This window comes from Acanthochromis polyacanthus, chromosome 2 (genome assembly GCF_021347895.1).
Source record: "Acanthochromis polyacanthus isolate Apoly-LR-REF ecotype Palm Island chromosome 2, KAUST_Apoly_ChrSc, whole genome shotgun sequence".
NCBI lineage: Eukaryota > Metazoa > Chordata > Actinopteri > Pomacentridae > Acanthochromis > Acanthochromis polyacanthus.
Window position 1 is genome coordinate 13,853,233 of NC_067114.1, and position 139,969 is coordinate 13,993,201.

General features: G+C 40.9%; 4 protein-coding genes across 6 annotated transcripts; 2 read left to right on the top strand and 2 right to left on the bottom strand.

Annotated features, from left to right (window-relative positions):
- Positions 1-948: 948 nt before the first annotated feature.
- On the top strand, positions 949-14,238 carry LOC110948671 (AFG3-like protein 1). Its single transcript, XM_022190315.2, has 17 exons — positions 949-1,152; positions 5,390-5,480; positions 5,604-5,663; positions 5,758-5,870; positions 6,711-6,860; positions 6,964-7,038; positions 7,312-7,436; positions 7,541-7,814; positions 8,008-8,145; positions 8,315-8,468; positions 8,557-8,664; positions 9,925-10,050; positions 10,205-10,315; positions 10,696-10,811; positions 11,429-11,629; positions 11,833-12,027; positions 12,327-14,238. Exons 1-17 carry the CDS (start codon positions 1,039-1,041, stop codon positions 12,552-12,554), a joined length of 2,379 nt encoding a protein of 792 aa, XP_022046007.2. The 5' UTR covers positions 949-1,038; the 3' UTR covers positions 12,555-14,238.
- A 582-nt stretch (positions 14,239-14,820) lies between these two features.
- Positions 14,821-35,412, bottom strand: dbndd1 (dysbindin domain containing 1). Its single transcript, XM_022190321.2, has 5 exons — positions 35,305-35,412; positions 34,513-35,023; positions 30,962-31,105; positions 26,676-26,813; positions 14,821-16,243 (listed from the first exon to the last, which is right to left on the bottom strand). The coding sequence occupies exons 2-5, from the start codon at positions 34,541-34,543 to the stop codon at positions 16,089-16,091; spliced, it is 468 nt and encodes a 155-aa protein (XP_022046013.1). The 5' UTR covers positions 34,544-35,023; positions 35,305-35,412; the 3' UTR covers positions 14,821-16,088.
- Positions 35,413-38,868: 3,456 nt separating this feature from the next.
- Positions 38,869-48,473, top strand: mthfsd (methenyltetrahydrofolate synthetase domain containing). Of its 3 annotated transcripts, XM_051943508.1 has the most exons (9): positions 38,869-39,050; positions 39,194-39,297; positions 39,938-40,051; positions 40,089-40,202; positions 41,995-42,108; positions 42,232-42,322; positions 43,934-44,046; positions 44,289-44,414; positions 46,442-48,473. In XM_051943508.1, exons 1-9 carry the CDS (start codon positions 39,023-39,025, stop codon positions 47,171-47,173), a joined length of 1,536 nt encoding a protein of 511 aa, XP_051799468.1. In that variant the 5' UTR covers positions 38,869-39,022; the 3' UTR covers positions 47,174-48,473. The 3 variants fall into 3 exon arrangements, with proteins under 3 accessions (XP_051799468.1, XP_051799446.1, XP_051799457.1); XM_051943486.1 differs by lacking the exon at positions 39,938-40,051 and having other exon boundaries at positions 38,870-39,050; positions 39,194-39,301; positions 40,093-40,202; XM_051943497.1 differs by lacking the exon at positions 40,089-40,202 and having other exon boundaries at positions 38,870-39,050.
- Positions 48,474-48,808: 335 nt separating this feature from the next.
- foxf1 (forkhead box F1) lies at positions 48,809-54,294 on the bottom strand. The gene is made up of 2 exons (XM_022190314.2): positions 53,000-54,294; positions 48,809-51,899 (listed from the first exon to the last, which is right to left on the bottom strand). The coding sequence occupies exons 1-2, from the start codon at positions 53,976-53,978 to the stop codon at positions 51,736-51,738; spliced, it is 1,143 nt and encodes a 380-aa protein (XP_022046006.1). The 5' UTR covers positions 53,979-54,294; the 3' UTR covers positions 48,809-51,735.
- Positions 54,295-139,969: the final 85,675 nt, after the last annotated feature.

Sequence of the window (139,969 nt, forward strand, 5' to 3'; positions counted from 1 at the left end):
CGATGCAGGCAGCAATCCGTCGGCGCATGCTTTGGACCAGGCTTCTGATTGTGGGTTGGGAACAGCCCATACACCTGGCGACATCACTGGAGCTCAAACCGGCCTCCACCATACCCAGTGCCCGGAGACGTTGTTCATGTGATAGACGCGGCATGATGCTGTTCACTGGACTAACAATGGTGGCCTTTTTTGGGCCTTTATGTAGGCCTTCAAAACCCATTCTCAAATTGTGCAGATACTCACTGAGTATTGCTTGGTGTGTATTTGGTTCCCCTTTTCAAAGTGACCAACCCATGTGCAATGAATCATGACAAAATGACAGCTCATCATTATCTCAACTACCAGGGCACTAGATCATCAGTAAATCCACTATGAATAATTACAACCCCCCTACAAGTAGAATTCTGTGTACATTTCTACCTCAAAGTTTCTATTGACTGTCAGTATATAATGTAAACTGTATACACCTTTTAGCAGCTGATAACCACAAAGTCTACACAATGAGACCTGCAACAGTCACTGAATTGAGAGCAACCACTGAACTTGAATGCAGGCAAATACCAAGGGAATTGTTTCATGATGTGTGCTATTCCATCGCTTCGCGTTGTCAGCAGTGTCTGGACCAGAACGGACATCAGTTTGAGAACAGGCAGTGACGAAACAATAGAATGATGTTTTTAAATTCTTTTACATGTTGAAAATTAAACAAATTACAATAAACATTTAGTTTACAATTATTTAAAGTGTGTATACATTTTTTTGGGACACCTTGTGTATACACAGGGTGTATATATATATATGTGTGTGTGTGTGTGTGTGTGTGTGTGTGTGTAATCTTTATTTTACAGTCTATGGTCTCACACAGCCAGACTGTTATGCAGCATACATGCAGTCTATGCACAGAAATGCTGTTTTTGTAACAAATCTCGCGAGACTACGCTGATGTAAGGCTCTGGGTGCTTTGTGATTCTGTGTGCGCTCATGGTTCAGACGGACTGGACCCTCCGGTGGTGAAGCGTCCTCTCAGCGGCGGATAGGATGGGTCTCCTCTCTGTGAGTGTTGGACCCTTTCGGAACCGGACGGTCCGGACGTGGAGTCGAGACTTATCCACGATTTCTGCTGCTTTTCTCAGCTGCGGGGCTCCAAAGTCGGTACGGTGACGCTGTTTTTGTAATTATGTCAAACTTGTTGGTGATTTTTCTCAAAATAAATAAATGTAAACTTTCTTTCCCCAGCGTTGGTTAACGATGTTTTGAAGAAGTTTGAGCTGTGAAAGTGTGTTAAAGTTGTGTCGTGGGAACCGCAGTTTTCCTCAGCGCAGCCAAAAAACCTCCGAACAAATAAACTGCAGCAGTGTTTATGTATCTTTCCTCCGTTGTTTACTCTCTCACGGTGCGCTATGTTCGTCTGATAATACGGTTTATGGACTGGTTTCCTCTGTTTCACAATGTTCTTTCTGGAGGGGGTGTGTCTGTGTTATGTAGTGGACAGCAGCAGGAGCACATGCTTCATTCATTCAGCTGCATTTATGAATTAAAACGGCTTCAGCAGATCCGTGCGTGGAATTGCATATATCAAAGTATTGCATTCATTTAACAGTGCGGTTATTTTTTTATTATTATTAATTGCCGTACAAATGAGATTTTCTTGGTTGGGTTCATTGGTTCATATCTTATTTAGTCTTGCTTCAGTGGCTTTTGGCGTTTCTGATAAAGTCAGTGCATCAAAGAAACTCAGCATGCATGCTATGCATAGGCGACCTCTGCAGGATTTCTACCAGATGAGGAGGTTTAATATAAGTGAACATTGTGTTCCACATCATGCTCTTCATAACATTTGCTCAGTATTTCACGTAGACGCCCTCCAGAAGCTCCAGTTTCTTAACGCAACGCACAATTGGCTGCTTTCTATGGGAGGGATCCTGTCGACCTGTAGGACGGAGACTGTACTTGATGTAACAAACCACTGAAACCTGTGTAGGATAGCTCAATGTGATCTGAAAAAGCAAATTAAAATTAGGATATACCCAATTTATTTCCAGGAATCTTTTTGAGGGATGCTGATCTTGGAGGATCACCTACAAACAATACAAATAACTTACGGTAAACTACCTTCACTGTAAAAATATTTTTTAAAAAAAATTGGAAAAAAGATGTGGAGGTCTAACAGAAAAGTTGCCAGAAGGACATGTTAAAAACAATGCATTAATATTTAACATCTAACAGTTTTACAAATAAAGACAGCAATAACCAAAAACAAACAAAGTGTGGAAATCTGACAGCAATGGTACCAAAGAATGTATTTAAAAACAGTAGAATACTAAAACATTTTAAATTAAACAATATATTTAATAATATTTAAAAATCTGGAAGCCTGGCAGCAAAAGTGCTGGAAAAACAATGTGTTAAAAAGTGTAGAATACTGTAAAAAAAAACTGTTGAAAAATACCCTTGCTGATTTTTTTAAATTTAATATCTGTAATTTAACCAAACAGGGAAAGTAAATTTTAAAAAAAATACTGTTTATTCTACGATATATTGTTCTTAATATATTTTTTTCCATTCAAATTACAGCATATATCTGGAAAATAATTGCCTCTTTATGTGATTTAAATGCAGTAAAACTGTACTACTACCTCTAAAAATACAGATTTTTGATGTGGACATTTACAGTTTTGGCCATGTGCTTTTTTTAACGGTTAACATGTAAGAAAGAAAAGCCTTTCTCTGTGATTTTGCTATTTATTATCCTTAGTTCAGCAAATGGGGGAAATCTGTAAAATAAGAGTATATTGTCTGAGACATTTGGTAAAATGTTTTAGAAAACTTTTTTTTTTTACAGTGCTTGCAGCCAGTAGGAGTAGACTAGCTGCTGCAGAAGAGACGAGAATTTACAATTTACTGAAGCTTTCTTTTTTATATAGATGTTGCTCAGATTGAACTAAAAAATAAAAATGAGTAACACAGTAATGATATAAATGTATCAGTACCGACATTTTGAAATAATTGAATCAAAACAACAGACTGCAGTGAACATCATCAGCTGCTGGTAGGCCTTCAGTTAATAAGGTCAGGTTTGTTGCTTAGACAGTAGGCCTTCAAGTAGATACTTATGTGTCATAAGAATACACAGAGTAATAGCAGTATTATGCTAAAATAATAATGAAGTCATTTTATCACCAGAGATACAAATGTCACTCCAATCAGACCTCAAATTGTGCAGCCCAGATGTTTATGCTATGTAACTATTGATGGGCGGGTGTGGCTCAGGTGGTAGAGCAATGATCGAAGGGTCAGCGGTTCGATTCCCGCTCTCGTCATGTGCTGTTGTGTCCTTGGGCAAGACACTTTACCCGCCACTGGTGTGTGAATGTTGGTGGTGGTCGGAGGGTAGGCGCAGATCCGTCAGTCTGCCCCAGGGCAGCTGTGGCTACAAATGTACCTTACCACCACCAGAGTGACAATGTGTGAGTGAATGAATAATGGATCCATTGTGAAGTGCTTTGAGTGCCTAGAAAAGCGCTATATAAATCTAATCCATTATTATTATGGTGGCATTTATTTGAACCCTTAGATCTTAAGGTGCATTCATTCAAAATAGAACCTCACGTTGGCCTCAGTCAAGCAGGTTAGTGACCTCCATGCACTCTCAGTCCGTCTGGAATGTGCTCAGTTTGATGTTGGGAACTTATCCAAACCCAGCCTTTGTTCCTACGAACCCAGTGCTGTGCAGCTCCTCACACGAGGATCAGCGGCTTCATTTTTAATGCTCTGTTAGTGCTTTATGCATTTATATAGGTAGGACCAAGTGCTTTCAAGGTCCCACATGGTGAACATCCATTTGTATTGCCTTTTATGGTTGGTATGAATTTCAAAATGTAAAATATAAGCTGTTAAGGTAAGAACAGGGTTATTTCTGCCATTCCTAAAGCACATCTACATCTTCATAGCCTCCCAGCTAACGAAGTGAATAAGAATTCGACCCGTGTGCTATGAAACATCTCACTAACCAGTTGTCATTCAGCTCAAACACAGACGGCATGTTCTACAGGAAGACGGATGGGAACAGCAGCGGCTCATTGGTTTTCAGAGTGAAACCAGAAGTTATACGGTTATACAGATGAAATGAGCCATTTTTTGCGGTATTTTTAGCTGAAAAATTGAAAGACGCACTATGGGGACACGTGAGACTCTGATTAGTTTGTTGAAAAGGGGAACAATATGGGAACTTTAGGAAGTTAGATCAGTTGTCTGTCTCATGGACTTAGCCACAAAGATGTGCAGCTATATCTAAGCAAAACTTTTCCTCTGGCTGTTGGAGACTGTTGCTGTGGCCCATACAGATAGGGCTCACCCCATCCAGTCTATGTGCCCACTCCACTGGAGGCATAGCAGCTTTTTGATCCTTCTTCAAGGGCATTTCACTCTAGGATATATGTTTAGCTCCAAGCTGGACCTCAAAGACCACTGCTGCAAGACACTAAAATTGAATGTTTCTTATGCAGTTAACAAGAGACTCTGTATATCCCCATAGTGAGGTATGCTTGATAAAGAAAGACTTAAGCTTAAGACCATGATCCTGATCAGTTCACCAACCTGGTCTGAAAGAAGAAAGAAGCTGACACAATGTCCAGCTTGTATGTAGGAGGATGTGAAATGCCTGGAACCCTGCCATTGTAGGGTTAGGTAGGGTATGTGTACTTTGAGCAACAGTAGATAACCAACAAAGGCACATAAAAATAAACATGTTGCACAGATCGAGTTCTCCTTTTATTTAACTCGTTCATTATTTTGTGCTTTGGCCAAGCATACTGATCAGTGGAGCCAGCAGACTGATGCATCAACAGACACATTTAGCTTATTAGAATGATCACATTTACACTGGTGTGGATGTAAATGCAGATGAGCCAAATGATACGAAAAAATACAGAGCCAGAAGCAGCAGCAAAAGAAAATGTTTCAGTGCACAAATGACCATTAGATATTGATTTCACCACTTGCCTGGTAGGAGTCATTTTGGTCAAATCCAAATTACTTTTTGACTAGAGAATAAGAATAATTGAATCATCCATTCATATGCACTGAGGAAAGATATGCAAGTAAATGCCATGTGACCTTTCTAGCAACTGCTGAGTGTCTTGAATACAGTGTTTCAATTACTTTATAAAATTAGGACACAGTAGAGTGTGCTCAGGTTTTAATAAGATTTCAGTGATCCTGTTAACGGCTCTGTTTGGAAAAACATGCAGCAGAGCAGATTTTTCATGTCAGCATGAAAACTCAAATCCATGTATTTACATTTTTATTATTTGGATTAGATGTAACATGCTTCTTTGGTCTTTTGATGGCCCTGCCTTGACCTCTAATATATTCATTGTCTGTATTCCAGAGGATGGCACTCATCCAAAGGAGATGTGGAGGATTCCGTCATCACAGTTTTCCACTGACTCGGTTACTCAGCTCAAACAAACCACCAAAAGGTAGCATACCTCTAATGCTGTTACACTGTAAGACAAAGTTAAATGAGGGCACACAGTGACCTTAATCCTTCAGGGCAGTGTAAGGCACATAATACATCTGATCTCTGTGTTTAAATGGTTTAGGTTTCGAAAAGTTTTTCCCAAAGAGTGAAGAAAGCACTGGCGTCAACAAATCACTGGAAGGTAAGAAAAATGTGTCAAAATTAAGAGCAACGTGTGCAAATCCCTGTGTTGTCAGCTCTGCTCCACTGGATGATTGTTTCGTTTTGATATGTAGATGAGAATGCCAAAAAGCAAGAGTCTCTTGGAAGGGAAGAGGGGAACACAAGTGATGATGGGGAGGAACGAGGAGGGAAAAAGGAGGAATCACACTGGTGGACACGCTTTCAGGTGTGAATCATGGCTCAGGTTCAGGTGGTAATACAACTCATTTTAAAGTGAATCTTACTAAAATACTGGTGTCCGGGGTCTTTAAATGTATAAGAGAACAATGATTTACTCAGTGCAAGTTAAATTTGCATTCTCTATTATATATATCCTTTTGTGAGCATCCTTTTATAAATTAATATTCACATCTATATTATTCTAACGTCTATGATATTACTTTTACAAAATGTAAATGTAATGATTCTTATTTATAAGTTGTGGTCTGCAGCCACACTATGTATTTTTATGTATTTTTTGTTAGTGTCTTGTAAGCCCATGTGGGCTGGCCACAAATGTGCATGACACTTTAATAAAATAAAATCAATCAATTAATCAATCAATCAATTTACAAAATGGTCTAGGTCATATGGTTACATGTCTTTCCACTGTGAAATGTCTCTTATTACATATTTTTGTCACATCTTACTAATCTTTTCATCAAAAATGTTTGTGAAGAATATATGCTAATAATGACAATGTCAGGGTGCCTGTATAGCTTAAGGGGTTAAGTGGGTGACCAATGTACAGGGGCTGGTCCCAACGCAGCGGCCCGGGTTCGATTCCCACTCATGGCCCTTTGCTGCATGTCTTCTCCCCCAATTTCCTGTCTGTCCTTCACTATGCCTATCAATAAAAAGCCGAACAAAGGCCAAAAAAAATGACAATGTCAGATTTTTAGATATCCAAATTAATATTTAGAACACAGATTGATGGAATCATCACACTCCACTGTGTGCCTTGTTTTTCAGTAGAAATCAATCCTATAATCAGTTCTCTCTCTTACAAAATATCTTTATCTAACAGGAGGATTTTCCCCTGGACAAAAATGCAGTTTGGAATATTGGAGTCTGTGCAGCAGGCATGGCCTCAGCTGTTCTCTACTTTAACTTCAGAGAAAAGGGGGTCCAGATCTCCTGGAAGGACTTTGTGCATCACTACTTAAGCAGAGGCTTGGTAAGAGGCGGACATTGTTGTAGTTGTGGTGTCTTAGTAATATGTGAATCTGTGTTTCTGTTTGCAGCCCTTGAACCGATTAGCTCTCGTGCTCTTTACACAGGTGAGTCACCTGGAGGTTGTCAACAAGCAGTACGTCAAAGTATTTCCTGCACACGGAGTAAACACATCAGAAGCGGTTAGTCATATAAAAATACTGTTTTTACTTTCTGTTTAAAAATTGCATGTTTCTTTTTACATGTGCTTTAATTGTTTCTGTTTAACAATTAATTAAAAAGATAGACATACCTTAAATACCAAAAGCTTCAGCACTTAAAGACTAAAGACTTTAGACTAAAGTCTAAAAGGCGCTGTAGTTTCACTTGCAAGTTGGGGAGTCACTCAAATAACTGAATATTGTACATAAGCATATACAACATGTTATACATTTTCTGTTTTCTTTATGTTTCAGAACTACTTGTGGTTCAACATTGGCAGTGTGGACTCATTTGAGCATAACCTGGACATTGCTCAGCAGGAAATTGGTTGGGATCCCACGCACAAAATCCCTGTTCTCTACAGCAGCGAAAGCGACGGGTGAGAATATATGACTACAGATACCAAAGCAGCTTGACTTTTATTCATATCGGATTTGCCAATGTGGATCCTGTTCTAACATTGTTTCTTTGTAATATCCACAGGACACTCATTTACAGTGTTCTCCCAACGCTACTACTGGTTGGCTTTTTAATTTTCGCCTCACGGCAGGGACCAATGGCAGGAGGCCGTGGTAGTAGGGGAAGAGGAAACCCCTTCAGCATGAGTAAATCCAAAGCCAAGATAGTTAAAGACAACATCAGCGTGCGTTTCAAAGATGTTGCAGGCTGCGAGGAGGCCAAAGTGGAGATCTTAGAGTTTGTCAACTTCCTGAAGAACCCGCTTCAGTACCACAGCCTGGGAGCCAAGATCCCAAAGGTGTGTCATATTTGAGTAATGGAAGAATCATTGCTATTGAACAACCCTATTTATAGCCCCTCACCGACATTTAATGGTCATTTAGCGGTCCTGTACGGTAATAATCTAATCTCACACACTGTAATGAATACCTCCTGAAGACGGAATGCAAAGATTACAAATGCTACTTTATTTAGGGAACTTTTTTTTTCAGGGTGCAGTGTTATCGGGTCCACCTGGCACTGGGAAAACCTTATTAGCGAAGGCCACTGCAGGAGAAGCCAACGTCCCCTTCATCACAGTCAACGGCTCTGAGTTCCAGGAGATGTTTGTTGGTGTTGGTCCAGCGAGGGTCAGTACTGAGCTATAAACGTAATTATTCTTTGGATTCTTGATTGCTGCATACTATAGATACAAACATAGAAGTCAGTCTGCTTTTAATACTGTAGGGAATTAATAAATTCTGATTTGTAATTGTGTTCAGATTATTCATGTGAATCCTCTTTTTTGTCCTATATTAGATAAGGGATATGTTTGCCACAGCTCAGAAAGTTGCCCCTTGCATCCTTTTTATTGATGAGATCGATGCAATTGGGAGGAAGAGAGGCAATGTGAACGTTGGCGGTCAGAGCGAGCAGGAAAACACCCTCAACCAGCTGCTTGTGGAAATGGACGGTGGGGAGTTAGGTCATCTTTGACGGTGCTCAGACATTTTCCTATTCGGGGTGCAACATTTCACAAAGTTCTTTGTATGTGTTTACAGGATTCAGCAGTAGCACTAACATCATCGTTTTAGCTGGCACAAATCGAGCTGATATTCTGGATCCAGCTCTGATGAGGCCTGGACGCTTTGATCGACACATATACCTGGGTAAACTATAAGCATTTGTTTGTTGTCTACCTCTTTTGTATTGCACGTGTCCCTTCTAATTTTTTTAGCTTCAATATGTAACTGCTTTGCATATGTCATCAGTTATGATATTCGAGGTTAAGATAAGATAAGATAGACTTTATTAATCTCACAAAGGAGAAATTTAACATTACAGAGCTCTTGTTGAGTTGTTGAGTTTGTTTTCAGCATTCCATTCATTTTGCTCCTTGGGACTTCCCTTGAGTTTTTTTGTGTTTTGTTGATGCATTAATTTTTTACCTCCGTTGTTTACGACTACACACCAGACACTATGCGACAAATGCAATTCACTAGCTCTAATAAGCACACAGACCAAGACTTAACTTTGTTACTTTATTTGCCAGCTTTAAAGGAGGTGCTGAGCTTAACCTTGTTTGGACTCATATCTTGCACTAACTGTGTGGTTTCTGTAAAAACAAGTCGATTAAATTATTGTCTGTTTTTTCCAGGCTGTTCACCTGTTATGTCATCAAAAGCATACATTGCATACTGTGTGCTTTTATCTTTGATTATAATGGCAGACCTGTTTTTGCCTGCTAAGATCTAATTTGCTTGTCGTCAGCACTGCAGGGTGGGTGCACTGGGCGGTTTTCTCTCTGACAAAGAAAACAGGGTCAAAATGACCGAGCTGGTTTTCTATAAAAGAAGGATTAGATAACTGGAGGCCAACATGAGGGATGGGACACATTTAGTTTCTCTGCTTCTCTGTTCTTTCGTCTGGCTGCAGTTCCAGGTAAACAGTTGACAGTCAGATGAAGCTGCTTGAAACAGCGGCAACTAATTTGATCAGTAATTAGTTATGTAACGCATTACATCATAGTGTTTTGACAATGAAAAAAAGGAAAACAAGTAGAGTTCGTTTTCATGAATAATAGGTTGTGCTTCTCGTTTCACAAGTTTAACCTTTGCTTCGCATCTCTGCGGTTTGACTTGGAGTAATCAAAAGTGCACAGACAACATTTGTTTATCTCGATGTGAATTGGCTGTAAACAGTTTTTGGTGGCTTTTTGAAAGTAAACAGTGTGGCATGTATTCCTGAAAACAAGGCATGTAGAAGAAAACAGCAGAATGACGAGCTAAATGATCTTCTGTAAGGTCTGTAACATTGTAATGTAGGTCAGAGATAATGAAAGGATATTTTAAAAACCTTGGCTGCATGCTTGATGCCTCAGAAGCACGCGATATAAAAATGACAATGTTCTTGTTTCTTCTTTTCTTTAGGGCCACCAGATTTAAAAGGCAGGGCGTCCATCTTTAAAGTGCATTTGAGACCTCTGAAGTTGGACTCCAGTATTGATGCCGATGCTTTGGCCAGGAAGTTAGCTGCACTAACCCCAGGTTTTACTGGTAAGACCAGCAGATGTATGTTTAGATTCACATACGGAATGTGCACCAGTGAGTCTAAAAAGAATATATGGTTTTGATTTATGCAAATTTTGCTGATGCTTTTCTTCTTACATCAGAGTCTAATTTCCCTGTAATCTCCCTTTGTGCGTGTCAGGGGCTGACATTGCGAGTGTGTGTAATGAGGCAGCCCTGATAGCCGCACGGCACCTCAACCACCATATCAACACGAAGCACTTTGAGCAAGCAGTTGAAAGGGTTATTGGAGGTGAGTTTAACAAGCACATTTATGCACTTCTAAGTAATCTGACATCAGTTGTGTTCAGTCAGTTCAGTAAGCAGGCAAGGTAATTATAAAATCAGTGCTCTCGATTTTAATATACAGTCCTTTATTATGTAGCTTTGATCTCAGTTATTGATTAATCTGCCATTATTATTGTAATTTCAGCTTTTCTGTCAGCATGTTATTGTAATTATTTCAAGCTCAGTGAGACCATACTGGGAGGCCACACTACTGACAGTGGGATTTCATGAATTGCTCAGCGATGAAGTCTCTCGTGCACCAATTCAAAGATACTTTCTCTGAGCTCCATCTACTGTACAGAACATACACAGGGTAGTTTGATAAGAAATCTGATTTACTCTCAGGTTTGGAGAAAAAGACTCAGGTGCTGCAGCTTCCAGAGAAGACCACCGTGGCGTATCATGAGGCTGGGCATGCTGTGACTGGCTGGTTCCTTGAACATGCAGACCCACTACTTAAGGTATCACTATCAGTGCAGATCAGGCGTGAACTAACCGTGACGTCACCCGTTGGTTTCAATGCTGAGAAAATGAAGCCCGGATTTTGCTACTTCCTAGTGGCCGTTTTGGATTTTTTGGAGCCAGTGACGTAAAAAGCGTCAAACAGCCTGAACCGGAGAGCAACTAAGGGCAGGATTGGCTGAAGACTCTTATCCCGCCCACATTTTACCGCAGAGGCTTCTGTTGCTGTCTGTCAAGTATAGCCACGCCCCCTGGCTCCGCCAACTTTAACGATTTATTTTAAGATCGGCCACCTGATCTCTCATTTTGACCATGAAAACTAATGGGAAAAAAAATCCTGAGCAGTAGAAAATCAGTCTATCAAATTTTATTTTTTCCGGTGATGAATTGGGGTTTATGGAGCAAAAGCTTTTTGGAGCCAACCCTAGCGGATGGAGTGATATTGCAAGTTTTTGACACTTCCGGGTGGGCTTCAGTTTTGGAGCCAGATGCTACGTCCACTATATATACAGTCTATGGTGCAGATTCTGCAAAAGAATTAATCTTTGTCTTTGCTTTTTATCATCAATTTAGTAGGTTCCCTAATAATGATTGTGATTATAATGTATTCTGTTAGGTGTCCATTGTTCCTAGAGGAAAAGGTTTAGGCTATGCACAGCATCTACCGAAGGAACAGTACCTGTTCACCCGCGACCAGCTGTTTGACAGGATGTGCATGATGCTGGGGGGTCGAGTGGCCGAGCAGGTTTTCTTTCGCCGAATCACCACTGGAGCACATGATGACCTCAGGAAAGTCACTCAGTCTGCTTATGCCCAGGTAATCACCACGCTTCAGAACAGGTTTATACGAAGAACTTTGCTGTAACCAAACCAGATTTTGCTCAGAAAATAAGACACATCACCGTCGGTAGGCGTGAAGTGAAAAGAATAACTTAACAAATTGAGGATAAAGACTTAAGTTTACTATTGACTGTAAACGTTACTTCCCTCTTACAGCAGTCATTTCTCTTCATGTTTCAGGTTGTACAGTTTGGAATGAATAAGGCTGTGGGTCAGGTTTCTTTTGACCTCCCTCAGCAGGGCAGTGTTGTAACTGAGAAGCCCTACAGTGAATCTACGGCCCAGCTTATAGACCAGGAGGTCCGCGTGCTCATCGACTCTGCTTTCAAACGAACACTTCAGCTCGTTACTGACAAGAAAGAAATGGTGGAGAAGGTGGGAACGATTTTCACTTTGTAGGGAATGTTTCAGAGGGTTAAAGCAAAGTAGCTCACCGCATCATTTGCTCTTACGAATATTTAAAAATTACTTATTTATGGATTTATTTATTTTAATACAACTACTACAACCATATTGTTGTAAGTTTTAATACTACTGCTACATATCCTGCTTTGTATTTTGAGTAATTGAAGAAAATCTTGAAGACTTCATCAAAAATACCAAATGCATAATATCTGACTGCCATAATTTACTGATTATAATGCTTGTTTAATATTGTTGGTCATGCATTCCAGGTGGCAAAACATCTTCTCGAAAAAGAGATTCTGGACAGGGCTGACATGGTGGAGCTGCTAGGACCACGTCCCTTTCAAGAAAAGTCTTCATACGAGGAATTAACTGAAGGCTTGGGTGAGTTTGAAGAGGATACCTCACTTCCAGAAGGGTTAAAGAACTGGAACGAGAACAAAGGAGATGAAAAACATCCGCAGGGTCGACAGAACAAATCAGCTTTTTACCTGTAAGGGGACGTGTGCCCTTCAGGTAAATATTCCATTGCAGTCATTTTTTTTTCTGAAGTGCCGCACCATCTGGTCCAGACTGCAGCCTGTTTGGGGTCTGATAGTGGTGCAGCTCACTGGCAGCCTCAACACAAAGGATGGTGATGTGTTGCACAGGTCTTTCATGGCCGAGACAATGTAATGTGCACCTTGTTTTTTTATCGTAGTTTTTACATGAAATTGCAGTTTCTATCTTTTGCTGGAGGTGCCTTGTACAGCTTTTCCTTCCAACACTGATGCAATCTTAGAGTGCAAAGACCAGCAAAGCTGCTGCACATGATCAGTATTCAAGGTCTGCACAGGTAGCAAACTGAAAAAAAAAAAAAAAAGATTTCAAGAATATTTGTGTATTAGCCACAATGCAGTGCCTGTGTCAGGAGCATCAACACAAGTTCAGTCTTATTCTGAGGCTTATATTTATCCAACTTTACTCAGCATCACTTTTGTATTACACATTTTGTGAGTGTGTTTCCAGTGGTAGCCATAAGTCCACTATGTTGGTGGCCAAGTGTGTAGTATGTGTTTTTCATTTGTGGGGAAACCTGTTTTTTTTTTTCTTTTCTATTCTTTGCCAGACATTTAAACTGTCATATTACTTTCAGTGTACGGTCACGGTTTCTTTACACCACTGTAAAAAATGTAGCACATTTTAATCCTATTTCAGTCTTCCTGCAACGCTCAGTCTCACTAAACTGGTGGTCATTTATTCATTATTAAAGACAGTTCTTTTTAATTTTGGTCTGTTCACAACTGAGAGCCGTTACATGTTGGATCACATGTACTTGTGGCTGTTTTCTCTTTTCTCAGTGTTTCATAATGACAAGAGTCAATGTTTATGTACTGTAGATATCAAAACTATCAAAGCTTAGCAGTTACTTTAACACTGGGAACGACAAACATGAATCAAATACAAGCTTAAAAAAATATCAAACACTGCTGCAGCGTTTGGTCTAAAATGGATTTAAACTTCACTCACACACCTCACGGTCTTAAAATATCTTCTGGGCAGGTCATTGATCATTGTCCTTTTAAAATACTTAACAGAAATGGGTAAGGACTTGTGTGACAAAGCATTTGTGTGGCTTTCTCCCTCTCAATACCTTGAAACTCTTGTTTATCATTTAACACGACAAGAAATTGCATTTTTCTGGAAATCTTTTTTGCAATCAATTGTTGGTTATGTTTGTTGAGCCAAGAAATCTTGACTTTTCATGTCGCATTGCCATTTCATGTGTTTGAGTAGCGCTCCTCAAAGGGGTTGGCACACACTTATCTAAATGTAAATGGTGTCTAAAATACTCTGAGTAAATAGCTTCCCTACAAAGCAGAACTTGAATTGATGCTTTGCATTATAAGCAGTGTGGATTCTTTTTAAATGTTTACTTTTTAAAATTTTTACTACAATAACACTTAAAGGGCCCCAACCAGCATGACATCTAGATGATGACAAAAATGAATAAACGGTCAGCATGCTGGTTGTGTATTGGTATATATTGTGACTTTGTGCCTGCCTGACAATGTACTGTTTTTGATTTATGAGCATTTCTTTTTGTACGTCCATTGATTTTATTGAGATATGAAGACAAATGAGACACGAAATGTGAGGCTGTTGTGGCTCACAACAGCAATAAACAATTTTTATACTCCACTGACTTATGTTATTTTCATTTTTGTGTCAGACTCTGAAGGAACAATTAAATTTTTATAAATGTAAGGATATCATAGTTACTTTTATTTCACGGTTTTAACCACGTCAGTCTTGTGCCACATCTCCAAGATTCTGTGAAGTTTTCAATATTAGTTTGCACTAATGATTTTAATAATTTAGACGCTAAATCATCCAAATTCTTTAGAGCCAAGCAATTGTATTACACAAAGCAAAAATATTGCTGTAATCAATGCTTAAATTCAAATAAATTTCTAATCTTTGTAAGGGAAGACATTATTGCATTAGAAAAAAAAAGTTGAAGAGTTGCTGAAACCAATTATCTTCTGTTATGCCTTCTCTGTGTGGTTCCTTGCCTTGATGTTTAGAGAACAGTGTCCACAGCGGACACAAAATTGATTGTAAACATGCCAAGCACCAGTGCAATTTTCTAAATTACAGATTGTATATTTTAGTGCAACTACACACTAAAATCATGTGATAGTGTGCTTGCTGCATCTAGCAAATGATACTGAATGTGACTCCTCCACAGCATAGCCACTGCATAAATCACACAATATCCTGTACTGTTTCTTTTCATTTATTTTTTCAATCATCCCAGTGTCACTTCTAATCCATGGTGTCACAGCATTCAGAATTATTGGCACTCGTGGTATAGACAAGCTTAACGCACGACAAATAAATCAAGTAATCAGCTATTTCCTTTACTGACAGAGATAAGATATATTCCATTAAAAGTTCATTCATCCTTACATGATGACTACAAAATTGTTGGCACTTTGTTGTATTTTTGGCATCCACACAAATCCCCCCGACTGTGGTGTGATTTCACCGTCATTTCTAACTGCTTCAAGTATTACTCATGTAGCCAACATGTCTCGGTGGAATTTGACCTCTAAACTTTGTAGGCCACTTAAAAAAAATCTTAGCAGCAACGCTTGTGGCAGCCGTCACTTTCATAATGACAAGAAAAATAGAAAAAAGTTTGCCTAAACAAATTCAAATAAAGTATTAGAGCATGGGAATGTGCATTGCATATAGCTGCTACTTGGTCTGTTTATCTTCTGAGTCATCTTTACCAAATGCCAATAATTCTGGGGGGCATTGCAAATACAAGTCAGTGAAAGAAGTGCAATATTTATGTTGAGGCATTTCAAATAAGAGCACACATTCTTCATTGAGATGGAGAAGGTGTGATGGAAACAGCTGAGACTCACTGAAACCCAAATCCACGGCTCAGGTTATCTTAGAGGCAACAGGAAGGCCCGTCATATTCACAAGCAACAGAATGAGCATCGGTGAACATCAGTGCTAGATTTTGTTTTGAACAACTCTGTTGATTTATGTTTCACCTTATGTCCTGGGCAGAGTGATTCTCGCCGTTTGAACATCTCAAGGAAGGTCTATCCTCACTGTGGACTATCCTCACCACAGGCCCACCCTGAGAGGCTGTAAGGATAAAAGTGCCATTATTCTGTTGACCTCATACCCTGTCTGTCAACCCCCCAAAAAAAGACAAAGAAACAAAGCCCATTAAGAACCCTTTGCATGAAAAACACAATGATTGAATGTGTGTCTGTGTGTGTGTGTGAGAGAGAGAGAGAGAGGGCAGGGACAGAGGAGGAGAGTGTGTATATTGCACATCTCAACATCTTTAGTCAGAGAACAGAGCACAGTGTCCAGAGTTCAGCTTGAAGTCGTCAGCACCATGAAATCTTATGCGTGTGCATGGTGGCAGATGGAGGCCTCTTGGTCCGCTTTGTGTTACCGCTCTGGCTGTGTGTCTGCCCCTGGTTTTGCCTCTCTGCGGTCCGGCTGGTTCGCATCAGATATCATGGCTGTTTTGGCCTTTCGAGCTTCATTAAGGGCTCTGCGGTGTCTGAGTCACTGTGGTGCTTTCTCTCTCGCGGAGGTTCAACTTTGCTGCAGCGCGTCCATGAGGGGGAGCGCATGTACCCACCCCTGGGCAGCACAGGCTGGTGGGAACCTGGGAAACAAACACATCATGACTTGTTACCAGGAATCCAAAGTCTGGAGCGAGAAAAATACTGATGCAGATTTCTGTTACATGAAAAGATAAGAAAAGTCAAACCATTTCAGTTTGAAATGTAACGTCTTAATGTTTACTGGCATTAACAAACATTGTTTTACGCCTGCTAAATGCTGCAAGAGCTCTTAAACGTAAAGAGCAACATAAATGCTGAATGTTATAGCTGCTGCTTGTTTTCCTCAGTCATAAAAAGCCTTTAGGTGACGGATGCACACACAACTGAAGACACAAACCGTGCATACCAAACATTCCAGCACTATGGTAAGATGTCGTCTGTTTATGCCGATTTGTTTTGGTTGGATGACCATGAAAAACTTGAGTTATATTGTAGAAGGGGAACCTTTTTCATGGCAGAATATCTTTGCTAGGCCTGGGATAAAAGGAAACATATTTTGTTTGAGAATTGAGCAGAATAATGTGTGTTTGGATGTATTGCTGCAATGCTAGTATGCTGGTTTGTTGTAAGCCCATGAGGGTTGGCCACGCTTGTGTGCATGACACAGAAAAATAAATTAATCAAATCAATCAATCTACACAGATCAGACTTAATTCAAAGTTGTCTGGATCACACTGATTACAGTATTTTTAAATTGCCCTAACATATGAAAGTTTGATCATCTAAAATGGCCCAAGAGAATACAGGAGTAGTTTTAAAACAAGCTGCTTTTTCTCTGAATAATCCAGTAAATAATACCAAGAAAAAAAAACTTAATTTCTCTGCTGTAATTTAAAACAACTTCTTATACCAGCTGTTTCCTTTCTTGTCTTTTTGGTATTAGCTGTACAGAGTTTGTTTTATTATAAGGTTTTGTGGCCATTGCAGCTTCAGACCACTTGGTGGAGATGTTGAACCTACCAGGGAGGCAACAAAGCAACAGAGGGAATGACTGATAGAGAGCTGACAACTGACTGTGCCCTTCACTGCCCATATAAGCCTCATGTTAGGTCTCCTAAGTGAACGTCATACTCAGTACCTGGATGATATACCTCCCCACAGGCACATCCACACCCTCACATGCATTAGAGGCCGAGAGACAAAGAGAGAAGGCGGAGAGGGAGGGGGGACATATTGATCTCAGATAATTGATGACATCTCCAGTGGATTTTAATGAGAGGGACGACAACCTCCTCAGAAGGACGGAGTGTGCTGCAGCCAGAACACCTGCTGATGACTGCTTGTTGTGTTTTTACGTGGTTATATAAACGTCTGTCTGCCGCGTGCATGAACTATATCCATAGAAATGTGTCTGTGTAAGAGACATAAAACTGGCTTCTGTTTCTTGCGTGCTTTGTTCAGATTTCTCTTGACATCCAACATCACGACATCTAATTAAAATGACTGACAAATACAAATGCAGGGGGAAAAAAATGAAACACACACAGAAGAAGGTTTGCATAGCTAAGAGATTACAACCACAAACTTCCCTGCACCATAAATAGATTTTTCACTTCTTTAAGTCTTTTGCTCTCAGGATACCAAGCTAAGGGGGTAACTGCTGTAATGTGCTGCTGTCTGGCAACCACTAGTTTCTTCAGTGACCATATCGCCGCATAATGTAATGTTTTTGCAATTCTAGCTCCTGTAAAGACAAGCAAAACACCAAAACTGCATTTGTGTTCATGCACTCAGTACAGTCTGAGAATGCTTGTCTTGTTTTATTTGTACGTGGTAATCTCAGCACAGTCCAACCACTGTTTGTGAACTAGGGCAAGTATTTATCAAAGACAATAATCTGTCAGGTCATAAACAGCCTGAAGCAGCCCTAAAGGCAACAAGTCAAGCAGGAATTTGACCTTCTTATAGATGGTGTAGAAAGTATACAGTCTCAAGCTCCTAAAGGAGAAATTACTGCTGAATGACAAGACAGAAAGCTGCTGCTGCTGCACTCTCTGTGGGCTAAAACTTAACAGTGTGCTTCACTTCTGGCTACAACTCAAGCAGTGACATCATTGCAAGTGTAGCATCGCTGACAGCAGATTGGAAACACCTGCTCTTACATCACTGGTCCGGGTGTGCCCTGCTGTATTGTTGCTTGTGTCTGTAGTGCTTCCAGTAAGATCCTACTGTACTCTACTGCACAAAATGGACTCCAAACACAAAGAGTCAGATATGTGACCCTATTGGAGGACCAGCCTAATTCTCAGTGTAATACAGGATCAGACAGTGACACATTACATGCTATGCAGTAATGAATTTCTGTTTCTTTTTTTCCTGCATCTCTTCATCCCTTCACAGCAGCTACACACGTGGACAAAATTGTTGGTACCCCTCAGTTAAAGAAGGAAAAACCTATAATTCTCACTGAAATCACTTGAAACTCACAAAAGTAACAATAAATAAAAATTTATTGAAAATTAAATAATCAAAAACAGCCATTACTTTTGAACTGTTGATTAACATAATTATTTAAAAAAAACAAACTAATGAAACAGGCCTGGACAAAAATGATGGTACCTCTATAAAAGATTGAAAACTATTTGACCAGAGTGACATGATTAACTCAGGTGTGTCATTTAATTGACATCACAGGTGTTTCCAAACTCATAATCAGTCAGTCTGCCTATTTAAAGGGAGACAAGTAGTCACCCTGCTGTTTGGTGAAAAGGTGTGTACCACACTGAACATGGACAACAGAAAGCGAAGGAGAGAATTGTCCCAGGACATCCGAAAAAAAATTATAGACAAACATCTTAAAGGTAAAGGCTATAAGACCATCTCTAAACAGCTTGAAGTTCCTGTGACAACAGTGGCTCATATTATTCAGAAGTTCAAGACCCACGGGACAGTAGCCAACCTCCCTGGACGTGGCCGCAAGAGGAAAATTGATGACAAATTGAAGAGACGGATCGTTGGAATTGTATCCAAAGAGCCCAGAGCAACCTCCAAAGAAATTAAAGGTGAACTCCAAGGCCAAGGTACATCAGTGTCAGATCGCACCATTCGTCATTGTTTGAGCCAAAGTGGACTTCATGGGAGACGACCAAGGAGGACACCACTGCTGAAAAAAACTCATAAAAAAGCCAGACTGGAATTTGCAAAAATGCATGTTGACAAGCCACAAAGCTTCTGGGAGAATGTCCTTTGGACAGATGAGACCAAACTGGAGCTTTTTGGTAAGGCACATCAACTCTATGTTCATAGACTCAAAAACCAAGCATACGAAGAAAAGAACACTGTCCCTACGGTGAAACATGGAGGAGGCTCAGTAATGTTTTGGGGCTGCTTTGCTGCATCTGGCACAGGGTGTCTTGAAAGTGTGCAAGGTACGATGAAATCTGAAGACTATCAAGGCATTCTGGAGAGAAATGTGCTGCCTAGTGTCAGAAAGCTTGGTCTCAGTCGCAGGTCATGGGTCTTCCAACAGGACAACGATCCAAAACACACAGCCAAAAACACCCAAGAATGGCTGAGAGAAAAGCGTTGGACTATTCTAAAGTGGCCTTCTATGAGCCCAGATCTGAATCCCATTGAACATATGTGGAAGGAGCTGAAACATGCCATTTGGAGAAGACACCCATCAAACCTGAGACAACTGGAGCTGTTTGCTCATGAGGAGTGGGCCAAAATACCTGTTGACAGCTGCAGAACGCTCATTGACAAATACAGAAATCGTTTAATTGCAGTGATTGCCTCAAAAGGTTGTGCAACAAAATATTAAGTTATGGGTACCATCATTTTTGTCCAGCCCTATTTCATTAGTTTGTTTTTTTAAATAATTATGTTAATCAACAATTCAAAAGTGATGGCTGATTTTGATTATTTAATTTTCAATAAATTTTTATTTATTGTTACTTTTGTGAGTTTCAAGTGATTTCAGTGAGAATTGTGGGTTTTTCCTTCTTTAACTGAGGGGTACCAACAATTTTGTCCACGTGTGTATTTGTTCTTCCTCAAAACAACTCGGCTGTAAAACAACTTCTATTACTCAAACGTGAAACAAATCGATGTAACAGAAACACAACGGTATATAATCTGCAAAGTCATCATTTACAACAGTGTTGTCGTTCCAGCGACAAAGAATAGAAAGCAAAAGCTCTGCCTCTGGTGCTTTTTCAGGGATATGGGTAAACTTCATGGTTCATCAAGCTCATCTGAATGTGAAACAAAGAGCAAACCTACTGGACATCAGCCTTTTGTTTCGTCTCCCTGTGGCGGCAAGAGACGCTTGAAACACTAATTACTGTTGTTCTTAGCTTTCTTAATTCTGGCTATGAAACAGAGCTGACCTTGTTTAGTTTTCAGTTTAAATGAAGCTGGATTTAAGCTGTTCATAGCTGAAAGTGAAGAAGAGGAATGTTTAAATGAGCAGTGGGGAGATAGAAAAAAAAACAGACACCAGACTAAAAAAAAAAACAAAAAAAAACATGACACACACATGTATAAGTAATATGCACGAGGAGTTGGTCCGATTATGGCCGTTTAAATGGCTTTTTGAAGAATCAGGCCTTGTTTCCAGCAGAGGGAAAGTGAATTATTCAGAAACCTACATTTAGCATGAACTCGCTCACCCATCTTTTGCTCCTCTCCTTCCTTTAACCGCTTTCTCAACTCCTACATGCACTCAGCAGTTTCCCATGGAGCCTAATACCCACACAGCACCGCCCAGTGCTACCTGACCCACATTTGCAATGCAGACCTCGACAGAAAATAATTTAATTTAAGTCTCACCCTGAAGTCACTGACGGCTTTATTGGCAAACTCGCCTCTTATTTTCCCTTTCTGCTTCCATTACACAGCCCTTGTCGTAATTCACTTTGCAACGTGTACCTATTACAGTTTTAGCAGGGTTGTTCAGGAGTAATCAAAAATTCCTTGCATGACAACAGGGCTGAATAATGAAGGAGATTTTAGGGGACCCTGATGAAACAGAACAGCTGGTCCTCACAGCTGAGATTTGTGCAATAGGTCACCATTTGGATAAGTCCTTTCTTCCTCTCTCTCACACATAGCTATCCTCATCTACACTGCATATTTGTATGGTATAGAGGTGATAATAGAAAATCTCCATTCACAGGTAAAATATTTTATTTTAGTTGCATGGTGTTTTCTATCCCATATAATCATGCTGCACATTTCTCTAAGTATGCTTGAATTTACAGAAGAAAAGGAGGGATACAATGCTGGCCTACAACACTTTTTGGATATATTCTTACAATACTTCAAAAGCAGTTTGATGAACACTGACAGCATCCACCTCCAGTAGTGTTCACTGGTTCTAGCAGCCTTTGCCAGCATTCAAGACTTCTCACTTTATATTACATATGTGTTAAGCTCCACTGTTTCCTTAGCTGGTGACATTTTAACATTTCTGACAGTCTTTGTTTGTGTTGCACCAGCCTGTGTCCTTCTCTTTGATCCTATGTCAAGACAGTCCATCTGTCTGTTTTAACCTTTCTAAAAATGCTCATATGAACTTTGGCTCGGTGCACTGCTGCTGCTACACCTGCTGAGGTCAAAGAAAATCTTAGTTTTTTTATTGCTGGAAAACATTATGCAGAAACAGCTGTTTGACATCTTTTTGATCATATGGCTTTCCTCAAACCAACTCCACTTGATTGATAGTGCACGTTCTTCTTGGTGGCTGAATCTATTTGAAGTTATTATCCTTCTTCTGTGCAAACCATATCTGAGCCAGACATGCAGAAAGGGAGATTGGGAAAAAGGATAAAGGCAAGCTAAGTGGCAGAGAGGGAAGGAGAAGAGGATTGTGGCTGCCACATATGAGATAAAAACAACTCACAGGTAGAGATATTCTTTTGAAGAAATATACTTGACAAAATGGCACATTTGTGTAAAGAGGTTAAGGACTTCTAGAGAAGAGAAATGTTTTCTGTGCTCACAGAAGGCACAGCTATTTTTATTCATATTTATGCAGGCAAAAACACTGGAATGGATGACAACATTGATTAATGTCTCCCAGATTACTTAGCAACAGTATCTGAATATGCTCTTTTAAATTTGCAAACGCTTAATGTTTATTGGGTTTTTCTTTCCAGTTTACAGCTGTACAGAACAGCAGATGTTCCGTGAATTGGCTGTTGTTTCTCCGCACTAAAAAGGAACTATGGCTTGTGGCTAACAAGAGGCTCTCAGAAGTGATGGAGATGGACAGGTGAGTTAAATAGGCAGACAAGGTAAAACTGTTTGGCTGGAAGGGGATGGTTGTTGTAAGGCACACAAACTCACATAACTCAACTTGTTTCAGGTTTAAGGAGCAAAAGGTTGTCATTTTCTTATATTTTCTAAGAACTGACATCTGAGATAATGCATTGGTCTTGATGTGTTTAATTACTCTTGAGTGGCTATCTTTTTTTCCCCTGTTTAAAAACTTGTGAAACTGCCCTCATTAAACAAACGAAGAAGGATGTAATATAATGCACCAAAGAATTTGAATTAAATTCCTGGTCACTTAATTACACCAACTCATTTTGTATAATGTCATAAATTACCTTTATCTCAGTTTCAAAAGAACAAAATCTTTTTAACTGTTCACACTATGATATAAACTAAATTGCTAAATGTGATTATTCTCTCAAGTATTTCATTTGAAACATTAAAATCTATAATTACCAAACCAGCCAAACTAGGTCACACTGAGATTTTCTTTTTAATCCAGATTTAAGCAACTATAATTGAAAGCGATAAAGTCAATATATCAAATGTTCATGTTAAAACAACAAGAAAACATCAGAATGGGTGCTGCTATGATCCTACTGAGGATCACAATGTGAATCTGCAGTTTCCTTCAGCTGCAATGCTTCAAAGCGAATTTCAGATCATTGTTTAGCCGTTTGACCAAAAACTTCTCCTTGTTCACTCTCAAACTCATGGTGTCTTTTTCCCACAGCAATGACAGTGATCTATAATCCACTGTCCACTACCAGGAAGTAAACAGTGAAACATTTAGTAGCTGAAGAACCAGAAACGGCCCCAAGACAGTGTCAAACTCCAAAAACAGTTAAAGGAGAAGAGTTACAAGACTTACATTCACCAGGAAACATAATTCCTAATGAACTGGAATTACTGCCTTGTGGTTGTATGACTGCCAACCAGTGAAGCTGCACTTTACATTCTTCTCTGGCCTGACTTTTATAATACATGTAGCAAAAACTGAAGGAATTTAATAGCTGGGCGCCTAAAATTAGCATCACCAAATCAGTATCTGACCAAATATGAAATATGGTCACAATCTCTTGCTCTGTTCCTGAGTTATGATGTTGAATATTGCCCAGAAAAGGGTTTTTACAGAACATTATTTTGTAACAGTGAAGCTGACCTTTTGGATAGATCATCACTTCATCCTTTTTTATCAGACACTGATGTTTCATAATTAGCAGATGAACTATCGAGTTATGGCCAAAATCGCAGTTTGTGAGGTCAGAGTGACATTTGGCCTTTGAAAACCAGAAATCTAATCAGGTTCACAGTTACAAGAATGGAAAGAACAGACAGACAACCCAAAATAATGACTTCTCTGCCTACAGCTGTTTCTCGCGCAGATGCATAAAAATGCTGCTGTCTAAATGCTGGATGTGTAAAAGAGGTGATAATATGCGAGTGTTGTGTTCACAAAGTGTTTCTGCTGGGACCTCAAGTTGCCAAAAAATTGCACGTTTAAGTAAATCTATTCCTGCTAGCATAGTTGTGTTTCTATTAATGCATGAAGACTAACACTACTGTAGTGAGCACATTATTCTATATATCCCAGTGCAAGGTTTCCCTAAATGGAAAATGAAAACATATTTTTAGAGATTAGATGCACCTCTGCACCAGGCGTGAACTAACCGTGACGTCACCCGTTGGTTTCAACGCCGAGAAAATGAAGCCCGGATTTTGCTACTTCCTGGTCGCCATTTTGGATTTTTTGGAGCCAGTGACGTAAAAAGCGTCAAACAGGCTGGACCAGAGAGCAACTCGGGGCAGGACTAGTCTATGGGACTGTCAATCAAGTATAGCCACGCCCCCTGGCTCCACCAACTTTAACGATGTATTTAAAATTCAGTATTGATTTATTTTAACATCGGCCACCTGATCTCTCATTTTGACCATGAAAACTAACGGGAAAAAAATCCTGAGCTGTAGAAAATCAGTCTATCAAATTTTTTTTTTTTTTTTTCCGGTGATGAATTGGGGACTATGGAGCAAAAGCTTTTTGGAGCCAACCCTAGCAGACGGTGTGATATTGCAAGTTTTTGACACTTCCGGGTGGGCTTCAATTCTGGAGCCAGATGCTACGTCCATCTTTATATACAGTCTATGCTCTGCACTAAGTGCCGTATAACAGCTTTAATGAAAATAAGTGGCGGTGGTGCTACATGTAGCACAGATGGCCCAGTGGGACCATAACTCACACTTAAGCTGTGCCATGATATAAAACATTATTATTAAACTGAAAAGTGAAGAAAGGGAGAGACTGATGCTGCTGAAGAAGGATGTGCACGTAGAAGGAAAGTGAAGACACCCTTGTTCTTGAGGCACTGAGTGTTTTAGCAGAGGCAAACAATCCAGAGGTAACATCATCCTCCTTATCTGTACTCACAGCCAGACTTAATACAAGAATGGGTTACACCTCTAGCTGATAACACCATTGAAAGTCTTTTTGCATTCTGGCATGAAACTCTGTGTGCATGATGAGAGGCAGGAGTGACAGAGTTCACCATCCACATGCAGGACGAGGCTCACAGATCATAAATAAAACATGAAGACTTAGTGCTTCCCTTTGCAAACTGTGAGAATGATGCGCTAACCTTTATTCTGTACCTGCTGCTGTGACCTGTCTCACCTCTTAACCCAGCTACTGCATTTGATTAACTTGGCTAATAAGAGATTGTTGAGATGCAGTCCCAGCTTAACACTACATTTTCCTTTCATTCCTGCTGTACAGAATAAAAGAATTCATGTCTTTTTACTCTAAATACTATTAATCATAATCTATGGAATTGTGAAATATGTTTTTGATGAGTCCTTGAAGGGGTAACATGACATTTCAGGTGGTTGTAGCTCAGCAGGTTTAGGATCCTGCTGGGCAATAATTATATTAAGCTGTCACACACACACACGCAAACAAACAAGCATACACAGGTGACTTAAATTAAGCCTAACCTTGACCTTCCCTAACTTTGAACTAAGTCTATAAATTCATCCATTTTCTAAACCCGTCTAGTTTCATGCCAGCCCACGATTTGAAGGTCACATTTAAGAAACCACTTACAAATATTATATATTCTGTGTATGGACTGTGCGAGTAAAAACGGTTTAAAATATACAGCTTAGTTTCTAAAAAAACCAAAAAAAAAAACAAATGCTAGTCTTTTAATTGAAGAACTGCCATCAACTAGCAAGAGGCAGAGTCCAGTCTGGGCAGTTACTGGTCCACCAGGGGCAACACAAACAACCAAGCACCCTCAGAGTCACACCTACAGAAGCTAATTTATCAATGAACCTATCATGTATGTTTTTTTTTGATTGGGAAGCTTTAACTCCGGGAGAAAACCCAGGGAGGTACAGGGAAAACATGCCAACTCCACACAGAAAAACCCCCATCAACCTGGAGATTCAAACCCGGGATCTTCTAGCTGTGAGGTGACAGTTCTTTAAACCAAGTCTCAATCATATAATTTAACTACTTACTTTAAGCAGATTTGCTTTTTGTCACCAAAACGGTGTCAGATCCCCATAATGTGGTGATGTAGACAAATTTATGACTCCATAACATACAGTGCACACCCACAGACATACGTACATAATTCTGACCCACCCCAAGTCGCTTTAAATCACTAAATTCATTTTAAATCACTGTGCCTTGAAATGTGTAAATACTGTATAATGAATTTTAATTTTATTTAGTATTCTATAGATTTTAAAATTAGATTTTTTCATAGTATAGTATTGTAGAGCAAGATTTTCAGAGTATATACTAACCTTTATTGTTAATGTTACCAACCTGCCTTTTTGTTATTTTATGTTTTATATAAACTGCTTAACACGAATTTCCCTTGGGATTAGTAAATTATCACAATTATTGTTTCTTTACTCACATATTAATTTGAGCTGTGTATCCTTCAACAGTCAATCTTACTGGAGCTGAAGGGTGCAAAAAAAACTTTTGCTTACAAAGGAAATTGTTAAAGTTCTTGCACTTCGATAAACAGCAGGTGTCTGCAGACCCTCACAACCAACTTAAAATGTTAGTGGTCGACCGTTTCTGGTATTTATGTACGCACTGTTTACATCTGTGTGAAATACACGTTGAACTTACTTTATGAATCCACATTCAGTGAATTCGTGCTGTGAAGACTAGAATTAAATAAGACAGGATCCTAATTTCATTGGTGTATTTTGTTGGCATTTCATTTAAGAAGGCCTTACCTGCTGGGGACTCGTTGTGGTTCTCCTCATCAGAGTCGGCAAAGACTTCAGCCAGTTCCTGGTCAGACATGTCGGTCAGCTCAGTCAGATCCAGGAGGTCAAAGTGCACCTCTAAAGAAGACACGCTACTCAGTGGTTCTACGAGGTAGAAAGAGAAAACGGCAAGTTTTTAGTGCAGAGGGAAGCTGAGAGGTTAAAGTGATCGACTTGGTTTTGCTGACAGTGCAGAATCAAAGGCGCTCTTGAAAAGCAGAGGGGGATGAACTGCATACATGCTCAAGTAAGCTGCTCTTGACTATTGTGCTCATAATCAGATCAATAGCTGGCTCTTGCAGCACTATTGCAAAATCAATTGTAGTTTTCTTTTATCCACTTTTATCGGTACATCTCTTGTAGTGAAGTTCTCTCTGCTTCAGAGAATTTTTGCATGCTGTCGTATTGTAGAACTTGTCTCTGAGCCTGCTGCTGTATTCTGGGAATGTTTCAGCGTGACGCCTGTGTGTCGCCACATGCAGCGACTGAAGAATTGAAACAAGAGCTCAGTGGAGATGAAAATAGCCGGTTCTTCGACGCACCGCGATCTCCATTTTTCTCCTGGGTGTGCTGCACCTGTTCATTTCTGCACAAGCGTCCGATTCTTTAGCAGGCAGGACTCTGGACTCTTGCACACAGCAGGGTCATGTTCACGCGTGGTGTGCATCATTGTGCCTGCGACTCGGCATTCCAATCAGGCTGCCTGCAAAGCTGAAACCTTAATGTAATCTGTGTAGAGTAAAATTTATTCAAAGACTCAAGTGATACATAAAGTGCACCAAGAACATCTGCTTGTCTCAGCAACACCCAAGTCAAGAAATCTGGGTAACAGAGCTGGACTAATCTACCGTTGCAGTGAGAAAGATGGCTGGAGACTGTACTGGGACAGATGGAGGTGTGCTCAGAGCAGTGCATGCCAGTCTGCCATTGCAAAGTCAAGTCTGAATGAAACGCATCACTGCTTGTTTGAGGGCGTGACTTTGTGAAGAAAACGATGGGTTTGCACGACGGGTTGAAAGCTGTTATTAGCCTGTGTTGTTTTCATGCTGCTTTCCAGGCTGTTTAAGACCACGTTTCAAGCCAAACATGCGGAGCCCACTCGCCTCCTGCTCTTTGTCTGCTGCTACATTTAATTCCCTGCATCGTCCTCCAGATAGAGCACATATCGATTTATAGGAGACTATTCATCACGCGGAGACAGTGGCAGATCATTGTGCCACGCGTCAAATATATTACGAACACTCAACACCAGACATCCCAGGAGATACATGGAATGAAAAATAAGGAAGTGGTGAAAGTGAGAGAACACATATATAAATAAATATGAATATAGCAGCCTTTTGAAGTCTTGAGACATGGCACTTCATCAAAAGGTTAAGCCAGTCAGATTCCATTATCACACCATTAACCACTGAACTACATGTGATTAAACAGCAGCATCAGAGAAACTCAGCAGTCTCACTTTCAAAGCTTTGCTCATTTTTCCATGTCTGCTGTGTGATAGTGTTTTGCTATATTCACAGAGCAGAAACACTGCATTATTAGTTGAGATAAAAGAAAACCGGTTTCTAAATTAATTTCCTTTTTTAATTTTTCTTGAGTGCGCCAATGAATATATTTTCATTCCTAAAGGCTGGAAGGTGCTTTCTTATCAGCCTTTTGGACTCCCACTTTTGGGAGGTAAGAAGAAACCAGAGGCAGTGAAACATGGAGGAGACTGTGGGGGTGGAGATGAAGAGAAAAGAGGGAGAGGCAGCATGATGGGAGAAGAGGGAGAGTTGAAGCTGAATGTAAAACAATAAAAGGGAAACGGAGGAGAGAGAAAGTCGGTGAAGATGAGGCATTATGTTAAACAAAACACCCCTTTCTTCTATTTTCTGTCATTATTTTCAATTTTTCCAAGGTTATTCTCATTCTACCGTGCTTGTTTTCTTATTTTAAAAAATTCCCGTCTCTTCGTCCCTCTTCCACACCCCTTCTCCTTGAATAATTGATCAGTGCATTTTCCATCCCAGGCAGACACATTGAAACAACAGCCTCCATCTCAAAAGCCAATCAAGGGAGCTCTGAGATGTCATTGGGGAAGACTGACAGAGAATTCATGCTGAGATTTTAAAAAACAAAAACAAAAAACAACGCAGGATTTTGTGCCTAAAGCAAATGTGAAAGATCTGCTCTTATATCAAGTATTCAGGGTGGTGGACTGTGAAGTCACATTCTTGTGTTCGGATTCATTTTGACTTGATTTATATATATATATATATATATATACACACATACACACATATATATACATATATACACACAGTTAATGTGTATCCAAAAATGGCTTTTCTTTCAATTCACTGAAAAGCAACAATGCTTTCTTTCATCATGAGCACCACAATACAATTATTCGCATGCTGTCAGTTCCGTGCTCTAAAGAAAAGATTTTCCTTTAATTTAATTTTCTGTTTCTTTCCCCCTTTCTTCTCTCTGCGTGTAGAAAGGTGCAGATAAACTCAACTGAAGGAACAAAGAATGTGCAGGATGCTAAGAGGGAGGGGTTCACATTTGGGAGAAGGGATAAGAGAGCAGAGGAGATGTGCTCTGCATGTTGGATCTGTGTAATTCCTTCCCCTCTCTCGCCTGCCGGGACTCTGAGGTCAATCAGTCCAGACTGAACAGATTGCAATGGTGACCAGCCTCTGACGGAGTGAATACAGTTGAAACAAGGTGAAGCTATTGGCATGTGTATTAAACATGCAGTGTCAAATAAATTGATTTTTTCAATACAATATTTTCTTCTGCGAGTGTTTTTTCCTCTCAGTGACCGAGCATGCAGTCCATTCATCACTGGACAATGCCATTCATGAACACTGGAATCCGGTCCAGTTATTTTCTGCTTTGCTAATAAGGACCTGATTGAGGGTAATGTAGCTTAAAATGGAAAAAGCGGGGTTTACTAGAAAATAACGATGATATGTATTTTAGCTTTGAAGGACATAAGCTGCACCGAAGATTCAAAATTCCTTTGTTCTTGCCCATGACTCCCAGTTTCTTCTATTAAATAAAACCTTAGAGTATAGAGAGCCACTATAAATTTTTAATCTTCAATTCCCTCCCATCCACCCAATCAAAGTGCAATTCGTTTATGCTGCAGTTTTGTAAGTTTACTATTTGCTGTATCTGTGAATCTCCCCGTGCTGCATATTGCTGCCGTTTTTGGGCGATTTCATTCCTGCAAACCAAAAGGCAACCTGCTATTTTCTGGAATATTAAAATGCTTGTCTTTTGAAGGTAGGCAGTTTGCTCTGGACCTAAAAATAAATGTTGCAGATGACTCAGGAACAACTGTGGTCCCTGTTGCTGGAGATAAAACTGCAGCACTGGGAGAGAATTTGTTTGTGTTGCGTGTCTATAACACTTAGTACAACATCTTAAATGAACAAGACGACTAGTCATTTAGTGGAAGTTTTTAAGGGTAGGCTTACCTGCATTTTGTAAATATTCGAATCAGCATGATGTTTCTTTTTGGTTGGTCTTGGCTTGCCTTTCTCTCCCTTTAGCTCTCCTGCCACATACAATTAGCTGACCTGACAGGTAGCATGGCTAGTTAGTGGGTTACATTAAATCATAGAGACACAAACATTAGTCTCTGGATGAGCTGTCTCCCTGAAAAAGTGTTTAGTTAGTGAAGCAGATAAAGGCCGCCTTGTCACCCATGTAGCCCCTGTATCTGTCTCTGTGTTTCTGTGCTCTGGGAGTCTGGCACATAGAGGGAAGCCTCTGTATGGGACTGATGCACAATGAGTCCTTTCAGTCCAGTCTGCTGCAGCGATCTTTCAGAACGTGGGACCAGAATACCTAAAATAGGCAACGATCATTCGGTGGGAATTCGAGAGCAGAGGAGATAAACTTGGACTGTGCTGGATGAAAATGCACTAAAGATAGCTCATATTTATATGTGTGAAATGATGTGTGTGTGACTAATGCATTAGTGCTCCATGGACCTGACCTGTAATGCGAGTTTCATTCATAAACCAGGATTTATCATCACTGATCAGACCCTGATAAGACTCTTCAACAGCACAGGACATCTGCCACTTTCCTCCCTCATCTCCTTCACTGACGAGTCTTGAAATTGATCAGATATCTTCCTCCAGGCATTTCCCACCCATGATTAATCTGTAACACCTCATTATTGGCAATGAATATTTATCAGTGTTTCACACTCACCATACCTCCCCCTCTACCCTTTCCCTGCTACTTACGTCTCTTTTCGGTGATGTGCAGCAGGCTAGCGGTGTGCCCCGATAGGCCGCCCTCCTCGTCGCCTGATTGGTGCTGTAGCAGCTCCTTAGATAGGTCACCTGAGCTGGAGGGCTTCAGCAGCTTCTGGATGTCTTTATTGGGCTCTATCATCACACAGAAAAATGGAATGAGTGACAGGAGTAAAAAAAAATTTAAAATTCACATAGGATTTTAGATTTCTTCTAAAATGTACCATTAAGTGACATTTAGGATACAGAGAAGACGACAAACATATCTCAAGGTACTGAAGGGGAAGAAAGCAGCTAGAGATTTCCGGTGCTGATAGAACTCAATTCTCATTGATGTGTTTATCAGTCATGATAATCCTCCTTGCATAAGCAGGGAATACAATTCAGATACGAGCCTGACATTTATCCTCAGATACCTGCATCAATTTGTGATGTTTAAGCATCTAAACTGCTTCGCTTTTTTTGTTCTTTAACACATTCTTCACCACATCCAAATACAAATTTCCATCTTCAGTTGATAGAGTATTGACCGTCTGTTTAGACTGTCAGGGTTTTGATTCCTGAAGGGAAGACTGATTCAAACACATGTGGGCAGATGTGTGATTCATTTACTGTTACATTGTCATTTTTTGGTCTCACAAAGAAAATGCATTACAAAGCCTGTTCATACACTTCACTCAAGCCAGCTAAAAAAACCTTTCAAGCATCTATTCAAAATAGTTCACACAGACTATTAAAGTCTGAAAATAGAAACAGCTGAATATAGCCTCCCTTCACATTTGGGAGTGTGCATAAACTCCAAATTGGGTAAACTTGATCAAGGTTAAATGTTCACCTGTTTGACACAGCTGAGAACACAGTGTGATGTGTGAGGATGCTTAGTGAGCTGAGAACACGGGCGCAAAATTGTCAGATGAAAAGAGAGGGCAACAAGTGTTTCAGACAAGGCTGGATGTGGGGAAAAAAAAAAATAAAAATCATACAGTAGATTCATCAGTCACAGTATGCTATCCATTCATACTTCCTTAGAGGTTTAGAGAGCTGAGGCTTATCCCAACTATTGGTACGGCTAAATTCAAACCATGCACATTGAATTGCAAAAAAGCTGAAAACGAGAGTCACGAGTGTACGTAGCAACATTTAACAGAAACTGACTGTATAGTTACTTCATGACAACATGCAGCGTTGATGGAATATAATGTGGGAGTACAGCAGCTTCCTGGTGGGCTCCACCAGATGGCTGAAACCATTTCTACTTGCAGTATGTTCCTAGACTGTTGAATTTCTTGTTGCAGATAAAAAGTGTGTTACAGCCGAGGCGATGGCAGAGCGTGATGGATTCTGATTTCTCACCCTGTGAAACACCGTGTTCATTGCTGCCTATTGATCGATTTCCCCAGCGAGGAGCCACACAAACTGAAAGGCTATAGCGTTACCTCTGCTGTTATAATGAAATGTTTGCTCAATATTTAGACTCTCTTCCATCAGCTCTGGTTTCCAGTTCCATCATCGTGTTCAGCAAGCAATTTCTGTTTCCATCCATCCATATCAATCCATCCATCCATTTGTCTGTCCCTCCTGCCTGAGAGAAGTGGGTTCTGGAGTTGCAATGCATTCATAAAAAACACATTTGCTGTGTTTTAATCATCTATTTGTGCTGTGTAGGGGAATGTAGAGTTTACATGGTTTTACTAGATGTAACACAAAGAAACCACTCTTGTTAGACACATGTAAGATATAAAGATAAATTAATCTCAGGGTCACTTGTGTAGCTAGTTTGGCTCACACTGTTCTGAATATGTAGCATGTTTGTTTTTTGTGCGTGCTCACATATTTTAGTGGGCACAATGTTCCAATGTTAATCACTGGCTGACTAAAAGAGCTTTTGAGAAAGTCACAGTAATACCCACATCTATAGACAAACAGGTTTACACAGATGGCCTTGATGTAGCCACCACCTGCTGACCTGCCTGCAAAGACGCCACAGTAAATAATGAGAATACAAGTTGCTGCTGGTAAAAGACAGCCAACCATCACACGTGTGGCCTTTTTTCAGAATGTGACTGACCCTTTCTTGAGCTGTCATCTGCGACTGTCTGTGAATCAGCTCACCCTAGACAGAAAGGCAGATGGAGGGAGATGTAGAGACAGAGAGCGGGGGAGGATGAGAACGATGTGTTGTACAACTGCCAAAAGTTGAATCAAATTCAGTGTCTTGGTTTAATAAATCAATTGCCGTTTGATGGTGTTGCACAGGCGGGAGGAATTAACATGGTCCCTCAACACCCTTTTCGCTTGCTGATTTTCTGTCTTGCATGTTTTCCTTTTATTCTACATTACACCCTGCAGAGGCAGATTTAAATACACATTCCTCCAAGTGAATTACTGTCCACAGGGGATGATGAAAAGAAAGCTGAATTAAGAAAAGGCTCACTCCAGAATGAACTTTCTCCACAGTTTCCCATATTAATTCCAGACCTCATACGGAGAGCTTGAAGTGTTTCATCTAGCGCTAATTTCTTAATTCAGAACGGCAGTTGCTGTGTCTGCCACATTACAAAAACTGCTATCCAGAAGTCGCACTTTCTGACCTGGTTCTGTGATGCATCATAGTAATGATGTTCACGCTAATTCAACCTCATCCTAATGAAGAATTAATGTCCCAATTTGTCATGTGCAGGTAATTCAGGCCATCAGCTGGGACATGTGCTGCTGAGATACTGCAAGTAAACAACAATAGGTGGAACAAAGCCATAACAGGAAAAGGCACCTACCATTTGAAAAAAAACAATTACTCTGAGTATCTGCTGAAACTGCAACTTACCGTGGCTGCAGTGACATTGTTTTACCCCAAGGCACAATAGAGTAGTAAACATTTTAAGAGTGGTTGAATGCACAGGTACAGAGGCAGCTCTTCTAATATACTTACAGATAAATTGACTTTGCACATTATAAAATTCAAATCTTTTCATTTTTTGTGTATGTCAGTTAAGACTTAAAAACATTAATACTTAGCCTAGTCTGTACTGCATATAAACATGGTTAAAATGACCTCCCTTTGAATGATCAGACAGTGCAATAGTAGCACTGAAGCACACTGCACAGGCTTCTCTGGATGGCCTTCACACAAAGGCCGCATGTGTCCACTATTGTTTGTAATTTGTATTTCATCAGTTCAGCTTTTGCATGGTTGACCTGTAGTTTGTGAATATAAAGAGACTTGTATTGTAAAGCAGCACAATAAACATGAAGCTTAGAAATGACCCGTCCACAACTGGATCACAGGTAGAGCACTGTAGTACTGCTACATTTAAATCCAACATACGTGATTAACTCTTGACTAGACAGAAATTAATCACCCAAATGTCAATTATTCAGCGAGATTATGCTCTAAACACTCAGCAAGTCCTCAATTACAAACATCATGAATATGTGAAGAAAAGACAGCATATAGCACAAGTCACTCAGAACAGATAAAAGCAGCCTATAACAGCCACATTCACAGCTGTGACATGAAGAAAAGAACAGAAAATGGCTCTTACCTGGGCTCCCTGCCCCTCCCTGTGCCTCCATGCAGCTCAGCCGAGAGTGTCCTGCTGTTCACCACACCAGCATCGGAGAGTAGAGGAGACAAATGGGGAGGAAAGAGGGGAGAGGCGAGGGGAGTGTGTGCATGTGTGTGTGCATATGAGAGAGTGGAGGGGTGGGGGTGGGTGGACACAGCGAACCCTATGCTCTGAATAGACTGTTCCTCCTCCTTTTTTGTCCGCTGCCGTTCTAGATTTCCCAAACAGGTGATTTCTCCTTTTCCACAGTCCACCTGCCCTGATCTGCCATCAGAGCTGTCTGAGTGCTGCACTGCCTCACAGAGCGAGTCCACCAAGGAGAGGGAGGTCTGGGAACAGCGACATCGGCAGCAAATTTCTAAGCCCCTTGGTTTAGTAGTCGCAGCATTGTGAGGCTTGGCTTGGCATGTACAGAATACACAGGGAGAGATCCAGAGCAAAAGAGGGAGAGAAAAGAGAAAAAGGGAGGGAGGGCTAAGCTGGCAGGCTGCCCAGACCAGGGGAGAGAGAGAGAGAGAGAAAATGGGGTGTCAAGGAGGGTTATGGACCACCGGAGGCAGGGAAGCTCTGTGTGTGAGTGAATGACCATCCAAATGTTTGAGTGCATGAATGTTGCTTAATGCTTCCATATACTTGCAGGCAAGTTGTTAAATCTGATAATGGGTCAGTTCATGTCACATGTACAGAAGCCAGCATGAGATTAAAAGAGATACATGCCATTCAAACACAGTGTCTCTGTTACACTTAATAGAAATATGAATCCCATACCTCCAAATAAGCAGGAAATGGTGCTTCATCCTCCTGAGGGGAATCTGCTGGCAGAGCTCGCCCTCTAGTGGCAGGATGTGATGCCAGCAGGTAATTATATTCTCATGGCAGAAAACCTGAAGAAATGGTACCATTGTCAATAGAGTGGATTCACAACACACCCTTTATTTATGTGGCTGCAGTCTCCTGAAATAGGCTGAACAAAAAGAAAAAAAAACAAAAAAAATATAGTAATTTGAGCCGTTTTCTAGTTCAAAAACATTAATAAATCATAATATGAATCTTAAGGAGCAAGGGTAAGATTCAAGAATTTCTAAGAAAAGTTTGGCTGACTGCTTAAAGATAAAAATATTAAACCAGACACAGCAGACAACAAAAAGGTGCCATACAAATCATACATTTATATGACAGTACTTGAATTATCAAAGGGAAAGCATAGTTCAGTAGCATGCATAGCCGCTAAATTACAAACAGTGTAAGCACAGTTGATGCTGTAGTGAAAAATGCCAAATAAAGTATCCAGCACATCACAATAAGAGGGACAAAATGCCTTTCTACTCTACTGCCCACACAAGTAAGGATGCACATTTCGAACCAATACAACACTCAGAATATTGGGTCAGATTATGGATAACGCACAATTAACATTTTAATAACTGGCTTATCAAAACAGCCAAAAGAATGTGAGGAATCTTCAGTTCAGAGACTGTGCTAATCATTTAAAGAGTGGGACTGGTTTACTTCTGTGTACTGCAAAACCAGCTTGGCCTGCAAATGTGTTTATATACTCCATTGCAGACTGACTCGACTTGTGTATTTTTGGATCGACATAAATTTTGGTTTTTGCATGCATGGTGCCCTTAGGATGAGTTCTGCTGAGCTTGGTGATTCTCTGAGGTTTCCACTAATGCCACCATGAAAAGAACATTTGCAGCTTTAATTAAATGTCTTAACAACTACTTGATGGATAACTGCGCAATTTGATACAGACATTCGTTTCTCCCTCAGGATGAATTGTAATCAAATTGCGGCAGTTTCCACAAAGCATTTTAGCGCACCATTCTCTGCACCCTGAGAAACCTTTAGTCAAGGCATAATTTGATGCTGAGTAAGCCCTTTTTCCTTATAACAACAATTTGATTCTTACTCCTCTTAGTTCCCGTGCCATGTTTGCCACTATCATGGTGCTACTTTGCAATTGAGCAATTTACTGCTGGAAACTTGAGGCATATTTACAACTGAACTGCACAATAATTTACTTCAACTAGCATCTGGTAAGTGAATCAAATCCACATGTATTATCTGAATACTGATTCAATGGAAATGGAATTTTATCAAAACGGGATAACCTGCTCAGTCCCCTTTTCTTAAATTTTATTGCTGACCTAAAGGGTGCATAATGAAAAACTCATTTTACATTTCATCATTTCTTGTTTTTAAGGGTTTCTGAAGCCACAAACTTTCAGGATTATTTCCACAAAAAAATACTTGCACATACATTTTTTGAAGTGGTCTCAGTCTTTCTGATATGTATAATTTCTGGTATATAATTTAAATCAAAATCTAATCTATAACATTATCCAAATAACAGAACAGAAGAGTTTATCCATGCATCACAAACATCATCATCCAAAGCTGCATTTCCATTAAGTTTGAGTGCTTTAATACTATAAACTACTTTAGCCACTTGTTTTTAAAAGTGTTATCCAAGACAGGTAATATCATTTGCTTGTACATGCAGCAACAGGTTGCATGATGTATGAAGATAAATTAGTCATTAAATTTTTTATATAGATCTTGTTACGGGGGTGGGGGGGCTGGAAAACCCAAGCACAGGCACAGAGAAAACTGGCAAACAAGTGAATAAATGAAAGGGCTTTTATTTAACAAAGTAACTTAACTAATTCAACAATGGGGAACTGAACTGGTGGGGCAAACATAAACCTAACTCCCCTGAACTCTACAGGCAAACTCTATGAATACAAAAATGGAAGTCTACTCAACTGAACTGAATTTACAAAACTAAGCTAAGAGGGTACTCACAAGAAGGGGGAACAGACAACGGGGAAAGACGGGCTTAGGGAATCCAAGAACAGACGACAGGAGCAAAACAGGGTCCAAAAAGGGGGAAATCAGTCATGAGTCCATGAGGCTGAGGTAATCTGGAGGTGACAGGTTTGGTGGGAACAGTAACTGAATCCAGAGGTGCAACAGTGTCTATGCAGAGATGAGAGTCTTTCAAGGCATGTTGGTCAATGATCCAGCAAGGAGTGAATGCAAGCACAGAGCTAAAGCAGCTGGAGGTGAGATGGAGAACAGGTGAGTCGAGTTCAGCTGATTACTGCAGCTGACACTCACTGCAGTAATCAGCAGGTGAATTGGAGGCCTGAAAAGGCTGTGTTTAAAATGCACATTACACCTAAATGCCTGCAGGTGGTGCTCCTGTTTAGTAGAATTAAAGTAAAATTTAAGAGATGTGGGTTAAAGAACAGACACAACAGTGTGTCTACATTTACAACGCTTAAAATTAGAGAGTGGCTATAGAATGTTTTAAATCCCTGTGTTCCTCCTTTACTTACATGTGTCAGCAAACCACAGTGGTGACGGAGGTCCTTTAAAATTTAAAATTGCAGCTTCTAAATGCAATAATTCAGTGTGTGTAAATATGCTAACCATGGTGATGGGCTTCAATGAACCCACAATTCTGTGCTGTCACTGAGAGCCACTGAGTTTGATACAGACAAGTAAATTCATGATATAAATTATAAAGATGTACAATAGCTGGACACCCAGATTTGAAATTATTTTAACTGGCAGTGTTTTGGCAGCTACCTCTTCATCTAATTGTCAGTTTTATTGCGCACAGGGATAAAAAACCATACATGAATACAGTATCCTTTTGTGCTATTTGTAGCACAGTGCTGTTTCCCAGCAACTTTAGATCAGCTCTCCTGGCTGTCATCACATCCCACAACACAAATTCTCTGGTCAACAACACTCAAAGTAAGAATGCATCTTCACTTGACTGGTGTCCATTTTTGGGCAGTTACCTCAGCTTCCATGGATGATTTGGTTTCCATGTAAGACCACACTGTCATCACTTCCAACAGCTTGCCAACAATTACAGTGTCATTCAAGACAACCAGCTGCCACGAAAGCCCAACACTGAAGCCACAACCTCATCCTGCTGGTTTTGCTCCAGAAATGCCGAATTGGTCACTTCCTTGCACAGACAATAGTCTGTGTTTGCACTTCTGCAAATTCATTTGGCTGGGCACCTCAAATATTTACATCAGCCCTTCCCATACTGTCTTCCACTTTCCCATGTCATCGCCTGCAATGCCATTTCTAGCTGTGTGAGTATGCCTGAAATAAAAAACAAAACAATTCTACTATTTAAATAAGAAGACACATGAAGAAAAAATGCAAATACTCACGTAAAATATGTGTTTCATGTGACATAAAAACTGTTATTTCATATTTTTTATGTCGTCCTGTGTCTACTTTTAAACTACTTCCACTGGTCTACGGTAGCCTGGAATGCACCTTCGCGTTCGCGTTTTAATAACACCGTCCTTCCGAGCCGCCGTAGGAATGATAAACATTGACAAGCAGCTGTTCCTTCAGTATTATGTTACACAGTTCACGTGTGAGATTTCACTGCACCAGCTGTAGCCGAGTGTTGTAGAAGAAACCACGCTGTATCACAATTAGCACAATGGAGCCCGTCATAAAAATAAACCCCGGTAGGTTGAATGTTCGTCACATTTGTTTTGTCGTTAAAATTTAATGTCGCCTCGCTGCCTGTTGTTAATTTAAGCCACTGTTGCTTCGTCTTGCTTCACTTATAGCGTTTGTGATAAAAAAACCTGCTTCGTTTTCTCTCCAGGAGCGTCGAAATGGGACATTCGTCAGAAAGTTTGGGACTACATCGAAGAAAAGAATCTGGCCAACTTTCCGAGGCCTGTTCACAACAGAATCCCAAATTTCAAGGCAGGTTCATGTTGCAGCAGTTCAACACCAACACTTTGTAAATGGGACTCGGCTAACAAATTAGCTTAATTCCGGCTTTGTTGTGTTATTCAGAGTTTTTTTTCATGCAAGTTCATACATAACATTTAACATAGATAGCTAATTATAATAAGAGATAAGAACACCAGACTTGTAAATCTAGTAGGCTATAAAATCACAAAGTAAAGCCCATTCTGCAGAATAACTTTTATTCTGAAGGACTTTTTGTTAAGGATTTGGTAGTTTAATTTTATTTGGTAAAATCAGGTGTTCCTCTTTAGTAATTACTCATTTATCAAGGGTTTTCTTTGCAGAACTCAGTTTAATAATCAAATTGAAGAATACAACAATATAATTTCTCTAATGTAAGTTAAAGGAAACCGTGACAGTCTGCTTTAACTGACATCAATGGATCGTTGTTAACGTAAGCATGTGTGTTCTGTACATTAACATGTTAAAAACCGAAAATACGGCCGTATGGGTGAAATAATTCCTACAACAATGACTCCAGTGGGTCAGGTTTGCACTGCAACTTTTGACTGTTTATCTTTAATTTCCAGTGATTGATGACTGTCCAGTCTGTGCACCCATGTCTTTCTCTTCCTGTGTGCTTACTGGCCAGGGTGCAATTCAAGCATGCAACAGGCTTGCAGACCTGCAGGAGTTCAAGCTGAGCCAGACAGTCAAAGTAAACCCAGACAGACCCCAGCAGCAGGCTCGCTTTGTCACTCTGGAAGTAAGTTGACTTCGAATGCCCTCCTTTTCCTCTTTAGGGAGCTTTTGGGGCCTGTGCCAAGGTGTCGGAGCTGCAGGTGTTCAGCCAGACAGCTGAGGTGAAGGTGGATCCTGATAAACCTTTGGAGGGCGCCCGGTTGGCTGTGCTACAGGTAGCAATGCATTGTTGGAAAAAAGCTCCAGGAACCAGAGTGCCACAAGCTGTATTATAGAAAATTCTTTCTGCTCCTTCACCTGTTGTGTAATGATTTTAGTTTGACCTATACTACCGGTCAAATGTTTTAGAATGCCCCAGTTTTTCCACTTTTTTATAGAAATTCAAGTGGGTCAAGTCCAATGAATACCTTGTTGAAATGGTACAGAGGTAAGTGGTGAACTGCCAGCAGTTTAAAAAAAAAAAAAAGTTACCTAAAACTGAAAAATAATGTGCATTTCAGAATTATACAAAAATGCCTTTTTTCAGGGAACAAGAAATAGGTTAACAACTTAAAGCTGTTCTGCAGCAATGGAGGTTGATCAATCCTTAAAAGTTGGTGCTATCAAATCCTACAGGTGTCTCAACTTTTCTTGATTACTTGGAACCCCCTCTGTCTGCATTGAAATAGTGCTAAAACATACAGTGGAACCATACCCTCGAGAGCATTATTTGAACAGTACTGTACTGCAGAAAGTAGTGTGTTGCTATAAAAATGGAGAGGAAAAGGCAATCAGAAATGGAAGAGAGACAGACCATCATAACACTTAAAATGTAGGGTTTTCCTACAGAGAAATTCACAAAGTCAAGGTGTCAATAAGTACAGTTTTCTTCACCATCAAAAGGCACTCAGGAAGAGGTCTGGAAGACCCAAAGCCACAACCGAATCAGGAGACAAGTATCTGAGAGTCAGCAACTTGGTGATAGGAGGCTCACAGGACAACAGCTTCAAGCACAACTTAATAGTGGTCGTAGTAAGAAGTCTCAGTTTCAACTGTGAAGAGAAGACTTGGAGATGCAGCAAGAAAGCCATTGCTAAGACGTCAGAATAAGAAAAAGAGGCTTGTCTGGACCAGAAACATCTACTACTGAAGACTGGAAGAAGGTATTATGAACTGATGAATCAAAATTTTAAATCTTTGGTTCATCACACAGAATTTTTGGTCAGGGTTGGTGACTTGTACAAAGTGAGAGGAACCCTGAACCAAATCGGCTACCACAGCATTCTGCAGCACCATGCAGTACCCTCTGGTATGCACCTAGTGGTCAAGGGTTCATCCTACAGCAAGATAATGACCTAAAACATAAGTGCAAGCTATGCCAGACCTATCTTAGAAATAAAAGAACAAGATGGTAAGCTTGAAAACATGGAGTGGCAGCACAGGCTCCAGACTTAAACTCTATGGAGCTGATTAGGGATAAACTGGACAGAGGAGTGAAAGCAAAGCAACCTATGAGTGTCACACATTAATGGAAACTTCTATAGCAGAGTTGGGAAGAATATTTGGTTTCCATTCTGGAAAGAATACCACGAATGTGTTGAGCTGCTAAAGGTGGCGACTTTGAGTCAAGTTTAGAGTATATTTTGATTTCTAAATAGACTTTAACTTCATTTGTTTATTTCTTTGTTGCTTTTATTTCAGAGTACAATGAGACATTAACATGCTTAAATTCCAATTTTAAAAAAATGGAAAATTTGGGGTGTTCTACAATATTTGACCAGTAGTGTACATGTACAGGTTTGAATGAACAACTCTAAATCTTTTATTGGACTCTTTGTTAAATATGAGTTTCTGTATTACAACCTCTGGGTCGCTTCCTAAGTTGCTTTACATTTGCTGATTTTAAACCTACATACTGTTTGCTGTTTTGCCATCATTCACTGAGTTTCATGCAGTTCTCTATTAACTCCCAGTCATATTAAATAATTCTTATTGTTTGGTTGCACATTTTTGAAATAATCCTCACAGGCAAGGAAAACTTTATTGGTCCCAACTCCTCGGCTTCGCACCGGTCTTTTCAACAAAATTACTCCTCCACAAGGAGCCAGCAAAGAACAGCTACGCATGTGCTCTTCCTCTCAGGTTGTAATTTACCGATTTTTGCAAATTTTCTTCAACATTTTCACAAATTATAGTCATAAACTGCTATTTTGGATTTTTTTTTAAATTTCTCTTCCTGCCTCTGAACTTCTGAACCTCCTTCAGGGTGTGAAGGACTTCAGCGTGCCCGTTGGCCTGGATGCAAAGGTGAAGGTAGACCTGGTGGTGGTCGGCTCCGTGGCTGTGTCAGAGAAAGGTGACTATTGTTGGCACAAAAAGTTTAACATGTTGCCGTACTGATTCAATTTATTACTGGCAGCCTAAATGTGTTGCAAATTTGCTCCACTAACAGATCAACCAGTGTAAACCTGCATCATGCTTAACAGTGAGACTGTTTATTTATGGAGCTTCATGTGTTTTATAGTTATGGTACATGAACAGTGCTCTGAGTTCAGGATCAATTTTACTATTTAGACAGTAAAATGTATCAAATCTAATAAACACCATATTGTAACACACAGCTCCTCTTTAAACTCAAGCAGATTTTGTGCATTTTTTTTAAAATTCCTGTTCCATTTTTATTAACTGTGGGCTCATTTTCTAGTACAGTATGAAGACCTGCACCTCTGTCATAACAGCACAAGTATGGCTTGATGTAGAAAGGAATCAGAAATGTGTTCTTTTGCAGGATGGCACAGTTATAATGCCAAATATTTAAAAAAGCTTCTCTTTTTAAAATTGAAAAGACTTAGAGTTCACACATGCAATATTTTTCCACAGGTGTACAAAACAAAAAAAGAAGTTGACTCTGCATACAATAAATGTTTAGTTCTTACATCTTTATAGATTTTCCATACTTATTTACTATCACTCTGTGTAAACACAACCTGCAGTCCAGCTGAAAATTAATAGTGATTTTGGTGAAGTTTCACAATTTTAAGTTTAGATTTGGTTGTGTTTCTTGATGGACCATCAAAGCAGAAAATTGAATGATATTTTTACAGTTTCTGGCTCTGATAAATTGTGTAATTTTGCTGATTTTTCAAATCTGCTGCCAGGTTTTGGGCCTCCCTAGGTTAAACAGTAGTTCTAGCCACTTGTGTAGCCTGTGTTGTTGCTGGTTGTTTATTTCAGCTTAAGTGCTAGTGACAGAAAAGACTGTGTGAGCAGCGAAATCATCAGTATACTTTTCCATCCCGTGCTCATTGTAATGAGCATCACATTGTCTAGAAGCACTGACTCTGTCCAAAGACTCAGTGTGTTATTAGATACTCACTCTGCTAAATCAGTACTTGGAAGATTAGAAATTATATCTTGTAAGGGTTGTTTATTACACTGTGGAAAATGACAGGAGCCTGAATGCACTGGGATCATGTGCAATCCATTTTGCTCCTTGTGGGTTCTCCGCTGTGTTCTGCACTCCATGTAAATTGTGTAATCACTCACAATGCCTGCTGATCTTCATTTCCAAAATGCCCTGAGATATATGATGCAGTGCTGTGGTGAAACAGACATGTTTACTGTACAGCGTACATTTCCAAATGACTGCATGGTTTTCTAAAAACATTTGTTGTACAGAATTCATCCATGTTCACATCAGATTACATTTAATTAAGTTATTCTCATAATTTGGAAACGTTACTACAGCTGTCCACAACATGCAAGTCGCTGTGTTTGTACTTCAGTGCTGCTTTTAGATTAAAGTCTCTGTTTTTGCATAATTTTTAGAAGTGATAGCTGTTATGCAAATGGAATAAATCTGCGATCTTGGCAAAATAACTCACTAAAGATGTAGTGTTGACAGTAATTCTCTATTTACACAAAACGTCCCTTTAAATGCTCTAATGACATCCATCTCCACTTGTAGGCTTTCGCATTGGAAAAGGAGAGGGCTATGCTGACATGGAGTATGGCATGATGGCCTCAATGGGAGCTGTGGATGAGTCGACTGTGGTGGTTAGTGTCGTTCACGACTGCCAGGTTAGTTTTCTGCTTGGAACTTATTGAACAAACCAGAACTTGAACACTTGCTTTTCCTAGCAACAGCGCTGATCGTATAAAACCATGACACACTGTAGCTTTAAAAATGGTAAAAGAAGTTTTGCAAATTATGTTCTTGCTTACGCTAATGTGGTTACACTCTGTGAATTTAGCTTCTTTTTTTCTGTCTATAATTGGATCAACTGTTGTTTCAGCGCTGTTTGGGATATTTATACTTTCAGGTTGTGGATATTCCAGAGGAGTTAATGGGAAGTCATGACCTGACTGTAGACTACATCCTCACACCCACCAGAGTAATTAAAACTAATTGCCAGCTACCCAAGCCACAGGGAATCATCTGGACCAAGGTAAACTTCAGTAACTTTCCTTTGTTTGTGTCATGCTGTTCTAAGTTCAAAGTTATTCCATGGTAGAGTTGATTTAAAGGGTGCCACAGTGAGCTGCACGAATATACCCATTTTTAACCTTAGTTAGCTTGTTCAAAACACTTTATCTGTGCAAAAAGAGGCATAATATTCCCTAAAATATAACAAAGTATTTTTTTTAAAAGACACAGAAGAAATATAAGCTTACTGTTTTTTATTTTTGAAGTGTAGTGTATCTATGGTTCAGTGATTGTGTGGTGAGTTCTTAATATTTGGACCAAAATAAAGTCAGGATGTCCACTGATTAGTTAACCATCATTTTAATTTGTAGTACTTGAAATGGCTATGAAGCCCTTTATCCCATCTTCTTGCATTTTAAATTCTTTGTAAGAAAAAAAAAATATATATATGAAAACCTGACTAATTTGTTGAAGAAAAATGCTAAAGTTAAAATAAGCACAGAAGTCTTTTTCAAAGGACATTTTGTCATGTCGTATCAGAAACATGCAGAAAGTCAGCAGAGGGAAAATAAAGACTCATGCATAAAACTGAACTTACTCTCAGTTTATATTCTTGTGTTCAAAATTTGTGCACGGCCAGAAATTTCTAAACCATGTATAGATTTGAAAATGATTTCTTTCTGTATCTATCAAAGGTGACCACATTCACCAAATAAGTTCACTTTAACTAAATTTAAGTATAGACTTAATGCTACTTTGTGTTTAGCATTGGACTTATCAAATCTGTCAAATGCTACGTACCATTTCTTGTTCTGTGAAGAAAGTAGTTTGTAAAACTACGCATATAAGTGATCAATCAGGGGAGTTGATTTAAAAAGCAAAAGTAGAGATTTACACATGCCTCTTTTTTTTCCACCATTTAAAAAAAATTATTAGCAATACCTTTGCTTGATCAATCTGTTAATGTGCTGTAAAAATGAGACGGCAAGGCTTGGCAGTGCTTTACCTATTCAGGTGCTTGACTGAATTTCCAGCACTCAGACTACAGTGAAAAGTTATGTTGTTTCTATTTAATGGGACAACATGCAGGTACATTTAGGTTGTTTGTAATAGAATTGGACAATATCTTTAATGTTAAAATGTGTATAAAAGCAAAACTAACCTTTTTCAGCTGAAAACTAAAATATGAAAAAGAGCACATGTTTGGGTGTATCTTTGAGTGGACTTGTCCTGTAAAGCTTCAGCTGTCTTGGGAGCTGGTTAAGGACTGCACACCTTTAGATCAGACATAAGCTTAAATAGTACGGTTTTCGAGAAATGTTCAGTCTTGTGGTGTGTTTGTCTGTAGTGACACTGCCCTCTAATGGACTTGTAGTGGAACTACATGAAACTACACCTCATCAGGAGACTGTCTTCCTTTGAGTGAATTTAAGTAATTAATACATTAATATGAGTTTTGCTTTTATATACAGAGCATCTAAAGGATGACATGCATATCTATCACTAGCTGAGTAATGCCGTGTTTTTCCTCCTGATAATTTGTCTTTAATTAGACATGATGGAGGGTATTATTCTTATCATGTGGCAGGTTTGTGTGCAACCTCTGGGTTCCTTAAGACACCCGTCTAAGTAAACAGGACCCAGTGACCTCACCGACAGGAAAGCCGAGTCTGATCATCAAAGACTCCCTTGCCCAGCCACCTTGGCTCTGCAGGGGCAGGGGAACGACGGGTCAAACAGGCCAGTGTAAAAACAATAGGCCCGTATATCCTTTACAGGACTGGTCGGCATCAAAGGCTGCCAAAATACTTGAAGACCCAACAAATCAAGAAAGCAGACTTTATTTTTAACTGCTTAGGAAGTGAAATATCCTGCTGCTATAAAGATAGTTATTAAACATGGGCTGTGAGCAGGATGGAATAATACCAATTAATTTGTTAGCTTTCTCTTAGGTATATTATATTGACCCTGAGCAGGGTTGTTTGTTTGCTTTGTATGACACCCCTCACCCTTCAGTCTTACTGAGCCTGTCCAGTTTTGTGTCTTCAGCTGGACGCAGAAAAGCTGGAGAAGATCCCCATCCTGAGGAAGCTGCGTGCTCTGGAGGAGCAGGCTGGGAAGGATGTGACACTGGGGGCAGCGCCTGTCGCAGCAGAGCCTGTTCTGCAGACCAGTCAACCAAAAAAGCAAACCAGACGAAGGCCAAGGCAGAGCACTGAGCAGGATGCTGAGGGAGAATCCAGGCAGGAGAAAAGAGTGGAGGCAGAACAGAAAGCCAAACAGCGCCCAGCTAGAGTGAGGAAAGAAAGCCGAGGAGAAGGCAGGGGAGGCAATGAGGGAGAAACCACCAAGACCGTGAAAGGAAAAAGCAGAGGGAAGGAGCAAGGCCCAGAAGAGGGTGAAAGTGAAGCAGGGTCTCAGCGTAAGCTCCCTCCGAGTGTGACCACAGTTTACCTAGGGGGAATCCCTGCCGGGCTGCGGGTTAGTGAGCTGAAATCTGCCCTGAGAGAGCGAGAGGCCGCCCCATTGAGGCTCACCTGGCAGGGAGCTCAACACAGGGCCTTCCTGGACTACAGCGACCCTCAGGCTGCCGATCAGGCCCTGGAGGCTCTGCAGGGTCTCTGTCTGAATGATCACAGCCTGCAGGCCGAGCTGGCTAAGAGCCAACGGGGCAGCAAGAGGTCTGGACAGTCCAGTCGGAGACCAAGACCATCAGCGGCTCCGAAGTCTAAAACGGCACCACCAGATACTAAGAGTACCACTGAAAAGACTGAGCAGTAAAAGCTATATGCAGCACACAGGCCCAAAAGTATTCATTTTGGTACAAGTCTAAATACCTAAAGAAGATTTTAGCTTGTTTTATAATATTTTTTGATTTACTAGAAGAGGACCTCAGTTATAACTTAGAGCTTAATGAAATATTAGGCAAACGTTACTAAAATGTGAGGAATTTAATTACTGAACCACAGCATTATAAAGCAGAAAGGTGTTTTTTACAGAGCATCTAGCAGTGCTTAAACATAGACAAATGTGCCTTGTTTTATTTACACACTCCTGGTTTGTGTGTCCTGATGGCCTTTCTTCCCTCAGTGTGTGTGTGGTTTTTTTGTTTTTTTTTGAGGGATTCCTAGAAAAACACTATCGTTATTTCCTGTTTAAAGCCTAGACTGACTACAGTCCATCAGTGTTACATAGATATAAAAAGTGTTTAGAACTTTTTTTTCTGCTACTGTCTGTCACTCTCACCTCCAAGATATTTGAGTTCTCAGCCCTATTTTTCTGCTTGTTATTTATTCTAGAAACCTTTAACTGAGGCCTTGGGTCAAAGAATAACTGCCTAGTTTTTGTTGCAGATGGCACCACCGTGTGGCCAGTTATGCAATTTATACATCCTTGAAGCATGTAGTGTGTAGTAAAATATACATTTCTTGGTCTAGTGTTTATGCATCCTTATGGGCCACAACTATGTTTGACTACACTTTAATTTTTATTTTTTTTTTGTGGAAAGCAGATTTTTTTTTTGCCACCAGTCCCACAAATTTCATCCACTCTAAATCTATCAAATTTGAATCACTTTAAAGCACCATGTACATTACACATTCTGTTTTCTATTCCGTTATCAAGGTGTGAAATAGTTGTGGCCCATTTGATATTAATGGCCATAAATCTTGGAACACACTGTGCAATTTCAGCCAAATTTAAAGGATGTGAACACGCTATGAATGCCATTTTGATTACAAACTACAGAAATTGAGTAGGTTTTTGTACTTATAATGTACTAGAAATGAACACGATTTGAAGATTTAAAGCTGCATGCAGTCCAAAAACATGTAAACCTTTTTTTTTTTTTTTTTAAATTTCCCCTAAACTATACAGAATTGTGTAACGTTAAGCCAGGTTCTTTAATTTCTACTTGTAGAGTTTTTTTCAGAGTATTTTAGAAATGGATGCATTTGTACGTTTTATTGATTAAAAACAACCTTTTCAGTGCATTCTGTTTGGTTAGGTCAGTGTGATGCCGGCCTCCATGCTGAATGACAGTTGTGTCGCATAACGTTCTTTACTAAAGAGTTTGACTGCACCGGTTCAGTCTTAGTGTTGTTTTTTTTTTTTTTAACCGAATTTTGCTGTGCCTTATTTTGATAAATATTCAAGGGACTATGAATGTGTATATTGTTTTGCAGCATTTGAGAAATTACACTGATTTGGAGAGGAGACTGTGAAGCTTGACACCCTTCAAATTATCGATCTACTAAGAGGAAGAACTTTAAGGTCAGACGTTAACTTGAACGTGGCATTTCGGGCCACTGATTGTTTTTTTTGACAGAAGGTGGAGGGGTGATACATTTCACACAGTTGGAACATGTAATTCAGCGAACTCAGCTTTTAAACTTTAAGCTACAGCATTGATTTTGTGCGAATGTTTAGAGATTATTCCAGGAGGATGACATTTTACTGCTGCTTTGTTTTTGAAGATGGTATATCTGCAGTAATATTGTTATTTTATAGACGAAACACCAGACGAATTTACATTTAAGTAACACAAGTAATGATAGAAGCAACAAAGTCGGTTATCCAGACTTGAATGCCCAATAACCTGCATGTTTCTGCGTACATGTTTCCGTGTTTCTGCACAGATGTTACCTGCTAAATGATCACCGCAGTGCCAGAAAAGTGTCCAGCTTTTCATTGAAGCCGTGGTTGCATTGAGACACAAGCACACGGCATGTCTGTCTGCACAGTGCAGGCCTCAGGCTTTTTATGGAGCTGTCATCCAGGCCTGGCCGGAGAGCAGCTGTGAAGCTCCATCTCTCTCCCTGAGCCCGGCCAGAGTGCTGAACCTCGGCAAATGTCATCAGTTTGTTAATGTGCCGTTCCACTGCTGTTGATCCTGCTTACCCCTGTGCTCCGTGGCATGCTCCTTTTACTGGGGTTCAGTCAGTGGTCATGTTGTGAGTCTGCAAAGCCAGGCGAGTATCAAACCAGAGCACATTACATCCTCTTGTAAAGATGTACATGTGCACACAGCAACTCGACTTACACAATTTAATGAACATCTTAAATTACAGCTCCTTTTAAATGACAAGAGCTAAGCATCAGAGTGAATGCTGTTGCTCACAAATAGATTGTGCTCAACATGTTTCCTACATGAGGAGCACCTGTTGTTTTCAACACCACTGAAACTGAAACTGCACATTTTAAATCCTAAAGGAAATCTAGACCTTTCCTGATTTGTGCCAGCTGAAGTGACTAAATTAACCACATTAAACCTCAAAGCTGCTTCTGCTCATGACTCTTGTAAAAGAAATGCTATAATTGATAAAGTATTTAAAAAGGAGCATTTAGCAAAACTACCTCATGCCCTTTAATAATTTGTGGCTGTGTAACATTTAGCTGGTGTGTAAAGACATTGAGAAATTCACACATTCATTGTTTGTATCTATATTTAATTGTATCTTATTGTGCCTTTGTTGTACATGGTGTGGTTTGTATTTCTATAGTATTTAATAAGGAAATAATATTTTAGAGGAGAAACAAAGCTTCATTTCACGTTGCAGCTCTTTTTACCATTTAGGAGACGTTTTTTTTTTTCTCTTGAACCCATTCTTTGTGTAAATTTCGCAAAATCCGTGCGTCTCGCTGGACACCCTGGAACTAATCATTACACGAGTTTAAAGGGTTAGATCAGCACCATTTATTATATTTCCAGCAGGATATTACGCAGAAGTATTATTTGGACAAAATGCTTCGGAGGAGAATTACCAGGACGGTGGGAGAGCTGCAGGTTTTCACCCTGTAACCAAACGCGGGTGAGATCTGATTTGTTCCGCCTTAATTGCTGCACACTCTTCTTACATAGGAGGCATTCCACGATTAACTTTTTAAGCAATTCATTTTTAATTAATCGCTGTTTTGTGGAAAATCTGATTTGTTCATATAATATCAGATGACAAAATACCAGCTCCTGCCAGGTGAAAACAACAGACTGATATTTCTGGAACATTCATCTGAAGTAATATTGTACTGATAGCGGACCTGTGCGTAAAGCTCACAATTGTCCCAAAAATGCAGATTAAGTCCACACGAACTCAGTTTGCCCACCGTTTTAGATTGATTACAATAATATACATTCATGTAAGAACTCTATTAAATTAATATTGTGGAGTTATAGCAAAATGGATGACATTTTTTTTCGCTTAAAATATTTAGAATTGATAATTATCAGTGTTGAGAATTACAAATAAATTTTTTTTTTTTCCAATTTCACTTTTGGTTCCCCCAAACAACACCAGAGATGGTGTGTGTGTGTGTGTGACAAAATGGAAATGTGTCTTATTTCTGTGGATTTACAGGCCCAAACAGCCCAGCAGATATATTTTATTTCTTACAAATGATTTGTTGTAGTAAAAGCCTAAAGATCAGCCCTCGCTAATTTTCCTACCAATATATAAGTATACAGTGCTGGAAGTAATGGTCTACAATATATTTGAAACAAACGACATAACAGTGCTTACAATATATCCTCAATTTTTCATTTTTAAAACAAATAATAAGCGTTCTGACAAATATTGCCAATAAAGCAAATGACTCCTTGGCCCAAAATTCGCCTGAAATTAAAATAGAGGCCTACAGAATAAATAAAATGTTGCGCTTATAGGCTATTCAAAAAAAAAAGTGCCGTCATCTTTACACATTATACAGTATCTGGACACACAGAATATATGCAATGTCCATAATTGATCGTTTCAATAATCAACGTTGGTTGGCTAAGTCCAAAAAACAGAACCTCAGTCTAAATTTGTCAACAACAACAACAAAAAAAAGTCGGATAAAAACTTTAGACAGAGAAAAATGGAAGTGTGCATTTTTTTGTTTTTTTGTTTTTGTTTTTTCTTTTTTTTTTTTTTCTTTTACATTGGCCTGCTTTAACAAGATGAATAAACATGAACAAAAAAAGTGTAGAAATGATAGTCATCCGCTCTGCAGGACTAAGTACCAAACGACAGCAAGGATCCCTGCGCCCACTCTTTACCCCGGTGGTCGATGATAATGCAATGGAGGAAAAAAAAGTAGTTTTTTTTTATTATTATATATTATTATTACGTGGTTGCTTTGTAAATGTCTCCTTGTCTTTGTCTCTGCGTAAAAACAGAGAAGTAGTCCGGTCTACGCAGTGAGCGCACTCTCCAAGGCTAGGGCCAAGCCTTTTAAGTCTCTCAGTGGTAATTTACGCATTCGTTCTCGTTTCAGTTGCCTCTGCTGCGTGGCTCAAAGTCTGTGACAGCGTCCTCTGGTCGGCAGATTTGTGTCCTTTGGGTGTAGGAGGACAGCATGGCGTCGCTTCACATCACGCAGGGCTTGATGTCCTGGTAGGAGACCTGTTGGTGGTGATAGTAGGAGCTGCTGCCCGGTGAGTGCATGGCTGAGGACGTCATGGCGTTGAAGGAGAACACGAACTCCTTTCGGTCACACATGCTGGGAGACTGGGAATGGTACCGAGGAATACCTGCACAAAGACATTTAAGACATGAATAATATATATATGTATATTAAAATCCATAATGTCACCAGCAAGTGTAATAATTAAAGTTAATGATGAATTTTCATGCGCTACCAGTTTGCAAGCTTCTTAGAAAAACCAAACATATTTCCAATAATTTTGAAATTCTCATATTTTTATAGAAATAATTTGGGATGTTTAACTGTTAAACTTTTATTTACCATTTTATGCAGCCATGAATAATAAAAATAATCTTAACATAATGATACTAATAACACCAGTCCTTCTTGCTTTTCTTAAAGCAGGAATATTTTCTTTAAAATGTGTACTTTATTTTAAAGTTAAGGTTCATATTTAATTTATAGGTAGTGTATAAGGCGTCACTCTGTCAATCTGGCTCGTTTATATTCCTCCCAGACCTGAAGTCCATTTAGCAAGCACGATTAAGATTGTCAAAAAGGGGGAGGCGGGCTTGCAGGGCTAATTGACAGTGGCCCTCTTGCACGCCAGTCCCGGTGGACTGGGAGCCTCGGGGCAAGGCAGGCTGGACCAAACCGCGCTTGTTTTTCTTGCCCTGAGATTGGCACGACTCTAAACTGTGCCGGCAGACTCTCTCTTTGCCCTCTCTCATTTACCACTTCCACAAACTGTTGATGTTCAGTCTAAACCCTCTCATGTCTGGATTTTATTTTGCGCATTATTACTATTATATTTATTTAGGAGCAAAACAAGAAAAAAAGACGTGCTTTCTATTAGCTGCATCATTTTCTATAATGGTCTTAATTTCAAGCCTTCCGTTTTGTACAATAGAGATAAGCCCGTGTTTATTGGTGCAAAATAAATCCAGTGCAATTCACTGCGGGGCTGCTCAGTATTTCCATTCGGCCCGTTTTTGGCACAAGACCATAAAAATCTGTACACTTCTAAAGCTGAGTAAAGTAGGAAATGCTCTCTAAAACTTCTCCTAATTAAATGGCCCAAATGTGAATTCATGTTTAGCTCTCTCTTGCCACTTTTCCTCTTACGTTTGACAGTTTTCTTTCTAAAGTCAGCTGAAGTTTTGCTGAACATTTCACCGTATTTTTTTTGGAGATGACTGCTCCTACCTTGTAGATCTGTGGTGCTGTGGCCGTTCTGGTGCAGGTACGGCTGCTCTAGTGAATGTGTGGGCAAACTGGGCTGCAGAGGGTTCGCTCCTGGATTGCAAGGAGATAGGGGCTGCTGCTTGATGTAGGAAGCCCCGTTATTCAACGATGCCGAGGGGGCCGGAGCCCACGCCGAGGCCGAGCTCGAGTAGACGGGGTGAGGCTCCATGACTCCCCCGCTGGTGAGCAGAGGGGAGGCGGAATTGTCGTGGTGGGGATAATCACTCCCGGTGGATCCTGTACAACTTCCCATGTAGGAATGTCCACTGTTGGTCGACAAGTGTGACATGGAGTGACCGGACAGACCCATCCCCTCCATGTTACCTGCCAAGTGTCCATTCATCATTCCAATCCCACTGTCCAGAGACAAGCTGTTGGGCGGACAGGATAGGCCCCCGCCGCTCCCCTGGAAGTTGTAAGACTCGGGGATGTGGTTGAATCCCAGGCCGTTCATCATGCTGTACATGGGCTTCAGCGCCTGGCACTTGCGCCTGAAGCCCCTGGGTCTCCTTCTGAAGGAGCCCTCCTCGAACATAAACTCACTCGCCGGGTCGATAGTCCAGTAGTGGCCCTTCCCGGGCCGGCCGAGGCCTTTAGGCAGCTTGATGAAGCACTCGTTCAGGGACAAGTTGTGACGCACGGAGTTCTTCCATCCCTGATACGAGCCTCTGAAAAACGGGAAGCGGCTCTGCAGGAATTGGTAGATTTCGCTGAGCGTCAGACGCTTGGTCGGAGAGCTCTGGATAGCCATGACTATTAAAGCTATGTAGGAATAAGGCGGCTTCTCTGGTCGTCGGATCCCTGCGTTTGTCTTCTTGGTTTTCGTAGTGGAGGAAGCGGTTTCCATCACCACCGTCTGTCCGTGTGACTTCTCCGGAGCAGACATCGGGCTGCTCTGGGCAGGAGTCTGCGCTGGGGGCTGCTGGACCTCTGCCGTCATTAGTTAAAGTTAGTCGTCGAGATGGCAAACAAACAAAAAAAGCGATTGTTTTCCACCTATAAATAAGTCGGAAACAAATTCGCAGTCATAAAGAAACACTCACGCACACACAAAAAAGAAGAGCAGCAAGTAGACACAAGGCAAATGCGCGTCTCTCTTCTCAGCTCTCTGCTTTTGGTTCAGTCCCGCAGCAGTTTGGAGTTTGGACCGCCTTGTACGCAGCGTCCGAAATGGGATAAGGAGCAGAACAGGAGCCGCTTTCCACTTCAGTTGGTGTGTTGTCGTGCGTCCGAGGAGCTCACTTTTTACTTATCTGTTGCCATCGGCGCATTGGAAGCTGTATGTCTTGGTCATCCTAATGTTGGGACCCGCCCAGTTCCCTCCTACTCCAGTGGTGGGCTGTAAGCACATCTGCGTGCGTTCACTTTCCAGCGAAATGTTTTTTTTCCTGCCTTACACTGAAATAGGGAAAATACCCCACATATAGCCTACAATAAGCTATAATGTATGATACATAATAGAACAAAAAAAAAACATTTTTTGAACTTTTAATGCTTCACGTGAGCCTAGAGGAGGACCATTCTCAGTTACTACACTGGATTCAGCCTTGAGATGCAGGTTTTTAACGCCTTGTTTTCTAATAGGATTTTTTATTCTGTTGTTATTCTAACTTTTAACACAATTTTGAAATAATCATTGCAATGTACGTTTATGAACCTAAAGTCAATATGATATCTCTCCATTTCTGCCCACATACTCCACTCACCTTCCACTGCATCTACGTCGTTTCTGTATTGTCCATAAACTCATGGAATATTTCATAAAACATTTTTAGTGCGTGAACAGCATTTAGCAGAGAACATGCCCCTCATATTCCAAGCCACCCTGCTGATTTCTGTAAAAGATAGACAGGAACATGGGCAGGATGTTTATACAGCAAAATGTAAACATTTTCCCTGGCCTTCTTTAAATAAAAATCAAGCAAAAGCCCCGTTAGATCAGCTAATACTCAATCTGATGCGATATGCCCGTGCGTTCGCAGCGTCTTCTGTAAATGCTGGACGGTTTTTACACATGAATATTGTTTGTGTAATGCAGTCATAATATTTACGCAGGGACGCGGGAGGAGTGAGGTGGAAGCTCAGCCGAGCTGTGAGCACAGAAACTCGGACGGGGACCTGAGATCGACTCCTGCAGGCACTTTCCCATCGAATGATCCAGGAATTGAAGTAAGGTGGATTTAACATTTTCAGTCCCAACAGAGCTGTAGCCACTTTAACTCCGGACCACAGTGGAAAGCTTAGGATGGTTAATTAGTTTTGTGTGGCATGATATAGGATAATCAGGAAAACGTTTGGTCAAAAATGTGCACTAAGCTCTTAGTCTGTCTGTGCTTGTGTGTTGCAATTTACTAGGAATATGCGCACCACTTAGTTTTATTTGTTGGTGTCTCTAACATCGAAAAGCTTCTTTTTCCCTCGTTTTGCTGCCTTGTACCCAGCTGTGACTGAGAGCTACTGGAAGGCGATCAGTCCATAGCCTAGAACTGTTGACAGTAGGTTGCTTATTGTTCCCCAGAGATCTCGATAGCTGCAGCCTGTAACCTTTTGCATATCCGTGGCTTCAGTTAGATGAGCTTCTAAACTGCACCGGCGTTTTCATTTCAGATGACTGTTGGTTGTGACACCATGGAAAATAAAACCGCGGTAAACAGTGGATGAACATGCAGATTTTAACCTGTGCGTAAAACCGGATTATGTTTGGCCACCCAATTCCTTGTGCGTAAAGTCCCTGTAAGATTATGCGTAAAACAGGGTTTACATGTTAATTTGAGGAGACTAAATCGATTTTCGTTGTCTAGTAGAACTCGCAAGTGCTTTATTAATGTCTCAGATGATTAAATTCTCCCAAAACATGAACGGATGCCTTTTTTTTGTTTGTTTGTTTGTTTCAGGCGGTTTGCCACAGAGGAAGCGACAAAACGATTCATTGTCAGATTTTCATTGTCAACCCGAAGGTGACAGACGTGCCACGGTTAGTTTTTTTTTTTTTTTTTTTTTTCTGTTGCAGAGGAGATTTCAAACCTCGGATAAATGAATGTAAGTATTGTTTTAACCGGTGCCTGCTCGGCCACTCGCCTGAAGTGAGGGCCACACATTTATCAGCGTAGCGGACCACCCAGCGCGCACCAGGGGCAGGCGCGCTCCCGTCCTCTCTCTGCCCACTGCATTTAATTACCGCTGATGACTTCATTCCATTAAGGCTTTCTTTCTCTCACGCTCATTCCCCCCATGTCATATTAGTCTGTCTTTGTTATGCCTATATATAGGCTGCATGTATTTGGGCTTTTTTGTGCTCATTGTACAACCAAAGCCAGGGTCCGTAATGTTTACGCAGACCGTCATTGCTGGATGGTGATGCGCAACTCCCTGCTGCATTCTTCTTTCCCCTGTGAAAAACAGTAAACTGTATTACTTTTTATTACCTCACGTCACCCGAGAAGCTTTAATGGTCATTAGGGGTAATACAGGAGGGTTTACTAATCAGAAATAATATGCACAATAATAAAATCATGCTGTCCTTTCATCAACAGAAATGTTTTCTAATAGACGGAGGCACATTTTCTATATTTGCCCTCTGAACATGTATGCCAAAGCAGGATAGGGTTGCCATGAGAGCCTCGGTGGCAGATTATGTTGATCATTACTGAGGCTTGAGACTCGAGGTCAGAGCTTCCCTGTTGCTCCATCGCAGACGAAGTCATGCACTTTTCCATGACGTCTCATCGTGAAATATTTGACAGCGCTGCATCCTCAGGAATGCTCGGCCACTTAGGTGGAGGTACACCGCAGAGTGCACAGTCCTGACAGGCTTTCCGGGCCGCCTTACCGTTATTTAGTGCACTGGAACCGGTTTTTTGGTTGGTCACGTTGTGGCAATAATCTGCAGAACTGCACACGTAAATATTTTCTAGTTGGTTGCATTCTAACGTGAGTTAACTTAAATTCTTGCGAGATGTCACACCGTGAATAGGGCAAAAATACAGAAAATGTAGGCCTTTATTTAACAATATGAACAGCATCATCAGTCAGAATGCTTCAGTTTTTACTGTGCTGTAATTTTAGTCTTGTAAAGCTCATTTGGGGATTAGTCTTATCTTTGCAAACTAAAATGGTACTGATATTACTGTATATTAATAAGAGTCACTGAAAACCTGTTGTCTTCAATCAAAGCTGCATTGTGCGACATCATCTGAGCAAGTTACAATTTAAATATTCTTTCTTTGTCATAAGAAAATATACAAATACTCTGGCAAATCATAGATCCTGCAGCATAGTGGCGGTCCAGCAATATCATATGATCAGGCCTTGTATGACCAGATTAAACATTAAAGAGATTAGACCTGATCCAACGTGACTCAGAGAATTTAAGCCTTAAATCTGCATTCAAAGTTTCTGTCATAAAGCATCATCTTTGAATAATAAGCCAGTTTCCCTCCTCGGTGGTGAAAAAAGAGCAGCAGAGGGTCACCAAGAGGCCGCAGTCTTTGTTTGGCGGACGACAGTGCGACAGAGTGATCGATCAGCTGGCCCTGAGCTCATCCGACTTGAACTTGAATCAAGTTTTGAAATAAGCTTTCTAAAAATGTTTGATCACGTTATCAATACTTATAGATGGAAATCACAAAAAAATGGTGAACAATATTCAAAGTTGTACTTTTGATGAGGTGTATTTGTTAATATAATGAGAAGAAAAATAAATTTTAACATTATTATTTTAAGTTAGTAAAGTGATAGATAAATAAAATCTAAGGATAAAAAGTTGAAATTCCATTTAAAAGTAACTAACAATGCAAATGGTGTAATTGACTGATGGAAGGCCTGAAAATGGTTTGGAGTTTGGCAGAGAACCTATTTTTAACCTTTTGAAAAATTGCATAGCTTTCTCTGTCTGTTTTGTGTAATTTATTTTCTCGTGTTCAGTAAAAGTGCAAATATGAAGATGCGCAGACGCAAGTGACAAGCTCAGCTTTACGCAGAGATGCTCATTAGAAGAAGGTTTTCCACGCTGTTTCTAGCATTAACAAATATGTTCCCCTTGCATTCCCAACCATAAACCTGAAAAACTACACATTGAAAATGATACTACAATTCTGATTATGAAATAATTATAAAAAACATTTTTAATGTAACATGACTTTTTGCTGCGTTTAAAGAACAACGCAGAGATGCATCCTCATTGGGTTTCTGTCTCTGTGCCTCTGCAGTGTCGCCTATAGTTCACTCAGCATTGTCACTTTAATTGAAAACAGTGTAATGTGGAGGTGGGCACCCCCTCATCACTTTCCCTGCGCTGTAGGTGGCCGTGTATATTTTCCTTTAAGTGGTGTTTATGTGATGGAGAAAAGGACGGGATTGCTAGCAGACCGCTGATTGCGCGCGTTGGGCCCGAACATGGACTTGAAGTGTATTTGATGGGCACCGCCGTCTCCACTAATCAGCTGCAGCACTGCGCGCTTTATGACTTTTTAATTTCCCTGACGAGATATCTGCCCTCCATCTTACCGTGTGTGTGTGTGAAGGCGCAGAGAAAAGTAGTCCTTCATCAGACGTTCGTTAATTTAATGTCATTCTCTCATACATTTGGCAGTGCTCTTGAGCATGGCACTGGTTTTAATACAGTTGTACTGCAAATGTAGCGGTTTTTAATTTAAAAAAATAAAAAAAATAATAATTGTGCGTCATTTTGCAGGTTGCAATCTGATCGGAAAAATAATAAAGCCTTCTTACCTCAGACACGTTTAAAACGGTGCCGTCATCTTTCCTTTCCTGATATTTATTTGACAATGTGGAAAAACGTGATGCGAGCAGACAATAAATCTGGATTAATTTTTCAGTTTGTAGAATTTAATAACGGATTGTCATTTATAGCTGCTGAGAACTCGCACAATAAAAAATAAATAAGAAATTAGCCTTTTAATTATTTTTGTGCAAGAATTTGCAACATATTTCACTATTTAGCTTTAATAATAACATTGTTTTACCATCAATAACTGAAATAAGTCAACAGCTGGCTGGAGTTGTAGTCATTTCCCATTGGTTGGTGAGACTTGTGATGTCACACCTCACACCTGTCTGCACCTGCTGCACGAACATCTGTGCAAATAAACATCACGGATCAAAGGTATGACTAACATCTGAAAGTGGAAAGTGGAATAGAATTGAATTCATGTTTGCACGTTGATTTTGTTTGTTGGTAAAATAATCCAATATGAGACCTCGTTAGAAGACCGCAGAGATCAAATTAGAACTCTGGTGGATTGGGCTCGTGACGTCTGTGGATCACGGATCATTCGACACTAATTCTTATTTTACTGTTGTTCAAACATCCAGCGCAGATAAAGAGCTCATCATGATAAAAACCGTTATTGTGAGAACTCAGGCCTCCCTCAGCTCCAGTCCCTGGTGTGCTCTGTTCTCTAATTGGATAACTCCAATCGTAAAATTTCCATTTTCTTTATCCTCTTGTTTGTCACACGTTGAAGCAGATTTGATTCCGTTTTTGAAAACCGTCTCCCTCCTGACAGCCTCATGTCGAAACATTCCTCTCAGACAAAGAATAAGGGAATAAAAGCATATGTCAAATTCTTTCTGGTTTATTTTGTGATCATAGGCACTACCGCATAATTTGACACGGAGGACAGCAGTGGGGAGGATTTGGCAGGTCCGTGAGTTTTTACAAATTCCTAACTGTCCAAATGTGGTTAGCACTTGCAGGGCAAATGTTTCATAGTTTAAAATACCTGCTGTTCAGAGCAAACGGGTGTTTCAGAGAGTTGGCTGCTTGTTTTGTTGTGTGTTGTAAAAACAGAACGGAAGATATGCAAGGAATACATGTGGAATATTAAAAGAATAAAATATGGGAACATTTTGGTCTCCTCGAGGATGAAGAAAAATATGTGACTGTGGGTTGAGTGTATGTTTTTATATGGCTGGTTGACATGCATTTCAGCCCAATGTGTTTACAAAAATCTGTATAAAAGAACTGATGTAATGATTTTGCAAAATGTGGGTGCATGTGTATATATTTTTTTTAGGATATTTAGTTGTACTTTGTTGACAACTTTATGTTCTAGCGAATTTACAAAACTGCAAAATATCTTACTTTTACTGGAGTAGTGGCATATATTTACAAACACCCTACATGCCTGATCATTACAGATTATTATATTTACTGACATCAAGTCATTTTTCCTAAATTTGAATGATTCTTTAAGTTTTATCTGTCCCTTTGTTCCACTGCAGTGTTTGTGTGGTCCTCAAAGTAAAAGATTTGATGTTTTAATTTCAACACGCAGCAAAATTGTCCTTTAATGAAGCATTACTGGTGTTATTCGTCACATTAGTCTTGTTTTAAGTTTACTTAGGGATCATGTTGAGCTCTTATTTTGACCAAAGTTTTTCCTTTTATATTTCTCTCATAATGTACAAAACATGCATCATCACTAAAGTAAACGTGTAGTGTAGAATCTGTTTCATTTACTGCGTTAAATTTGATTGTGACATTACTTTTTTATTTAGATGTGTTTTCTCAAAAGCAGACATGATTTTTAAATCCTGTGACCATTTCTGCAGATAACCTCATTGTTTTTTGCTCCTTTATAAGACTAAAAACAATGACATTTCCCTTCACGTGTTCTCATCTTCGCCGGTCCTCTCTGTTCTACTTTGGCCTCTCTAGGAAGACTCGGTCCCACACAGTGAGTGGGAGCCTGCCTGGCGCCCCACCCTGCAGTCCCGCACACCTCCCAGGGCCGGTCCACCTCGGTCTGTCCAATGCAGGGAGAGACATCAATAATGAGAGCTGAAGCAGAAACCACAGCAGAACACAAAGGATCGAGGGAGGGCAGACACAGGCCACAGCTGGCTCTGCTGCAGGTTAGCTCCTTTGATACTGCCTTGATGGCAGTTTGATGGGTGCACATGGGGCGACATGGGTTTATACGTACGTGTTTACATAATATCTATGGTGTTTACGCACAGCCCACCAACTCTTTTTTTTTTTTCTTTTACTCTGAAGGGGGATTTTCCTGTGGCAAGCAGCTTCGGAAAAAGCAATTAAGAATTCCCAAACAGTACACCACAATGGGAGATATCATTGGTGCAATGTGTGTTCCATGTCCCTCGCAGTTTTTTAGTCTGGAATGGGTTGACTATTTTTAATCTGCGCATAACCGAATCCACCTACAGACAAACCACAAATTGAATGAAGGGGAGGGGGATGAGTGGGCATGGTAATTGCCTATTGTGGAGCTCAAACTCCTCTGTTCTGCCATAAACAGCTTTGGTAGTTCACAACTTGATACCCAGTGCTCCAGCCGTTTTGAAATTGGGGCATATCCTCGTTGTCTGTGGGAACTCGTAGCCAGGCAGTGGTTGGAATCAGTCAGGAATGCTTTGGGATGGTAACTGGATTCAGTTGTAATGCCCGGCTCTCCACAGCGGAACACTAGGGTGGGAAAAAGGCCGAGAGCATTTCCTGAGTGGAGGGGGGTCCCAGCGAAGCATCACACGCATGGGCATCATGTGACCGAGACCCTGCCAGGTTCAGGCTGTGATCCCAAGTGAAGAGAGGAGTGCAGCTGTGGGGGAGGTGGGGTGGGTGCTGTGGGCAGTGCCAGGGACAGAAATGAGAGGACAGAGAGGAGCTGGAATGAGGACAGAAGCTCAAATATTTGAGCTGCAACATAATGCAATTGGTGAAGGACGGGCTAGTCATATGGCATGAAGAAGAAGGCCGAATAATTATTGGTGTAACACAAAACTGCTGTCTGAATCTCAATTTATTCATTTCACAAACTGTGCATTTATTCCTGAAGACGGCATTATTAAGTTGTTAGAAATTATCTCAAACTTCTCACAAAATACACAAAATAATCTCAGTGTTTTAACGGTGCACCCAAATAGCTCAGTAAGACAAGTGAAAACTGAGTTTAGGTGAAATTAGTGTAACTGAAATAAACTTTAAACAGGAGATTTTAACAGGAAAAGCAAGAAAATCTAATAAAATCTCACCAAATCTCTTTATATAGCATATTTAAAATAACCAGAGTTGACCAAAGGGCTTAACACATTTTAATACAGACAAAAACCACAGCACGTCAAAAATAATGCAAGTCAGAATTAATGCATAATTAGCTCTGTAAACCAGAGGTTAGGTATTTAATTAGAAGAAAACCAGCTGAAAATAAATACCTGTTATTCCAGAAATGAGCAGACTGTTAATGAAAACCTGTCTTGGCCATTTTTCTTAAACTTCTTATACACTTTCTAACTTCAGTTCATTAATATTCCTTCTACTTGGTGCGTTGTATAAAATAACACATGTGAAGCCTCAGTTCAACAAATGTAGAGAGAATAAATGAAAGTTACCTCAGATGCACCTCATTAAATTACCGTAGGTTCAGTTTCAAAATATCTCCAGCTCCCTGTTATTGGCGTACAGGCCGGTTGTTTATTTTTTGTTCTAAATGCAGCATAGAAAGCAACGCTGTTCTGGCTTTTAGCAGGTACTTTTTGTAATGAAAGAGAATGATCTACATTTTTTTAATACTAAAAACAAAAATCAACATCAAGTCATAAGGAGTGCTTTTCTTCCTGTGATTTCTGAATTGCTTTATTTACATGTAACCACAGTGAACAGCTGTACAGAGCGAGTGTGTGTGTCTTTGTGGGAAAAGAGATGTGTGTGTCTGTTTTGATTTGACCGAGTTATGACTCTGAGGATATGGGGTGTGACATTTGTGACAATTTGTGTCAATCAAGTGAGAAAAAAACAAGCAAAACAAATTATACAACACAAATTTGGATGCTGACTATCTGTTCAAGGCACATCTGCTCATATTCTTATTCACTGCCATCCCTTAATTCAAAAACATTTCCATCTGCACAGAGAATTGCAAATTTGATTGCGATGAGCTGCTTTTAATGTCACTTCAACAAAGTAATTGAGCAAATATTATTGTGAAGGTGACAGTTTTAGCTTAGCAGCTTATTTCTTATACTGAGAGTGTGTCCATCTGTCTGTCTTTGTGTTGTTTTTCTGTGCATTTGTGTGTCAGCGGCTGCATCGTCTTTGCTTTTGTGCATCTGCTGTGGCTGCTTGTGCTCATCAGTGGATATGTCGCTGACTCAATACATATAAGTCTGTCTGTGTGTGTAGCCTGATGCTGGAAGCCAGACCGTGTTCCCTTCGGCTTGTGTAAATGTTGTGACGATCTTGGGAGGAATCTAACCCTATAGTTGTCAAAGGGCTTTTTATTTCCACCTGCTACCGGCCTCTTTCCGTTGGTCTGCTCTATAACAATGGTACTGAGAGGGCTGCGGAGTGCAAAGTGATTGATGTTGGCCTGTATTTGGCCCTTCTTCACGTTGGGGCCTAGGAGGAAGTGGCTAACCCTCCCTTCCACCCTGACTGCGCTGCTGTAATGCAGGACTCAAGAGGGCAAAGTGCTGATCAGGATTCTCTTAGAATATCCCATTTCCATAAAGTGCCAATTGGCCCAAAAGACAAGTTGGCAGATTCATATAAACAAGGTTTTCATGATTTATAAATTAATTTGCCAGCAGGTGAAACGGAGAGATTCATATCGTATAACTCAACCTTACTTTATCCCCTCCATCTCGTCTTCAGCTGTCATCCTTACTTCTTGTCCTGCCAAGCGGGAAAAGAGATGCAGGTTCATCCTCACTGCGTTCTTTCCATTTTGCTGAAGAGCAGCGTGGCAGAAAGATGATCTATCACCCAAATCGTCCGTCCCTCTCCTCCATTTCTAACCGTGTTTCTCTTTCTCCTTCCTCTAGGTTGGAGTGGGCAGACGTGCGGCTTTGGCCACAGGAAGCTGTGAATTCCACGCAGAATGGAAGATGTCTTATGGGGAGACATGCCGCCACCCCCCAACCACCCCCTCACCACCCCCAAAGTGACCCCTGACCCTTTCATGTGTTTATATCAGACCGTGGAAGTGAGAAATAGTGATGAGTCACTCTGGCTGTGTGTTTACACTTCGGAGTCACGCAAGGAAGGAAATCAGCCACGGTCTGCTAAAAGTGGCGAGGTGAGAGAGAATAGCTGCAGTCCCCGAGAGCTGCTGTGATTTAGCTCTCGGAGCCAGAATTTATTTCACGTCATCTCTGCTGCGAAAGCTTTCAACCTACAGAAAACAGCAGCTTTAGCAGCACAGCGGACTGCTGCTGAGAGAACGGCAACGTTTAGAGCCAAAACAAGCAGTCGACACCGAGGAAAGGTGGATGTGTTGCTGCCACACCGATTGTTTCAGGAGATAAGACTGTAATAAAAAGCAGGGCAACTCATTCAGCAGAATGTTATCCGAAAGCTGGAGAATTCTTGATGTATTGGAGCTTCAGTATTTTCCCATACACAGAGTTGATCATGTCCAGTTGCTTTCTGATGAAGGTAGATAACAAACACACATCACTGGCAGTAAATGAAAACCTGCATCTCCACACATTCCATGCCTGTTTTAAGTAAAAACTGTTTTCAGTTACATCTCAGTTCACCTTTAAACATTTTCAAAGACATTTTTCAACTACAGACGTAAGATGTTTGAATGTATTCGCTCCTTGTTTTGATTTCAATGTATGTATATTTAGAAAAAACAGATTTCGTATCAAGTGTTCAATACATATGCTCTAAGTTTCCTAGTTTTTCTATTACCATTGTATTGATAAAGATATTCAAAAGAAAAAAGTAAAAATGCCATCAAACATCAAACAAAAGCCTTACTTTTAATAATTATTTACTTTCAAAGCCTTTTATTAATTCAATTCAGTTAATTTTGCTTCAATTTAATTTGATTTAATTCAGTTCAATTTCATCGAATTCATTTTAACTCCATTCAAAAGTGGCTGTTTCAACAAACATTACCGCCAAATCATCAACAAATAGGATTTGCCCAAATATTTGTACAGCACACAAATACAGTAATACAACATTAAGGTTCATATAGATTAATTATCTAGTATTTCCTGGTCATTCACTGTCCCTCAGTTTGTTGATACCTATTGCAGCAACGTGCCCCCCGTCTCCTTCACCTCCAGAAGTATTTTGAAATTTTATTTTTGATTGTCAAATATGTCCTTTGAAACCTGAAATAACAGAGTTGAATTTGTTAAAGAAAATGTTCCTTGTTTCCATGAATATTTTGCATTTTAATAGTAAAAGTATCTGTTGAACAGTTGCCTTATATTTAAAGGCCAGTTAGTCATCAGACTTTTTATCTGACTTTGTGTCTGACGGTTGCACGAGTAGGAAAAAAAACTGTTTGTGTGGAATTATGATTACGTAAGTAGACTGAGTGGATTTTATGAAAGCAAGCCAACAGAAGTCAGTGCATATCTCTACAGTCATATATGAAAGTAGAAACATTTAATAAAAATACCAAACACATAAAGTTGTAACGTTGCTGAAATATCGATGCAATAATTTACGTAATGGCTTGGATGAATAAGGCAGTGTAGATTTTGAACTGATATCAAATATTAGCATCTTCCACAAATCAGATCAGTTTAAATGAGCAATAAGTAATTTACCTTACAGGCAGCTGTAACTTTTCGGGTGTCAGAAATCCAGTTTAATATTGAGATATTTTCTTATTGGATGATAAAGTATTTTTATGGCACATGACAGTGAGGGATTGTACTGCATCCTTGCTGTATAAACACATTACTTTGAGCTCTAGATTACTTTATGTCAAATGCACTGTAAGATGTTTACTGCGGCTTCCACCACCGTTTCAAACACAGTGTCACTGTCGTCCTCCACACTGAGTGACTTCAGATTTTAGATTGCACCACGGTTGTTTTCGAGGCATACCTGTAGTTACTGCAGTTGTGTTCAGTAAATAAGTGACACTTTATTTCTTTCCATAACTGCACTGGTGCAAAAAACTTCATTGCTGACTGCAGTGAGTATCCTTTTACACACCCCCGTACATGCTGCCACAATGAGAGAGTCAGCGGCTCTTATTTTGGACAATCTCTCCTGAATTGTAAGTCCTGTCAGCAGCTTTGATTGATAGTTGCGTTCATCACCATATTATTAAGTAATCAGGCTCACCACAGCTCGGCCTGAAGCTCCTTAATTCCAGCTAAAGCACACAGCTTCATGCTAATTAAAGGTTTGGTAAATGTGTTTATTTTTGTGAATTTTTAAAATACAGTTGTCTGTGTTTTTATGTGTCTTGAGTGTGCTGATTGTTGAATTTGCATGCTCTCTGGGACATTTAGTGCCAACCCTTAGTATTGTGTCTCCATCAGAAAAATCATGGCTAGTCACATGGATGGTGGAGAGAAGTTTGCACTGCACAGACTGCATGCAGGGTGTTTAAATCCTGCCTATCAGCACGCAATATTGTAATGTTAATGTTACTGTAAAACCTGCAAAATGACAATTAATGTACAAACAGAAAACTCTGTGTATAACATAAGAGGGTCAATCAGTCTGCGTTCTGTGCATCAGCAGAGGTTTCTTCTCGCTTCGTTAATAGCCTGCGGCAGGCTGCGTTTGTGTATTTCTGAGGTAAACACAGTCATGGCAAAGTGGACACGCCGCTGAGTGTGTCCTGACTGGAGACAGAAAGCACTGTGGCACTGTACTTACCGAGACACTGGCAGCTCTCTAGAGGTAGGGTTAATGTGATGAATGGCCATTTGGTAATGGGCCATGTATTAGGGTGAAATAGCTCTTTTAAAAGCCAGAGTTTGAGCCGTTGCTATGGGCGATTTGATTCAGGAATCTATCAGGTGGCAGATGTTTCATGTTGGATCCGTCAACTCTGTCCTGCTCTCGCTTTCAACCAAATGAAGGGAGAACTGCTTGAGTGACTGCGTGTAGCAATCAAATGTAAATGCGGCTTAATGCGGTCAAAAACATCAGTCAGGCCAAAGCTTGCTGTTTAAAAAGAACGTACGCATAAATTATTTGGTGTTTGAGCTGTGTTCATGAACTGACTGATAGTTCTGGTGGAGAATGTAATTATATTTTCTTTTGTGCTTACACCCATTTGTACCACTTCTACTCATTGTAGAAAGTGTTGCACACAAGCTAGACTCCTAGTAATGTGAATATCTAAATGTATGTGTTTTGTCGATTTGGATTTAGAAATTTTCATTTACAAAGTGAAATATATGCCAAATGGTTGCATTATTTGCATCTAATGCAAATATTTGTTTTCTTCAAAGAGGTTCAAGGGTGTTGATGTAATTAAGAGGCTGTTCTGTGGAGTAATTATTCCCAGGCTTTCTTTGACAATGATGCTGTTTCTCTTCTATTGTTATATGATTCATACTCTAAAATAATTAAATGACTTTATTCAGAAGTATTTTAGATTGTTTTTACATCTGCTACTATTTGGTAAAAAATGGTTCTGATGTTGGTGTTTACATTTTTATTAAAAAATTTCCACTTGATACATGCTGCAACTGTTATTAATGTCTATCTGCTGGTTTCCTTACAAGTCAGAAATCTCACAAATGTAACAAAGTAACAAACACTAACTGGGAATGTATGAGAAAAAGAACTCCAAAGTCTGTTTTTTCTTTGTGCAAATTCTTTTACATGTGAAACCACCCTGCTGGAGTTAAATTTAGCTTCAGAGTTTCGCCATTTGCCAAATTCAAGAACTACTTAAGGATCTTATGATGACTTCTCTGTTTTTCCCTGATGGGGTGCAGAGTACATGTGATAAATACCGCCAGAAACAAATTCTGCAATACCAAAACTGCTGGTGGTCCTGTTGTTTACTTCAGTGTTGCAGGCTTCGGGTTTTTTTCCCATCGAATGAGGGATCAGTGTTCACGCTATACAGTGATCTAAATAAGTGGATCCTGCTACTGAATGATACTTAATCAATATCGACCACTGTGGGTGATGTATGACAGTCTTTCATAGTCTCCGTTTGACCTCAGAACTCTGTTTGGCTAAATTTAGATCCACACTGGTTTATCAGTTTTTCTGAAGAGGTCATGTTAACCATATTCTGAAAGAAACATCTCCATCTGAATTTAAATAATCATTATGTTTATATTCATCTCCAATCAATACTTTTTCAAAGGAGAAAATAAGATAATCTTGCCTTAATTCTGGCAGAATTTATCTGAAGATCATATTTTGGTTGGTTTTACATTTTCTTATAGTCACTACTGCCCTTAATATTTAGCAAGAGAGTGAAAGACATTTGAGATTTAAACCTTCTGGGACATAATTAATGAGGGGATAACCAAACATACTCATGTGTCATTTTGTTGTGTCCAAAGAGCCTTATCACAGGTGTTGGTAAGGACAGACAGACAGACAGACAGCCACATGGTTCTACTTTGACGTCTGCTAATTCCAGGGAATCAATCCTAAATGACACCTATGGGATACACAGAGTGGATTTCCCTCTGATGCAGATTGGTGGTGGTTTGCAGATGAAAGACGGTAAAATAAATAAAGCTGTGGCGAGCAGGCAGAGCTCTTCTGTCCACACACTGCAACCATAATGGGATACATACTGACATGAAGGCAGAAGTGGAGGCCTGCTCCTGTTTTCAGCACTGTTGCCATGGAAACGCTGATGGACTACGGCTGCTCGAGGCGACTATCTGTGCTGACATTTGTTGTGAAAAATATCCTGTTTTTCAATTTCAAAGAGTAGCAGAAAAGTTACCTAACAAGTGGAATGATGGTGATTAGCACAAAGCAGTTCTGTTCCTTGTCACCCAAACTGCCTGTTGGCCCGCTGCTGCCGATACGCTTTTAATCCGAAAACACGTCATTAAATCAAACTCGGCAGTATCGAATGACTTTTTAACCTGCTTCAATCAATCTTTTCATCAGCTGCTGTGTCTGCGGTTGGCCTGGAGTAAGAATGGTAATGGTAAGACAATCCTCACTTGACTCATCCTGGCTGGGATCAAGCGTGATACTCCTACAAGTTACACTGACCTCCTATTCCCCAGCGTGCCAATGCAAATTCAGCCCTGAATTGTGCAACACTGGACATTTGCTGGAAAAATCTTGCAACTTGCTTTGCGTCTTACTTCTGAAGAGCGAGGATTAAAGTCAGGTATTACTCAGAAAAGTGTTTAGCTTATTATTGCGTCACTGGGAAGTCTGACCTTCACATGTGCAAAATGACGCTCTAGCAGTTTGACCCAAAAAACTTTTCTTAAAGTCACCTGCTCGTAGTTTTATTATATGTATGCTATAAGTTATGCTATATATTGGCCATATACGTATAGTTCAAAATCCAACTTACACAAGTAGGATGCTGCAACCTGAGAATGCACTTTTCAGTGAAGCAGTACACATCTTGTGCCCAGCAATTAACTGCTGGGGAACAAGAATATTTGAATATTTGTAGACTAAATGAAGGAAAAGGAGAAGAGGTACTTTTAAGGGTTGTGGAAAACCTTCCCCACACATACTTTACCAAGCCAAACCAATTCTGAGGAATTTTCTATATGTTAATATGTCTGAAGGGGATCTTTAAAATGAAAGTGGACTTTTCCTTGTTTAAAGGCTAAAAGTGGTTAAACAATTCACCCACTTACTGGCTCACAATAATTAGGGGTACTGCAGATAATGCAGGGGGCATTATCAAGGTTTTGTCACTGGTGCCACTGAAGTGATTTATTCAGATTCTGGTCAATTCCCGTCTGATGCACTTCAACAAATCACAGCCTGAGGTCTGGCAAACCCCCCCACCACACTCATCACTGTCTCCCTCTGTGACCCCACACAGGTCACAGCGACAGGGTGCAGCACCCAACACAGATATCACCCAGGGGCAGTTTTCAAAGCTCCACTGACCACGAGCAAAGCCAGCCTGTCCTCAAGGATAGCAAATACAAATGCATCAGATTTGGGGAAAATATGTAAAATGGTTAAGAAAATTAAATCTGTGACATATTGTAGAGCAGAGCTAAAATTGTACCCCTCACAATAAGAGCATACTTCTCAATGTCTGATCTTTTTCAAGAAGATAATAATGTATTTTTGCAGGAATCTCATCTAAACACACCACAATACCTGTTTGCTGAGCAGATCTTCAAGTTTTCGTAATGATTACAGAGTCTGTGACCACCAGCAGTACTGTGTGACCCAGGGGCTCAGGGTGATAAGACCTCCATAACTCTACTTTATCCCTCTGCTCATTATCAACCTCAATCCCAGATCTGCCCTGAGCCCTCAGGGTGCAGTAGGACAAGCCGCTCTCCGCCTTCCACCGCCGGAAGATTATTGGGGAGACAGGCAGGCTGAGTTTAACTAAACCCCAAACACTCGTCAGCTTCTTTACGTGGGAGGCATGGGTTCAACGTTGTATAGTAGTCAACTGAGAAGGAAGACGTTTTCAAGTTATGGACAGATTGGAAAGAGGTCATTTGTTAAGATGTCTGAGAAGAGTACATATTTTTATTCACAAAAATCCACATTTATTTTCAGTTACATGAACTTTTGTGCATTTATTTACTATAGTGTCTTCACACTCCACATCTGTTTGTTGTCATAATGTGGTAAACCTTCCACAGAGGGATTGAGACATGAACAAATCCTCAGATCAATGGAGGGATCATTTATTTCTCAGTTGTGAAAGCTTTAAAGTCATCTTCAGAGCCACTGGTCTGGATTGAGGCTGTCACTGTCGGCCAGGTTGTTGCTCTCCTCAAATTTTGTCTTTTTTAAGGGAATCTCTGTTAATATATGAATTTGAAAGGGTTTTATACTACATGCTATTATTCCTGGCCTCTGTATCTGCTGCGTGGCACATCACCCAGATATTTTTCATCACATTCTTTGAGCGGCAAAACACTGGACTCTTTTAATTTGTTTAACTTTCATGTTCTTGTAAGAGGGTTTTTATGAAGTGAACCGCTGTCTCAGCCGGTGACACATGATTGATGTCTTTCACATTGAAGAACGTAGCTCTCTTTAAAATGCAATCGCTTGTTTAAGTTTAAGTTTCAATTGTGGCGCATTAGTGTACATTACACACAGATCGCATCATAAAATATGTGATGCTCTGTGCATGAGTTACACTTTGTTTTTCACTGTTATCTTCAGATCATGTAATTGTAAGTCCTGTGTATCTGTGTTGGCGTGCCTGAGGATTTCCTTCAGCTTGTTTATGCATCTAACCTTTATGTGTGTGAGTGAGGAATCATGTCAGTATGCCTGTGTGCATGCTCATGTGTCTGTGTATGTTTTATATTTGGCTCGAGGAGTGTGATGATGGACATGACTAACGTTAATGAAGTTGAGTTCAGTCACTTGCATGCTGTCAGCCCGATAACCAGACAAACATTTATGAATGTGATGACAAAGATACTGTAATCTGATTATATTAGAGCTCCCCAAACAGCAATAATTATGAAAAGTCCATTTTTATGTTATGATTTGTGTCCTGTTATATTTATTTGTTTGAAAAAAAATCTCTAATAATGAAAGTGGATTTTGGTTTAACTTGTCGAGAGTAAGTAATTCACACAACACATTTTGCTTGTTTTTTAGTTTTTGAAAAGAAAAATTTAAGCTATTTAATTAGTAACTTAGACAGAGTTTAAATATAGTTACAAAGTTTTGTGTTAGAAACAGTTTTGTCACATAACTGACATATAACTGTGTATGAAGTTGTGTAATGTTAAAGATGGAAAGTGTAAAAATGTAAGTTAAGATTTAAACAGCTGACTTCTCAGTCATTAAAGAGATGTTGAATTAAACATTAATTCATTTAGACATACATCACAATGCATAGGAGTTTTAAAATGTTTTGGATTTCCTTCCTGTAAAATAATTAGACTAAATTTGGGTTGCAGGAATTCCAGAACCACAACAACATGAAAAAGTATGTTTTCAAGCATGATTTTCCAAATTGTGCAAGTGGAATGAACAGAGCCGCTGTTGTTAATAGCACAGTTGCTCAGTCTCTGAATGTGGTCACGTTACAGTTTGCAGTTGTATTTATGAAGAGACAATGTCAGTCTATCTGTCAGAGAGAGATGTGTAATTGGAGGAGGCTTACAAGAAAGAGCTTGGCAGGCGCTGCAGAGCAAAGTAAAACCCTGGACAATATTCCTGCTTCATGCCTGAAAATCAATAACCCAGACCCCGGTGGTGAACGCACGCGAGACAGACCCCACACAGCGGTGAGCTTTTCCCCGTCCACTCCCCCTCACACCGCACAGCCTCCCCTTCCTCCACGCCGCAGAAACCCCAAACTCAGTCCTGTCTGTCCGTATCCCACTGTTGTTGTAAAGTTTTTTGTTTCTCACTTTTCTCTTCTCCTGTATTTCTCTGTTCGAGAAGCCACTCTTTCAGTGAAAGATAATGGGAAATAGCTGTAAAATGATTCATCATCTGGCTGACCTTTACCACATGCATGCATTTTTGTGCCTGCAAGTGCACATGTAAGAGAGAGGAGCCAAGAGCGGGGAAGGGGCGGGGGCGCGCAAATTTCTTGTTTTAATTTCTCAATTGGCTCTTAACCAGAGGTCAAAGGTTGTCTTAGCACAACAGCCCTGACAAGATAAGCACCTGTTTCTGCGCTGGTAGAGGCCAGAGTTATCCTATTACCCTCAATATGTAAACCTCTCAAAGGACCTGTACACACACGCATAAATACTGACGTAAATATGGGAAAACACCAGCGCTGCTCTCAAGGAAAACACTAACACTGTCAACACCTTCCACCCCCGTAACGTCAGAGACATCCAGTATTACCTGCACAGAAACTCCTCATCAAGCGCTTTGTTTTGAGCTGCGTTTGATGCTTTGTTTACCTCGTTAGTAGAAAATCTGTAATTGAACGTTTCAGGATGCTCATTACTCTTCACAAGTTAAGAGAAGATGCTTTATATAAAAGGTGCTGGCACGGATACCTCTGTGGGCACGCAGTCCTTTGGGTTGGCATTGCTGTATTTTTAGACAGTAAATTAGCACAGAGAAACCGCCTTTCTTTGCCACATTTTCGCACCCGTAATTTGGCCCACCCCTTGTTTATCCTGCCTAAGGCCTGCCTGATCTTTTTGTTTTTCTGCTGGTGAATGATGAGGGGTCACCACGACTGGACACGCTCACAGAGGCTTAAAAACAGAGATAGCCTCCTGCTTCTTAACAGTGTGTTTTCTTCATTCCATGTCAATCCATCATAGTGAGGTTGGAATAGCTTCATTAAGTTAAAGATTAAGCTAATCAGACAGCTGATGAATGCATCTTATTGTGTCTTCTAAAGGAATCCCACATGGTGAAGCTAATGACTTCCTATCTTTCCCTTTTCTGGGTTGCTCTTAAGTTTCACTAAACCATAACACATTAGCGGTGGCATGCTATATTTTCACATTTGTCAGGTGATTTGGGCTGAAACCCCAAAGTCCCAAGGTAAAGAGACAAAGCAAGCTGAGCCTACCGAGGTAAATCTTGCTCCAAGTGGCCTTCAAAATGTAAGAAATGTTCTTTGTCTTTCTCACCTTGTCAGTTATCCTCCTTCCTGACACTAAACCAGAACTCAAAGATTCAGTAGATGCTACCCGTGCTGTTAACATCCTCCTCTACTGCTCTGTTGCACTGCTCTCTTAGTAACACAGTGAACAAATGAGCTTTTATGTTATGCGTTTGTTTTCCTTTTCATCTCCAATTATATGCTGCTTTGTTTTAAGGGTTATGGTCTTATCCTCTGCAGCAAAGAGAGTGTGCAAGTTGCTACTGAGCCGCTGGTCAAAGTGTGAGGTACCCAACCAGAGAGCAACTGTGTGTATCTGACAGGCAACGCTGTTAATCCATATATGAGTAAGAGGTCATATTACACTTTGGGGTCTTTTTTTTAGTGGCAGGGAGGTATATGCCGCACTTATGTTTGTGTGCGTGTAAGTGTCTCCTTCTCACCATTCATTGTTAATTAGGTATGGTGATGTGAGTATGTTGCAGGCTTGCGTGATCAAACGCACTGAGCTGAATGTGAAACCGTACAGGGACCAGAGGAAGCAGTCACGAAAGCTGTCTTGGCAGTCGTGTGTGTGTGTGTGTGTGTGTGTGTGTGTGTGTGTGTGTGTGTGTGTATGTGTGTGTGTGTGTGTCTGAGCCCCGTGTGTGAGCTTGGCGGGAATTATTCCTGGATGCTGTGGCCTTTCACTAAGCCTGGGCTTTCTGCTGTATTAATCACCCTCCGCAAAGTCTGATTTCTTGGCCTTGCGCTCCGAAACCAAGGCCTTGACACTCGACTCTACTCTCTGCGCTGTCCATCAGGATCCAGTCGGCATGGTTTCCCACAGCATGCGGTTTCAGATGTGTGTGAATGCATGAGAAGGAAACTCGTAAGATTTGACATGTGTATGGTTGAGGGAGAGTAGGAGGAGAGGAGGGAGTCGGCTGCCTGCATCTATGTGTGTGTGTGTGTGTGTGTGTGACAGCCAAAACTGGCAGACCTGATAAGAAGGGTCTTTCCAAATGAATGGGGGTCAACGGTGGAGTGGTGCAGTAGGGATCCAGTCTGGGTAGGAGAGGCCCAGGGGTCCCGCAGGTCACGGAGTCACACAGACAGGGTGTGTAGCCTTACATTGTTCTGCAGCAGCCCGGCCGTAAGAATGACGGTGTGTCACGATGAAAACACTTTCTCACAATTGTCTGTAAGAATGTGTGTGCTCATGAATTTCATGCTCATGTATGCTACAATGTTACTCCTCTCTGCAACCACACAGCCTTGAACTGACAAAATGAGTTAGGTGTAAATAGGAATTTTACTTTGAAAGTATAGAAGAATCAGGCAACGGTAACTTAAACCATCTTCCTCTGAAACACAAATTCGGACTACAGTACTTCAGTAACTGTGTATATTTGCACTCAGCTCTCTGGCAGTGTCATTCTTTTTCTCATTTTTTGCAGTTTTACTTCTTTATTTGTGTGCTATATACACACATCAGGGATCCCTCCTTTGTTGCGCCTCCTTAGGTTTCTTCTTTTCTTCCTCCTTTGCAGTGTGTGTTTTTTTCCCACGATGACTCTGCACAGCATATTTATACATTTTTATTTGTCAGCAGTGGTGCACACAAAACAATATTCTTATGGAAGAAGAGATGCATTGTACAAGATTTAGATTCTTGCTAATTTCAGGATGTGTGGAAGGTGCATATGCTGTTCTCAGATTCTCAAGTCCTTTGCATATTTGCATTTTGGGGGATCCACATAAAAGTGACCAGACCGACTGTGAGATCACAGGTCAGAGTGATAAACTCAGGAACAGGCCTCAAACTGTTTTTACTGCCTCTTCTGTATATTTCATGAGGCAGCAGGGACCAGGGATGGTAGCAAACAGTGTGAGTAAACCGCGGCTGTATCTCCTTCGATGGGTGCATTATCAACCAGGTGCTTAGTGTCACTTGTCACCCTGTATAAAGTTTATTTGAGCTGTAGTTGAAGTAAAATACGGCTTCGAATAAATCTCACTTACATTTTGCTTTTGTGCATTCTGTCAACTGGAAGTTACACCGTCCGTTTAAACTTGTGTTATAATTTAAGGGAAAGCACAAAGTTAGGTTTACTGCTTCTTTAGCATTATGCTTCTGACATCCACGTTTCACCACATTCAGTAAGATTATAGAGAAAAGAACAGAACGGTAAGTCGAACGACAAAATTATGTTTTAGATTTTACAATTGGGTAGAGGAAATAATTAAATTGGAAAAACTGAAAACTTCAAGTTGACAGTCCTTAAAATTAGGCTGTAGCAATACTTATTTGAGGGGAATCAGATGATTTACGTACATCTAACTTAAAACAGCGATGTTAATATTACTTTCTTTAAGTTAATTTGGATGAATTTAATTTGGAGGAGAAACTTAAACTTAATTGCGAGTTAGGACTTAAAGCAATTTGTTAAAGCTGGTTCAACAACTATCTTTTTTCATTGCATTTCTTATGATCTTTTTGCTAATTTCCTCTCACAATGTGCATCACAAAGAACAAGTATTCATTAAGGCATCTATTCCCACATTTTCTGACAGAAACTAAATTCAAACAGCATATATAGAAGCATCCACAAAAGAGACAAGACAAGATAAAACACTTAGTTGCATATTTTTCCCTGCACTTTCATTTATTTAAAATTGCGGCTGTTTTTTCACAAGATCTGTGAACCTTGCCTGTATTAGTTTGACCTTCTGACTGAGTGCAATTTTTTTGGACCAAAGAAAATTTAAACGCCGAAGTGTGATGGGGAGTTATTTTCTTTTGTGCGCCGGGGAAAGATGGGCAGTGTGGAAATATTGTGAAACCAGTTGTACTTCTGTAATTCTCCATCTCTGTGCTCTTGTACACAGATGCTCCTTGTGCGTGTCTGTGTTTGTGTGTGTGTGTGATGCTAGCTCAAGGTTGGCAGTGCCACTTTAATGACCCAGAGCTCCCCAGTCAGTGCCATTAAACCCCCTGTCCCTCTCAAACAGAACCTCTTCTCGAGCGTTCTTGTTACTGTGGGGAATCTGTCAGTGTGACGCAGCGTTGGTTTGTCTTGGCGGCCGCTCCACTGCTATGGGATACAGATGTTAACGGTCTGTGTGTGTTTCCCAATTAAATCATTAATCCAAATCAACCCAAATGATCGCACACAGCGTAACGACAACCAGGGAGGCCCCTCTTCCTTACTTTCTGCGTGTCTTTCCTTCTCTACCTTCATATCCTCCCTTTCTTTCTTCTTAAATGTCCATCTTTTCTCACCCTGTGGCCTCTTTAATTGTCTCCATCACCTCTTCAGTTCATCAGTGTAATCCACCTCTCTCCTTCCTCCCCTCCTTCCACTCTCCCCCCCTGTGATTACTCACCCTGCATTCCTTCAGCATGCATCAAAGCAGCCAGTGCTAAATGTGGAAAAAGTGAATGTGGAGAAGAGGAAGACAATAGCGCAATGAGGCTCCGCTCTGTCGACCATTTCATTTTTCCACTATTTTCTGAGATTCAAATGTGTTTACGTTCCTCTCCCTGCAGCAGCGATGGCATACTGTATATTACGCCATCACAGGAGACGTGTAATTTGACACAATGACAGATTTCGAGCTTCTCAGCGAAAGCCTTTAATTCGGAAGGGATAACACGACTTTTAAGGGCATTGCAAACTCTCATCGTCAACGTCTGGGTGCAAATGCGTACACACACCAACCGCCCACCCACCCACACACTGATGTGCACTCTCACACATGTTCAGGTCCCAAACATCCTGCTGCAGCTAACACTAACTCATCGTGTGTACAAACAAATGTCTCGAGGAGGCAGGATGCACTTCGGAGAATGACACCCACCTGCGCAGGTCAAACGGTTCACGAGTTCGTGGTCCACACGGACATGTTTGCACATTAATGAGGCACTCACTGAAACAAACCCTTTCGCTTTCACCCTCAGCGGGTGTACGAGTGTCTCTCCACTGGCACATGCAGCACATACTGTACTCCCACTTCGAACATGTTTCTGACTGCAGTCACAGAGCCAAGCAGGCTTAACAATGAGCAGATATAGAGAAATTCTGCATAAACAGTCAAAATATGACTTCAGGCAGGGAGGGGATGAGCTCCATCTGGAGAAGCTGATGCCAGATACAAGTGTGTGTGTGTGTGTGTGTGTGTGTGTGTGTGTGTGTGTGTGTGTGTGTGTGTGTGTGTGTGTGTGTGTGTGTGTGTGTGTGTGTGCCTTTGTGTTTGTGTGTGTGTGAGCATGCACATGTACAATGGCAGCTCCGAAGATGAAGATGTCAATGTCCTTGTGTCTGTGTGTGCATTGCAGAACGTCTGTGTGTGTGTGTGTTCCCCTGTCCTCCCAAACCAAACACAGTTAACAGTAGCATGCTGTCATAACACCCTGCCATTCTACGATGGGGGCTGCTGTTCATTCTAAACAGGCAGAAAAGAGGAGAGAGAGAGAGAGAAAGAGGGAGAGAGAGAGAGAGAGAGAGAAAGGTTGGAGAAACAGGGAGAGGCTGTGGGGGCAGTAACAGCAGTAGCAGCATGGAAGTGAGTGAACGGGAAAAGGTAGCGATAAGGTAGGCGTGAGATTCTGGCCTTGTGTGTAAAGAAAAAACGGGATAAAAGAAAGATTATTCTATTGTGAGCAGGAGGCAGGTTTGCGAGTGGTGCCAAGAGAAAGTTCAACACATGTTAGAGGTCGGGAGAGACGATAATACGCTTGCTGATGTCATGAAGCATCTGTGTACACATGTTTGTGTATTTGCTCAAACAGAAAGTGGGTGTGTCTTTATCTGTGTGTATGTATATGTAGCAATAATCATCCATGTACATTGATTCATACATGACACTGAATTAAAGGTTGAATGGGCAGAAATGATGTGATATTTCATATAAAATTCAGTGCCATAGCTGACAAATTCATGAACTATTTTCATTACTTTTATTGTGTGCATATAAAAACTGAACACAGTTAAAAGTGTTTGGATTTAAAAGACAAAAACATGAACATTTCTCATACAAATTTCCATGTGAATTTGTACGCGAACACAAAACTCAATAATACTCGGCCGCAAACTTATTCTAAATTGGTCTCTTATGGTGGTGAATTTCAAAATTTCCTTTGAGGCCGACTCACAATAACACAAAGCCCAAACAGTGAACACGGTGGAACACACACAGACTTGCACACACAGGCCTTCAGTTGGGGGGCCCAGTGTAAACAACAATGACATGATTTTATTTTCCTCATTTCCAGCGCTCAGTAAAACAGCTTTCACGCTTGTACTTTCTTTCCATTTCTTCTCATAAGGAAGAGGAGCATATATGAAGACTTTGTATACACATCACGCTGTGAAACGTCCTTGTACAAACTATTTGCTCTAATAAGGAGCTTTAACACTTTCTTTTAATGTCCACCATCTGTACTCCCATCGCTGAACTGACTGACCACATTTATCAGAAACATCCGCGTTGAATTAATGTGTACAGATACAGATGAAAGCTCAAAATTGTGTCAAGTGTAGTCACGATTATATACATAAGTCATGCCAAAGCACCTTTTGTTTTTACACAGACTGACTTGTCGGATTTAAACAGCTGCAAAAAGAAAGCTCAGCAAGAATGTTTTAAATTAGAGCGGACAAAGAAAGACATTTTTAAAATAAATTGAGGCCTTCTTTTGCTTTTGGTTCCTTTTCTAAGGTTTTTGAAGCAGCTGATCTTCAATGAAAGAAAATGAGTTTGGGAAAAAATGATCACTACCAAGCTCTCGTTTCACAAAACCTTTAATTCTCTGTATCTCGGTAAACCTTAAATTAAATGTTAAAATGACATAACAACTGTATACAAAAAAACATTTTGCCGATTACATCACCAAAAATCCACAGAAATGACATAACAGCTTTGGAAAAAATTTAGGTTTATGTACATTTGAGAATTTTTGTCTTATATTTTTATATTTTTTAAGACCTTTTCTAAAATTACCATGTTCTCATTATACTTTGCTGCATCTAATTGCAAATATGCAGATATGAACTTCATATTTGCACCTCTGTGACTGTGTGAGGTAGTTTTTTGTGCCTTTTGTCCCTCGTGCTCTAACCCCATTGCTGTGGTTCTCTACTGGATTACAGGCTTGAAAGCGCCACCTAATAATAGGGTGCACTATGAATTCTACCCAGACAATTTTGTTGAGGGATACCTGATACCTCAACTCATCCTATCATTGTCATCTAAGATGCATGGCTCTAATTAGCTGTAAATATAGGTGATTTTTTTTTCTCCTCCAAATTATGCACATGGTTCTCTCTTATTTAAATTGAGTTAGAAGATCAAAACACTCTGTCAAAGATGCATGCATATGAGAAGAAAATCAGTTCAAATTATTAGGGTGTAATTCTGAATAAAGTGCAACCTGCTCAGTAAACACACTTATGGATCCCAGAAGTTAGATTTTTTTCTTTCTCTCTGGTCAGGCTGAACTTGGCAGCAGCACTGGCGGACATTTTTCTCTGTCAGGCCGCAGGAGTCAGTACAGCAAAGCCAGCTGCCGAGGCTCACAGCCTGGCCTCTAATTAAAACAGTGGAAAATGAGATAACTCCACAGATCCATCATGGCCGCTGTTGGCTGTCAGAGTGCTCGGGGGCTGCCACCCACCGTATGTTTACACCAGGGCCACTCGGCCTCTCTGCTCTCAGGGTGTTTTTAGAGTCCCGGCCTGATTTCTCTAATGGGCCGAGAGTTTCTTTCATTTTTTTTAAAGCCTCCTTCCACCCTTTGCTTTGCTACGAACTTCTCTCCACTCCCACCCCTTTCTTCAAGTGTTCCTGAAGGGGTTGACAGAGACTCGGGGTGGCAGGGCACCCACCCTCCATCTCCTCCTCCCATATTTCCCACCCACTCTGCCTCGTTAGCCCTTCATTTATTAGGCCCTAATGGAAGCTGGGAGTGCTGTGATGTCATGCACTGGTGCACAGAAAGGACAGCTTTTCTCAGGTTTTTTTTCCTTCCCTTATCCTTTAGCGGTGCCTCAGATTCTTAATTTAAACCTCCAAAATTTTCCATTTCGCTCTGGTCTACATTGAGCATCCTTCTTGCTCATGTTTTCTTTTCTGTTTGTCCTGAAGTCACTTTAGTCAGAGGAGACCAAGGCCAGTCTGGCAGATCTGTTGCGTTGTGCACAAGGTGTGAGGGAGGACACAGAGGCCTACAGCACACCACCGTCAGCAATTCATTTATGGGCAGAGACCTGGAACATGCCTGTGCTGCTTGACTATTCTGTGTTAAAAGACCTATTTTGACAGCTGCCATTTAAAAGAGAATAAAACTGCTGCTATGATTAGAGTCAGGCAAAAGCTGTCTTCGTTCTTGCTGAATAATGGCAGAGTGTTAGCAGATCTCCCTTCAGCCTCTCATGCCAGCCTCACTAATGATCCTAAGGCCTCTTCCATAGCTTTTGCCAAAACACTGCAGAGGAATCCAGCTACCAGCTCTGTTTCCCTTCCACAAGCAGAGAACAGCAGCCTTTTACACTGGAAGGAATGTGGAGGTAAAGTTGAAGGACTCTTCACAGCTGGAGACATGTTAGCACCCTGTTAGCAGCTTTGAAATGTCAATTGTTGAAAAATAATCCACAAATTAGCTTTTCTAATGCAGTCTTGAAAGGAGAAATGTTTTCTCTGTTATTGAGATTTTAATGATTTAACAGCTAGTTTAATAAAAATGTGCCATATATCTGATGACAAGTATCTTCAAAATATGTAAATGGCATGATACATGTATGGTTTTTCATGACATACAGCTGCTGACATTTGCGATAATGTCTGTTACTGATTCTGAATGGGGATTTTTTATGTCCATATAGTAGGATTTTAAATCATGGTTAAATGGCAGAATTACTTTAAAGACTGTTTTTATCGTGACAGAGTAAACGCAGATGAATGCTGGGAAGATGAGTGAGATATTTTCTTGTTTGTAAGTCTGTGTATGTGGGCCACCCAGGGACAAAGCTCATTAGGTTCAGCAACACATTACTTCATGTTTCAGGTTAAATATCATTACACAAACCCCATTGATCATGCCCGCTGTGAACGCAGCTAAGCTGATGACAAAGACCACAAATGTGATACTTTGTCCTGTAACTGGATCTGAATGTTTTTGTTCTCATTTCAGAGGCGTGTGCACCGAGTTTGGTCAGCGGCATGTGCCTCATTTAGAAATCAAGCAGGGATCATTACAACACACCCTCCCTCTCCTTCTCTCTCTCTCTCTCTGTCAGTAGTAGCTAACAAGTTTTCAGACATCAACAGATGTCAAATTACTCCACAATTAGCCCAATGGGCCTCCTTGCACGACTGCATTGTGTGCTTTTGCAAGAAGAGGGCTTGGTAGATTGGGCTTTTGATTTCTATAAGATGACAAGTCATCCATCACACTGAACACTCTCTCCTCGCTGCCCCGCTCGCTTCTTTCTCTTCCCCACAGGCTTTCTCCTCGCTCTCTCCCTCTCTTCGCCCTGACCTCACTCTGTACTCACTTGCTCTTTTTCTGCCCCCTGACTCCGTGTCCCCTCCCTCCTGTCACTCTCAGTCAGGATGAAAAAAGGTCAGTGTGAGAGTCAGCTAAGAGAAAGAACAGGAGAGTAAACAGGGGAGAGAGATCAAGAGCGTTTTACACCCGGGATAAATATTTGCAGAAATGTGGCTGCAACACGTGGAACACACATGAAGAAAAAGAGAGCAAGCGGGGAGAACATTGCTGCAGTCAAATTTCGGCGCACATGCACATGCGAGCCACATGCAGGCATGCACATATACACAAACCTACAAAGTCTTTCTTAAATCTTCCTCTATTGATGGCATTCGGGCTGGCAGAGCGGCGTAGTGAATGGAAAGACCACCCTTTAACTAAAGGTCTTGTGGTGCCGACCTGTATGTAACAATGTTGTGTCCTTGAGTGCCGAATCAACCCCCCCCCGCTACAGCTGACCATGTGGTTCAAATAAAAAACTTTCCATGTCATTTCAGCTCCAATCATTACTACTTTAACAGGCTGAATATAACCTCAGCAGATGCTCATCTAACCGGCAAACGTGTAGAAGAGTTTTAACTCACTCACTGTCATCAGTTCCCTGTCAGCCTCATGTCATCCGACTGACTGCTGAGCTCATGTCACACGCAGCTGGTTTCAGTCTCAACACCTCCCTTCTAATTACTGACAAACATGCAAACACCCAGTGATGCCACTGAGCGTCTTGGCTGAGATGGATGGACAGGTGAGGAGACCCTGTCAAAGATAGTGTGATAGCTCACATGGAGCAGCCGGGTGCTGACAGAGAGATAAGTTTATTCCAGCGGATGATAGATAACACAGCAGAGCTGCAAAATCAGTCCTGTTTGCACGTTAGAGGTTCTGATAAACAGCAAGATGAAGAGATGAACGGGATTACCGTGTGGCAGCAGGGACATTTAGAATGAAAAGCCTTGAGGGGTTGAAGAAAAAGACTGTTGTGCTTAAATGTATTTACCTTTTATTTGAGATCTCAAGGAATGAATGAGCCTAAATTACACAATAAGTGTCTGTTAGTCTTTGTCACTAGATGAAATATAAAAATTGCAATTAATGTCAGCTGCTTCACAAATGCTTGTTTAATCTTAATACATTTCTCACTGTAGCTGCTCTGGAGAAGAAAGCAGAACATCACTGCTGCCTTAAAAGGAGGGAAACATCTTACCAACACAGAAGCACAGACCTTGTGACAGGAGATGGTAGCTCTCTGTGCTGTCCTCCCTTCTCCATTCACTGAAGTCATATTCTCTCACTGTTCAGTCCCACGTCTGTTTCCATCTCTGCATCCCTCAGACTCCCAACATCTCTTTTTAGAAGGCAGACGTCTGATTTAGTCTTCAGAAAACATCTGAGGTATCACAAATAGAGTAATGATCTATGCTGAATGATCTGCTTGAGAAAAAAAGACATGTACTGAGAAGCAACATCAAATCATATGTACATATGAAGGATGACTTATACCCAGACTCCTGCTTTTTATGCACTTGAATTATACTATTTCACTGTAAATCAAATGCTAAAATGTATCTTAAAGTTGGGTAGGTGTCACTGATATCCATTTATCCATCAAGAATGGTAAATGGTTGTATTTATATAGCGCTTTTATCCAAAGCACTTTACATGATGATATGTCACATTTACCCATTCACACACACATTCACACACTGATGGCGGGAGCTGCCATGCAAGGTGCTAACCACAACCCATCAGGAGCAATTAGGGGTTCGGTGTCTTGCTCAGGGACACCTCGACATGAGCACAACGGGCCAAGGATCAAACTGGCAACTTTCCAGTTACAAGACGGCCACTCTACCCACTGAGCCATGCTGCCCCCAAATGTGGGTATCTTCAAAAAAGTATAATTTTCTACTATAGCAGAATTATCGAGTTGCCAAATACAAATTGACAAGCAGGGTCTGTTCTAATTCGCAGGCAATGGACATGAAATTTTGTAAATTTTTATATCACTGTTTTTTTTTTTTTTGCCATCCTCCATAATGTCATTTTGCAAAATGCTTTTAAAGGTCTTTGCTTGTATATATTAAACTCAGCATATTGTTCCTGTCATTTCAAAAAACTAAAAGTTGAAGATCATCCCTTGAATATTAAGATAGAAAAAGTTTTCTAACACTCAGACTTCACTCCAAAGCAGCATCACATTGCGTCTGAAAAAGGAATCAGTGCAATATGTCATGACATCCTTCAATGCTTCAATCAAACCCCAAACTCAATGCAACAAGCTCTGAAGTAAGGATCTAGAAAAATTACAGAGTGCATGAAATAACCAGCAAGTTAACTCTTGTAAAAGTTATGTGCTATAAACAATTGCTTTCATTCACAGTGGATTACACTCACCAAACCTTTCAGCCACCACATCCCACCCCTTCACTCTTTATCTCTGTGCATGGAGGGTTAAAAGGCCATCAGCAACCTCTGCCTCCTCCCAGTTCAGGCCAGTGTAACCTCCAGGCTGCTCATCTGAGGCTTCAAATGCCCTCTGCTGCAGCACAGGGTAATTGAGTGGAGAACAGATAAGGAAACTCGCTGGGCTGATCTGCTGGTATGAGGAGAGGGGGGAGGAGGGGGCGTCCCAAGAGCATCAGGGTCATTTGGCTGCTCTCCCTGGATTGGCAGAGGAATGTCCAACCAGACACATTTTATAGACCTACTTACTATTTTATCGTCGCTCTCTTAATTCTTTTGGACTTTCTGAAGCAAAGCCCATTTGTTCCTACTGTGCAAATCTTTCAAAACAAGTCACAAATACAGTATAATGTTTTCTAATATTATACAAACTATTTCAGGCTTTCAAATATTTGAACACTGTAGATTTTGCAAAAGTCACTCAAAACATTTGTAAATCTGTTTGCTGGCGACTGTTTTAGCTGAAAATTGGTTGAGATAGTTTGTATTTGCCAGAGCAGATATGGGGCACCCGGTGCAAACACTTGACCTAATTACAAGTTTTCAATAGTTTTTGGATGCAACTGGCATAAGCTACTGTATGTCAAGCTTTGGATACACATCAGTGTTTGCTAAAAGGACACATTTCTGGTTCGGTTGGTTTGACAACAGTTTCATTTTTTATTTGGGTCAGAAAAGCACAGACTCATCTACTTATTGGATCATATTTGTATTGAACACATTTGGGTTACTCTGACTGGATGGTAACACAATTTATATTCTAAAAATCACCTGCTGACTTGTTTTTTTCCCTCAAACTTAGATGGGAAGATTGATGTCACTCTTTTTTTAACTCCAGCTACCGCAAGCTTAATTTGGCACAATGTGGAAGCTGCGATATTGGGAGGTTTTTTTTGTACAGATTCAACACCCTTAGAGGTACTTTTAGGTGATTTATGTTACTTTTGGACAAAGCCAGGCTAGCCGTTTCCCCCCATTTCCAGTCTTTGTGCTAAACTAAGCTCACCGGCTGCTTGCTGTAGCTTTAAATTTTATGCACAAGCACAAGAGTGCTATCAATCCTCTGATCCAGCTCTGGGGAAGGATTCACATAAGTGTATTTCCCCAAATGTCAAGCTTGTCCTGTAAACAAAATACATAGATCTGATAGTGATAAGGTTGACTTAAATATGAGTACAGATTTACAGAACAATACATTTTCATACAAATGCAGAATATTTCATTTTGCATTCATCAAACACTAAAAACATCAGTCTTTTCTTGTCTTCTCTGTTGCTGCCTTCCGTACTGCTCGCCGGCTGCTGAGCTCTGGTGTTTCTGTCACTTCCAGCTGCTCTCTCTCTATCAGCTGTCATCACTTCTACAAGACCATCACCGCCAATTAATTCTCAGCATCTCCACATTACCATTCAAACAACAGCAGCTCCGTGTATTTGTGTGCTATTCTGGGGAGCTACATCAGCGGTGTTCAAGGCTGTGACGTCACCCCAGAGGCAGCTGTTTTTATTCTTATGTCCTCCTTGCACCCACTCTCAGGGCCTAGTTGAGTGCTGAGTAATAGCTTAATGCTGAGGAATTTTTAACATTCTCCTTACCCGTAAATTTCTTGACTACAGTTTGCACTTCCTGCTATCCTCTTCTAAAATTCTTTGGGCTTGATGAATCTCACATTGGAGGGTTTTTTTGTCTCCTATGTATTTTTGCGACAAATATCTTCTTCAAGCTGTTTTTATATAGTCTAGGTCTATGTGTTGGAGAAATTAAACAAAATCCGTCTTTTTTCTTCAATATCACAAGCACACTTTCAATATGATTTAAGCCGCAACTGACGTGTAACTGATAGGTCATAGTTTGTTACTTTAATGAGTCTGAGGTGTGTTCAGTTGTGCTGAAGTCACAGAGTGAGATTAGGAGGAGGGGGGTAATGAACCCTGGGGTCCTGTGCTGGCCTAGTAATGGCCCAGTTTTATCATCCTACGACTTCCTGCAGCCTCCTCTCCTGGGAAGGCCTGCTGGAGCTCTGCTGGAAGCCCTCTGATAAAAACCCTGGATAATGTTCACATGCTGCTGGGAACAAGAGAGAGAGAGAGAGAGAGAGAGAGAGAGAGAGAGAGAGAGAGAGAGAGGGAGAGAGAGTAGCAACAGTAAAGGGGGGGGGTAGGAAGAGAGAGAAGATCTAGTTTTGACTGTCATAAAAACAGTCTAACATGCCACTGCCCACAGCTCCTAACTTGCTCGAAACCACGTGATTGAATGCGGTGTGAGGTCACAGCGACACAAAAAACCATGAGAAAACTCTCTCGGAAACATGTCAGTAGCCGTAAGACACTGGAAAACAGAAATCAGAGTGTAAAGAGTGGACATATGAGGGGAGGGAAGGTTGTTATTTTGGTGTTTTTGGCCCTAGATGAGAGTGAGTCCAGTCAGCGGATAGGCATGCTGGACGCCAGGCATGAAAAGCCATGGGAGCAGAGACCAGGAAGAGGAGCAGTGATGATCACATAGCCTCAGATGATCCCAGGGTACCACGCTGGCTTCCTGTGTTGGGAAACAAAGACACTGAAAAAGAGATGCAGACATTAGTGAAACAGAAGGTACAGCACGAGTAATGAGGGGAGGAATGCATCGCTGGTAATCAAGCTGAAAGTGAAACATCGCTGGAGATTTCATGTAAAGAGAAAAGAAAGGGAAGGAGATAGAAGATGAGCTGATAAGATCTCTGCAGGACATGGACAGCTCTGCACGTATGTGTTTCATGTATGTCATGATACAGTAGTAAATCTTATGATAGATTCTCAGTTTGTGAATGTCTATGTGACATTTTCTCACATGTCTCAGGAGAATCTGCTTCTTTAAGATGGATTACAGACAGTCAATCATATTTTTTATACTGTAATTCAGAGTTATCACATTCACACAACTCTGTATCTGACCTTTAATAAATCAGGCCTGAGTTACCTTCTTCTGCCCACTCACATGAACCTACAGCAGATTCTAGGTGCTCACAATGTCATGAACACTGCAAACTCATCTAGATGAGTTTCCATGCACAGGTACACCGTCATTTCATTTCAGCCTGTCATTGTATGTTGTTTGTGCTTCTCGAGTTATAATTGTTTCATGTAGGCCACACTTTCCTAACCAAAAGCTGTTCCTGAAAACTAACCAGATAAGTTGAAAATCATTTATCTCAGTGTTGCAAAGTGCTGTCAGTGATATCTTATTCACTCACAACCACCACTGATGCAAGTTTTGACAGAGGTATCTCCTAGGAATGTTCAAAATACCATTGTACTTACTCTCATGCATTTGGTTTCTCCAAAACCGACTGGATGTCAGTGCAGGATTTCAAAAGTGTAGAAAGCTACATAAAACAATTGTAATAATATTAAACTGAGGTTATATTTATTGTACAAGCAACCAACTATCTGAGAGAAGTTCTGAGCTAGTCGTGTAGACTTGTTAATGAATTCTAAATGAACGTAGTACTCTCATTGTACCTGTGCCCTTATCCAATCTCACACAGATGTAAAATATACTAAGAAACTTTAAATGTCAGGTATGTTAACTTTAGCTTTAGCTAAAGTTATATGACACCTCCCTCAGTAAACTCAGGCTGGACAAAAGAATATTTCCTGGTAAAGGGAGTGATGACATTGTTTTGATCAGGTTCATTGAAAAGTAACACCGTCAAGAGCGAGAAATATCTCAAATCCTGATTTGTTGTAAATAGTGGCTACAAAAAGGACATTTCTTGGTTAGTTTTAGGTCCACCTGCTTTCAGTAATCTCTGGTTGGTCATCGGGTTTTCCATTGTCTGTCTGATATACACCTAAATAATCAAAATATATTTTGTACTTGAGAGTGGCATTTTGTGTAACTTTGAGTACAGTTTTCCATTTCCATCTCTGTTAAACTTCCATGACTATTATCAAATATCTGCTATCAAATTCTTAATGCTCTTAAGCGCATGGAGCATGTTTTATTTTGCCAAGTCATTTATTTTCTTTCTAGATAAAAGACATCCTGGATGTCTGGCACAGAAAAAAGTGGCCTCTCCACAGTGCTGTCTGGGTGGGGCTGATACACAATGTTGAATGAATTCCATTAGGGCCTAAATTACCTTTAATAATAAAACAACAGGCAATTACTGGGGTACCATTAGCATGGTATTGAGGTGTTTGCTCGTGCGTGTGGCGTGGGCCAAACATATGGTTCGGCTCACGGCGAGCCCACCGTTATAAAGCTAACATTGTCATGACTGATGTATGGTGGCGTAGTAGTGGGCTCTGAAAGATCCATTTGTCTTCTCAATTAAAGCTGAGAGGGGGAAGAGAGGAACGGGATATGGGGCCAGGGGGGTTAGGGGGGCTACCCCCTGTGCGGTCCACACTTAAGAACATGTGGTAAGGGGCGAAGCTGTGCGTATTTGTGTGTTTGTAAGAAAGGAAGATGGAGAGAGCGAACAAGCGTGTGTCCGACAGTTGGATGCGGGCCAGATGAAGCCTGGGAGTTGTTTTGGCAGCTCCTTTTCACCTAAATGCCCCTACCCTCCCTTTTTACTCCCTTCTCCCATATCTTTTTCTTGCCATATTCCCCACCCCTCTCCATTTTGCCATGTAGTCAGGAATCTCTTCCCTGAGGCAGAGGCCACTTTAATGTGGGAAGCCTGGCAAAGGCAATCAGAGACCCAGACTCTTCTGCGCCTTCCACACGCACACACACACACACACACACACACACACACACACACACACACACACACACACACACACACACACACACAAACTTGCACTTAAACATAGACATACACTCAGAGTAGTCTCTTATCTGACTTGACGACATGGCATGCATGTTCTCTATTTCCCTCTATGATCTAACACTGTCTCACCATCAAGCACTACAACCCAGATAAGACCAAATGAGGGAGCAGGGGGAAGAGGGGAGCTATTATTACAAGGCCTAAAAACACCACAAATCAGCTTTTCTATCCATAGTTTTCAGCAACTAGTTAAATAATTATACTATCTACAAAGACATTCTTTGATGCTTGTCAGCTCATCCGGTTCATACATGATGTTTTTCATCTTATTTTATCTGACAAATTAACTTAAGTACAGCGCTACTTAAGACAGTCTATTTTCTCCTTGCCGGTATTAATTGAGGCGGTTGATGAATCAGCTTACTGTCTGAGCTGAGAGACTCAATTCTGAAAGAAACTCACAGAGGCAAGCCCTTCATAGTGTGAATGCAATGTAAAATGATCACATTTAATAACTACCACTTTGAAATAATCACCAGAATTGATGCTTTGCTTTGAGTATCACACTTTAATGTGTTTTTCTCACCATAGATACATTTGAGATTAATAACAATACTGAGAGAAACCATCAGAGTACTTGAAATGACAAGGTTGCTTACTGCCACCAGGAATAAGACAACAGTCACCCAAACCAAATTTCTGTGTGTTTGCCATTCAGGGCCTGAAGTGGTCCACACTAAACAACCACTGAGACTAAACAACTCTTTGTAATGTCTCATTCTTTATGTGAAGTAGCCTTTCATTAACATCACAGCTCAAAAAAGCATAAATGGGCCCAGCACTTCTGTCTCGGTCACTTTATACTCAAAAGGTATGCTCGGTATAGAACAAAAGGGCAGATTGTCTGTGAACTTCAGACATATAAGACACTAATGGAAAACATGAAATTACAAGGCTTTTGTCAAACATTCCCATGAAAAAGTACTGAAAATTTATTTCTTTAAAATATTACATTATTGCAAGAAGTCAAAGTCTTATTTAAACTAAATGCATAAAATATTTACAAAGTATCGTTTAACTAGCAGTGTTTTAATGTTATATCAGATGAAAGCTAATGGACACAGTATAGTGCTCATTATTCTTGTATGTGACAGGATCATGTTGCAGAAACTGATCATGTTTTTATGTAAAATCTTCATCTTTAAATTACCTACTAATTCATTATCAAATACATGCAATGGAATAAACCATATTTTCTTAAATGCTGCAGAGTCTAAGCATAAAAGGAAAACATTGATTGAGAGTAAAGCACCAGTACAACGCTTGAATAAATGCAGTGAGTTAAATCTACCACCAGAGGCAGCACATTGTTCTGTGCTTGCATGTGAAACACATACAACTCTATGACAATGATACAGTAAAAGAATAAACAAAATTTGACTGCCTCTGATCCAGAATGAGGTTTTCCCCTTTTTATTGTTGATAACAGATACTGAAATCAGAGTGATTTTATTAGTGACTGTGTTCCAAAGGCAGCTTCAGCTATGAACACACATTGCCTGTGTTAATGCTACTGAGAAATCATAATAAAGGCAGTATTGTTCTAAAGCTTCTCATTCCATCCAACAGCTCCTAATTGGCCCTTCTCATTATCCTGCCTCAGTGGTGCACTGTTGGTGGTATGCAGTGAAATGGAATCGCACTTCTAAGGGGCACAGGGGAAGTGCACTGTATGCTCGGTGTGTGATACTTTTTAATTCAAGGTCTCATCCAATTCCCTGTTGCTGGTTGTGCTGGAACATCTGGAGCAGGCGTTAGCCCTCCGTCTGTGTGTCTAATAATTGCTGGCAGCGCCGAGAGAGCACAGCAAAACAGACCTCATTGGTTGCCTATGAGGCCATACTTCAACAACAGGCGTGTGGATCTTTTATAGAGTTGAAGACCTACCTGCTGAGGCAGAGTGCAGAGCACCTTCACTCACCTTATTTCAACTCATGCACTCTTCCAGCCAGAGTTGGAAAAAACAGTGGAACATGTACAACAGTTAAAAAAGTTCTTTTCTGTAACAGAATAAGTTGACACGTGACACAACAGTGTTGACGTTGCTTTAGAACTAACCTCCTCTAATGAGACGTCGGCCACATTTCCCTTTGTATTTATTGTGAAAATGTATAATAACTTAAGCTAGCGGTTTACGGCGGAAATGTTTTGAGCGCAGTCTTCTCGTGTGAAACTGAATCCTCAGCTACATTATGGAAATGTGAGGCTCTGAGCGAGTGCTAAGCAAACTGAGGCGGCTCTAATAGTGTGGTGCACTCTAATGAAATCAGCAACCCCAGGCCTCAGGAATGAGATCCATGCACCGCTTTTCATTCCCTACATCCTCACCCAAGCCGTCTTTTCAATTGGGCGTTCCAGTGCTGGTTTTAAGGAGAAGAGGCCTCATGTCTCATCTGGCTAAAAGGATGGCAGACTATCTCGGAATCTGCAGCACTTTAGTATTTCGGAGGCACTGTGCTTCCTGCCAGGGTCAGATTGAGAACAGAGAGAGACGGGATGTATAATGCACTGAATCATAGGCTACTGTAGTTGTGTACGAAACACACAGACTGTGCTGGAGACAATGCCAAGAGTCGTAATTTTAACTTTATATGGGTAGCCTGATGAGAAACAGGACAGAAAGGCTGAAAAAAAAGGGTTGTCTCTGGTCATATGGTTCTCTTTGTCCTTCGTTTCGGCGTCTCCACAGTGACAGCACTCTAAATTCAGACTATCACCTTACCGGCAGCTGCGTCAGAATGCAACAATGCACTATAATTTAATGATTTATTATTTATATTAACACTCTACATTAGTACAGCAGACTTCAAGGTTTGACCATCACCTATCAAACCAATTTTAAAAGCTGTGTTGACGAACATAAGTAGGTGGAGGACATCAAGTCTGTATTTCTTCTTCAGCTCCTTCAACAAAACCATCTCTTTAAATTAAAGTGACTGATTGATGTATCAAGGTTTGAGTGGCTTAAATGAGGAGTCAGACCCTTTTAAGGGGGTGAATTGGCAGTGTAAGAGACACCCACGCAGCCCCACAGACGGAGCAACCCTGAGGAAGTCCTAGGTTAATTAGATTTGTCCTACAACGCAGCTCAGCCCTTTCCATTTCAAATATTTATGGATCACACATCAGGAAAACAGACATTTGAGACCTCTGTGAGAGCTGACTAACATGAATTCTCCCCCAACGGCCTGAACACACACACACACACACACACGCGCACACACACACACACACACACACACACACACACACACACACACACACACACACACACACACACACACACACACACACACACACACACACACGTCTGGTTCTTATATCCCTGTGGGGACTTACCATTGACTCCCATTCATACCTAACCCCTAACCCTAACCTTAACCAACACCAAAACAATGCCTAACCCTAAAGAAACTTTTTTGCACTTTTACTTTTTTCAGTGACAACATGGTGGCAGAGAAAACACTGTTTCCCCCCGTGGGGACCTCATTTTTGGTCCCTACCGCGAAGCAAGTCCCCACCGAGATAGTGTGGAGTCAGGTCAAAGTCCCCACCAAGTCCCCACCGGTATAGATAAACATGTACACACACACACACACACACACACACACACACACACACACACACACACACACACACACACACACACACACACACACACACACACACACACACACACACACACACACACACATACGCACTAATCCACTCTCTGCCCATAATGAGTCTTAAAGAATTTGGCTAAATACAAATTTAATGACGGAGATTCATAATTTATCCAACTCTTAAGGGCTGTTGCATGTGAGCTAGAACTCAGGTTTGGAAATTCTGAAATTTCATCTATTTACCTTGATATTGAAGTGAAATCCAGCACGTATTTAGCCTCAGGTTTTCTTTCAACAGCATTTCAACACCTCATAATTTCTGAGTACAGCGTCAATCTGTGTATTTGTTTGTATGCGTATATGTATATATATATATCTATTATATCTATTTATATCCGTGCATGTTTGAATGTGTGGCCATGTCTCTTCTAATGGGAGATTTGATGAACAACAAACAAAGAGCCGGAGAGTTAGCGTTTTCATTTAAGCACGACATATGGGTTGTCAACTGCAGTTTATACAAAAACTCAGGAGGGAAGTCTATCACTGCTTTGCATGCATGGAAGTCTGTGTGTGTCTGGTCGCGTGTGTGTGTGTTTGAGTGGAGAGGCTGATTTGTGAATGACAGTCCGGCATGATAAGAGCTCCCTGTCGACTGCTCCGCTCCGTGATGGGTCACAGAAGACCCCCGATTCTCTGTGACCCCATTCGACACTTCAGGGACACTCTCTGGTTACTGTTTCCCCCAGACGTCTGCTGTAACCCCTGTTAATACACACACACACACACACTCACACACACACACACACACACACACACACACACATAGCCCTAAATAGCCGTGTCAAAGCAGTGGTAGATGCTCTCTATAAGGAAAGACACTGAGACACAGAAGAGCCACAATAAAAGAGATATCAGTGACAAATAGGAAAAATAGATCAAAAGCAAAGAAGGAGAGAAAAAGGAGGAGAAAGTTCGAAAAATAAAGTGACTAAATCTCTGAGGGAAAGAAGGGGAAGAGAGGCAGAGCTGTCTTGAAAGCAGCCAGACGCCTGTTTGCAGCCTGAGAACAGGCCTGTCCAACTATCTCTCTTTGTCCTCTAAAGCTCTACAAGGCCTGGGAGACATTTTATAGTAGCAATCACTCAGATCCACTTGGCTTTTATTCCATCTCTGGATTCCACAGGATAGTATTCCAGTGTTGTTTCTATATATAGATGAAAGGGGGGAAAATAGCAAAATTAAACTAAATGAAACCGTGTAAAAGTTGCTTAAAAGGAGATGTTCATTCTTTTGAAATCAGCTCTAAAATGACAGACAAAATTTCTAAAACCAAAATAAAAAATTTCCTGCTTAAAATTCCTCCACCGGGTGAAGGTGCTTCTACGTTCCGGTGACACTGACCTTGTAACTTGTCTAAATGCTTGTCCCTGTTTGATATTGACACAACAGTTCTTTTGTGCCGTAACGAGATCTGATGTCAACCGGAGTGTTATGCTGCCATTTGATCCAGAGAATGAATGTTGTTTCTGTCCCAGAGGGGGGCTGTGTTTCACTGAGCCTGCTGTGTCTGCTCAGGACCACACAGCCATGCAGCCTGGGACCCTGGGACCCCAAATCATTAGATATAAGAGGTCTGTGAGACACTTCATGCTCCCGACCCCACCCCACCCTCTCCGCAGGACTGTTTTAGCCCAATCATGTGCTGCCAGCTGACAGACCGATGCAACAATTATGAGCATTTAGAGCACCAGATATGTGAAAATATGTGAAAGGGCAACAGGCACACCAAAGAGCCTCTGAATGATGACCTGGTCAGTGTGTTGGTGTGTGTGAGAGATACTCCAGAGTGTCTAATTAGAGCAGACTTTTTTCACTTTGTCATGCATTTTTAAATATTTTTTTAATAACTTCTTTATATTTTCATGTGATTTTTAAGTTCTTCTGGAATAACTTTTATCAACAAGCAAATGTATTTGTTCCTGAATGTGCCAAACACAATCCTCAATCAAATCTTCACTCAAATGTCTGTTTTTAGATAACCCACAGACCCTCAAAGCTTGTTAACGCCATCTAGAGGGTTCCATTAGTAAACCTTAAATGCTCACTTACTCGGCTCACTCACACAGTCAGAATATGTGTGTGTGCTGTCCAACGCTGTTTATCTGAGAGTTTACTGTTAAAACAAAGCAATCTTCTCAAGTTTACTGGCAATAATAATATGAGATCACGCAAGAAAAAGCAATAGTTCAAATTGCTGTAAAAGTTCTAATATGCTTAGTTTGGAAAACCAAAACAGAAAATATGATTTTGTTTATGCTTAAAAAAAAATTAGACTTCCATCTTCCCTAAGGTGTAAACATGGGCCTGTTTTTTTTCCTGAGTGTAAAATTAACATTTAAACCTGGACTTGAACAGCAATAAATGCACATCTGCAATCTTAATATATTAACTGTGATATTTTCATTTGATACAGTGAATTTTCAAAAATGGGGAAAGATTTTAATGGTCTTTAAGGTGGTCTGAACCTCACAAGTACAACACCTGATATTAGAACGTAAAAAATATTTTGCTCTTTCGTACCAAAACTTGCAAACTGTTTACAGGCAAACCTGAAGCAAACGCTGATGACTGGCATATTAATGTTTTGTGGTCACTGACAGAGACTGTGGCAATAAATAGCTTTTAAAGTAAACACAGCCTGACCTGAACGCACCTTCATGTCAATATGTAACTACTTACTTATGTTGATTACAAAATTCCTCGATTTTATTTCATGTAATCTAAATTATTTAGCTGAATATGTACATTTGTTGCTCAGGCATTCAGGGATCTGGTATTTTCTTCATTTCTGAGGCAGGGCGTTGCAGAACAGTACTGAACTGTTTCTCAGCTTCAGCGCAGGTGCTATTTTAAGAGCAGACTTTAATGTTTCATGCGCAATGTGTTGGTCATAACCCGTGCGAACGGGACATGTTAGACAGCAATAATAACAGGAAAAAAAGAAACCATCATCTGGAAAGCAGTGAGAGTTGGATGCTGTTCCACCTCTCAAAGCCAGACTCAGAGTGCACTTTGAGTCCATCCGTCCAGCTTTGTCTGACAAACCATGACTCCGAATATGGATTTTTTTTTACCACTGAGGAGTTTCAAAATGAACTGCTTATATTTCGTAAACCACCGCTCTATAAATAGATTACACAATGACCTACCTTATATTAACAATACCAAGAGCCTAATAATATCCTGTAGTATGTCCTACAATAATAATAATAATAATAATAATAATAATACTTTTTGTAGTTTAATCATTATTGGGTTTTTTTTGGTTTTTTTTGCAGTACTACGCCCAGCATTTACTATATATATATTTTAAATCCAGACTATTTCGTAGCTGCAATGTTTTTAAATAATTATGTCATCATTCTGGACTGTGGGATTTTTTCGAGGTCACCGTCTGCACACACAGGGTTCGTCCCTGATGCACACAGCCTGCGCATTTGACACAGCATTTGGCAACCGCCAAGACGGGAAATGTGTTGAAGCATTTTAGGACCATATGCCCACGTTTGAAAAATTAAATGAGTCACCTCTCTCCATCGAGCCTTCCTGCGCCGCAGCTCTCCTCCCTCCGCAAAGGTTTCCTCGCCAGTCGGTCCTCCTCTTCCGAAGAGGAACCGAGGGACAAGCCTGGAGATGTGAGGGGTCAAAGGGAAGTGGCCTACGTGAGACTCTCATTAAGGAGCATTTTTAGGGCGCATGAGGACTTCTCCTGTCTGGAGGAACAATAGGAGAACTGGAGCCAAAGACTTTCAACTTTTAATCAGACTCTGTCCCAGCAGAGTCTTTAATGTCTAAAAACAGCTGTATTAGTATTTTGTCCTCTCAGACTTACACTTCTGCAAGTCTCAAATACTGTTATAAACATAATGAATAAATTTTTTAATCGCCAGTAAAATCATTGTTAAAGATCAGTCATTTGATGGAAAAATTGTATCATTTATAACATTGCTGAACATAAAACATAAAATAACATTTGAACCCTAAAATACTATTCAAACTATGTTTTTCACTGATATACTAAACTGATTTGGCAATATAAAATGTAAAGCTCTTCAGTGACATATGTTGTTGCCAGCTTTTTTTTTTTTACATCATTATCATTATTATTTTTATCATTTCTTTGTAAAAGACAGAATTTGATGATGATCTTAATTATCCTGCTGCATCTCCCCAACACCAAAGCTCTCTTCTTTACCTTACTTTACTGTTTTCAGAACTACTTTGTCCAATCTTTTCTATAGGATCAAGAACTTGTCATGTTATCTACATTTTACATGCATGTATTTATATGTGTGAGACCTGCGTACAGATCATGACCTCTTCATGTCCTCTGGTGGAGACCCAGACACTCTTGTGGCAGGAAGGACAGAGTCTGTGTTATTCTTCCCCTCTATACCTGACAGCCATATTTCACTGCTCCGTGACCTTCAGACAAGTGTCCCGAGTGTTCCCTGAAAACCTCTACCTCCACTCCTCAGTACCACGGATCCTGAGGACTCCCCACAACCCTGACCTCACCTCACCATCACCATGTTAAATCATCTGTCTGCCTACAGTCGCCACCTTTACAGACGGATTCTAATTCTTTCCCTCAAACGTGCAGCCATGACCTCAAATCGCAGCCACTTCTTAGCCCCTGACCCTTCCTGTCCAGACGTTGAACCATGCCCGTGTCCTTGCCCGGCTTGACCCCCAGACACAAACTGTCAACCTCTGCTTCGCTCAGAACCTCCAAACCAGCTTCAGAGTTCAACTGGATTAAAGGAGTCCTTCCTTTAACTCTTAAAGACCTTGAATATCTCAGATCAGCTCAGCACACTGAGACCATTCAGCAGTGCTGCACAATGCAAAATGTGCACTTATTTCATTTGCAGCACATCTTGCGCTTATTTCTCAGCTATTCTCTTTTATAGCCAGAAAAACTTTTCGTCAGTGGTTTGCCCACCCGGTAATGAGGACTTATCGAGGCTTGCAGGGCCTTGTGCTGGAGGGAAGAATGCAGCTTGTTCCATTATGAGATAAAGGCAAGAGGAGGAGGCATCGCAGCCCAAGCTACCTGTCATTTGTTATCATAAATGTGGTATTAAATGTGGAGATAAGCGCTGAAAGAAGAAGGAGGCAGGGTGCTGAGGATTAGCGATGCTCTGGAGGGTGTGTGTGTGTGTGTTGTAAGCAGGCGGATGGTGCAGTCCAGCCCCGCTCTGCCTGATCCCTCTGACAGCTGCTCTAGATCCTCGGCGGAGGTGAGCTTGGACTCGCTGCCCAACTCAGAGTACATCATGTCTTTCCAGTGGAAATGCTGACCTTGTGTTTCAGTGTGTGCGTGTGTGTGCATGTGTGTGTGTGCATGTGTGTGTGTGTGTGTGTGTGTGTGTGTGTGTGTGTGTTCACCTGGTAAAGTGATGCGAGGCAGGCGGCATGACTGGTGGCAGTGGGGAGTAATTGTGATTGAGAGCATTACTCCTCACTCCACCCAATGTTAGGGGTGCACGCACACACACACACAAACACACACATACACACACACACGCACACACACATGCTTTCACAGGCTCTCCCATGGGTCATTCTGACACTGTCCAGATAAAGAAAGAGACTGATGGTTATGTGGACTTGTGGAGAGAGAGGGAAAAAGTGTGTGAGTGTGTGTGTGTGTGTGAGTGTTTTGGGCGGTATATATTTATTTTTGTTTAGCCTTCATGTGTTAATGTGTTTGCCAAACTTCTAACTTGTGTGTGAGGGAGAGATTTGCTGATGATAAAGTTTCGTTCTGTGTTTTTGTTTTCTTTTTGTTTAATTTTAATAAAAGTTTGCAGGACAGTAAAACAAAACAGCTTGTTAGTTTATGTAACAGTTAAGTCATGAATTTCTTTAATGTCTGTGTATGGTTGTGTGTAGTTTTAAAACAAAAGATATTGTTTTATCTTCCCACGCAATGTCTAATTTCTCTTGAAATACTGCTACAGTGAATTAAACGTAAAGTTAGAGATTAAAAGAGTTCTCTTATCACTTCAAAAAATACACTTATTTGCTCCAAATTTATGTTAAAAATAATCTATGAGACTATCTTGTGATTACCAACATAATAAATTCTGATTGTCAAGATCAATCACATGTTAAAAAACAAAAAAATATTACCATTAATGTTGCTGTAGACAACATTAAAAATTACCCTGTCTGATTATTGCTTGTTTGCCACAACTCTGACTTTTGATTTATTAACATGATGTGGTTTCCCAGCTAACGTACGTGTGTTTTTTCCCCAGAAGAGAGTGCGTGCCTCTAGCATAGTCTCAGATCACAGTCTCCAAACTGCACTTTAAGATTTGGCAATAGAACAGCAGCATACTTATGAATCTCTTCCTGTTTGTGTTTACTCACTGTTACAGCTCTGTTGTATAGAAGGATTATGTCTCCAGTCTCTGGGTCAGAACTGCCGCCTCTTCTCTCACACTGAGGCTATGTAAAGGTTCATCCAGCCTCACCGAGGGTCCAAGGCCAGCTCTGTGCCAGTCTGTTGTTCCTCTGCGCTCCATGTTGCTCCGCCCTGACCTGTAGTATGCTCTTGCCCACAGGGGAACCCTGCCGATGGGGCGTGTGCTTGCGTGCGTAGGCCCCTGAGCCCCGGCCCCTGTGTGGTCTGGCTCTACGTGCATGTGTGTGGTCTTCCCGGCCCCCTGCTCATCTGTCCGAGGCCTGCTAACGGCCTGCCCAGTGACCACGGCTGTTTACTTTACTTCTGTCTGCACCAACTGAACTCTGATCGCCCGCTTCCTCCAGCTGGGCCAAATCAGGCCCCAACTCTGGCTCTCAGCAGTCCGTGGAGAGGCCTCAGAGTATGGGACAAGACAGGACACTGGGTGTTGCTGGATTAAGACACCTTCGGACCCACCCCCATGTCCCGACTCCGCTTTCCTCTCAATTATTGTTCCTGATTTCTGGGTGACTGGTAGCCATACCCTGGCATATTGTTGCTGCGAGGCTAAGCTGCCTGTAATTATGCTGTCAGAGGCCTGTCCTCATTGGCAGAGATAATTGGTCTCTCTGTAACAGTCAGTATCAGAAACAGTTCAGTTTCTCTCATCAGTGGAAACAGACAGACAGGCAACTCACTTAGAAGCAGACAATCAGACATTGGAGGGTACCTTTGCTTTTTTCAAAGCACAACCCTGCATTCATTGGCCTCACTGGGTGTAGCTGTATTTTCTTGCATCTTCATATCTGTGAAACTTTTATCCACTCAAATAGCGAAATATTTAAATATGCACCTGGAGCTTGGATCTGGTATTAATCACCTCTGCACTGTGTCTGATGTGCTAATCTTTCTTCTCTCTGTTTTAATATTTGATTGACCTCCATCCTCAGCCGGCGGATAGTTTTGCATTTATTAATTAACTTATTTACAGTGCAGGTCAAGAAGTTAAGCACCCAAGTGTGCCACTATACACAGGGCATATGATCCTACATAAATCCACTGAGTAATGAGGCGGAGATGGCGACATACCTACTTCCCCCCTCTCCTTCTCTCCTGCCCCTGCCTGGGGTAATTCCTCTTATTAAGGATGGATTGGTGTTGAGTGTGTGTTGCGTATGTCAGACAATAGTTCCTGGTTTAGGGACTGGGGAGTCAAGGGGAGAGAAGAGAATCAGGGGGAGGCTGGTAGTGTTTAAGGCCTGTGTTTGGCCAGGGAAGCCAGGAGAGGCCCTCTGGGGTCACCCTCTACTGCTTTACAAATTGAGGGCTATGCCGGCAGGCGCCAGGGCAGAGCCGAATGAGCAAGCCTGCTGACCTGTGACCCTGGCCCAGCCCTCGTGCAGGAGCCCCTGTAACCCTGGAGAGGGGACCACTGACCTCTGGGGGTCACATTCCTCTTCTTCCTCCTCCAAAGCTGCAGGGGATTCCTGGGTCTCCCAGCACCCATCCTGCACAAATTAGATTTAACACAGACCATTCCAAAAATAAACAGCTGGTTTAAGCATGTATTTGTCCTGAAGACCCTAATGTTGAATAAAATGATGAGGTGGAGGAGGTGGTTTCAATGACAGAAGAGAGGAGAAGGAATAATGATTTGGTTTTGAATTTTGTTGAAGAAAAGCTTCAGACCATCCTTTTCATTAACATACTGGCATTACTGAGAATAGTGGAATGATGCAGTAGAGCAACAAAACATGAATTGCTTCTGAGCCTGTGAGGCTGACATCAAATCACTTATTTCTGGGCATCTTGGCTTTTGACTCATCAAAGGCTGCTGCCACAATCTATAAACAACCATTGTTACTTACTGTGATCTTTTTCGTATTCTGTAAATATAAGAACATGCTTACTGTGCCACAGGATGGGAAGAAAAGAAAATCTCGATTTCATAAGCAGCTTCCCAACTGCTGTAAATGACGGCAGCCCTGGTTTTGTTTCACCTCTAAAGCTCACCACTTTTCAACATGCATCTCTTCATCTTGCCTTCATTCCTTATCATTCTGTATACAGTGTGTGTAACCAGACCTCCAATTTTCCATGTGAACCAGCAGTACATCTGTCTGTAATGTAATGTTTGCTAACATTTCATGTCATGTGGGCAAATTCTGACAGTTTGGAGCCTGTAAAAACAGATAGATGCCCTCTAAACTCAATGCCCCTAGACCCCCCGCTGACCCCAGCCTCATATGCCAGGATAATGAAACCACCATGAGATGCTTCTAGTGTATGTGTCACCAGGCTTCTCACTTGTCTCCACGTAAACGGTTTCCCACTTCTGCAGCCCACTCCATGCTGTGCTCTCTGGTGACTGCTGCTTAATAGTAATTGCTTCAGGAAGTGTGATCACCATGGTTCAAGGGCTCTCTAATTCTATCAGTGAGCAAAAAACAGGGTTTCAGGGGCAGGGAGGACAGAGAGGATAAGTTACAGAGAGAGTGAGAGAAATAAACACAGCGAGGGGCAGAGAGAGAAAAGGCAGAATGAATGGAAGGGTACAGTTTGTGATTGAAAACGTGTGGCCGTGTTGTGAGACTCTGAAGGATTGTCCTACTCCATTAAGCACAGAAAACATTCATATTCTTGTCAGAGGATATCTATGTGTGGTGGAATGGGAACAATTAAAATTCCAGATTGCTTTTAAATGTAAATGACTGATGCTTTTATCACAGGGTTGAATTTGGAGAGCAACAGGGAGAAGTCATAATTTCCAAAGCGGAACTGGATGAATCACTCCGGCTTGTGCTATTAAGCCACCATATGGTCACTGAGGGGCCTTTCATTGCTCCCCCGGACTGTAAAAATGTGTATGAAGCCTAAAATTGAATGAACTAACTTTAAAATTCAAGATTCCAGATGAAGATCCCATGCTAACAGGTGAATCTGAAGATAATAAACCAGGCAGCAGCTTGGTACAGAGCAGGACTTTGTATTTGAGTAAATGTGTGCGTGTGTGGTCAGCTGGGCACTCCTAACACCCACGAGATGAAGAAAAGGCCAAGGGGTGCTGAGAATTTCCTCCACAGGTCTCTGAGCATGTCCACACGCATGGTTAAACATCACCACTGGAAACACATCCTGCCCATCACGTCACTCTCTGGCCGAAGCTCTCCTGGGCCGCAGTGTTTCCCATGGCTGACAGCGACACAGACAGCCAGAGGTGTCAGACCACAACCCTCGGCTAGCCGTTCCTCGCAGTCATACCCAGACACTGCAACTGATCCCCCACATTTACCCCTCTTTGGGAGCGCATGTGTGTGTTCTGCATCTGTGTGACTCGTGTGTTTATGCGTCTATGTGTATGTCAAGTGGGCGTGAGTGTGCAAAGACAAATCTCTCGCCAGCAAGGCTCCCATAAGAGCCCCCCTCCAGAAGGCCTGGTGACATATATAGAATAGCAGGAAGAGGGGACATCCGAGTGAGTCCACTGGAATTTTGCCATCACATGCGACTTTGGATGCTCCTGCGCTCCCACATATGTCACAGAAACACAGAGAGGAGGGTTGACAGGTAATGGAAAACCATCTGTTCCTTGTGATCGACTGATTCTTACTCTTTCTATGAACGCAGCACACAGATGCCAGATGTCTGTTTGTACGCGAAAACAAAGGTGGCTGTCAAGGAAGCTAGGCCAGATTTGAGCATGTTCTACTCTGTGACATGAAAGTTGGTGTGCATCTGCTGGTGACCTGAAATAAACTTGCATCTTTCCTCTGATGGTGTGTTCTACTCTGCAGCAGAAAAGACAGTCAGAGGACTTGAAGACAGAGTGTGTGGGAGACTGACAGAGAGACAGAAAGTCATAAAGAGAAAGAGCTCTCCAGTGTGCTGTGTGTAGTGAACTGTGAGTGGCCTGTTGGTAGGTAGACCATAAGAGTCTGCTCTGCTCCATATCTGTTAACTGCTGCCTGACACCTTGGTGAGGCTCCTCACATCGTTTCTGCAACCATTCATGCCCATAAAAATACCCCCATATGTGCACATACACATTTTCACTGGAAGAGATGTAGCGTTGCACAATCTTCTTATGATGGGGTTCTCGTAGCACCTGCATGTGATGCTCTACAGCACATCCTTTAGAAAGACATAATACTAATTGTATTTTTGGTGCACACTAGCTCAGTAATCGCTATAAAGTATTACAGCTTCTGCCCAATGCTTCCACATGGGCCTATAATAACTTGCACTTTCCTCTAACACCCCATGTTGGGCACAGGGGTGCATGTGCCTTGCTTTCTGATGCTTTGATGGTGGTCAAGTCCAGATGTGGGGCCTGTAGTCCTTTGGTCATGTAGACTAAACCTGTGGAGAGAAGAGCTCCAGGCCTCTATTGGCCCACTCCTCCACTGCAGGGCTGCAGCCCACATGTGCAACCTCTTGCCTGGGCAGCCCCGTCGTGTTACACCCTCCATTTGCAACAAAAACTTGTCAATAAGGCTGGTATGTTGCATCACAGCGAGGAGTGAGGATCCACAGCCTGGCATGTTGCATATAGCGAGCTGCCTAAATAATACTGAACATGAGAACAAAACATCGAAATCTACACTGCAGTATGTGTGGGAAGCTGCATGGAGCAATGAGAATTAAACAGAATTATTCAAATAAGCCAATTTTAAAAATCTGTAAAATATTTTTTTAATACAAATTTGCTATGTTAAGGCTATAGCCAGATAGTGTCAGGTAAGTCCCTGAACCTCCAGTTTTTTTGCTATTCCTTATATTATTCCATAATGAATGAATAGCTTCTTTCAGTCTCTTTTGTAAACCACTTCCTGTTCAGGATCATGGGGAATTTCCAACCTAACATGAAAAAATACCTGCATGAGTCATAAAACATGCATCCCTCTAACACTAATGCAGCTCTTGGGTTTTTTTACATGTCCATCTTGATTTCATCGTTTTACCTTTTTTTTCTTTTTTTTTACTCTTTGAAATTGAGATAGCATGAATATATTTCTACCCAGTCTGATCATTTGCAAGCAAGTAGTAATTGTTTCAGTGAATAGAGGACAGGCTGCCATGGTTAACAATAGACTTTGTTCCACATCTACGTAAATGAAAGTGTAAATTTAAGCCAAATCGCTGTTGTTCTAAATGCTGATGGGATGAATGAACGATTCTGTGTAGATGAAACAAAAACCCAGAACACAGATTGGTAACAAAGTCTGCACAACTTCCATAGTTTCTCAAATCGCTCTAAGAGATGTGTTAAGGCAGAATCAGCAGCTATCATCCCTCTGGACTTAAACATTTCCTTCCTCTTAACAATTTGTTCCTATCTCAAACTTCCTGTTGGCCTCTGTCTTCATGCCAGCCACCCCTAAAAGAGATACATGATATCATATCTCAATTATGACTCAGTAATTTAGACTATTATGCTACACAAGAAAATCTTGTCTCCGGGGGTACATGTCTTTGTCAAAAATTCAATCTTAGGTCAGTAATTCGGCTAGTTTTAGAACAGGGCAAACATGCCATATACGGCACGTTGGGCTTTTCAATCCGGCCCGCGAAATAATTTTGTCAAAATAAGAATTGACAAAATTACAGTAAAGACCACATTCATTTGGCCTTCCCCTGCAGTACCCGACGTTTCTGTTGACCCCACTAGATGGCGCGCTCCAGACACAAGTGACCTTTGTTGGTTTATTTTCTCTTCTTCTACGTTGCAACTGCATTGAGCCCTGCTGTAACAATGAATGGATCAAAGAAAAGAAACGTCCACAGTGAGTGTCGAGTGTTTCAGGAGTGGACGACTAAAGTCCGTTCAAAGGCTGTATGTCTTATTTGCCGTGAAACCGTTGCGGTTTTTAAAGAATACAATATCAGCCGGCCCTTTTCCAAAGCATGCTAGCTACGCTAGCAATCAGTCAGCGCAAGAACGGACAGCTATAACGCAGAGGCTGACAGCCAGTTTACAGATTCAGGAAAATACGTTTTTTTTCTCTGCAAACTACGATTCAAGATTCAAAGGAAAGATCCACTTGTGCATGAAATGTACACAAATATGACAGTCTTCAAAGCCAAACTGACTTTATTCTCAAGACAAATGTCAAAAAAATACTTTGCTTATTTCCCTACACTGGGGAAGCTGAAAGAGGCCAGTGGAGGATACTGGTCAACTCACTTCCCAGAAAGTCACTCCCCAGAAAACTCACTAAAATCCATGGATGATATCCTTTTACACTGAAAGCTGAAATTCCCTAAACGTAACCCTAACCGGGGAGTGAGTTGACCAGGTACCCCAGTGGACATGTGATGAAATATAAGGAATCACTAGAAGACCTACACGGAGAATTCCACCGTCGGTTCTCTGATTTTGAAAAAAAATTGACAAGACACTTCAGCTGATATCATGTCCCTTGTCACAAGACCGAGAAACAGAACCTCAGGAGTTGCAGTTGGAAGTGATGGATCTCCAAAGTGACTCGGTCTTAAAGGAGAAGTTCAGCTCCCTTAAACTAAATGACTTTTAGCTTCACTGAGTGAAGCCAAGTTTCCAAACATTGGGAAGATGGCACAGAGGATGCTGGTGTTCGGCTCTCCCTACATGTGTGAGCAGGCCTTTAGCGTGATGAACATCAACAAAACACACCACAGATCCCAGTTAACTGATGAACACCTCAGATAAATCCTGAGAATTGCCACAACCAAACTGAGACCAGACTTTGATGCACTGGCAGAAAAGGGTGACCAACAACACTGTTCCTGCTGAAACTGAATGTGAGTATTCTTTACTTTGTCAGTATTGTCTTTAACATGTAATTCATATTAGTTTGCACAATCTCCACCCATCTCCAACCTCCTGGGTTTAGAAGGTTAAAAGACACGTTTGGTCAAGATAAAGTGGAAAGTGACTTTCTTGCAGTTTCCAGTCAGCACATTGTGATTGAGTCAGAGGTGGGAGATGGGGCAGAAAAATCGCCCCTAGTGTAAATAGACATCTCTGCACTGCCATCTTACTGCCTCTGAGTCCTCATCACCCACGCAGTGTGGTGAAAGTCCTTCCTTCCCCATCCCTCCAACACCCCTGCCATTGTACTGTAACCCTACTGTCTGTAACCCTTCCTGTCCTTGGCGTTTGGGTTTTTTTGGATGGCAAAAATGATACAGGAGGCATTAATGTGTTTGGCTGGTGTTCAATGTTAGGGGCTCTGTTGGCACTGGGAGAAAGCCTCTGTTGTATTGCTATCCTTCGCCCTCTGGGGTTATTGGCTTGTATTTATGCAGTGAGGCTGCCTTTACAGGTGAAAGGCAGCCAGTGGATTTCAGGGAGGTCTGCCAGTAAAACAGGTAGAGTGCAGACTTCTCCTCTGATCTGCCTCCCACTGGGGGGAACTGTGTGGCCTTAGCAGCCCCTGGACATTTGACGATGGAGAAATATTTTCATAACTGATTGTGTGTGGTGTTCGAGAGAGAGAGAGAAGGTGGGAGAGAAGGAGCACCAGGGTGACATGTTCTCCGAATTGACATGGAAAAAATGTAACTGCTCGATAACCCCCACCCTGCATCTCTCCTGTGCTTCTCTCCCTCGTTGGAGAGTATTTGTATTTCATACCAGAGATATGGGGAGCAGGACTGGAATGCACAGAGCTCTGGCTCCTGAGTGAAAGGCGTTGTAATACTTTTGACACTAATCACAGAGTTCACATATTGGTTTGATTTCTGCAGATCAGGCTCTAATGGCCAAACACTCTCAGGGTTAATCAATGTGTGAGTGGGTGAGGTGGGTCTGGGGCCCAAACAGGTCGCCATGTGTCAGTCTGTGTGTGCTGGTGTAAAAATGAAGGTGCACGCCGAAGCTAACTGGTTGATCCCAGTTTACTACCTGGGATCAGAGGAATGAGGAGTGAGGCAAGAAGAGCTGGTAATGTGTTGTAGATCAGGCCTGTTGTCTGACAGACACACAGCTGGACTCACAGAGTGCTAATGGGCTGGGAGTGAAGAGACTCCAGCTGGCTCCAGAGGAGAAGTGAGACCATTACAGTGCCTCCCATAAAGTAAAGGTCACAGGTTCACTCCAAGTTTCTCTGTACAAGAGCATAAAACTAAATCCAAGAAAAGACCACAGCATGTGCACATAAAAATGAGAAAACACAACACTCAGTGCTGAAACTGCTCAAGAAGGAAACAAATGTGCTCTTCAATCATTTGTTAACTTAATTTATTTTGATCATCATGATGCTAGATTTAAGACAAATTGCTATATCTCTGCTTTCAAAACAACTGTAAGATGATAGCATTCTCTCTCCATGCAATGCTCAAAAATATCTAAAAACGATCCAGTGATGATTATCCTTCAAGCTGATGTTATTTCACAAGCCTTTCCTTCTTTACTAAAACCAGACTCTGTCTTGAAAAACCAAGACCTGGCCTACTGTGGTTGAGGCTTGGACACTGCGGCTGCCCGATTGTGGGCTTATAACAGCAGAGGGAAAGCAAACAATTCAGAGAATGTCATATGGTAAGCCTGATGAAAAATATACAGCATGGCAGAACAGATCAACACGACCGGCAGCAAAAAAAGCATATAGAAAGAGTTTTGCTCTGAAACGTTCAGTCTTCTACTTTCATTTATCAATGCTCCCAATATCAGCGTCTCTGAGACACAGCAGACCAATCTGTAGCACGATTACGATTCATGATTTTACAGATAAGGCAGAAAATTCTACTTGTCCACAGCAGCCACACTATAGTATTGCGTCACTCGCTTGATAAATGAATGGAAATTTATACTCGCACATTTTAAAAATGTTAAGTATTGCAGTTATGAGAGGAAGGCCAGATTGTGTAAGCTGCAATGAAACAGGCAGCAGGCCTGCTGTGTGGCCTGGCTTCACTGGGAGAGTTTAAACAGATTATACATCTTTCTCATTTGACTGATAACACACACATATATGCACACACACTCACACAACCTTCTTGTGGCATGCTGACTGTGTTTATCTCAGCCCAGACACTGGGCCATAAAGCATGGTTGTTGTCAGCGTGGAGCCCGGCCTCGGACTCTTCTCTGCCCAACAAACACAGACGCAGCCTGGGTAGAGATGCTGGCCCGAGGGCCCCCTCCGCTGGAGAGCCTGGAGAGGTTTGGCTGTTCGGCTGATGTGTGACAGCATGTGTTTACTTATTAGGGTGCTGACTGTATCTAAAGTGACAGTGTGGATGATCCATTGTGACTGAGTCCAGGTCCCAGGGAGATAAATAATTGGATGGCCAAGTGCCACAAGGCTGTTTTAAAATGCTTTGGTTAAAAAAAAAAAACATTTGAAAGAGCACACTCTGGTGAAATGTGTCCCCCTTCCTTTCTGTGTGTGTGACTGCAAGTCTGTGTAGGCGTGTACTTTATATAAAACTCAAGTGTATTAAGAAGAGGAATGTATATTGATGTAAGGAAAGTACTTGTGCGACAGATGAACGCTTGGATTTTTGACAGGTTACAGTAGTACTGAGAAGGAAACAATATCCTATATTGTAAGTATTTAGTGGCAAATTATCACCGCTTATAGATATGACCTGTACCTAGACAACTAATAATCATTTATGCTGCAGAGTGTGTTTTGATTACTGACCAGGTGAGCAAGGCACTGAACACCAAGTTGCAGTCAATGGCAGGCCAGCACTTTGCAGTCAGTTCTGTTGACATTGGAGTGAGTGTGTGGATGAGTCAACAACACTGTATAAAGTACTTTGGAACCATAAAGATAAAAAAAAAGGCACTGTCCATTAAGCATTTATGCATGTTATATTCTTTTCATTTTTTTTGCCATGCTAGGATATGGTACCTCTCAGTAGTCATTTTCAGTACCTAAAGTACAGTAAATACTATATGTACATAAATGATTGCTTTTGCTTGGTGGAAAGAAATATTTAGCTTTGAGAGAGTCAAAAGTGCTCAATGATGTTGCGCATAAAGAAAAAATATATATGTATTTTGCCATAAATAATAAATGACATTGCCATTGTTGAGAACCTGGCATATTTACAGTGAAAGGTCATTGTAAATATGTGTAACATGTGGTTCCTGAGCTGGGTAAAGCAGACTTGGTCTTTATATAACTGTGTCAAATACTGTTGAGGGACAATCAGACAATCGCCTACAAAAAGACTCATTAGTGGGTGAAGTCAAATTGAAGAATGAAGTGGTAACATATTGGCCTTTATGAATGTCAGTATAGTGGAATGTGCTTTCCTACATTCATTTTTAGCTCACTTCAGTAAAATGCAATAACAGCTGCTTTTGCATGGGTACAATGTGTATTACATCACCAAGCGCTGGTGCTGCGGTCTGCTAAATGTATGTGTCTGCACACATAAAGGAGACAGGTTGTGTGCATGCGCACTTGGTCGTACGTCTGCAGTTGTTTTGAAGCGGTGTTTATGTTAAGCTGTGATTAACACCGTCCAGGTGCCTTTGTTGGCAGCGCTGTGCAGCCGCTGTTTTAGACACTCACACATTTTCCCTCTGCCTGGGTCCAGTCATCCATATTTACAGAGCTGGATGAGCCAACACGCTGAACTGCTGACCACCATTTATTCTAGGCCTGTCTCGTAAATGGTGCTTCTCCACGGAAAGACAGAGCGCATGCGTGACAGCAAAAGAGACGAGTGGGGGAGGAAGAATTTCACTGTGACACTGAATGCAGGTTAGTGTTGGAAGATGGCGAGTGAAGGAAAATGAGGTGGGCCGTGGAAGGGGCAGGTAGCAACGGCACAGGAGGATGAAATAAAGGTGTATGTGGAGTGTGACAGTCTGCTTCAGCAGGAATGAGTTGAAGATGGATGTTGCAGACAGCTTTCAGACAGTGTTGAGCTTTTCATTAACCCTATCTCCACTGGTCTAGACAGGAAGGCCCGTCTTCGGCCTCACACAACCGCAGCCCTGTGAGAGGAGCTGGTCAGAGGGTTGGATTTAGGTCCACCTGCTCCCCAGAGGAGCAGGAGTGTGTTTGTTCAGTGCTGGTTGTGTACACTGATGAGTGTGTCCACAGACTGTCCTGTAAAATGGCCAGTGTGCTTTTCAGGTGCACAGGACTTCTGTCTGTGTCCACACTGCACCCTGCACTGACTGGATTCATAACCAAGAAGATGTCAGAAAGTGAGGAGAACCAGGAGGACGTAAGGAGGTCAGCAGAAGGCCAGCGCATGAAACACAGCACAAAGGTGGAACTGAGAGAGAAACACGCCCACCATTATATTTCATTTGCGATGTGGAAGGTGCTGAATGGAGATATGAGGAGTGGGACGGGGGTCAGTAGCTATGTTTTTGAAGGAAAAACGATTGCAGTGTAGCCTCAGTGAAAAACCTGTCTTCATCACTGGTATGCGCAAAACGTTGTGAAACAGTGGTGCAATCACTGACATTTATCAGTGTGTAACTCCCGCTCTGTATCAGCACAATTATGCACCTGTGTTTGAGACATCTGACTGGAAAATCAAACAGGTCTAAGCAATTTTTCAAGTTTTAGTGCTAATTATTTTCAGTGATTTCAGAGATTGTGAATTACATGTATTTGTAACATGAAACTAATGTAGTGAACTGTATAAAAATGCACTTATTGTGAATATATAAGGAAACATTTAGATTTTAAAGGTAAAAAATATTTGAGGATATTCTAACATCTAAAAGTAACAATTGGTTTGATCTCCTCATTTAACATTTTTAAGCAGTTAAGATTTTTTTTAACATATTCTAACACCTTATTTTGTTGCATACATTTTAGGTTTTCATTATTTTCCCTAACCTGTTTCATAAACTACTAGTGAATATTGTAGTATCAGCTTAAAATGACATCTTTGTCCCAGAATTGACAGAGTAATTAATTATTGTTTGAAAATGGTAATGTGAATTCATTGATTGATTATGTGTATACAGTATGTAGAGTCACAACACTTTAAAGAAGTTAGCAGGAAAATAGCTGTCATGAATAGCAGGGGTTCTATAAAATACATTTTCATGCAATTATTTTTGCTATGGTTTGGCATACAATGTTATTAGAAGAATAGGGATTTGCTATCTGTATAAATACAGCTAGGAAACAGTTGTATATAAACCAAGACAGGTAAACTGTTCATCAAACACAAAGTAAGGTCTTAAGCTGAAAGTATTGATTGTAACGCTTGAAGTTAGTAGAAACTCGCACCAACATCTCGGGTCTGAAGGTACTTTGCTAAACAAGTAAAACAAGTGGTTGAGAGAGCCTCCTTTTAAAATAAATATGATGTCAAGCAGATGTAGGTTATTACTGTTGTGTGTTTTAATTACTTCACAGGAGGATTGAATTTGATTTCCGATGTAGATACTCTGGAAGATGTGTTGCGCTAATATAAATACAATACATAAATAAAAATGTGAGCTGATATGATCTCACATCCTCTTAGACTTTTCATCAAATCATGAAATGGAATTCAGGAATTCAAAACGAAGTCCAGCAAGTGTAGATTTTTATTTTTAGCCACATTTTCCTCAGTACAACAAATAGTCTGAATTTTAGGGTTTTACCATGGCTTGTTTTTTCTTTTGGTCTATTTTTCATACATTTTGAGGAAATCTTAAAGGTCTCTGCCTTGACATTTCCACATTCTCATCTGAAAGCCAACAGTACAACCTGTTTACAGCACTCCCACAACGCTGCTGCTCTGACAGTGAGAGAAAAGCGTGCACTTTTGATTAAACTACCACAGCCGTGTGTTTACTTCAAGTTAAGTGGAGGTCACAAGCATTTTTTTCTTTCATTCCCCCCCTCTCCTCCCCAATAAATCTCTTTCCGGCCGGAGGAGAAGAGGGCTTAGGGCTGAGGGAGAGCGAGACCCCGCACTCGGTGGTCCTCTGCAGCCAGCGCTCGGGGAGAGCAGGAGCTAAAAAAATAAACTCTCCCCTCTGGCACGGAGGGTGGGCGATGCCACTCTGCGACAGGGGACGGCGGGCTCTGGTGAGTGTTAGTGAACTGTCGCTACCCCCATCCCCTCCGAGCACCCCCATCACTCCCCATCAGTGTCCCCCTGGAGTGGGCCGGCTGAGCGGGACAAGAGGTGGGGTCAGAGCCGAGCATTCCCTGCATTCCCAGCCAGCAGCGAGGCGGCAGGTACAAGCAAAAACACAAGTTCACACACAGGCGCGCACACACACACAGCAGGCGCACGCATGCAGGCGTAACATGCACGCTGCCGCTGCTGCAATAGTGCAGGCCACCGGGGCGCACGTCACTGTTGTCAGATTGAACAAGACACAGAGCTAATCCAAACCAGTCCCAGGCCTCACTCAGAATGCACACACTCAGAGATACGCACACACACATGAGCAAGTAGAAACACGTACACACAGGTATACTCATATTCAGCTGCATCACTCTTATTCTGTACAAACACACAAACAAAGCCGTGTGTGTGTTTTTGCATCTGTGCATGTGTGTGTGCGTAAGAGAGAGAGAGAGACAGAGAGGGAGCAAGACCAGCTGCTTAATGTTTAACTGGAGCAGCTCTTAGTGGACTTGGCGTGCCCTGACAAAATCCATTTTGTGATGGAGCTGTGATTACAATGATAGGCCAGGAATTATGATGTTGGCTCTTCCAGGCCCCGGTTTGTTCACAGCTGTAGAGCGCACCCTCCTTTGTGCTCTCCTCCTCCTCCTCCTCTTCCCTTGCTCTTTCTTCCTTTCTCACCTAATTACAGTCAGAGGTAATCTGCCCTAATAGTTTGCAAATTCAAAATCCTGTAAGACAAATGAGCAGGTTTACCACATGCGATATTTTGTTGTAAAGTCAGTGCTGTCCACATGTGTCGAGGGATTTTCCAGAGAGTAGAGAGAATTAAGTTGTCGTGAAGTTTGGTTTTGTGAGAAAAATGTCAAGGCTTGTTTCTTAAAAGGCTGTCGGTTTAATACACATGTATAGGCAGTCGCCAGTTCTTGCACGATAAAACACCCATCTGGAGCGGCTCACTAATATTCTCCTCATTGTGTGGTGAAACCTCATCTTATTAGCCGTGATCAGTGAGATGAAGCTGACCTTCTGAACCCCACTCAAACAGAACACAAACCAAATGTGCATTTAGCACAAAGCTCCCCCAGCATAAATTGGACTCATTTGAGATACTCCGAGAAATCAAACCCCATCGTGCAGAGATGCTGAGATACATTTTTCCATTCCTCCTTATTCATCCAATTCAGATCTAATCTCCTCCCTCTTCTCTCACAGTTGGTTCAGAATAGTAAATGCATGATGGCAGCACACACTAACGCTCACTCTTTGACGTTCTATCTCTCTTGCACATACATAAAACTGAGAGAGATGTTGATTTGAAGCTGTAGAGTTCCTGAAGAATGCTGCAGTTTATGTGGCTGTGGTTCACTTAACCATGCTGTTACTCTAAACACTCCTGTGTGTGGCACTCCCATTGCGACTGTATCTGTCATAAAGGCAGAAAGTAATCTCTTTATTTGGGATTTACTTTCTTCTTCTGGGTGCACGTGTTTGTGTGTGTGCCAGCACAAGGATGTAAGAAATGAGTTAGTTGGATGACCGTGTATTATTTAAGATTGGAGTTATCAGGACACAATCTACACATGTATACAAAACAAACACACACATTTGTCTCCCTTCTCTGTCCAGGATCTGGGTGTTCTACAGCACAACCCTCCGTCCTCTTACTTCGGCCTTCCCCTGCATGCTAAATGTTATCCTTTGGGCTCCTAATTGCCTGTAATTTGCTCGTTGAAAGAATCCCCAGCTTGTCTGGACCAGCGACGCGTGGTAACCTGAGAACCCCTGAGGGGGAGGCAGGGGAGGAAGAGTTGGAGGAAGGAGGGAGGACAGAAGAAGCCAAGGGAAGTGGACAGATTAGGAGGGCAGGACGTGAAGGTGAGGAGCAAGAGATGAGGCGAGGACAGAAAATAGAAAATGAGGCTGGAAAAACATGAGGGCACATGAAGGCTTAAGTGTTGCAGTCCTGAATAGAGATTCAGTTCAGAAGACTGTCATCTTTCTCTCTGTTGGTGTGATCAAAAATACACTTTGTCTGTTTAGCAGCAGTAAGGAGGTGTTTCTCCTCACTTTCCTCTTGTATGAAATCATGCATTTGATACACCCTTCACTAAGATTTATGCCTCCACGTCAGAAAAATGAAAGTAAGTGAGATTTCATGTTTTGCGGTTGCGCTTAACTTTGAACAATTGCAGTAAAAAATAAACAGAAACTTCTTTGTTTTCCTGGCAAAACGTCCCCATGAGTTTGGATAATCCACAGAACTCACAATCAAGATGTTTCAGTCAACTGTTTGCAATGAGATCTGTTCAATATCTACACTAATTCTGGAAAATGTTATTTTTCCTGTGCTTTAAGCAATAGAGACAAAACTGCATCAAATGCCAGAAACAATCCGTAACATAGATTTGTCAAACCATGGGTAGATAGAAACAAACATATAGAGAGAAAGCGATACCTCCGACCTTAATCAGATTATTTGCTGTTTTACTTATGTGATTCATCTCATTAAAGTCATCATATACAGTATATATTAACTATCAGAATTAAATTATTTTCACTGATGTCATGTACATTTCAGAAATTTTCATTGCCACGAGTTGCGATACTGCAACACTATAAAAGATGCCAACCAATCAGATTTGGAAATTCCATTGGTATTCAAAATAGCCTCCAGTAAATGCTTTATCTAAACCAGGTTTTGACATATTTTTTACTGTTATATTACAGCACAGAGGCTACATGAGTGCAATTCTTAATTTCTAAAATTTTTTGTCTTGTAGAATTAATGCTACATTACAAAATTATGCAAAATATAGGTGAGAAATTATTTAACTACCAAAATCTGAGGAGGAGCGAGAAAGAGAGGAAAATAATCTGCACATATTCCAGTTCAAAAATTTAATAAACAAAAACAAAAACAGTAAACTCATTGAAAATTTCTAATAGCAGTATTACATAATATGCATAGACAGCAAGAAATGTAATAAATCTGCACAAAAAACTCTTTATAATATATAGAAATATAATTTGTGCATCTTTCTAGCTACACTGAGTTGCTCAAACTATGCAGACACTCAAATGGGAGCACACTGATCCATTTATACTGTTTAACTCCAGTCTTCCCAGTACCTACTCATTCTTGGGTGCACACGCAAACACACACACACAGGCACACACAGTTAAAACTTTTCTGATCACAGCACAGTGTGGTCTCACGGACAGGATATAAGGTCTTGATTGTTTGCCTTAATTTCCTGTGGTGAGGGATGACGAGTGCCTGCCTGCCAGCCTGCCAGCTCCGCTCCCCCTCGTCTCTTCCAGCCAGTTTAACATGCCTCCTTCCCAGTGTACCAGAGAAGGCAGCCAGAAAGCCAGACACGAATGTTTCCCAATAGGTCATCCACAGGAGAGGATTTGTCACTAAACACGGACCCTGGAGTTTTCCCCCCTCTGACTGGCCCTCCAGCTCCCCCACCCTCCCATGGACAAGGTAAACTGCTGGGCCGCGGCTCTGTTTAAGCATACAGTTGATTGCTATGAGATTACACTGCTCCTTTTCAGCCGGGGTCAACGTCCTCATGTTTGACAGTTGGAATCACAAGCAAATTGTGTCATTTCCTACTTGTTGTAGCCCTCAGTATGCATGTGTGCGTGCATGTGTGTGTGTGGCTGTCTGATCTGCTTAGACAGCCAACAGTTTACAGGCTATTATATGACCTGTGTATCTGCAGTTTACTACAAGAGCAACCATTCGACTTTTCATGAAGCTGTAGTGCTGTCCTTCCCCCTTTTCTGGACTCCAGTGACTCATCACATTTGCGTTGTGCAGCATGTTGCTTAGTTCGCCGTTTGATTTTTTTTTTTTCTTCTGTCGTCGTCACTCCGTCGTTCCCAGAATGTCAGCGCAGTTAGTCTTATGTTATTTCGGTGACCACTGCCAACGGCTTTTGGCCTCATTGTAGAGCAGATCTGGTTTACAGTTTACATCTAACTGTTTGTCTGTCCTCTATACTCCTCCTAGCTGGGACCACCCAGGAGAGTGGTGAAGTGGTGCTGGGCTTTGCCTCTCCATTGCTTTCTCAGTCTCACAGTGTATTTGTGTCTTTCATTCCCTGTGTTTCTTTGCAACTCTCTTATTTTGGCTTAAGTGGCTTTTTTTTCTCTCCCAAGATCAAATCAGCTTTTTTTTTTTTTTTTTTTGGTGTGAATGCTCAGGTTACATTGTCGTTCGATCTTGCATATACTGAACGCAGTGTATTTTCACATAAAACAAGAAGCTGAGAAATCATCATATTACACAGAAAACAGTACAACGAATGACCAGTTTTCTTTTATGTGTGTTCTGCTTGCAAGAGATCTCTCTTAAGATGTTTGGATGTTTACGCTGATTTTTTTTTCTGACTGGGAATTTCTGCACATAAGACACTGGATTTGCAAACCAATTGTTGTCTTAACTGGTCCAATCAGTGTGGAAGCGAAGGTTTGCTTCAGTGGCTTGCAGCATAAAGTAGAAGCACAGCCTGCTTTCTTGGTAGACACGATTGCCAGCATCTGCTTATTTTGATGATCAGGCTGCGTTCAACGTCTGTATAATGTCAAGGTTTTCCTCAGGTTTTTGTTGACTACAACAAATACGCAGGTCTATCTCCAAAATTGATAACACTGTAAGGTTTGAGTCACAATCCTTATATTTGTTAGGTTAAATACCATAACTTATAATATTGTTGTTTTTCTTATTGCATTAGATACCTTGTTCTTCATAATTATTAGCACTGCAGAGTCTCACTTTAATATGAATGACAGTCCAGAATAGCAGTATTTTATATCATTTTTGTTTAATACCAAGTTTGTAAATTGATCCGGTGTAATCACAACTTCAGTAACACTACAGAGTCTTAACTACAATGTTTAGTCTTGTTAGGTTACTTTTATAATGTCATTCATGATTCTCTTTTATTGGAAAGCACTTTGGGACCGCAGCTATTGTCTTCAGTGTGTGATTTAAAATCTTTGTCTAAACTTTACTTATCTTTTGTGTTGCATGTTTGCAATCCTATTGATTTGTTGAATCATTTTTTTTTAAATTTGACACTCTTCTTAATTGCAGCCCTACATTATTTATACCTTAAATGTCATTTGAAATGTACTGATTATTTATCTTTTGTTTTTGAGTGGCTGGAAGAGTGGTGTGCTTTGGCCGGAGCATCAGTCCTGTCCCACTGTGTCCTCTCCGTTCTGTCCTCTCCTGTCCTGACACGCTGTTTACATACCGAGGTCATGGACTCTGTAGCTGCAGATACCACTCATATCTCTCTGTCATGACCTGCTCCCTGGGGATGGACCATAATAGCTCATCTCTGCACTGCCATGGCAACACCATACATGGAACAAAAAGAGTGACTCATCACTTGACTGTGGGGAAATGCGTTTTGTTTTCCGGTGAAGCTTGATTCTCTTTTGAGTGCATGGCATGTGAAATGTTTGACAGACTTTGCTGGGAATAACCTTTCACTTCGAGGAGAGAAACAAATGCAGGGCAGGTTGTTGATTTGTTGTGATGCGATGTTGCTGGGATTTGTGTTTCTTTCAGCAGATGATATATGATGTTGATTCATGGGGAATAATAAAAACAAAAGTCCCCGGTTTCTTTTAATTTCGGTGTAATTATCCTCTCAAATACGGAAAGCGTCCTGTCTTGTTTGGTGTGGGAAATTTGTGCATCACATCAGAATCAACCATCTGTAAATACAAACACTCAAGATGCTGCACCTTACACACAGCCAGACACATGGACTCAATCTTAAATTAGCTTTGCAAAATGTGTGAGAGTTACAGATCAGAGCTGACGAGGGGCCAGCGCTGTTGGGTGGTCGATGCCAGTGGAAACAAAGAGATGTTGTGTTTGGACTGGCTTCCATGTCGGACTGTGATAGGGCCACATGGGTGAGCGGTAGTGCAGGCAGTCTAATTGGAGAGGGACTGAAACAGCACACAATTGGACTGTGCACCTCTTGTGATGTCACTTTGGCTCAGCTGCTGCTGTTTCATTGAACAGCAAAATACATATGCAACCAATGTTTCTGCTCAGCTGTAACCAATCCTGTGCTGTGTGAGATTCTGCAGGTTTCCACTGCAGCAGAATAGAAGCAGGTTTCTGTAGAAAAGAGGGTCTGTTGAAGAAATATCCTGCCGAAGTGCTGTTTTTTTTAATGCACAGAACTGTAGACCGCTTGCATAATGTGTTTCATGCATTAACACACACTTGCCATATTTTCATGTATCTTATTCTGTTTTATTACAGAATGGAATGTCCAGTATTTGCAAATCTAACATCTGTTCCAAAAGTCTGTATAAAGCAGGAAAATTAGTGTTTTTTAAATTTTTTTTCCCGCCACAGAAAACTGTGGCATTAATCACGCAGGCAAATTTGATGATTTGAAACATGATAAAAAATTACACATTCTGAAAAAATAAGCAATATACTCTGCTCTGAGATGCTGGGGCAACTTTGTGGTAGGTCCTACATGACAATTTCACATTGATCAAAGCAAACTCTACTAGCAGTGCAAAAGGACTAAAAACTTTGGATGTGAAATCACAAAATTCTGCCATAGTCATAGGTTGTTTATATTGGTTTGCATTTGTGGACTTTTTGTAACTTACAATCATTTAGAATCATTGGTGAGTATCTACTGCCAGTGATGTTGGCAGAATGGTCTGATGAAGGCTGGAGGGGGAGACAGGAAGTTTGGCCTAACTCACCTCTGTGTTTACCGATAATAGCAGACTGTTTGTGAAGCTCCTCAGTGTAAAATGATCACTGCTCTAGTCATCTCTCCATCACTGTGGCTCCTCAAAATCAGTCCACCTCTTTGTCATTTTATCATTCTTTTAAAAATTACATGAAATGACATCCAGAGAAGATGAATTTGCCAGATGAAAGCATAGTAAGTTAGCAAACTGTCGGCTGTAGCAGGTGTAGCTGTTTGTGACTGAATGAACGAACCTCTGATGCTAATGTGCTCTGGTTGGTATAATGCCATAGTGTTGAATAGGAAACAACTATGAAAGGTATGGCTGCATTGCACCCTTTAGCTGTGATTTCCATTCCGCCAAACACAATCTAACAAAATCAAACTCCGCAATTCAGTACTACGGAGTTCAGTCTTTTCAGATGTTCTCAACAATTATTTTCTGACATGTATAATGTGTTTAAAAACAAAAAATCTCTGAAAATCCTGCGCACAGACTTTGAAAATACGACCGGCTTTTAAAGTAAACAATAAATGTGCCTCCATAGTAACCTAAAATAACCTTCATTTTCAGATGTTAGTCATTATCATAATTCATAGTCATAATTTTTATAGGAAATTATTATGTTTAATTAATGTAAACATAAACTTCTGATCTAAAAAAATCTGTCAACAGCCGGTGTTATTTGAAAAGCATTGCATCTATTTGGTAAGTTTTTTAGAAACTGAAAAAAGCTGAAAAAAAAAAAAAATCTAAATTTAAGTCTGTTGTGTAATACCACATTTTTGTTCATAAACTGTTTTCATGACATTCAGCGGCTGATTCTTAGCACCGTTCCAAGGAAAAGATCGTGCATTCTTCACAGACTAAACTCTTGAAGTGTTTCTGGTAAGCTAAAAATCACCATTTGTTTAATCCTCATATGACGGATTTAGTTTTACCGCCCTTTTTGGCCACGAGTCTTGACTGAGGAGGAAGAGTTGATGGGACTGAGCGAGAGAGATGAGAGACTTCTCTGAAAAGAAGCCTGTTAGCACGTCACAGCCAATCTAATCAGCCTGCCAGGACTAAAGAGGGCTACAGAGGAGCTCTCTAATTGCTCATTTGTTCTCTATCTCCAACCACTCAGCAGCCCTAACTAGCCCCAGTCTCAGCCCCCGAGCTTTCCCGTGCTCTGACTAACTGCATGCACACACGCACATGCCCACACAGTAGATGTTTACTTGTAATCATGGCATTTAGTTACAATAATTTATTTCCTCTTGTACATGACATGGAAAATACAAATCATTGCAGACCAGCGACCTTGAAGCTGAGTTTCTGGGAAGGTTATAGAGTTACGAAGATGCATTTAGCAGACACGGAGAGAGCAGGTAGGAAGCCCAGCATATTTTATATTAAGGCCAACTTTCTATCTAACCACCAGAACAGTGTCAGGTTCAGCAGTTGCAGTGGTTAAGAGTTGCATGAACTTCATTAAGTTGTGTTTGGCAGGACAGTCAGACAGCAGCATGAGGACTGAGGAAGAACTGATGCAGGCAGCTGGGCAGGATAACACAACATGTCACTGAGAACATAATGCAACCTCAATGTCAAGTTCTGTGCCAAGCCACTTCAATTTTTTTGCCTCGCTCTCTTATTCACTAAACCAGAGTCTTTACAGGCCCTCTACAGTACTTTATATTACTGGCATATTCAAGCAAAACTGCAATTATTGCAATTTGACTTTTATTTCTTTTATTTTGCCGCATTTATGCCAGAAAAAAATGTTGGAAGCCGGCATCTATGTCCACATTACTATTACCGTGGTCATTACTGTTGATTTTTCGTGAAGTAGATACCCTGTGATTTGGCTTTTGTAAGTGTTGTATGCAGAAAATAAATGAAAATAAAGGCTAATTAGTATTACAGGACTTAAGACGAAATCCTGATGGTAAAAAATAAAACATAATTGGACAAAAACATAATGGATGTAAAAGCAAATTCTGTGATGCCTCAAAAAGTGGCCCAGTAGAAGCAACAACTCACCTGTAATTTATCACTCAACCCTTGCACATTTTCTGCTTGGATTGTTAGGTGACTGTACACTTTTCTCTGTCTGATTATTCACTGTAATCAAATTTCGTAAAGCAGAGTCCATCAGTCTTGTCATGATAAGTTTGCAGTAACTGGGTCACAGGGTTAACACAAGCCAATTACCAAAACAGTTAAGGAGGAGACAGGAAGCACAGTATTTACCACATGACACACGCCACAGTGATGTAGCACATGCAGAAATAGGTTGTTTATGCCTGGATCTTTGATTTTGCCCTTCATTTCACTATAGAGGTGAGATCTAAGGTAAAGGACTTTGAAGGAGGAACAGATTGACAGATGGTGGTGCTTTAAGTGACTTTTCTCTTCTTAAAATGCAGAAATGGTTTTGAGTAAGAAGATAAAATTAAATACACTAGTCTAACCCAAACTAACACTACCCTAACATATGTTTTGTACGTTTTGCATCAAACACTGTATTTGGTCACATTCGTACTGGATTGTTTCAAAATCTTGTTAAAGTCAACCTGCTACGCTGTTAGGAAGTATGCAGCCACCGAGGTTTGAGTCAGGCTCGTATCACAAAATCTGTTTTTGTGCGCGAGGAGACAATGTTCATGCTAGTCTTTGATGTTTTGACAGGGTTGATAACTCTAAATGTCCACGTATCAGACGTGTTTATATTAGGGATGTTTGCTATGACCCTGGCGTGTGGCTGTGAGACACTGCGGGGGGTCTCTCTGCTTCCTGTTTATCACATCTTCCACGTGAATGTCAAACAGTTTACCTAACAAGGTGCTCTCTCTCCCTGCCTTCGTTCTGTCACCCACATGCATGCACACACAAATATACAAAAGATGCACACGTGCACCGCCATGCAACACACACCAACACGCAAACCTCACATATAGCCACTTAAATGCAAGTATCAGCAGAAAACACAGAGGTGAACTCATTCATACTGTATGACACGCAAACATGCATCAAAAGTTAATGTCAGTATTAATGGTATATAAAACAATTTGAAATATGATAACCAACATGAAAAAATATAGGGGAAAAAAACTTTCAACTTCAATTTCTAAACCAAAAATATTGCATCATTATAATTATCATTAGTAACAGAAAATGTATCATAGTCATAATATCATATAATATCATAATATTTGTTATAAAACTCAAGCCTTGTTGCTCTTTGTATTTTTTCAATGTACTGTACTTTAAAAAAAAATCACCTAAATCATCCACTGTTTTATCAGCAATGTAAGTATCAAGACAAAAGTTGTGCATTTTTTGTTTTTTTATTGTTGTTGTTTTAATTTTCAAGATTATTTTTGCAACTTTTCACCATGTTGCACATTTAGCACAGGATCTCTGATGTCTGCCTGAAGAATACATTTTTAATTGTACATTTACAGATAACATTTTAGTTGTAACAGTCAGTCATTTCTATCACCAACTTTTGTGTGAATCGTTACATTTTTTTTGCTGGAATACAACAAAACTAAAAAGCCATCAGAGAAAATGCAGAACATCTTCTTGTTGTTTTAAAAGATGGGTTATCTTTGATAAATGGACACAGGCAATAGCACACACTGCAGGACACATATATGTGAATTTTTTTTTTCATCCAACTGCTAGTAAAAACAATGTCACTGAGATGCCTTTTCAGGAACAAAATCTAGCCTTCCTGTCTTAGTTCCAGGGCTTTCTCCAGACTTAACTGTCTTGTAAACCTTGCAAACGCTACACAGAGTAACATGAGAAGCTGCATGTTGGAGTGAGAGGCAGGAGGAAAGAGGGGGATTGAACGAAAGTAGGCATGCATGTGAAAGACTGGAGGAGGTGATGGTAATTTGCAAGCTCCGTTTTAGAGCTTTAGAGGATCTGCCATCTATCTGATATCCACTGTGGCTCTAAAATCCTCAGTGGGTGGCTCAGTGTGTGGTGGTGTGTGTTTGGTTGTATGAGGGCTTTTTTTCTGCAAAAACACTGCACGACGAAGGGAGAATTGTGTTCCTCAGTTTTTATAAAAGCTTTAGAAGCATGTTTATGTCTTTTGTTTTACTTTATTCACAATGCATTGTAAAAATAAAGAAGTATATGACAAGATATTCTAATGCCATAGTCACAGTAAATTAAAAGTTGTGGTTATTTAGAGTGACACAGTTTAAAATAATAATTATTGACCTTTTTCACTACTTCTAATAATAAAATACTAACAATTCGTTTGAATTAAATATACGCATTTAAATCATTATTTACAACTTTAAGGCATAGTTCAAAAATCGATATCTGCTTATTGACATAAATTGACATCATTTCACACGAGGTATTTCTTAACTGAGATCAAAAGAGTCTTCACGAGCTTCAAAATGTTAGTAAATGGGGTAAAACATCAACCTCAAACACTAAAGCTGCTATTTGGAAGAACTCTCCACAGTATTGTTTGTTGATTCTTTGACAGTTTCTCCTTTAGATAAATGCTTTACGAGGCATATTTTTTGCATTCAATATATAATTGCTGTTTTTTCAATGCTATGACCATAGCAAATCTTTACTGACTTGATCTGGCTCGAAAATCTTTGCTGTTGTTTTCTCAAAAACAAACCTACAAACAAACAGAATCGGGTAATTTTAAAAAATAATATTGCATGATTAGCTACGACTGCAGGGGAACTGACCCTCTAATATAACATAAGTGGTGCAGTCGACCCGGTAGCCGAGCTAATGCTTGACTCAGTTCAGGCCCTCAGGTGATGCTGGTCCAGGTCTGTGGCAGAGAGTGATGCAGATGGAGAGACCCGACATTTGACCAGATAATACACGAAGGGATTAGGAACTTAATAGAGTCCAGTGAAACCTAGAGTCCCAAGACTGAGCTTAGTAATCAAACACAGAGAAGGAGAGGACATATTGAACTGGTGGATTTGGTAGGGAAAAACATACTGGGAAGCAACCTTTTTGCTTTGCTTTTTATTGATTTTTCCCTTTTTCCCCCCCTATAAGATTTTCTTTCCATCCTGGTGGAAAAATGCAAGAATGATGACTTTGTCTATTTGGACAGTGTGCCATGTAAAACCTGCATGTGTGTGTGTTTGCATACATATAAAAGAGACACAAGAAAGGAGCAAATGAGACAGCAGATGAGCGCTGTGTGTGTGGGTGGTCTTTTTAAAACGAGAGCGCACCGCCATGGAAGTTCTATGCTGCAAGCGTAAGTGAACTGTTAAAGGCCGCAGGAGCAGCCTGAATGAAATCACAATATGCCAAAATGAAAAAAAATTGCACAGAGAGAGGGGAAACACTGTCCCACTGAGACATGCTGAGGGGCTGTGGATGGACCTGGCTGCTCCCCTCTACAAAGCAACGCTTTCACAAGGGGAAACATACACGGGTCGGCTGATTCGCCCAATAAAGTTTCAATAGATTTAAATAGCTGGAGAACCAAAGCCAGGTCTGAGTGGAGTGAAGCAGAAGGCCTCGACTCATAAGAGCTTACTGCAGCTCACTGTGGCCTCCTGAATCCACGTTCAGCTGGAAAATATAAATGAGTCAGAAGACCATTTACGGGAGAAAAACGCCTGGTAGAAGTTGATCAGCTTTAACAAAAAGAAAACAATGATACAGATAACTCAATTGTAGCAAAAATAGGTGAAGATTTCATTGTGATTTTTTTATGCTTGCCAAGAAGTTTAATCTTCAACAACATCTAGAACAGCAGCTGTCTGCTTTATTAGCATGAAGACACAGATCAACAGCTCAGCGTCTTTGTATATCTATCACAAACTTCTTCTCCATCCCTCAGTTTTCTTTCCCCCCACCCCATCTCTCTCCCAGCCTCCTCTGCTCTCTCTGACAGGCTTCACTCTCTCAGTCTGTCTGTCTCTGTGGATTTCCTGTGGCCTCAGGGCTCCTCTATATCCACCTCTCTCTAGGGACACAGCTTGTCCTCCACGCACACACATGAATATACGTAGACATACGCACACAAACAGACACACACACAATCAGCTCACTGTCTCAGGGGCCGCAATGATAGGGATCTCCAGCTCGGTCCACCACTTCCCTCTGGGGTCAGATTGGAAGAGATGCTGCCAATAGAAAGGATGTAAGTGTGGGTGCGTCGTATGTCAGTCATTCTTTGTATATGTACGTCTGCTGCATGCGTCCCTCGAATGTTTATCTACATTAGGCGGACATTTCTCTGTATGAAGGTTTTCATGCACCTCTGAGAGGAAGAGAGACGGATGGAGAGACAGAGGAAAGAAAAAACAGACAGAGAGACCGAGAGGCTTTGCCCTGTGAAAAGAGGATAAAGTGGGCAGAAGCTCTTGTAGCTGCAGGGCTCCAGTCTCGGCCAATCGTTTCCAGATGGGCCTTATTTGCCCTGCACTGCTCCAGTACACGGACCACTGTCCTCCGCTAATACGCACAGAGATACACGCCCACAAACACACTGATAGGCACAGAAATTACAAACAATCCCACAAAGCATACTGGCACAGAGTACATGTAGAAAAGAGAACAAAAAAAGGGAGACGGATAAAAAAATATAGTTTCAAAATTCATATTAGAAATTTTAAGTTGCTCATACAAATTTCAGAGGTGGAAGAAATACAGTAAAAATCACACAATGTATAGAATAATACAGTAGCAATACCACACTATAATTAGAACCAGAAGACAATAGAACTAGCAAAAAATAATGACCAAATATAGAAGATTTTATATTTATTTCATATATCACATTAGTTTATATTAATGATTTAACACATTGGTGAATCTGCATGTAAGTAGAATTTTACTGTGGTGGAGCCAGTGTGAATAACTGATACCTAATCAATGGTGTAACATAATATATGAGTGATATACGGTACGCTGTTTAAACAGGATGTACAATCGAAATAAGTAGAAGCATGAAGTAACATCATATGTAAATTCTCCAAATAAGGACAAGTAGATACAGGTTCTACATATCTACCCACTTGCGTTACCTTCCACCATCGACAATCAAATGTGAAAATCCAATTTGACGTCAGAGATGCTCACAAAGATGGGCCTGATGATGTGTGCGGCAGAAGACTCTTCCCACGCACTGCTGTGGCTGTACAAAGAGTCAGTGTTTGGAGGCCTACAGTGCGGCGATGCGTGACACGGCGGTGTGAAGCTGCCTGTAAAGCCCACAGAAACAGGTACGGGTCACAGGCAGCAGCATACATGGAAGGTCAACCTGTGCTTTCTCCCTGTGTCTGTGCTGAGTGTTTGCCTGTGTGTTTGTGCAGGGGTGGAGGTGACTGGTGCTGGTGCTGGTGTGGGGGGGAGGGTTCAGTGCGCATCCATAACTGGGTATTTTTGGAAACCGCATGATACCGAAACAGCATGTCCATTGGCACACATGGCGCAGCGCTCATGGAGGCCTGTCAGTGAGGGTGAGCATCCACAAAACCGCCCTCCTACCCTCAGCCGCCACCGTGTACGCATGCACACACACATGCTCGTTCCACATACAAACACACTGCGCCTCTCACATATGCGCACATGTACTCATCAGACCACATATGGTATCCGTTTTAACCCTCTCTTTTCACTGTCCAAAACCAGAAGTTATCGCCAACCAATGATGGATACATCTGTAAACTGAGGATATATCATTAGCAATAGTTAACAGCTTCACCGTGTTTACATTATTGATATACAGCTGTTGAGGAATGTCAAACAAGCTGCGTGGATAAATACGTTTTCCAGGTGGGGCTATTGATCCCCCCCTCAGCTTGCGGTGCTGCACCTCAAGATCGATTGATACCTTCATTAGCCAACTGGATTTGAACCCTAACCTTAATACAAAACCTGTGTTTGTTATTGTGCGGAAGAAATGACTCCGGTGGGGATGGAGCTGGCCGCAGAGATAAAAGGACAGGAGTGATGGTGACAGAGGAGAAAATAAAGTGAGGTAAGAGAGAGGGAAAGTGGTGCTGAGAGGAAGGAAATATATAAAACTGGAAATACTGGAGGTATGTTTAAGTTCCTTTAAGATTGAAAAAGAGAGTGAAAAAGCTACCTATGACAGTCATTGGGGACATGTGCAAGCACATAAATGCCTTTGAGGACTGGTTGTCTGTTGCGCCACCATACATTAGATGGCGTATGTATATGCGCTGGCAGGCTGGTGCAACATCTGGTTTCCATGAGGGGGTCTGAGTAGACTGAGAGCAGCCAAGTACAGCACAGAAGGTATTAGAGGTAATTTACTTATTAGAGAAAAAAGACTCAATCTCAGGAGCTGTGATTGTAAATGGAGATGGGGCTTATCTGAAGGACTATCAGGATCCCTGCAGGGGAAAATACGAGTAGGCAAGCAGTGGCAGTTTAACACAAACACGTGTACGTCATCGCCACATGCGAGCATGCAAACACGAGCACACGTGAACACACACACACACACACACACACACACACACACACACACACACACACACACACACACACACACACACACACACACACACACAGCATGAGCCAGTATAATTCTATTAGATTCTGTTACCTATACTTATAAATTGCATTATTTGAACTGCTAACCCTTCGTGTCAGAGCTATAACAACAGAGCTGATAAATGGCGAGGCTCTTTTAACGGAGGTCATGACTTCACTGTTTAGCTGTGAGAACTGACTGCTGGCCTGTTGAATCAGATATGCAGCGTGGAGCAACACATGGATGATTTATGCTGCAGGTTTGGGATCAGTATAAATCACAAAATAGATTTAAAGCATACATATATCTCATGTATATTCTAAGGGCAGCTTGCTCAGAAACAAATGCAAAAAAAAGTCAAGTAACATAAAATCTATTTTAAAAAATGTAATGTTAGTGATGGTTATACTTGATTTGCAAATTTCTGGCAATGTGATGACTGTTTTTGTCAAAATTATCATTCCACTCCCTTTGGCTGACCATTTGCCTTCCTGCTTTGCCACACAGGCACACCAGAATAAAGCTTCTTTTTTTTTTCCTGTCTGTGGTGATAGCACTGTTCGGGGTTCTGCTACTGTACAACATGTGGATCCAGACAGGAGACCCAAATAGTTACTTAGAGAAGTCTCTTCCCTGTTGAGACAGCACCGCTGCAATAAAAAGCTGCAATTATTTCCCTGGCCATTCCAAATGTGCGTCACACTCGACCTGAACATGGTGGAAATAAACCAGAAACTGGGTTTTAAGACTGGAAGTGTGACAAGATGGAGAGAGGAAAAGTAGACATGTCTTACCTTGATTTATCCCAGTCAGTCTGATATTATACTGTACTGCACCCATAGCAGGAAGCTCTGTGTCAATCCTGTCATTATCTATGCCAGGGAGTGCTTTTATTCTGTAACACTTTTTTGCTTCAAGATGGACTTTTTCTTCTTTTTTTTTTTTTAAATGTCTTGCTGCTGTATTTCTGCTGAATCCTGTCATGATGAAGTAATTTCACTCAGGGGCACCAAGAGATGACATCAGTGTTTAGAAATCCTCTCACTGTTGAGTTTTCTGCTGTTATCTGTTTGTAAATCTGATGACGCGTTTGTGGCCGGTTAGTCACTGCCAGCATGCGTCTGCAGCAAGCTGGAAACATTTACACCTTTTCTTTGAATGTCATACCATTAACTGATGGAAGAGTACTACAAGTAAAAATGGAAAATACCTGAGAAAATGCCTGCTGGAGAATCGCTGTTACAACCAGCCAAATTATCACCCTTCAATCTTTGTGGGCCTCCGCTGAATGGCTACCCTGCTGTCACTGTTGTCTCCCTCTGATCTACATCTCTGGTATACTCCCCCAGTAAAGAAGCCATCTCCCAGATCTTGCCTCAAACACTAACTAGCAACACTTGCCTCGACTCAGCTGAAACTGGATAGTCTTAAAAAGCACAGGAGGCTGTAAACTGAACAATGCATTGGCCTCTGAACTTTGTGGATCACAAATTTACACACGTCATGTTTATCCGCCTCCGATACACTCAGACAAATCCCCCTGCATTGCGCACATCATCTGCACTTCATCTTCCAGCTCCCACACATTCACGTAGGTGATGAAGAGAATAGCGTGCCTGCGTTGTTCCACATGTCAGCGTGGACTGGGGTGAATTTGTGATCATTGAGCAACTTTGCTTGGCGACTAAAGCAAACAAACAACTGAACGACTTGGTGCTTTGTGAAGGATTGAATTAAAAGGATCACACAAGGCCGTATTAATTAGATTTACCTCCTGAATGCATCTGTGCTTACAGTGAGAGCTAAGCTCATGTGTACCTCCACCTACCATCCATCACTCCACTAATTCACCTTTGCTCCTTGGAGATGAGCTCCACTGTGGTCAACAGTGTAAGTGAGCAAGATCTGTTGTCTTGTGTTTGTGTGTTTGGGGTGGGAGGGAGGTTGTTGGATTAGGCAAGAGATTTTTTGGCACCTAGTCCACTGATTGATGGAGTAAATTGGGTGGGCCGGGATTCACTGAAAGGAGGAGTGTGTGGGTGACGTCTGCCCTCAACTGTCGGCTGTCTGATCGATCCCTGCACCGTGGTGGTGAACAGAATCTCTATGACTGATAAAACTGGCTCACAAATGCAATTACACCCATAGATTCAGCTCCCTCATCGCCTCAGCGTTCACCTAAGACATCTTTTTTTTTTTATGGGACGAGGCTGCAGCGTGTGTGAATGCGTTGCAGTGAGTGTCACTTTATGCCCGTGTGAGCCAGATTGCTGAGGACTCGCTGCAGAGTTTACGAGGGGGAGCTCTTTGTCTGTTCTGTGTCTCTGTGTCAGGGTGACTTTACCACAGTGATCTGGCTCGTTTCTTCCTCTCCGCCACTCCAAACTGTTTTTCTCTCACGTCTTTATTCTGTACCATGGAAGTGCTGTTTGAAAACCCTGAAATAAATGTAAATTTAAATTCTCTCCTGCTTCCTTCGGGACTCTTCACATGCATTATCAGTGTCCACTATCTTCTCTACAGTTTTCAAACTTAGATTGCAATCTGATACTAACACCAATAGATAAAGCTTATAAAAAGTCAGCTGAATCCACAGTAGTTCAATTCAGTTTTGTTTAGTGCAAATTCACAACAAGCGCTTAGCATAGTAAGGTTACAAATTGCAAACAGACAAATAAACAATCCAAATAGATAGTAACTCTTCTCTACTTGCACATAAGCATGCAGTATACATTTTGGAGTATTTCTGTGCATTCACTGCATTTGGCTTCGATGGCCTATCCCTTTATCCGTCCGTCTGTCCATGTCTGGGTCCAGAGAGATGCTCTAACCACCACTGTCTGTGTGGCCTCCTTTGTTGTAATGCTGGGCTGCTGTTCTCTTTCCAGAGAAACCACCGTGTGTCATAGCCACAGAAATAGATCTGTGTTTACATCACCTTAAACCCAGCCCGGTGCTTGTTTTGAAAGATGTTCTGTGGTGAACTCTGTGGAAAAAATGTTTCTTTTTCTTTGGGCTGGAAAAGAAATCACCAGGTATACATATAATACCCACTATGGTTGAATTAACGGGGATTTCACCCCATGAAGCCCAATCCTGCTTTCAGCTTCACAAAATACATTTCAAATATCTCTGTATTTAGACCTTCTTTCTGAAGAAATATTTCCTAATTTTACATCACAACCGGTATTTAATTGAAGGGCTAAAATGACAATGAGCTACTGTGGCCTTCCAAACTCTGGCCAAGAGGTGTGCTGTGGATTATGGACATTCTTTTGGTTTTATAGCATTGTGCAGGACTCCCTCTATAGGATACAGATTGTACTGCGAAGTAGAAAAAACTGCATTGTGACTAGAAAACATACTACAACAATAATTTCTCATTACACTACACTGTACCTTAAGTTGTGATTAGCTACACATTTGATAGTAATTGCTCTGTAAAATGTCAAACCTCCATAATGCATGATGAAGTGGTTAAAACTCAGCTTAGAAACACAGATCCTGCTTTGCTCGGGTCAAATAAATGAACCACTACATGACAGAAATTGACCCTTGTTGGCTTCATTTGCAAATTAAATATGGATACAACTGATTTTTATTATGTTCTTATTTTTAGAACAGTGTTTGCAAACTATATTCATAAGCATATCTGGATGTTGATGTCTAACTTTAAAATCAGCAAAGAAATATTAGCACAGGAGATAAAGAAATTTATGGAAATTCTCTTATTACCACATACTATCTCTACTAATTCCTTCAACTACTGTGACTAACTGTGCTCAGTGCTGCCTGGGTGTACGGTTTAGATGAGCAAGCGACGATAAGTCTGAGTGTTCTTTACTTCTTGATGAGTGGCTGATAAGATGGCAGGGGTCAGATCTGAGTGGTCATCTCCTCTCTACTCTCGGAGCGCGCCATAAATCACATGATAGTGTCTGGGTGCTGTCAGGCCTGCCTGCTGCCCACCAGGGTTAAACCAACAGAGGCCTGAGAGGGGAGGTGGACAGACAGAGGGAGGCCAGGGGAAAATTCTGCTTTGTCTTCTTCAGTGACAGCAATACCACTGTGTCAGTGATAGGGAGTGAGGACACACAGGGCACTCTCACTGTAGACGTGCAGAAATTACTCACCATTGACGTCCACTGCTACAGATCTAGTTTTATTCTGCAGATTGCAGTGATTTAAGTAACTCTCTTCCATCATTCGCATATCTTCTCACTGCAATAACTCTTTCTGGTAAACCACACCACTTGCCATAACATAGGTGACTTTCTTCCCATATAGTGACTTATTTTCTCTCTCTCCATCTTCTGCTTTCTTTCCCTTCCTCTTCGTCCCACCATTCTTCCCTTAAGAGCCCAGTGGAGGCTGGAGCAGTGAAGGCCTTACCCAGAGCTAAAGATAGAGCTCTTTAGAGCCTTCATCTGTCATTCTGTGACAGTATTGTAATCAGGCCTAGAAGATCCTGCCTACAGCCCTGACCCGACAAGGGACTCGAACAGTCTTGAGCCCACTGGACAGCTGCCAACCCACGGAAGGCGTGCGAGTAAACGCAGCATAACCCTCATACTCCATCTAATGTCAGAGCGTGGAGGACAAATTTATACAAAGCTGCTGGGAGCTGTTGAATAACACGATTAATTTGCTCTGACTTTACTGGTGCCACCAAAAAGAGGACTCTGGCTCTGTGAGTACTGGTGTGTCAAAATACAGTTTGGAACAGCAAATCACTTGGTACTAAAAGAGAATATATATGAAACAAACTGATGATAAGCATGAGAATATCTGTTTAGGTTTATTTTTAATCAGTTTCTCGATTAAAAACAGTAGTAATAACATTAAATTCATGTTCCTCACAAAATCATCAATCACACAACCAGAAGTTGGTTTTAAATTTTAGCAGAGACATTGCCAAAGTCACCATAATGTCAGCCCCAGTTTTGAGGCAATGTGTGTACAATCACCCAATAATTCTAGAAAAATTCCATGACATAATGAAATGGTAAGGTCACAGAGTCTGAATACTCTACGTGTAAATGATTGTGAAGTGAAAGAAATTTAAGGGAACTTCTTGGTTGGAGGTTGAGAATTTAATTCATTCATACAGCAGAAGTATTGTGCATGTATGTTTATAAATGGGGATGAATGTCCACCTGGGAGAAACTTTTCATCTTGACATTGAAATTCTCCTGGGGTTCAGTGTCGCTGCTCTGAGTAATACGTTTTGGTATAACATGGCTTCGGTATGTTTAAATCCAATTATTGTGGATTACATGAAAGTGCATGGATATTGTAAACAGTCAGAATGAAACCTCAACATCTTAATGGTGGAATTTCCTAAATTTCCTCAAAACAAAGAATTGTTTTCTGCAACAGTGAGTGGGATCAGAAATGAATGACGCTATATGATTAAAGTAATAAGTATCTCACGATGATTTTTGTCGTCAGTCACGTAAGCACCATGGTGCAATGTGGGCCTTCGCTTGGAAGCATGTTCACATCTTTGTTTTTGTTTGTTTGATTCTGTTTTCTTATGATGAATATTTGTCTGACGTGGTCATGCAAAGGTGGACAAGTAAAGAGGGAAAGCCAGAGAGAGGTGGAGTTTACATGGATGTTATCAACATCCTGTCTGTGTGACCTGGTGCTAATGTTCATGTAAGACAGCAATCTGTTGGCTCTGGTAATCCCTCTGAGATTGCAAGAAAACAAAACACTCAGGATTGTGTTCATAAGGGTCGCACATTTAAGAGAAAATTGTAGTAATGTAATTTCATCAGAAATACATGTATAAAGTGTTCAAAGTTCATTTAGTTAACAGGGAAGTTTTTTTTTTTTTTTTTACCAAAAGCCATGCATAACTGTTTCACTGCTTTTATATATTTGAAAGGTCGATTCACTCAAATTACAGAAAACCCATTTTCTCATTTACTTCGTACTAACTGGCTTTACGTACCAATATTTTTTGACATCCATGTCCGAGATCTCTCTTTCACTCCAACACAATGAAGATAAATGGAATTTGTCATAGCACTAAAACATGCCTTCCTGGAAGGTTCCCCCTTTTTACCTCTAAAAACTAATTCAACATAACATCAAGTGAGCCGTTTTCTTTGGAACCACTGTCTGTTGAAGAAGTGGTCTTTATGAAAACTGCTGACTGTGTGTTCTGGGGATTCTGTTGAGCAACGGGGATGCTGTTTTCCAGAAAAACATGTTGTTGAAATTTTAACAATGCTAGCGGCAAGGTTCAATGGATAGTGAAGTCAGTCTGTGGGTCAGCTACTGGACTGACTGCCATGTAACTTTGTACAAACACACCATGGCTCCCAGGCAATCTATCCTACTGACTGTCATGATCCCCTGACTTCTCCTCTAGCTCCACCATGAGGTTAATGCTTGTGGAGGTGAGTGAAATGTCTCCACAAGTATTGCATGGACAATCATTTGAAACAGACATTTTTGTTCCCCAAAGGTTGATAATAATCACTTTGGCAGTGTTTTAATATTTCAAATTTTATTTGCCTGGTGCTTTGGTTGATGACTAATACCATAAAAACTAGTGACCGTCCAAGTGGCTTCAAGCTGTACTTTGCAAATGTTAACATGGTAGCACACAAAACAGAAGGTGCAAACATAATACTTGCTATGCCTTGTCATTCTGAGCTGATATAGAAATGAGCTCAAAATACTGATGTGCCAAAGCTACACTGAGCTGCCAAAATGGCTGAAGATTTTTTTTCTGATTAAATATTTAAAAAAAAAACATGAGGAGATAGAAACAAATGTATGTACATATTGCTGCAAAACACTCTTGCAGTAAAGGGAGAAAAATCGTGTTTATTTTTGTAATTAATGTACCTTTAAACCTTTGAAATAAGTGCCTTTATTGCTGCTGTAAGCATGATAGCAGAGGAAGGAATAAAACCTCTAAGAAACTTGCATTGAATAAGAGGTGTAAATAATCCAAAGGATCGCAGACCTTCAGCCAAACAGATGGAGGCTCTCATGGTGTAAGGATTAGCACAGCAATAGAAAATGCAAGAATAATAAAAGATCATGCAGCTAGAGATAGAAATCATTTCCAAAGAAAGCGGAGACAAGAAATGGGGCTCCAGCTCTCCCAGGAAGTCTGTTCATGTGGGAAAGGTGAGAGCAGAAGGCACGGTGGGATTAAGGGTTAGGGGTAGGGTTATGGTTGGAGTAAGTATGGGCCTGGAGCTGCAGTCAGGCTGACTAATGATGGATGGACAGTGCCAGAGACAAAATGGGAGGTGGAGGGGTGGGGGTTCTTCCTGCTGAAAAAGGGGAGATTGTTAAGAAGACTTGAACAATCTTCCCTTTTTCTACCATCAGAGACTGAAAGGCAGTTCCCTGCTCACATACAAACACATGTATGTCTTTACAGGGCAGAAAGATGGTAAACATAAAACACAAGTTGCACCATTTGTATTTGTTTCTTTGACACCAAGGTGTTTCAATCAAGTATAATAACCCTGATCAACTTCATAAAAACCAGTAAATGTTGGTGAGCGTTTGGACAACATTTTGTGGGGTCAGACGTGGGCAGAATTCCCAAGTGTGCAGGTATCACCGGCTGGCATCAGCTCACTCAGAGTTCATCATCTCAAACTGCTCTTTTATTACAGGAAATTGCGTGTGGAATGAGCACCAATCTGGCTCCGTTCGACACATCTGCACTGGAGGAACCCGATGACGCAGGTCAGAATAAGAGCTGGGAGTGAGCTGGTCAAGCTAGAGTATGTGTGCGCTAATGTTTCGCTGTCCCTGTGAGAAACAAATGAGTTTTAGATTTTCAAAGTGGGTACATTTTTCTAAGATGAGGCCATGCTCTTCCTAACTTCATAAAAAGGCTTTTCAAAAGCTTCAGTTTCATAGAAGTTGGACGGAATATAGAGAAGAATAAGATTTACGGACACGTTTAAGTTAGGATGATGGCTTTGATTCAGGTTAAGGTTAATCAAGAGATAATAGCCTTTGCGTTAGGGTATGTGCAAATGTGTATTTGTATTTGTGTATGTCATGTATGTGTGTGTGGTCCTGCTGAAATGATAGATGTGTAGAGGGAGGAGTGTGAGGCGGGGGCCAGTAAACAGTGAGACATGCATGTAGGAGGTCTGGGTGCAGACTAAACCCAGAGCTGTCAGGTTCCCAGACAGAGATACAGATAGATCCCATCCCTTGGTCTATACAGCGCTATAAACCTTCTCACCTACCAGTCGAGCTTAAGGACCATCAGACCAACAGATGATTGGTCCTCTCTGGTGCTGGGGTCATCAGTGGGATTGTAACAAGGGAAAATAAAGACAGGGCCTTGTTTTGTGTCCATGCTGTGTTTTCTAGCACAAAGATATCACTGCAGTTGTGCAACCTTCTGCCTGATGGCACAATAAATCTTTTTTTTTTTTTTTACTGTTTTACTCCTTTTCAGTTTTGGAGTTTGTTAGCTTTTCAGAAGGATTAGGCAGATTTAAACTCATTTGCTAACTCAAGGAAAAATATGCTGCATAAAAAAACATCAAACAAAAACCTCAACAAAGAAAACACAAACCCTGCTTATGAAAAACCACATTATGAAGTACAACTGGCACATAAATAACTAAAGATTATTTTTACTATAGAGCTTTGTGGGTTTTGTGTAAAGCAATAACCCTGCTGTATTTTTTACTCCTTTAAATGAATACAAATTAATGTACACAGTTTATTTTCTTTAATCATAACCAGCTTTCAGATGTAACACAAAGAGATTCTGATTGTTATAGTTTCAGTCTTAAAAATAATAATCTTCAATTCAGTATAGCTACCTACTATTTAGTGATAGATTTATGGTGTATGAAATTCTATGATAGTGCATATGTTTTTGCATCACTGAAAAATGCACATTTTCATAGATGAACTAGACATATCTGGTAACAAATACACCGAATACACAGTTATTAAATCATGCTAGGATTAAGCTAAATGTATTTTAATGAGAGGCAAAAAACAAGCCAAAAAAAAAAAAATCATTATTATGGCCATAAAGTCATTTGATTTGTTTTGCATCATAGATTGTTACTGGGTTCAGCTGTATCTAGGCAATAGGGTATATACAGTAAGTATATATGTGTGTGTGTGTGTGTGTGTGTGTGTGTGTGTGTGTGTGTGTGTGTGTGTGTGTGTGTGTGTGTGTGTGTGTGTGTGTGTGTATAAAGCACTTTTACATTGTTGCTTCATACATGGCTACATTTGGATTTCAGCAACTAAATATGACAGTAACAGTGTTTTGTTCAGCAACAAGCTCTAAAATAAAAATGTGATGAAATTTAAAGTTGATGCTGTTGCTATGCAGTGGGTCGGTCACATCACAGGGGGATACATTTTTCCTTTTTTGCTATTAAAAATTTCCCTCAACCAGTGTGATTTTTTTTCCCCCCAGGGATGGTTTACTCTGAGGATTGTTACAGCAGGATTGGGTGGTGTATGTAAGCATGATGTGTGTGTGTATAAGCCATAGGGTGTGTTTGTAATATGTGTGTATCTGCATGAGGGTGGAAGTCTTCCCTCTCGTGACCCTCTTTACGCCCAGGGGTCACACATTGTTCAGGAGAATGCAGACACCCAGGCTGATGAATGGCCGTTCAGGCTGTTTCCCCGGGTTCAATGTTACTCAGGAAATCGTAATTCACCCTTTGGGAGAGGCTAAAGGCGGACCAGGTCCCCTCTTCTGCACCAGACTCATTTTCTGCTGGATCCAGGATGCGATGAAGAGGCTGAGCGCTCAGCTGCATTGGTTTTAAGGAGAGGTGGGGTAAATCTTCGGCCACAGCTGTCCCCTCTCCAAACTCTACAGAGCTGTGCTACACTGAGAACTAACACCGTATATGGTGCAACCAAAAATGCAGCTTGTTTTTTCTTCAATGCTTACAAATCCCCACTACGCAGACACACTAACTAAACACTCACGCATTATTTACACACGTTATTTGTCATCAGATGATGTGATAGTAGGACGAGACATGGGATGATCCAGAGCTGAGTGTTAATGCCAACGTGTCAAGCACATTTTCTGAATTTAATGCGATTTGGTAAACTTTGTGAGCACTGGTTTCAGTCGTCGTTCTCTTCTAAAAGACACAGTTATGATCTTTTTTAAAGATTCAAAGTTAAATATGTTTCACTGTCTCAATTAGTGAGTTCACACTGTATGCTTGCTGTGTTTCGCAACGTCAAAATATAACTGAAAACCTCTTTCCACGTGAGACACAAGAAAAAAGCCCCTCTCTCATGGAAACATGCTCATTCAAACCACAAAAGGTACTCTCACATCCCCAAACTTTAAAGGAACTTTCTATTTCATGCCCAAAATAATAGTGAAAGACAACTTAAACTACTTTTCTCACACAACCATGAAATGGACACATGGACAAGTGGTTTCATTAGTTTCCTAGACTTTCCTCTATAAAGACATCATAGGTCAGTTGGGGTACCTAATGGGGCTAATGACCAAGATAGATGATTCTGCAGCTCTGTGCACGCCATCACCACCCGTGCTCTCTGCCAAGTATTCAATTAGGGTCGGTGAGTAATTGGGTGTAGATGAGGTAGAGATCCATGTTAAGCTCGATGTGGAAACTCTTGGAAATGTGTGTGTAATGAAGATGAGACGGTGAGAGCGTTTCGCTGTCGAGCCTTGAGTGACTTAGTAATAAAATGAGCTTCTACACAAACCACGTAAACACTCGGACAGATGTCTCTGGAGCAGTCCAGGGCTTCCCCACCATCTGCATGTGTGGCTCATTAATTCAACAAAAGTTAACAAAAAAAGGCCCAAAAAAAAGCACACGAAAGAGATTTAGAGCTGTGAATATTACACGTAGCATTCATTTACAGAATTCTGCATATGCTCTTTTGGGTAAATACGCTGACTAAAGCTCAGTAGCTCTATTGTAAACATGACGATTTTATCCTCAAAAGCCTATTTTTGTAGGGTTAGAGAAACATCACCAGCAGGATAAAAACAAAGATTTGAATACAAAACCAAAACCATAGTGGTTTTATGTGATGAGCGGTTTTCAGATAAGATCAAATTTCAGTATCCTCTGCATAACCGCAGCCTTTCTTAATGTGCGTACCTCCCCAATGACTAGCCCTTAACAACCTCCATTGACGCTCTGAATTTTCTTTTGAGAGCTGTAATCGTTGAAATGACAACAGACATGACTGAGAGCGAAAAGTGCAACAGTGAAGTCGAAAAAGCAACATGAAAGAAGATAACATGAGTTTCTAGTCATACTGAAGTTAGTGCACAGTGCAAAAATGAGTGTATTTTCTTCCACTGTCTCCATTTTCTCTCACTTTAAGCTACATCCATAAATATTATTATCATAGTTAATTTTTATGCAGCATCTGTGTACAAAATACTTTACAGGGCAGTTGCTGAGAAATATCTCTAATCTTGCTGGTCACGTGTAAGACCTCTCGAGGTTTTAAATGTAGCAGAAATAACAAATAAACAATTTGTCCAAAGAGCTTATAGGCAGATAAGATCTGTTTTTCCTGAAGGAGTCACTTTGGAAAATGAGGGAATGGAATTGTCTGTAGTGTGCATCGAGATGACCAGTGCTGCCAAGTAGAAACAGATCCTGCAAGTTATCAGTGGAATGCAATCAGCATTTGGAACAAGAAATACATGAACATATGCTTTGGCAAACCTAAGATGAAGTTTCCATCTCACAACTTAGACACCGGATCCAACAGAATTTACATATTATTCTCCTATTACCAACCAAAGACAAAAAAATATATGCTAAAAATTACAAATTGCTAGTGAAAAAAAGAACATTCTATGAAATCTGGTGTGTGTGTGTGTGGGGGGGGGGGGGGGGGGTAAACTAAACAAATACTAAAGAGAAATTGTTCTGTCGACTAAATCATTTATATTTAATTTTGTAGTGCTTTACTTTAACCTGTTTTTTTTAAATCACAAAAACCCAAATTGCAGCATTGCTGACTATTTTTTGTGCTGTGTTGCCACTAGATGGCAATATGAAGCTGTGATACTTTATTCTGTTATCCTCCCAGTTGTTTCCTTTCATTCAGGCCTACAATCTTACAAAGAAAACACAAAAGCAGTAAAATTGGAGAATGTATTCGAAATGAAAAATCCATTGGCAAACGGCCGTCTTTCAACAATAAGCTGGTTCCTCTTTTTTTGAAGCTTCGCTGTTTCCTTCTCATGCATTTGAGCACTCTTATGACCTGAGGCTTACTTTTCGCCCTAAGT

Coding starts and splice junctions, on each gene's coding strand:
- dbndd1 (XM_022190321.2), bottom strand. CDS start 34,543: ATGGAGGCACAGGGAGGGGCAGGGAGCCCAG. Junction 31,106..34,512: donor GGGAGGGGCAGGGAGCCCAG/GTAAGAGCCATT, acceptor GTGTGATGATAG/AGCCCAATAAAGACATCCAG. Junction 16,244..26,675: donor CCACAACGAGTCCCCAGCAG/GTAAGGCCTTCT, acceptor TTTGTTTCCCAG/GTTCCCACCAGCCTGTGCTG.
- mthfsd (XM_051943508.1), top strand. CDS start 39,023: ATGGAGCCCGTCATAAAAATAAACCCCG. Junction 40,052..40,088: donor CTCGCTTTGTCACTCTGGAA/GTAAGTTGACTT, acceptor TTTCCTCTTTAG/GGAGCTTTTGGGGCCTGTGC. Junction 42,323..43,933: donor CGTGGCTGTGTCAGAGAAAG/GTGACTATTGTT, acceptor CTCCACTTGTAG/GCTTTCGCATTGGAAAAGGA.
- foxf1 (XM_022190314.2), bottom strand. CDS start 53,978: ATGACGGCAGAGGTCCAGCAGCCCCCAGCGCAGACTCCTGCCCAGAGC. Junction 51,900..52,999: donor CAGCACCACAGATCTACAAG/GTAGGAGCAGTC, acceptor GTCTTTGTGCAG/GTATTCCTCGGTACCATTCC.
- LOC110948671 (XM_022190315.2), top strand. CDS start 1,039: ATGGGTCTCCTCTCTGTGAGTGTTGGACCCTTTCGGAACCGGACGGTC. Junction 7,815..8,007: donor TGGGAGCCAAGATCCCAAAG/GTGTGTCATATT, acceptor TTTTTTTTTCAG/GGTGCAGTGTTATCGGGTCC. Junction 11,630..11,832: donor CTCAGTCTGCTTATGCCCAG/GTAATCACCACG, acceptor TTCATGTTTCAG/GTTGTACAGTTTGGAATGAA.